The 144,179-nt window shown below is 43.9% G+C and overlaps 1 protein-coding gene across 2 annotated transcripts; it reads right to left on the reverse strand.

Moving 5' to 3' along the window:
* Positions 1-3,444: 3,444 nt before the first annotated feature.
* SLC27A2 (solute carrier family 27 member 2) lies at positions 3,445-84,870 on the reverse strand. Of its 2 annotated transcripts, XR_005775592.1 has the most exons (11): positions 84,312-84,870; positions 42,878-43,087; positions 42,134-42,292; positions 41,135-41,259; positions 40,162-40,356; positions 28,972-29,062; positions 21,505-21,703; positions 17,029-17,126; positions 6,364-6,494; positions 4,489-5,781; positions 3,445-4,029 (listed from the first exon to the last, which is right to left on the reverse strand). XR_005775592.1 is itself a non-coding variant. In XM_040414045.1 (10 exons), the coding sequence occupies exons 1-10, from the start codon at positions 84,787-84,789 to the stop codon at positions 5,605-5,607; spliced, it is 1,863 nt and encodes a 620-aa protein (XP_040269979.1). In that variant the 5' UTR covers positions 84,790-84,870; the 3' UTR covers positions 3,445-5,604. The 2 variants fall into 2 exon arrangements, 1 of the variants encoding a protein (XP_040269979.1); XM_040414045.1 differs by having other exon boundaries at positions 3,445-5,781.
* Positions 84,871-144,179: the final 59,309 nt, after the last annotated feature.

Here is a 144,179-nt window from a genome sequence, read left to right on the forward strand (position 1 = left end):
CTGATATTTCTGGCATTACAATATGTGACAGACAACACCATATTTCATTATACACAGATGATATCCTCCTGACTTTGTCTTCCCCGCAATCCTCATTAACTAAAGCCTTAGATCTGATTGCTAATTTTGGCCACCTTCCCTATTATAAAGTAAACGAGAGCAAATCGCAACTCCTTCCCGTCAACATATAGCCCTCATCAATTCCAACATTAAGGACATACAGTCTATCTGCTCTATAGGCACTCCCTTAACCCCCAAGATAGTACTCCTGAACCTACCAACTAGAGATTACCCTCTATCCAAATTCTCGTTGGTACCTCACCTAGTAGCAGCGGCAAAAATCCTTGTCCCACGTCACTGGCTCTCGACAGATGCATTCATTTATTACACTCCTAGGAAATAGAATGGAGCACATCCACTAAAGTGGTAAAACAGTTTTCTGCAATCCAAAAGTCACAAATATTGATGCAGGTAGAATCTTGTGTAAAAATTGTGACTTTTTTTTGCCACTTACAGCACTTTTAATAAAGTGGGCAGGGCTTAGTTGAAGAGGCTGGACCTCCTCAGACCAACACATTTACCATAACTTACACTAGAAAATTGGTGTACATTATAACTGAAATCTATACCAGCTCATAGCTGCCGTAGAGCACAGCACAGCGTAAGAGGCAATACATTTATTAAAAGGCCTGCACTCCTTAACAAATTTGTCTCTTAGGCCTTTTATTAAGCCTTGCATACAAGACATTCCACAATATAAATAAAGGAAACAATGCCAATAATTGTTTGAATGTTTAAATATTTATTATTATTTATTTATTAGCAATATTATTATAAGTATTACAAAACCAAATCATACACTTCTATAAAAGAATTACTTTTAAAAAAAAGATTACCAGAGTAAAACATCTCAAAAACTGTCAATCTGTGTGCTGGGCTCTGACTCTTTGGTTACAAAATAAAAATAAAAAAAAATCTTTAAAATGTTGTTTTACCAACAGTAAAATTTACTAATATGTCTTTCTACTAATATTGAAATCAGTGAAAATAAGAACAGACCTGGACAGTTAACTGCGTTTGGGGTTTTTGAGCATTTCCTCCCATTTAGGCCACTTTATTTCAGTTATTTTTCTTGATATGTTTAGAATGTGCCATTGCGTACTGCTGGTAGCATTCTGTTGCACCTGGTAGCCTGTGTCGCATGGCCTGTTATAGGTGGGGCTTACAGCCTTATCATCTCTCCCACTACCTGAGTGATTTCACTATGGAGGTATGTGGGAGCTTGGCTGTAAGTTGTATCTTAGCATCTCTCAGACCGTGTTCACACACCGTTGGTAGTCTAGTGGTAGGACCCATGCCACACTGAGATACCTTGACGGTGGTGTAAAAGGGCTCTGATGTGTTTCTGACTGGAATACATTGTCTAAAGCAGGGGTGCACAACCTGCGGCCCAGGGGCCACATGCGGCCCTTGATACTATTCTGTGCGGCCCCCAACCATCTGGTAACAGACATGTATGCCTATGTCTTGTGGCTGCTCACATTCATTTTTCATGTATTTCTCCCATTAGATGGGAGTCCTGGAAGTGTAACTAGACAATAATGGTATATAAATGTGTGTTCAATATGCCATAAGTACAATATTTCAGTTGTTAATGCACCTTTAAATTTTAATTTCGGGCCTCGTCATTGGTTCAGTCTGGCAATGTGGCCCCCAACCTGGAAACGTTGTGCACCCCTGGTCTAAAGTCTCAGTTCTTAACATCAGCCTGAGGGATTAGCCAGTGTTGTCAGTTGCATATCGTTGTGGTGCACCTTTCGCAGTGATTTAAACATTTTCTTCACCAAAAGTTTGATCCCCCTTTTTACCCTAGGTTATCTTTAAATGCTATTATTTCTAACATTTTTAGATTGCAGAAATTGCTGCAGTTAAATTAATTATATATGTATCCTTTTTCTTTTCTTTTTTAAATACAAGTCACATTCAAGAAATTTCACAGTAAGTCATATTTGATCACATTATTGCTTTTACCCCAAGGTGAAAGTATCTGAAGCTGTGCAATGTGGCTGATCAGGAAACAGATATGTGGTGGTGTAAGTAGTGATTTGGCTATGGACATGAGATAACTGGCAGCAGATAAGTAGTGCTTGTAACTCAAACCTATTTGGACAGTAAGATATGCCAGTGACCAGGAGCGTAGCTATAGGGAGTGCAGAGGTAGCGCCCAGAAGCCTGAGGGTACCCAAAAACCCTTGTGCCACGTAAGAAAACACTGGTATTATAGAAAGTGCATGCTCGTCAAGTTACACCTCTGGCTGGAGGGAAGGGGTTAGGTCAAGAATTTGGCATGGGTGGGGGGGGGGGGGCACGTTTCAATTCTTTGCCTCAGGCAGCATGAAGGCTGTGTGTTTCCCTGCCCCTGGCCACAAAGCTCTGAGTGAAGGGGGCCCAAGCTGAACTCTTGCTCCATGGCCCATAAGCCTTTAGCTACGCACCTGCCAGTGACTATAGTTATTACATTGTCCGCACATATAAAACAAGTGGGAAAAGTAATGTCGGACTCTCTCATGTAGACCTAAAAATTCCCATCTTAAAATGACCATTTAATATTCAATAGTTAGGAATGTTAAATAGTGATCTACCATAGTTACGAATTTATAATGTGTTTGTAGCCTGTGGAGCATTAACCTTTATAGAGTTGTCTGGAAGTGTAATTCCTTTTTTTTTAAATTTTTTTTATAAAAGGCTCTGTGTAAAATAATAAAATAAGAGCTACTCACCTTACCAATCCCCTGCCCTTCTGACACTTCACGATCCCCCACCTGTCTCTTTACACATAGTAAATGACTGCTCAGCCCATCACTGTCAGCATCAGCTAGTGATTGGCTGAACGGTCATTTCCTGTGTGTTGGGAGGGACCAGGAAGTAGATAACAGTGGGAGAGAAGTGGCAATGAATTGGTTAATGGAGCATCACTTAATTTTTATATTACACCATGCAGATCCTATGTTTTTAATTTTAATTTTTTTATTTTATTATTATTAACAAGCCAGGAAACCCCTTGGTTCCAGCCACCAATGACCAGACAAGATAAGACCTAGACATTTGAATACTGAACACAGAAGATTCTAGTGGTCACATGAAGAGAGACAAACACATGGGGGAGATTTATTAAAACTGGTGCAAAGGAAAACTTAGTTGCCCATAATAACCCATCAGAGTCCACCTTTAATTTTTCAGTGCTCCTTTGGAAAATGAAAGTTCTAATATGATTAGTTGCTATGGGCAACTAAGCCAGTTTACCTTTGCACCAGTTTTGATAAGTCTCCATTTTTGGGCCAAAAAACACCAGATATGATCAACATTTTTGTAGAGTTTTTGCACATAAAGTGTCTTTTAGCGCCTGGAGTTTTTAACCCCTTCCTGACTAAGCGATTTTCTTTATTTTCTTTTTTTTTGTACTCCCTGCCTTCTTAGAGCCATAGCTCTATTTTTTCGTTTACATACATGTATGAGGGTTTGTTTTTTTGTGGGATAAGTTGTAATTTCAAATATTAATATTGCATACAATGTAGTGGGAAACTGGAAAAAAAAATCCAAATGGGGGGGGGAATTGGAAAACTTGGACCTTTGCATAAAGTAATTTTTTATTTATTTGCATCGCCATAACCTTTTTACATTTACATCCACAGACCTGTGTAAGGGCTCATTTTTTGTAGGATCTGTATTTTTCATTATTTGGGGATGTGTATGACTTTTTGATCACTTTATATTCCATTTTTGTGGAGGTGAAGCAGCATAAAAAGGCGAATCAGCCATTTGATTTCTTTCCGGTATAACGTTCACCGTAGATTTTAATAGTATGGGCATTTTATGATGCGGCAATACCAATGATCTTTATATTTTTTTGTTTGTATTGATTTGAATTTTTATCTCTTTATTTTATTCTATACACTTTTCTCTGGCGGGCTAGAAAATGTGATCATCTGATTGCTTCTCTCATAGACTGCAATTATTTAGCATTGCAGCCTATGGGAGATTTATTGTGCTCCTATCAAGCCCTGCCACAAGGCTTGATAGGAACTTCGCTATGACAGGCCTCTTAACGCGGATGATCTGATTGGTCCCTGGAAGCGCAGAACTCCTGGGAAAAGAGCTCTCAGATGCCGTGGTTGCAATTGACCATGATATCTGAGGCATTAAAAGACTATGATCGGTGTTCTCACCAGTCATGGATTCTGCCACCACGTGTCTGCCATGCAAAAACACCATTAAACATGCCAACCATCATTGCATAGGCATTTTTGGAGCTACAAAAGAAAAAAGCAATGGAGATCTGTGGGGAAAAAACAGCAGTCATTGACACAAAAAACGTACACCACTACACAAACGATGCCTGTTTGTCCTGCATTTAATATTTCCTATAGACTTCCATGCAACATCTGGAACTGGCATTTTTAAGTAAAAAAAAATGCTAGCACCAAAAACCACAAAACCCCTAAAGAATGCCAGAAAAGAAACAGTATGTGACACCATCCTGAGGAGCATACATTATCAAGCAAGTACCAACTAGTGGTAATCCCTGGTGTGGTTACTGAACTCCATGGGGCCCATTTATTAAGATCGACATTTTAGATAAACCCCTAAACTGGCGGAGATCTGCTTAAGTTACGAAGAGGCGCAGGCCTCTATATAACTTCGGTGCATCCAGTGCCAGTTCTAAATGTAAGACAGCTTCCTAGCTCTCTTACATTTAGACCTTTTTCTACACCCACAATTTTAGAACTGGCGTGAGCAGAGCGAAGTCCCAGATAGCGGCGCAACTAACCATTGTCCATTGTGCCACCATCTGCGCCTGAAATACTCCTAATTTAGGCATATTTCAGCTTAGTAAATGACCCCCATATACCTGCCTTAGCACCTAAAACGACCTTCTGAGTTGTAATGCGTGATTGAGCTGGCAGTGGGTTTTACAAAGAGACTTTCCATCATCTTGAGCACCACCGTATCTGAGCAGTAGGCAGCAAGTGTACCAGTTTCATGGTTTATTGCCAGTGCTATCACTTTGTAAGGGATTTTGATTACTCGTCTAATATATCAGACATATCTAATTATTTATCACAGCTTCAAGATGGGGTCAAGGGCTACTATCCTGCAATTATGGCAAATGTCTGTTTACAGTATTTTCATAACGTCTTTCCTGCATAAGTCTATTTGGTAACTGTAGTCCATCATGTCCTGCTGTGTCTGTCTCTCTAGTTTTCCTTTTAAAGGGCAAGCAGTTTCATATCTTGTAATGTCTTACAAAGATTGCTCTAAATGAGCAGTGCTGGGTATTGCAGCTGTATTACAACACAAGCCGCTCATGTTGTTTATTTTTGTAACCCGTTCAGAGGGTCACCACGTACAAATTGGCCCCAATGGGGCACTAAATATCATCCTGATGGAATTGATGTTGTTACTAAGTAACCCTCCTAAGAAAGTACAAACATATACTTATTACATATTACCAATCTCTTTTTATAGAAAATAATCTAGTCACAGTGTTAACATCCAGGGTATGATGAATTCAGAGAAACCAAAGCTGTCCCGTTATTCGTAGTCTCACATTTTGAGTCTTTTATTTTTTATATCTTCATATATAGTCTGGGTCATGGGGACGTATTTCTTTTCTCTCTCGTCCAGAAAGTAAAGGGGGTCGGTAATGGTAGCCGGATCGAAGCCTTCTTTGACAAGCTCCACTTTGCGCTGTTTGAAGGTTCCTGTGATCTCTAGCTCTTTCTAATAAAGAACAAAAATATATGATGAGAACATAGCCACTACAGGATAAAGAAGACATACTGTATTACTGTATATCTTATATCTTATGAAGGAGTCTCCAAGATGTAGTGCTTTTTAATACACCATGGTTGGCCCAACATTGGATGATGGCCTTTGTGGTACAGTCTCTTGATTCCCCCATATAGTGCCCAGTTATAAGCTCCATATACTATGGTATGGGTTTACAAATCAAACTTCTCTACAGTTGCCTAAATAACAATCCTATATAGTGCTGCCGTCATCATACACACAAAAATAATACACTGTGCAGCGCAGTGCCATATAATGGAAATACCACCATGCAGTGATGTATAGTAACCCTATAGAATAACCGAGTAACGGTCCTATACAATGGCTTAATGTTCCTACTTAGTCACAGCACATATGTATGACTGCCTCACTGCCCTTAAAGTAGTCTTCCGGGACTTTTCTTTTCTTAGGAACAGCATGTTATATGATGCTTTATAGTGTTTTTACCTAGGAACTCATTAATACAAACAAGTATGATATCATCACAAATTAGTCATTTATTAGACCTCGTACCTGAACACGAATGAAGCGCGGTCGTGCATAATTCGGGAGAAAGTCTCGGACATGAGCGTACAACTTTCTACCATCAAACGTTTCATACTCTCTCAATTTAAGAGTGGCCATTCCTATTCTGCCTTCATGATCTGTTAAAGAAAGCAAATCATTCAGATGACAGCTAAATATAAGCTACTGACCAGTGTACAGTTTTTTAATATGATACTTGTAGTGATAACATTTTGTTTCCTTGAAGATGTTTCGCTAGTCATTCAACTGGCTTTCTTAATTAGAATCGCTTGTATGAAAATTCTCCAGCATTATAGGGGTTGTCTCACTTCAGCAAATAGCATTTATTAGGTAGAGAAAGTTAATACAAGGCACTTACTAATGTATTGTGATTGTCCATATTTCTTCCTTTGCTGGCTGGACTTATTTTTCCATCATAATATACAATTCTCATTTCCATGATTACAACCATCTTGCAATCTGGCATCGGTGGTTGTGCTTGCACACTTTCTAAATATATTTTGTGAATTTTTTTTGAATGTGCCCATACTCTATAATGGTAGACCAAGGTAGACTATATCAGCATGGCTTCGTGAGAGATCGGTCATGCCAAACTAATCAGTTTCTATGAGGAGGTAAGTTCTAGACTTGACAGCGGCGAATCAATGGATGTCGTATATCTGGACTTCTCCAAAGCATTTGACACTGTACCACATAAAAGGTTAGTATATAAAATGAGAATGCTTGGACTGGGAGAAAACATCTGTATGTGGGTAAGTAACTGGCTGAGTGATAGAAAACAGAGGGTGGTTATTAACGGTACACATTCAGATTGGGTCACTGTCACTAGTGGGGTACCTCAGGGGTCAGTATTGGGCCCTATCCTCTTCAATATATTTATTAATGATCTTGTAGAAGGCTTGCATAGTAAAGTATCAATTTTCGCAGATGACACTAAACTGTGTAAAGTAATTAACACTGAAGAGGACAGTATACTACTACAGAGTGATCTGGATAGATTGGAGGCTTGGGCAGATAAGTGGCAGATGAGGTTTAACACTGACAAATGTAAAGTTATGCACATGGGAAGGAATAATGCAAGTCACCCGTACATACTAAATGGTAAAACACTCGGTAACACTGACATGGAAAAGGATTTAGGAATTTTAATAAACAGCAAACTAAGCTGCAAAAAACAGTGTCAGGCAGCTGCTGCCAAGGCCAATAAGATAATGGGTTGCATCAGAAGGGGCATAGATGCCCGTGATAAGAATATAGTCCTACCACTTTACAAATCGCTAGTCAGACCACACATGGAGTACTGTGTACAGTTCTGGGATCCTGTAAACAAGGCAGACATAGCAGAGCTGGAGAGGGTCCAGAGGAGGGCAACTAAAGTAATAACTGGAATGGGGAAACTACAGTACCCTGAAAGATTATCAAAATTAGGGTTATTCACTTTAGAAAAAAGACGACTGAGGGGAGATCTAATTACTATGTATAAATATATCAGGGGTCAGTACAGAGATCTATCCCATCATCTATTTATCCCCAGGACTGTGACTGACGAGGGGACATCCTCTGCGTCTGGAGGAAAGAAGGTTTGTACACAAACATAGAAGAGGATTCTTTACGGTAAGAGCAGTGAGACTATGGAACTCTCTGCCTGAGGAGGTGGTGATGGTGAGTACAATAAAGGAGTTCAAGAGAGGTCTGGATGTATTTCTGGAGTGTAATAATATTACAGGATATAGCTACTAGAGAGGGGTCGTTGATCCAGGGAGATATTCCGATTGCCTGATTGGAGTCGGGAAGGTATTTTTTATTCCCCTAAAGTGAGGAAAATTGGCTTCTACCTCACAGGTTTTTTTTTTTTTACCTTCCTCTGGATCAACTTGCAGGATAACAGGCCGAACTGGATGGACAAATGTCTTTTTTCAGCCTTATGTACTATGTTACTTCATTAATGTGATCACAAAGTATTTTCTCCCTCCATTTACACCATGAAAAATTTCTATGTTTTAAACTATCCAAGGCCTTTTAGACTTTTAGTAAAATATCTTCTCCTTTACTATTAGTTGAATCATATTTTAGCATGAAGTAAAGTATTTCGAGGGAATGTCTGACCTCTAGTGGATAAGTACATCACGTACAAGTGGAGGAAAAGCATGTAGAGTACGTAACCCACATCCTGCATGGCCAAGGTATGTTGTGAAGAGACCCAAACATTATATCCATCTGTGCTTGTTAGGCCTCATGCACACGACCGTATTTTTTTGCGGTCCGCAAAACGGGGTTCCGTTTTCCCGTGATCCGTGACGGTTTTTTCGTCCGTGGGTCTTCCTTGATTTTTGGAGGATCCACGGACATGAAAAAAAAGTCGTTTTGGTGTCCGCCTGGCCGTGCGGAGCCAAACGGATCCGTCCTGAATTACAATGCAAGTCAATGGGGACGGATCCGTTTGACGTTGACACAATATGGTGCCATTTCAAACGGATCCGTCCCCATTGACTTTCAATGTAAAGTCAGGAGTTAATATACCATAGGATCGGAGTTTTCTCCAATCTGATGGTATATTTTAACTTGAAGCGTCCCCATCACCATGGGAACGCCTCTATGTTAGAATATACTGTCGGATATGAGTTAGATCGTGAAACCTCATTTCCGACAGTATATTCTAACACAGAGGCGTTCCCATGGTGATGGGGACGCTTCTAGTTAGAATATACTACAAACTGTGTATATGACTGCCCCCTGCTGCCTAGCAGCATCCGATCTCTTACAGGGGGCCGTGATCAGCACAATTAACCCCTCAAGTGCCGCACCTGAAGGGGTTAATTGTACTATCATATCCCCCTGTAAGAGATCAGGGCTGCCAGGCAGCAGGGGGCAGACCCCCCCCCCCCCCATCCCCAGTTTGAATATCATTGGTGGCCAGTGCGGCCCCCCCCCCCTTCCTCCCTCTATTGTAATAAATCGTTGGTGGCACAGTGTGCGCCCCCCCCCCCCCCTTCCTCCCTCTATTGTAAAAAATCGTTGGTGGCACAGTGTGCGCCCCCCATCGGCCCCCCCCTCCCTCTATAGCATTAACAACATTGGTGGCCAGTGTGCGGCCTCCCATCTCCCCCCCCCCCCGATCATTGGTGGCAGCGGGTTACTAGCAATAGTACAATAGTTAAAGATTCATACTTACCTGTGAGCTCGATGTTCGTGTCCGGCCGGGAGCTCCTCCTACTGGTAAGTGACAGTTCATTTAGCAATGCGCCGCACAGACCCTGTCACTTACCAGTAGGTGGAGCTCCCGGCCGGACACGAACATCGCAGCAGCAGCCAGCAGCAGGTAAGTATGAATCTTCTACTATTGTACTATTGCTAAGTAACCATGGCAACCAGGACTGTAGTAGCGTCCCGGTTGCCATGGTTACCGATCGGAGCCCCAGCGATTAAACTGGGACTCCGATCGGAACTCCGCTGCCACCAATGATGGGGGGGGGGGGAGATGGGAGGCCGCACACTGGCCACCAATGTTGCTAATGCTATAGAGGGAGGGGGGGCCGATGGGGGGCGCACACTGTGCCACCAACGAATTATTACAATAGAGGGAGGGAGGGGGGGGGGCGCACACTGTGCCACCAACGAATTATTACAATAGAGGGAGGGGGGGGGAGGCCGCACTGGCCATCAATGATATTCAAACTGGGGAGGGGGGGGGGAGGTCTGCCCCCTGCTGCCTGGCAGCCCTGATCTTTTACAGGGGGATATGATAGTACAATTAACCCTTTCAGGTGCCGCACCTGAAGGGGTTAATTGTGCTGATCACGGCCCCCTGTAAGAGATCGGGTGCTGCCAGGCAGCAGGGGGCAGTCTTTTACACAGTTTGTAGTGTATTCTAACTAGAAGCGTCCCCATCACCATGGGAACGCTTCTGTGTTAGAATATACTGTCGGTTCTGAGTTTTCACGAAGTGAAAACTCAGCTTTGAAAAAGCTTTTATGCAGACGGATCTTCGGATCCGTCTGTATAAAAACTAACCTACGGCCACGGATCACGGACACGGATGCCAATCTTGTGTGCATCCGTGTTCTTTCACGGACCCATTGACTTGAATGGGTCCGTGAACCGTTGGCCGTGAAAAAAATAGGACAGGTCATATTTTTTTCACGGCCAGGAAACACGGCTCACGGATGCGGCTGCCAAACGGTGCATTTTCCGATTTTTCCACGGACCCATTGAAAGTCAATGGGTCCGCGAAAAAAAACGGAAAACGGCACAACGGCCACGGGTGCACACAACGGTCGTGTGCATGAGGCCTTAGGCTGAGTTCACACTTCATTTATTTGGTCAGTTATTTCCATCAGTTATTGTGAACCAAAACCAGATCTGGGTCAAAAACACAGAACAGGGACAGATCTTTCCCTTATACATGATCTCTGAGTAGGCTTTGCTACTGGTTTTGGCTCACAATAACTGATGGAAATAACTGATCAAATAACTGAAGTGTGAACTCAGCCTTAGGCCTCATGCACACGACCGTTTTCCGTTTTTTTTCGCGGACCCATTGACTTTCAATGGGTCCGTGGAAAAATCGGAAAATGCACCGTTTTGCAGCCGCATCCGTGATCCGTGTTTCCTGGCCGTGAAAAAAATATGACCTGTCCTATTTTTTTCACGGCCAACGGTTCACGGACCCATTCAAGTCAATGGGTCCGTGAAAGAACACGGATGCACACAAGATTGGCATCCGTGTCCGTGATCCGTGGCCGTAGGTTAGTTTTTATACAGACGGATCTTTCCGTCTGCATAAAAGCTTTTTCAAAGCTGAGTTTTCACTTCGTGAAAACTCAGAACCGACAGTATATTCTAACACAGAAGCGTTCCCATGGTGATGGGGACGCTTCTAGTTAGAATACACTACAAACTGTGTACAAGACTGCCCCCTGCTGCCTGGCAGCACCCGATCTCTTACAGGGGGCCGTGATCAGCACAATTAACCCCTTCAGGTGCGGCACCTGAAGGGGTTAATTGTGCTGATCACGGCCCCCTGTAAGAGATCAGGGCTGCCAGGCAGCAGGGGGCAGACCCTCCCCCCCTCCCCAGTTTGAATATCATTGGTGGCCAGTGCGCCCCCCCCCTCTATTGTAATAATAGGTTGGTGGCCAGTGCGGCCCCCCCCTCCCTCTATTGTAATAATTCGTTGGTGGCACAGTGTGCGCCCCCCCCCCTCCCTCCCTCTATTGTAATAATTCGTTGGTGGCACAGTGTGCGCCCCCCATCGGCCCCCCCCTCCCTCTATAGCATTAACAACATTGGTGGCCAGTGTGCGGCCTCCCATCTCCACCCCCCCCCCCATCATTGGTGGCAGCGGAGTTCCGATCGGAGTCCCAGTTTAATCGCTGGGGCTCCGATCGGTAACCATGGCAACCAGGACGCTACTACAGTCCTGGTTGCCATGGTTACTTAGCAATAGTACAATAGTAGAAGATTCATACTTACCGGCTGCTGCGATGTTCGTGTCCGGCCGGGAGCTCCACCTACTGGTAAGTGACAGGTCTGTGCGGCGCATTGCTAAATGAACTGTCAGTAGGAGGAGCTCCCGACCGGTCACAGACATCGCAGCTCCCAGGTAAGTATGAATCTTTTACTATTGTACTATTGCTAGTAACCCGCTGCCACCAATGATCGGGGGGGGGGGGGGGATGGGAGGCCGCACACTGGCCACCAATGTTGTTAATGCTATAGAGGGAGGGGGGGCCGATGGGGGGCGCACACTGTGCCACCAACGATTTATTACAATAGAGGGAGAAAGGGGGGGGGGCGCACACTGTGCCACCAACGATTTATTACAATAGAGGGAGGAAGGGGGGGGGGCCGCACTGGCCACCAATGATATTCAAACTGGGGAGGGGGGGGGGGGGGGTCTGCCCCCTGCTGCCTGGCAGCCCTGATCTCTTACAGGGGGATATGATAGTACAATTAACCCCTTCAGGTGCCGCACCTGAGGGGTTAATTGTGCTGATCACGGCCCCCTGCCCTGGGGGCAGTCATGTACACAGTTTGTAGTATATTCTAACTAGAAGCGTCCCCATCACCATGGGAACGCCTCTGTGTTAGAATATACTGTCGGAAATGAGGTTTCACGATCTAACTCATATCCGACAGTATATTCTAACATAGAGGCGTTCCCATGGTGATGGGGACGCTTCAAGTTAAAATATACCATCGGATTGGAGAAAACTCCGATCCGATGGTATAAAAGGGACTCCAGACTTTACATTGAAAGTCAATGGGGACGGATCCGTTTGAAATGGCACCATATTGTGTCAACGTCAAACGGATCCGTCCCCATTGACTTGCATTGTAAGTCAGGACGGATCCGTTTGGCTCCGCACGGCCAGGCGGACAACAAAACGACTTTTTTTTCATGTCCGTGGATCCTCCAAAAATCAAGGAAGACCCACGGACGAAAAAACGGTCACGGATCACGGACCTACGGACCCCGTTTTTGCGGACTGTGAAAAAAAACGTCCATGTGCATGAGGCCTTAAACAGGTCATTCATAAACCAAAAGCATTAGCTATGGAATAAATTTCTCCTTTCCTTTGCTATTTAGGGAAGGTTTTACGTTATATTTTGAACAGAAAAAAAGAAGACCCTTTTTTCTAATCTTGAACAAACCCTTTATTTTTAGAAGAACACTGCAGTTTTTTTTATTCAGAACCAGAAGAAAACGGCATCAAAAAGTGCAGTGACATATTTTTATCACCCACCCTAAGGGCTCATGCACACGACCGTATGTAATTTGCTGTATTTTGCAGTCCTTAAAAAATGGATCCGCAAAAAATACGGATGACGTCCGTGTGCATTCCGTATTTTGCGTAACGGAACAGCTGGCCCCTGATAGAACAGTACTATCCTTATCCGTAATGCGGACAATAATAGGACATGTTCTGGAGTGCACATGGAGTAAGTTCCTTTTTTTTGTGGACCCATTGAAATGAATGGTTCCATATATGGTCCACAAAAAAACTGAACGGACACGGAAAAAATATACATTTGTGTGCATGAGGCCTTAGGCTGACTTATTACTTTCACAATTGTGCTGCTATTAGTCAGTGAGGGTGGGTGGGGTTTCTGCCACGTGCCACAGCCAAGGTGTATAAACCCAGCACCCCGCAAATTTCAACGGACCCCATTGTCAAAATGCCTATTCTTGTCTGCAAAATAAACAAGAGTAGGATGTTTTTTTTGTCGGATGGACATGCGGACAAAGGGATGCGCACAGTGTGCTGTCGAAATTTTTTGCACTCCCTTGGATGTGGAAAAAAATATATAGTTGTGTAGATAAGGCCCAAAACTGCATCAGGAAACCTGAATATTAGGTCGTACCCTTAAGGCCCCTTTACACTGCTCATTCGAACAGACGATTGTCTGCATGTAAATGTAGAGGTCTCCTTCACTGACGAGCAGACGAGTGCCAGGATCACAATCACCTGCTTGTCAGCGAAGGAGACTGTAGAATTTACATGCAGTGATCTCCTCCACAGTATGGGGAGGAGTGATCGCTAGTGCCATTGCTTGTCCCCATACAGAATCATTTTTTGCTGGTCTCAGAGGCTGTTTAGATATCACAAACTGCTGCCGGAAACGATGATTTAGATGACCGCACAAACGATCTTATTACCTGAGCGTTTCACTGGTTCATCGGGTACTCAGCGGCACCTTTACCCTGGCAGATCAGGAGCGTTCCTACAAATGCTTGTTAGCGATTATCTGCCTGATGCTCCAGCAGTGTATGTGGTCCTTTAGAACGGGGGGTCACCTACTTTCAGCTGTTTAGTGTGTGTAGATAGTTGGATGTTTTTTACATAGTTAGTAATATTCAGCAGATGCAATGCTATGCATACATAGTACCGATAGATTCCTTTTATTAACGTTGTAGCTTTAATGAATATTTGTACCTTGCCTCATTATACATTATGCTACAAGATGTGACGAGTATGCTCTTGTCACAGGATCCTTTTCTTTAGATTTGGAATAAACACTTTATGTCCCATTCATAATATACTGATCAATACAAGTCACTGGAATCAAGCATCATACACAGGTGGAATCAGATTTCTAAGAAACAGTCTACATGCAGCACCATTTACTTGCAGTATATGAGCTGCTCTCTATAAGAGAAGACCGAGAAATTCACATCATATTCTAGCTGCTATACTGGTAAACAGTATAGACAAGGGTGTGATCGATTTATTAGGCCTCATGCACACGACCGTTGTTGTGTTCCGTTCTGCAAAATGGGGTTCCGTTGTTCCGTGATCCGTTTTTGTTTCAGTGGGTCTTCCTTTATTTTTGGAGGATCACCAGACATGAAGGAAAGTAAAAAAAAGTCTAAGTCAAGTTTGCCATGCAAATGATAGGAAAAAAAAGGAGGCGGACGCGGATGACAATCTTGTGTGCCTCCGCGTTTTTTCACGGTCCCATTGACTTGAATGAGTCCGCGAACCGTTTTCCGTGAAAAAAATAGGACAGGTTATATTTTTTTGACGGACTGGAACCACGGATCACGGACGCGGATGACAAACGGTGCATTAGCCGAGTTTTCAACGGACCCATTGAAAGTCAATAGATCCGCACAAAATCACGAAAAACGGAACAACGGACACGGAATAAAACAACGGTCGTGTGCATGAGGCCTTAGAGAGAGCATTTTAATTCTGTTAGGACAGGCAAAGGATGCCTGAGATTCATTGACCATATAAGAAATGCTCATGCAAGTAATTTGGATTGTATATCCTTCACAGGCCTGGAGACAGTAGACGTCTCTCTGCAGGGCAGGGGGGACATTGCCTCCTCCTGCAGAGAGAGACTAGGTGGATTTTACGGACCCAAGCATTGGGAGAGCTTGGTCTGAATGATAGAAACGACTTGAGTGCATTCCTTTAGACGTCTGAATATATGTGCCATGTACTTGTTGCCTCTTATGTTTGCATTCTGTGTATGCCTTTATTTGTTATGTTTGTAATTACCCTTTATGCAGGCATGCTTTGTTGTCTGTTTCTATGGCAACGTGCAGTGCCACTACTTGAAAGGGCGGCGCAGACACACACGCTGACGCACAACCCGACGAAGCGCATGTAGCGCGAAACGGCCTTCGCTGTTTGGTGCGTGTTAGATTGTCTGTCTGCCCCGTGCCCTGATTGAAACTCTGTGAATAAAAGCATTGAGTTGAAAGCTACACACTGGTGAGTGCCGCTGACTATTTTCTTCTTCGATACTGCTCATATGTACCTCTACTTACTATCAGCTGTGCACCATCGATAGTGTTCTGTGATTGGAAGACCAGTTGAATTGCCGGACACTTCGCTTGCTTGCGTATTGTATGTGTAGCTGTGCCGCCTCTTTTTCTACGTTGCTGAGTCTACTTATTATGTGTTTGTACTGTTCACTGGCATGGGAAATATATCCCCTGGTAATTTTATGATTATGTTAAGCTCTGAGCAAAGAAAAGAGATTACCGTAGAGTAACGCTGGCACTAGTACTGCTGTGTAATTACAGTCATAATGAAAACTCTCAGGACAGGTGAAATATAATGCTATACATTGGTATTGCGCAATCACGTAGATTTTTAATGCTCCACGCAGCTTCAAGTTTTCAACAGAGGAGAAGATTTAGATAGATTAGATACAGTCATGACAAATACAAAGTACACCCGATTTGAATTCTGGACGTAATAAAGTAACATCTGGTCCTTACAAGGTCTTAAAGGGTCAGCAAAAGGTCAAAAAGGTTTTCGAAAAGTTTAGATTGGTGAGGGTCTGAGTGCTGCGTTGTTGCACATCTGAGGTTGTATTTGCCCATTTTTAAGTCCTTCTAAGGACCAGGGTGTAAAGTAGAATTGGCTTAGTTGCCCATAACAACTAATCGGATTCCTCCTTTCATTTTGGACAGCTCCTTTGGAAAATGAAAGGAGGAATCTGATCCTGAGCCAGTTCTACTTTACACCAGTTTGATAAATCTCCCCCAGATGTTTTTTATTATGATGTCCTGATACTACCAGAAAATTCAAAGAGGGTGTACTTCATTTTTCTTATGGCTGTATGTTTGGTAGATAGATTAGTTCAGGGGTGAGCAACCTTCAGCACTACAGCTGCTGTGAAACTACAACCCCCAGCTTGCACACTTGCTTGGCTGTTCTTGTAATTCCCATATAATTGAATGAAGCATTCTGGGAGTTGTAGTTTCAGAACAGCTGGAGTACCAGAAGTTGCTAATCCCTGGGTCAATCCTCAGGATAGATCATCAAGATCTGATTGGCGTGGGGTCCGATACCAGGCACCTCCGCGATCAGCTGTAAGAAGAGGAGGCATCGCTAAGTGTGAGCACTGCTTCCTGTTCATTACACTATATATTGTCTCCCTTGCAGCAACGACGCAGTGTAATTACAAGCAATCGTTCCATTCAAGTGAAAGAAGAGAGTACTTGTAATTACACTAGCTTCCCAGACAATGGGCAGTGTAATGAACAGGAAGCTGCGCTCACATGGAGCACCATCTCCTCTTCAAACAGCTGATCGACAAGGGTGCCAAGTGTCGGACCCCGCCGATCTGATATTGTTGACCTCAGCCCCTTTAAATACCTAACAAGGCTGTGTCTACAAAAATGCTTCTTACTTGGGACAGGTACTCCAAAAACATTCACTTCTTCAATGAAAGTGATAAGACCTAAAATATCAGCGACCTCTGTAGTAGCGACGTTTTCTCCTTTCCACCTGAAAAAAAAACATTTGAAGTTTTTGAGCGATCTTATTACAGCATGCAGTTAGACTAAAGTTAGACTTTAAGGCTATTTTAGACAAAGTGTGGACCTGGGGAAATTTAAAAGTGGGGCCCAAATGCTGAAATGCAGTACCAACAATAAAGTCACATTCTGTAAATTTAGAAAGCGCTGGGCAGAGAGCCACAGCTCTGATCTCTTGCACCTCCAGCTGTGTTACTAGGCTCAGGTGCACAAGCCGAAAATTTTATGTTAAAAGAGTTGTTTTTACTAAGATAGCATATTCCCTGCACAAGAATCTGGGCCCCCAGTTTGAATGTAGCAGCAGTTATGAATGTGTGCTGCTGTTCCATTCAGGAATGTGGTGCTGCTGGAGGTAGCCAAGTGCTTGTACTCTTATCCCATAGCAGTCCCATAGAGTTAAAGCATAGAAAACCTCTATTCTCGATATAATAAGACATTTATTTTAGGTTAGATGAGGGAGAAAAACATCTAGAAGTCTCTTCTGGGATATGAACCTGGGACATCTACATGCAAGGCTAAATACTACCTCCAGGATACAGCCTTATTTTCAGTACAGTGGTTTTCTGTACTTAGAAAGCTAATACATATTACTGGTGTCTTTAAATCATACATTGTGTCTGTGAATAAACCAGTAATATGTATTAGTTTTCTAAGCATAGAAAACTATATTCAACATGGTAAGGCTATAGTAAGTAGTATATATTATATGTACATGCAGTGCGCCAATGATTCAGCCCTGCCCCTGGTGCTCCAATGCGCTTATTTGGATATTAATAAAAATATATCTGCAGCTGTTTAACATACAGACAAAAGAAAAGTATCAATTTAATAAGCATGATCAACTCTCTCAGGCCAGGATGCCTGTGTTTAATAGGGTTGATCTTGCTGACAGAGGCCCTTTAACAGTGTATAGACCAAAAACATACAAAACAGAAAAATGGCCATAAGAAATAACATTAAGGGTCCATTCACACGTCCGTTGAATGGGTCCGGATCCGTTCCGCAATTATGCGGAACAGGTGCGGACCCATTCATTTTCAATGGGGCTGAAAAACATTGGCATCACATTGTGCTGTCCGCATCCGCATTTCCGGTGCGTGGCCCCGAACTTCCGGTCCGCAGCTCTGGAAAAAAATAGAACATGTCCTATTCTTGTCCGCAGCTGCGGATAAGAATATACATTTCTATTGGGGTGCCGGCCCGGTGTTTTACGGATCCACAATTTGCGGATCCGCAAAACACTGCGGACGTGTGAATGGACCCTTAGTGTCACAGCTGTATGATTAATAAATTACAGGACAGAAGATTTATTTATTCAAATACAGAGATAACACCACTGAATAACAGTTTTAGCTATTAACCACCTGCATATCAATTGATTATGCTTCATAGCAAAATCTGGAATGGAGCCCAACTTTACTAAGACTATCTTAACTGAATGGGAATTCCGAACTTGAAAAGCTTATAATTATTTTGCTCTCCAATATGTGACATGCCTTCTTTTATTTCACAGGCATAATGTACACAGTGATGATACAATATGCAGATAATGGACACACCAATGTCAAAGTACAGGAATAATCTTCTCAGTAAGGCCTCATGCACACAACAGTATTTTTTCACGGTCCGCAAAACGGGGTTCCGTTGGTCCGTGATCCGTGACCGTTTTTTCGTCCGTGGGCCTTCCTTGATTTTTAGAGGATCCACGGACATAAAAAAAAAAAGTCGTTTTGGTGTCCGCCTGGCCATGCGGAGCCAAACGGATCCGTCCTGACTTACAATGCAAGTCAATGGGGACGGATCCATTTGACGTTGACACAATATGGTGCAATTGCAAATGGATCCGTCCCCCATTGACTTTCAATGTAAAGTCAGGAGTTAATATACCATAGGATCAGAGTTTTCTCCAATCCGATGGTATATTTTAACTTGAAGCGTCCCCATCACCATGGGAACGCCTCTATGTTAGAATATATCATCGGATTTGAGTTAGATCGTGAAACTCATATCCGACAGTATATTCTAACACAGAGGCGTTCCCATAGAGAGGGGGACGATTCAAGTTAGAATATACTACGAACTGTGTACATGACTGCCCCCTGCTGCCTGGCAGCACCCGATCTCTTACAGGGGGCTGTGATCAGCACAATTAACCCCTCAGGTGCCGCACCTGAAGGGGTTAATTGTGCGTATCATAGCCCCCTGTAAGAGATAAGGGGCTGCCAGGCAGCAGGGGGCAGACCCCCCTCCCTCCCCAGTTTGAATATCATTGGTGGCCAGTGTGCGGCCCCCCTCCCTCCCTCTATTGTATTATCATTGGTGGCCAGTGTGCGCCCCCCCTCCCTCCCTCTATTGTATTATTATTGGTGGCCAGTTTGCGCCCCCCCCGGCCCCCCCTCCCTCTATTGTATTATCATTGGTGGCCAGTGTGCGCCCCCCCCCGGCCCTCCCTCCCTCTATTGTATTATCATTGGTGGCCAGTGTGTGGCCCCCCCTCTATTGTATTAATATCATTGGTGGCCAGTGTGTGTCCTGCCCTCGACCCCCCCCCTCCCCCGATCATTGGTGGCAGCGGAGAGTTCCGATCGGAGTCCCAGTTTAATCGCTGGGGCTCCGATCGGTAACCATGGCAACCAGGACGCTACTACAGTCCTGGTTGCCATGGTTACTTAGCAATATTAGAAGCATCAAACTTACCTGCTGCGCTGTCTGTGACCGGCCGGGTGCTCCTCCTACTGGTAACTGACAGGTCTGTGCGGCGCATTGCTTAATGTTCTGTCACTTACCAGTAGGAGGAGCTCCCGGCCGGTCACAGACAGGGCAGCAGGTAAGTATGATGCTTCTAATAGGGGGGGAGAGGGGAGGCCGCACACTGGCCACCAATGATATTAAAACAATAGAGGGAGGGAGGGGGGGCCGCACACTGGCTACCAATGATAATACAATAAAGGGAGGGAGGGGGGGCAGCACTGGCCACCAATGATATTAATACAATAGAGGGAGGGGGGGCCGGGGGGGGCCGAACTGGCCACCAATGAAATTAAAACTGGGGAGGGAGGGGGGTCTACCCCCTGCTGCCTGGCAGCCCCTGATCTCTTACAGGGGGCTATTATACGCACAATTAACCCCTTCAGGTGCAGCACCTGAGGGGTTAATTGTGCGGATCACAGCCCCCTGTAAGAGATCGGGTGCTGCCAGGCAGCAGGGGGCAGTCATGTACACAGTTCGTAGTATATTCTAACTAGGAGCGTCCCCATCACTATGGGAACGCCTCTGTGTTAGAATATACTGTCGGATTTGAGTTTCCACTAAGTGAAAACTCAGCTCTGAAAAAGCTTTTATGCAGACGGATCTTCGGATCCGTCTGTATGAAAGTAGCCTACGGACACAGATCACGGACATGGATGCCAATCTTGTGTGCATCCGTGTTTTTTCACGGACCCATTGAATTGAATGGGTCCGTGAACCGTTGTCCGTCAAAAAAATAGGACAGGTCATATTTTTTTGACGGACAGGATACACGGATCACGGCCGCGGATGACAAACGGTGCATTTTCCGAGTTTTCAACGGACCCACTGAAAGTCAATGGGTGCGCAGAAAATCACGGAAAATGGAACAACGGCCATGGGTGCACACAACGGTCGTGTGCATGAGGCCTAAAGCTGCATTTTTTGAACCATGCAAAAAGTGATGTAACAGTAGTGGGTTAATACACACAGTCATGTCCAGTGCAGAAAGCACAAAGTAATATCCAGCACAGGAATAATGCAAGAGATGATGCCACATTACAGGTGTAATGTGCACTGTGACATCACAATGTAAGAAATAATGCAAAAAGTATTAACAAAGTATATGGATAATGCGTGGGAAGAGAACACAGTGCACTGATAATGTCCTTTCCTTGGCCTAATGATCTTCATTTACTTCTCTATGTTTCTTTGCCATCATCCATGGTCATCAAATAGTAGCCACTGCACTGCTCTATTGCTAGAGCGAGCGCTCTGTACAGTATTAGAATGTATTGGCTCCGATGAGCCGAAGTTATTACTTTGCGTAACTTCATAAATAGATTTCTACTGTAAAAAAACATTTCCTGAACGTGGGTTCGGTTTCAATGTACCACTTGGAACCAAAACTGAGTTCGGTAAAAGGTTTTTAACAGTATAAATGAATTTCTGAAGTTATTACCTTATCATCAAAGTAATAGCTTTGGCTCACAGGAGCCAATACATTCTAATACTGTACAGAGTGCTCGCTCCATACAGTATTCTAACGATGTTTTATGCGAATCGACTTCGCTCATCCCTAATGTCTACAATGCGCGGTCACATTACTTTCTTTTACTCACCTGAAAGTGTCTCCTACTCTGTCATGGAAATAAACAAAGTTTTGCTCATCAACCATTAAAATATCCCCAGTGTTAAAATACATGTCTCCTTTCCGGAACACATCCCTCAAGATTTTCTTTTCTGTGTGAGATTTGTCTCCAGCATAGCCTCCAAATGGAGAAAGTGGTGTGATCTTGCTGATAAGAAGTCCAGGCTGACCTAACAGTATACAAAAAGTGTAAGTAAAATTATTCATAGATGTATGTCAGATATACATTAGGGTTCTTCATCTGACCCCCATTCAAAAAGAAATACTTTGGTTTTCTCAAGATCTGCTCTTCATTCCAGAAGCAGAACCATTTGTGTCCATGTGCTGTTTGGTTTTGCGGTTTGGCCCCATTCACTTGAAGGCAGAATGATTCTGCATTGCAAGGTTTCTAATTTTTTTAATCTTGGACAAGTCCTGCCATGTACATTGATCACCAAAGTATTAACCATCTGTAAATCTATCATTTTGTAACTGCATTTTTACTCCTGTTCCTCTATTTTACGCTGGTGGGTCCCTGGCGACACAGATTTGTCCATAAGTTTCAGGAAAATTGTGGTATTACTGCAACTCTTGCATGACCTCAATGTTTCCCTATGGTGGAGAAAAGGTATGAAATGAAACAAGCGACAATGCATGGTATTTTTTTTCTGAGGCATTTTTATGTGTGAAGTTATCAGCTTGATATCAGACTTAAAATCTGGCGATAATGAGGTGGATGATATAATGTAATGCAAATTATTTTTGGCATGAGTAACAAATGACCTCTACGGGCATAGTGTCCTCACAAGTGGAGCAGACTTTCAGACCAGTAGCAAGGGACTGGAGTGGAAGGGTCTTAATTGTGAGGTTGGCTCCAAAGGATAGACAGGGACAGACTGGGAACTTAAAGTGGCCTTGAAAATCTAAAAGTGGCCCCATATTGTAGGTGAATTCAAAGTGACAGGTGGAGCAACACAAATAATTAGTGTGGGGTTTCGCTCTGGTAGGATAATCGGACGCAGTACAGAGGCAAAATACAAGTTCTTAACTCAAACTTCAGTGTTTATTCACACTTGCGACAGTTGCACAAAACAAAACGTCACTTTGCAGTCTTTGGTGTTAATTCACACACAAATGGAAAGTTCAATTTGCACAGAACATGTCACTTTGCATTCTTTGGTGTTAATTCACACACAATGGAAAGTTCATATTGCACAAGTCTGCTTGTTGGCACAAAACCTCACAGAGACTCAGCTGCTGAGCCCAGACCGTCACTTAAACTCCGGTCCGGTATTTGACCTCACCTGGCTGGAAACCAGCCCCAGCCGCACATATTGGGAGGAAAATACCTGCCTTCCCAGACAAAACCCATCACTGAGTCACATACCCCCCCTTTGTTCAAGCCTGAGGGGGTGAACACATGTCAGACAGTGTACCTGGGACAGGGCATCCGCGTTTCCCTGTAACCAGCCTGCCCTGTGTTCCACCGAAAACGTAAAGTTTTGTAAGGACAGAAACCATTGGGTGACCCTGGAATTTCTGTCTTTGGCCTGGCTCATCCACTTGAGAGAGGAGTGGTCAGTCACTAGGCGGAACTTTCTCCCCAACAAATAATAGCAGAGAGACTCGAGTGCCCACTTGATGGCCAGGCACTCTCTCTCCACTATACTATACCTGGTCTCAGCTGGGGTGAGCTTACGGCTGAGGAAGACAATGGGATATTCCTCCTCGTTGACTTCCTGAGACAGTACAGCACCAAGGCCTACTTTGGAGGCATCAGTCTGTACTATAAACTCCCTTTTGAAGTCGGGCGTCACCGAAACTGGGGACCTTGAAAGCGGAGAAAGCCTCTTCCGCCCGATCATCCCAGCGAACCATCACTGTCTCATGTCCCTTCAAGAGCCCTGTCAATGGCGCAGCACCGTAGCAAAGTGGGGAACAAACCTCATGTAATATCCCACCATTCCCAGGAATTACTTTACTTGCCTAGAGGTGACAGGTCGGGGCCAATTTCTTATTGCCTCTATTTTGTTTACTTGGGGTTTGATCACTCCACGCCCAATGACATACCCCAGGTTCTTAGTCTCCTCTAGCCCTATTGCACATTTTTTCGGGTTAGCAGTTAGTCCGGTCTTTTGAAGGGAGTCCACTGCACTTTGGGTAGGTGACTTTCCCAGTCGGTACTGTGGATAACAATATCGTCCAGGTAAGCCGAAGCATACTGACGATGTGGACGAAGCACAATGTCCATAAGTCACTGAAAAGTGGCGGGGGTGCCATGCAGACCAAAGGGTAACACCTTATACTGATACAGCCCCTCAGGTGTGATGAATGCAGTTTTCTCTTTGGCAGCCTCCGTTAAGGGCACCTGCCAGTACCCTTTTGTGAGGTCCAAAACAGAAAAGTAACGTGCTTGTCGTAACCTCTTGACTAGCTCATCCACCCGGGGCATGGGATATGCGTCAAACTTAGAAATATCGTTAAGTTTACGAAAGTCGTTACAAAACCGCAACATCCCGTCCGGCTTGGGTATCAATAATAGGACTGGCCCACTCACTTTTTGACTCCTCAATGATGTCTAGCTGCGACATTAGCGGCACCTCCCCCGAGATGGCTTGTCGCCGAGCTTCGGGTACCCAGTATGGTTTTAACTGGACTTTTGCCTGAGTCTCAGTGACAATGTCATGCTGGATTATGGAAGTGCATCCAGGGAGATCCGAGAACACATCCGTGTGGCAGCCGCTTCTCTTGCATCAGACAGAGGGGCCGGAATCTCTTCTCCTAGAAAACCCGGCTGCGGGCTGTCTTCAATACAGGTTTCCCTATCTTTCCATGGTTTGAGTAAATTCACATGGTAAACCTGCTCCGGCATTCGCCGCCCTGACCGATGTACCTTGTAATTTACATCTTCAATTTTCTCGACTACCTCGTAGGGCCCCTGCCACCTAGCCAGGAACTTACTGTCCACGGTCGACACCAGAATCAAAACCAATCACCCAGGTTAAAGATCCGGACCCGAGCCTGTCGATTATAGACCCGACTCTGGGCTCGCTGAACTGCCTCCATATGCTCCCTAACAAAAGGCAACACTGTCTCTATCCGATCTTGCATTTTGGTAACGTACTCAATGACACTTTTCTGTGGAGTGGGTTGTTGTTCCTACACCTCTTTGGCCACATCCAAGAGACAGCGAGGGTGTCTGCCATATAGCAGTTCGAAGGGCGAGAACCCAGTAGAGGCCTGGGGTACCTCTCGCACTGCGAACATGAGATAGGGCAGAAGGAAGTCCCCAGCCCTTCCCATCTTTAGACACTACCCTTTTCAACATATTTTTTAATGTTTGGTAAACCTTTCTACCAGACCCTCCGTTTGCGGATGGTAAACAGATGTCTGTAGTTGTTTTATGTGCAGCAACTTACAGAGTTCCCCATCACCTTGGACATAAATAGGGTCCCCTGGTCAGTCAGAACCTCTTTAGGTAGTCCTACTAAGGAAAATATCTCCATTAACTTCTTAGCTATGAGTTTGGCCGAGGTATGTCACAGTGGCACCACCTCCGGGTACCGAGTGGCGTAGTCTAGGATGACTAAAATGTGTTGATGCCCTCTGGCGGACTTCGGTACTGGGCCTACAAGATCCATAGCTATTCGGTCAAACGGTACCTCGATAATCGGGAGAGGTACTAGGGGACTACGGAAATGTGGCTGGAGGCTAGTTATCTGGCAGTTTGGGCAAGACTTACAAAATTCTTCCACCTCTCTGAATATGCTGGGCCAGTAAAACCGCTGTATAATACAATCCTGAGATTTCTGCAGCCCCAGGTGACCCTCGAGAACATGTTCAATAGGCTCACCCCGTATGTGGTTTACCCGATACAACATATCCTGATAAACCACAAAACGGGGAAACACTGACTCTGCCCCTGGTTGTTGTGGTTAACCATCTACTATTAATACATTTTTCTAGGCTTGGGATAGGGTTGGGTCCCAACGTTGGGCGGTACCAAAATTATCCCCGGAGACATTGAGGTCTGCCAATTCAGGATCCGGTGGCAAGTCCTCCACGTCTCCCACCATCACACTTATCAGGGTTGTCTCCTCCTCTTCCACCAAAGTGGCGGTCACCCCTACCACTGGCCCTTCGGTCTCGGGTTCCCAGGGTTCTGGTCTCCCCCCTGAGCAGGGCCACTCTGCTAGGGTTATCTCTGTCTCATGGGTATCGGTAATTCTCGTACCAGGCCACAGTGCCAGGAAACCCGGGAAGTCTCTCCCTATTCATAGTTCATAGTGTAGATTGGTGGTGACGGCCACCTCGTGGGTCCACCTGCCGGCAACCGTGGATAGAGACACCATAGCGGTGGGGTAGTCTTTTAAATCTCCATGAATACACATTACTCTCACTTTCCGGCCAGTATACTCAGCAGGCCGTACCAGTGTAGCCCTTACCAGGGACACCAGACTCCCTGAGTCCAGAAACGCCACCGCCAGAGTGTTTCCTACTTCCACTTGGCACAAGTGGTTGTTGTCTATAGTCTCTGGGGTACCGGAAGCACACAGCTTCCTTGCATATAATGAGTGGTGGTAGCCATAGTGTCCATGGGCTCACCCCAACGGGGACAGTCAGTCCTTACATGGCAAAGCTCCTGGCACCGCCAGCAGACTATCAGAGCCGGTACATCCCGGGTGGGTTTTGTTGGCACAAGTCGCCCGTTCTGGGGTGGAGATTTCAGGGGTTTAACTGCCCCCTCCCAAAAGAACCCCCCTTGTAGATTAATGGTAGCCTCATAGCGTTCCACCATTTTTGCAACAGGTGTAATAGATCATAATACTGAAGTCTCGCCATAAACTCCCACTGATGCACCCGCTGGGCCCGGACCAACACATTGACCCCCGGTCTTGCCAGAATCTCACCCTTTACTGTCGGGTAATCGGCCGCTTAATTGTCCGGTAAGTCGAAATACACCTGCTGGGGTCTGGATACCAGGAACGGAGCGACGACTTCAGCCCATTGATCTCGGGGTAGCTTCTCCCTCACGGCCACCTTTTCGAACACCACCATATAGGTTTCGACGCCATCCGAGGGGGTCATCTTGGGGATCGCCACACGGACCGGTTTCCAAGCATCGTGGACACTCTGGGATGCTCCTGCCGCCTGTTAACCCATCACATGTTGTAACAGCAGCTGGTTTGTTTCTTGCTGCTGCTTATTAGCCTCCTGCTGCTGCAGTTTAGCCTCCACGAGCGCTTTCATGACAGCTTCCATTTTGTCGAGGGACACGGGTGGTAATCTCGCTGGTTTGATGTAAGAGATACAACCGTGCCCGGAAAAAATAAAATAAATATATTTCGGCCTTCACGCCAGCCTCACTGCGCCTGCCCGCATCCTTCACCAATTGTGTGGTTTCGCTCTGGTAGATAGGGTAAGCGGACGCAGTACAGAGGCAAAATACAAGTTCTTAACTTAAACTTCAGTGTTTTTTCACACTTGCGGCAGTTGCACAAAACAAAACTTCACTGTGCATTCTTTGGTGTTAATTCATACACAATGGAAAGTTCATATTTCACAAGTCACATTGTTGGCAGTTCTGCCTCCAGTAGTCCACAGCAGGCTTTAGGGGGCCTGTTCCCCCTGCACATGGGTCTCAGCCCTTCAGTCCGGCACAAAACCTTAGATCCCAAACCAGAGACTCAGCTGCTGAGCCCAGCTGCCTATTTAAGGACAGCCAGGTGCTTCCAAAACCCGGTCCGGCACTTAAACTCCGGTCCGGTATTTGACCTCACCTGGCTGGAAACCAGCCCAGCCGCACATGTTGGGAGGAAAATACCTGCCTTCCCAGAGAAAACCCCTCACTGTGTCACAGTAGGGACAACATAAGTAGGAAGGGCCGGCAATACTGTAGTGCAGCAAAAAAAATTAAAAAAAATACGCCTGCAGAACCAAATAACACAGTACAGCACAAATACCACCACCCTCACTGCAGTATTCAAGTGTATCACTGTCCTGAGGATGACCATGCAGTTGAATTCAGGAGGGCACTTGCAGCTGCCGGCCAGGTGCATAAGAATCTGATACTCCTACTAATTTATGTTGAGAGCACCAGATCATTATTTACCTGGATAATAACAGATCACAATTCATCCATCATGAATTGGATCGTATGAAAACTGCACGGCTTCCTATAAAAAAAAAGACATGATATCCATGTGAATAGAGTAGGAATCTGCAACCTCTGGCTCAGCTACTGTTCTGAAACTACAACTCTCAGAATATTCTATTCACTTTTAGGCCTCTTTCACACGGGCGTTGCGGGAAAATGTGCGGCTGCGTTACGGGAACACCCGCGATTTTTTCTCACGAGTGCAAAACATTGTAATGCGTTTTGCACTCGCGTGAGAAAAATCGCGCGTGTTTGGTACCCAAACTTCTTCACAGAAGTTCGGGCTTGGGATCGGTGTTCTGTAGATTGTATTATTTTCCCTTATAACATAGTTATAAGGGAAAATAATAGCATTCTGAATACAGAATGCATAGTAAAACATCGCTGGAGGGGTTAAAAAAAAATTAAAATTTTTTTAACTCACCTTAGTCCACTTGTTCGCGGCCCGGCATCTCCTTCTGGCTTCATCTGATCTCTGTGCAGCAACAGGACCTTTGGTGACGTCATTCCGGTCATCAAATGATCCATCACCATGGTAAAAGATCATGTGACGTACCATGTGATGACCGGAGTGACGTCATCAAAGGTCCTGTAACTGTATTTAATGCTCACCACAGGTCCTATTCAACAAAGGAGACAGAAGAGATGCCGACTACGCGATCAAGTGGACTAAGGTGAGTTAAATTATTATAATTTTTTTTAACCCCTCCAGCGCTAGTTTACTATGCATTCTGTATTCAGAATGCTATTATTTTCCCTTATAACCATGTTATAAGGGAAAATAATAATGATTGGGTCCCCATCGTCTCCTAGCAACCGTGCGTGAAAATCGCACCGCATCCGCACTTGCTTGCGGATGCTTGCGATTTTCACGCAACCCCATTCACTTCTATGGGGCCTGCGTTGCGTGAAAAACGCAGAATATAGAGCATGCTGCGATTTTCACGCAACGCATAAGTGATGCGTAAAAATCACCGCTCATCTGAACAGCCCCATAGAAATGAATGGGTCGGTTATCAGTGCGGGTGCAATGCATTCACCTCACGCATCGCATCCGCGCGGAATACTCGCCCGTGTGAAAGGGGCCTTAGGGGAGTTATTAGAACAGCCAAGCAAGTGTGCATACTGGGTGTTGTAGTTTCACAACAGCTAGACTGCCAAAGGTTGCTGATCCATGGAACAGAGTTTTAGAAATATTCTTGGAGTTGAATATGCTGCACTGAAGAGCAATGCTGCAAATTACTGCCAATAATGACATTGTCCAGCTCAGGGTCCACATATGAGGATTCAAGCACTGCATACCTTTCTTTGCTTTAATACAGCGTTCCTTGGCATCTTTCACAGGCTCATCCTTTTCAATGTCATATTTGATGAATGCATAAGGCATAAATATCTGTTAAAAGAAAACCAGGTGAGTTTGCATTGATGTATTGTAGTGTATGGAAGAAACTAAACAGCATTCGCTAGGTATAAAAAGGTATAAAAGAACATAATAACATTACAATTGCCTTACCTGATCAATGAAGAAAAAAGTACAGTGTGGAAGCATAGTGCTCAGAGGTTTCCACTAGCCCTATAGACACTGAATGGAGCAGCAGGGCGCATGCTCAGCAGCTGTTCCAGTCAAAAAACTGTGCTCTTGCAGCTGGTCAGACAATGGTCAAACCACTGATTTATCATTTATCATCAATCCAGTGGATATTTGTCAAAATATCTTGGATGGAATACCCCTTTAAGGCCCGCTTTACATATATCAGTTGTGTCCAGCCAGCTATTTTAGGTTGGGATCCTGACACAACTGATATACTGTATGTGTACTGCATGTCAGTGTACAGATCTGGCATCTATACACTGATGGAGCCGGACAGAATAACCGAGCATGGAGCATTTTTGTGTCCGGCTATTTGAGATCTGGCATTACAACTGATGAGCCGGGTGTATGAGAATGAGCCCATAGAAAACTATTGGATCAGTTCTGGCTCAGCTCCCCTCTGGTGCCTTCTGCTTTATGCTGGAGGGCTACTGAGCCAGATCACCGGACATATGTGAAGTTCAACATGAAATATTATGACTATTGGAAGAGATGTGGGATAAGAAAGACTTAAAAGATATTCTAGGAGAGGGGAGAGTTTTTCATATTTGAAGATTTCTCTCACAAGTTTGAGGTTTTAAAGTTATTAGTAAATGTAAGACAAAAGGGGGCTTTATATTGAGGATTTATAGATTTATATTGAAGAAATTATAATACTAAACAGCGGGGGGCACACCAGTGATTAAATAAAGGAGTGCAGGCCTGGTATAGAAAAAAGCATAAGCTACACTAAGAAAAGAAATACCAAACTCAGCCGCACCTCCAAAAATCAATAATAGTTTATTTAAGACACATAGATTAAAACCATAGACATATGAAGCAATATCCCACTGAAGGGAGAAATTGATATGCATAAAACAAGCATCATCCAAGGAGACCATGAGTTGTACAGTGCTAAAGCAAAGGAGAATAATCCATAAAACCTGAATGGTATACTTATCAGATAGCACAGTGGTAACACAAGGAGAAAATGAGCAGCCCTTCAGTGAGACAAGCAGGAAAAATCCTCACGCGTATCGCTAGTAACCGACTAGCTTCATCAGAGGTCTCATATGGACCTCTTCCATATGAGACCTCTGATGAAGCTAGTCGGTTACTAGCGATACGCATGAGGATTTTTCCTGCTTGTCTCACTGAAGGGCTGCTCATTTTCTCCTTGTGTTACCACTGTGCTATCTGATAAGTATACCATTCAGGTTTTATGGATTATTCTCCTTTGCTTTAGCACTGTACAACTCATGGTCTCCTTGGATGATGCTTGTTTTATGCATATCAATTTCTCCCTTCAGTGGGATATTGCTTCATATGTCTATGGTTTTAATCTATGTGTCTTAAATAAACTATTATTGATTTTTGGAGGTGCGGCTGAGTTTGGTATTTCTTTTCTTAGTGTAGCTTATATTGAAGAAATAGTTACAAGGGGTTAAAGGACACGAAAACCATGAAAAAAGAAGGAATAGGAGAGATCACAGGAACACAACGGGGCCATTTGGTAAAATAAAAGGGGTGTTAATATACAATATAATAATTATAGTGTGATATAATACTGTATCATTATATTGGAATACACACCAACAGGGTTAAATAAAAGAAATTATAAAAACATATAAATGTAAATTGCGAGAATACAGGTGTGTTACTTATGGAATAGGTATGTTCAAAAATTAGGGAATTTTGGGACAAGGTAATAAGTGTAGTTAAATGGGTATATAATGATATTTTCAGTATGGATAATTATTGTGATGAACTGAAAACCTAATCTTCCAGTAATTATATTGTACTGGAAGAACTGTGTATTTCACTTAATGCCATTATGAAAATAATATAAAAAAATTAAGGGCAAGAGAAAGAGTTTCTTTGGAGAGTTTCATGGCCGCAAAGGCCTTGATTCTTAAATATTGTGGCACAAAAAATAGCCCTAGCTATTCTGAGTGGAGGGCTCGGATAGATACCATCGACGCTTATAGAAGATTAGCAAGAAAATCAGAGTAATGTTGGAAAGGGTAGGTTTTTATTCTTTTTCGCTCCAAAAGTTTCGGTTATCTATGGCACTAGGAAACGATTCCAGGTGGCAACAAGGGTACAGTCGGACCCCGCAGCAGTGAATCAAGGGAAGTGGGGGTAAAAGGGGTCAATTATATAAATTGGTGTATGATTATTTGTTATTCTTAAATTATATATAACCGAATTTTGTATTTTTGGCTCACGAAACAATAAAGAATCTTTTTTCAAAAAAAAAAAAGGGCAAGAGAAAGAGATTTTGGATATATGGAGATGCCAAAAGGATTATATAAACAAAGGCAGAGGATAATTTGGCACATTGGACCATCTAATTTTGTGTCTGATCCACTGACAGAGTATGGGTATAGTGGGTTAGGTATATATGTCCATATATAGTTTGTCATATATTATGCATTTATTGGAATATAAAAAATAAAAAAAATAGTTGAACATGAACAGGAATACGGGTGAAACTCGAAAAATTTGAATATCATGCAAAAGTTCATTTATTTTAGTAATGCAACTTAAAATTAGAATATTGTGAAAAGGTTTAATATTCTAGGCTCAAAGTGTCACACTCTAGTCAGCTAATTAATCCATATCCCCTGAGCAAAGGGTACCTGAGATTGTGACTATGGGGTTTTGATAAGTTGTAAGCCATAACCATCCAAATTACCCTATTTTTCACCCTATAAGACGCACATGCCCATAAGACGCACCAAGGTTTTTGAGGAGGAAAATAAGAAAAAAAAATCTTTAACCAATGACACTATTATGGGGGATCTGTGGATGGCACTGTTATGTGGGGGATCTGTGGATGGCACTGTTATGGGGGAGATCTGTGGATTGCACTGTTATGGGGGGATCTGTGGATGGCACTGTTATGGGGGGATCTGTGGATGGCACTGTTATGGGGGATCTGTGGATGGCACTGTTATGGGGGTGATCTGTGGATGGCACTGTTATGGGGGATCTGTGGATGGCACTGTTATGGGGGATCTGTGGATGGCACTGTTATGGGGGATCTGTGGATGGCACTGTTATGGGGGATCTGTGGATGGCACTGTTATGGAGGGGATCTGTGGATGGCACTGTTACAGGGGGGATCTGTGGATGGCACTGTTACAGGGGGGATCTGTGGATGGCACTGTTACAGGGGGGATCTGTGGATGGCACTGTTACAGGGGGGATGTGTCATCCACAGATCCCCCTATAACATTGTCCCCCAACTTAGTGGCCTATTTCAGTGGCCCCGCCGCTCACAGCAGTATTTATATCTAAACAGTAATCCTTAACCTCTTAATAACTTTAACTCAGCCTGCTCCATTCATAAAGTGGGAGGAGCAGGCGCGTGATGTCAGTGAGTGATATTACGCTGCCGACCTCTCTGCCTGCTACGGGAGCTTGTTAGTAAGTAGTGATACATGGGAGACCTCAACTTTAGTTAAAGTTAATAAGAGGTTAAGGATTACCGTTTAGATATTAATACTGCTGTTGTCGGACTCCAGCCCCTCCTCCCTCCCCGCTGATATATCGCTGTGCTGTGCAGCATCGCAGCCGGCGATGTTTCAGTGTTAGCGATGTGAAAATGGCAGCATTCCCCACCAAAAAGTGTGTCTTATGGGGCAAAAAATACGGTATAACAAAGGCTTGAAATATCTCGCTTTGCATGTAATGAGTCTATCTCATATATTAGTTTCACCTCTTAAGTTGCATTAGTGAAATAAATGAACTTTGCACGATATTCAAACTTTTCGAGTTTCACCTGTACATTTCTTTGTAAAGCTACAGTTTATGAGCCATGCAAAAAGGTGATATAACAGTAGTGAGTTGATACACACAGTCATGTCCAGTACAGAAAGCACAAAGTGATATCTAGCACAGCAATAATGCAAAATGCTATAAAAAAATAAATACTAGGAAAATAGTTGAACATGAACATTGTACCGAAGAAACTAAATAGGATGTGAACCTTCATTAAGCTGGATATAATAATATAAAATGTGTTTAAGAAGCTAATCATGTGTATGCAGTGTATAGTACACTTATGAACAGAGAGACCGACAAGTAGATACAGAGTGCCTCTGGATTGATTTAGTTGGAAAGCAAGTCCTCGGCACACCCTGTATAACTAGAACTCAAGTGTTTGCATTTTACTAAATTCAACAAATCTCTGGTCATTGTAGATAGATGTGTAGAGGTAGAGGAAGTTCATCACTTTTCCACTTTTTTTGCAAAGGCTTTTGATACTGTCCCTCATAGACATTTTATAGGTAAAGTAAGGTCTATAGGCTTGGAAAACTGGCTTAAGGACCGTGTCCAGAGAGTTGTGGTCAATGATTCCTATTCTGAATGGTCCCGGGTTATAAGTGGTGTACCCCAAGGTTCAGTGCTGGGTACCATATTATTTAATTTATTTATTAATGATATCAAGGATGGGATTAATAGCACCATTTCTATTTTTGCAGATGACACCAAGCTATGTAGTACTGTGCAGTCTATGAAAGATGTCCCAAAACTACAAGCTGACCTGGAAACTCTGAATGATTGGGCATCAACTTGGCAAATGAGGTTCAATGTGGATAAATGTAAAGTTACGCATCTGGCTAATAATAATCTACATGCAATACCTGTAGATTATAGATTAAATAAATGACGTTTCTAAGGCCAAAGATCCACCAGTGGCCAATCACATTCACAGTCATCACAATGATAAAGCCCGTATATCAGTTATGGGTATAGACTAAGTCTTCCCCCACGGCGTGGGGGGACTGGGACCGTGCTATTCTCCAATGTGAGACTTGTTGGATTTATTATCTTAAAACCATGGCCCCATCTGGTTTGAATGAGCAACTTAACTTTAGCTGCTATATTTGAAAGACTCTCTTTATTTCTCTCCTGGTCCTCATATTTAACATCCAGCCAGTCTTTGGATAGTAAAGGCGGTGGCTTATTTGCTAGCCAATCTAGCTCTGTATTAATAGTTTTGTTATAGTTACCAGTGGCTCTGTTATACTATGAGCCTGTATTGCAGCCTGATGCCCGGCTCAATAGCTTGAGTCGTCTGGTTGCCATGCATACAGCCTGCCTCCTGACTGTATACAGTTGCAAGAAAAAGTATGTGAACCCTTTGGAATGATATGGATTTCTGCACAAATTGGTCATAAAATGTGATCTGATCTTCATCTAAGTCACAACAATAAACAATCACAGTCTGCTTAAACTAATAACACACAAAGAATTAAATGTTACCATGTTTTTATTGAACACACCATGTAAACATTCACAGTGCAGGTGGAAAAAGTATGTGAACCCCCTAGACTAATGACATCTCCAAGAGCTAATTGGAGTGAGGTGTGAGCCAACTGGAGTCCAATCAATGAGATGAGATTGGAGGTGTTGGTTACAGCTGCCCTGCCCTATAAAAAACACACACCAGTTCTGGGTTTGCTTTTCACAAGAAGCATTGCCTGATGTGAATGATGCCTCGCACAAAAGAGCTCTCAGAAGACCTACGATTAAGAATTGTTGACCTGCATAAAGCTGGAAAGGGTTATAAAAGTATCTCCAAAAGCCTTGCTGTTTATCAGTCCACGGTAAGATAAATTGTCTATAAATGGAGAAAGTTCAGCACTGCTGCTACTCTCCCTAGGAGTGGCCGTCCTGTAAATATGACTGCAAGAGCACAGCACAGACTGCTCAATGAGGTGAAGAAGAATCCTAGAGTGTCAGCTAAAGACTTACAAAAGTCTCTGGCATATGCTAACATCCCTGTTGGCGAATCTACGATACGTAAAACACTAAAGAATGGATTTCATGGGAGGATACCACAGAGGAAGCCACTGCTGTCCAAAAAACATTGCTGCATGTTTACAGTTTGCACAAGAGCACCTGGATGTTCCACAGCAGTACTGGCAAAGTATTCTGTAGACAGATGAAACCAAAGTTGAGTTGTTTGGAAGAAACACACAACACTATGTGTGGAGAAAAAGAGGCACAGCACACCAACATCAAAACCTCATCCCAACTGTGAAGTATGGTGGTGGGGGCATCATGGTTTGGGGCTGCTTTGCTGCATCAGGGCCTGGACGGATTGCTATCATCGAAGGAAAAATGAATTCCCAAGTTTATCAAGACATTTTGCAGGAGAGCTTAAGGCCATCTGTCCACCAGCTGAAGCTCAACAGAAGATGGGTGTTGCAACAGGACAACGACCCAAAGCATAGAAGTAAATCAACAACAGAATGGCTTAAATAGAAGAAAATACAGCTTCTGGAGTGGCCCAGTCAGAGTCCTGACCTCAACCCGATTGAGATGCTGTGGCATGACCTCAAGAAAGCGATTCACACCAGACATCCCAAGAATATTGCTGAACTGAAACAGTTCTGTAAAGAGGAATGGTCAAGAATTACTCCTGACCGTTGTGCACGTCTGATCTGCAACTACAGGAAAGGTTTGGTTGAAGTTATTGCTGCCAAAGGAGATTCAACAAGTTATTAAATCTAAGGGTTCACATACTTTTTCCACCTGCACTGTGTTTACATGGTGTGTTCAATAAAAACATGGTAACATAATTCTTTGTGTGTTATTAGTTTAAGCAGACTGTGATTGTCTATTGTTGTGACTTAGATGAAGATCAGATCACATTTTATGACCAATTTGTGCAGAAATCCATATCATTCCAAAGGGTTGACATACTTTTTCTTGCAACTGTATGTAACCGCCCCTGCTGCGGTGCGCCTGTGTTGTGGTGCGTCATTCTGCGGGGCTGCGTTTCATGGCCGGCCGGGTCCCATCACGTGACCCCTGCCATGTGATCTGCAGCGTTTCCATGCGCCGCCTCTCTTGTTTGTGGGGCACGTCACCGCAGTGCGCTGCTCCACTTTCTCACGTTCCACCGGGAATACTGGCGCACTGTTCTTTGCATTTAAAAGGCGCTGACAGGTAGGGATTCCTTGCTGACAGCCACTTAGTTGGATACTATTTATCCTGGGTCGCATTTGGACTCAAGCAGGCTTCACCCACTGGTGCGTCTGTGCATAGGCTAATTGTGTTTTTTTTGGGTGGCCTTGGTCCCACTGGCTGGGCCCCCCTCTTAGAGTTTTTCCTTTCCTTTTTCTATATAAGCTCCAACCACTGCCAAATTTTGCTTATTCCTTTTTCTAATGCAAGCTTTTTCCCCTGCTTGCCACGATTCATGTACATCTCCCCTGATGAGTTCATGCTAAATGAAACGTGACACGTCGGGAGTTTTCCTCCAGTAGGGTGTACTAGGGATACCGCCCGGGATTAGGGAAAGGTATCCAGGCGGGGATGCCCCTTGCAGGGCAAGTACCTCGTATAGATAGGTAGGGTGTTTTAGTCCCCGCTCCTTTCTAGGGTGATTTAGGGACTCTCTGCTCTCGACTCCTATCTACGCCGAGGTCAACGCGTTGGCATTATTTTTTGAATGGTATTACAGTCCATCGCACAGGAGCCCGCTGCATTGAAAGTGACTCAACCATCTACTTTTACAGCCTCAGATGGGTGAGAACGTTCCTTTATATGCCATTTGTTACTGTTACCATTCAGTGTTTGTCTGTCCAGGCCCACCCGGGCTGTCTTTTCGTTTGTTTGTCCTTCAGGGTTCCACCATTGTTAGCTCTCCTCTATTTTAGGTAAAAAAAAGTGGAGTAGACGGCTTTACTGCTCAGGTAAATGGTAGAGGTGCAGGACTGCTTAGTCTGACTCACCCAGTCAGAAGCATAAAATTACAAACAATAAGGGATAAGCAGGCACACTCTTGATTTGGGTACAAGATGTAATTTATTTATATTCTGTTATTCATGTAGAGTATAAGTATGAAATAGGTAAAAATAGGGGGTGTTGGAGTGATCACCAATAGGTGAAAAGTGATAGATGCCCTGGAAAAAGGTCCTAGGAAAAAATGAGAGTGTATATAGGATTGTGGCAGGAATACCCGGGTAGGGGTCTTATTTAAAAATCCTTCAAAAAATATTTCAAAAATATAGTGTGCACAATGTCTTTTATAGGGCAGATGATAATATAAGTAAGAAAAGAATGAAAAAGGATAAAAAACTTAGAAAAAATAGTCCTTCATAAAGATATGAAAAAATATGAAAAAATTAAAATGTAAAAATTGTCCTTCATAAAAACATGGAAACTGGATCACAACAGCCAACCACCAGGAACCACTATCAGAGGACCAGAAGGATACAAGCGTCAAGAAGGGTAAGTGATCTCTGTAGCCAGAGACAGTGCGGGACGCCGCACTCAGGCACAGAGCACCCCTGTCTTTTACAGAATAACACATGGATTATTACCACTAACAACTATTACTTATATGTAATATTATTAAACATACCTGTAAAGACGCACCATCCTCTGCTGAGCAGTAAACTGCCAAATTGCTACTTACTTTATACCCCATCAACTGAGTCATACAAAGGGGCAACATAGGATAATATCCTCGCTATAACATCTTTTATTTTATTCGATTTTTATCTACCATACAGTGGTTACCTTATAAAAGACTACAAGACAAACTGTTCCATTTTCCATATTTTTATGAAGGACAATTTTTACATTTTAATTTTTTCATATTTTTTCATATCTTTATGAAGGACTATTTTTTCTAAGTTTTTTATCCTTTTTCATTCTTTTCTTACTTATATTATCATCTGCCCTATAAAAGACATTGTGCACACTATATTTTTGAAATATTTTTTGAAGGATTTTTAAATAAGACCCCTACCCAGGTATTCCTGCCACAATCCTATATACACTCTCATTTTTTCCTAGGACCTTTTTCCAGGGCATCTATCACTTTTCACCTATTGGTGATCACTCCAACACCCCCTATTTTTACCTATTTCTCCTCTATTTTACATTCATAATTATTAAATGTTAAGTTTTCCCCCTTTGTCCCTTAGGGGAACAGTACATATTGCTATTTCATTTTGGGAGTAATTGGTCAAGCCCAGTACGCTTGGCCCTATAGTTTTTTGTAGATTAAAAAACAGCATACAATGTCAATCAGCTGCTTTTGAGGCTCCCAGGGTATTGTCATGCATTAAACGAGGCATGGACTTGCTGGGCAGGGATGTAATATTACCACTTTACAAAGCTTTGGTGTGACCTCAACTGGAATATGCAGTTCAATCCTCGACACCAGTCCATAGAAAGGATGCTCTGGTGCTGGAAAAAGTACAAAGGGAGCGACTAAACTGATAAGGGGCATGGAGGGTCTTAGTTATAAGGAAAGATTAAGATAATTCAATGTATTTAGTGTTGAGAAGAGACATGATTAACCTATACAAATATATAAATGGGCCATACAAAAAATATGGCTAAATGCTATTCCATGTAAAGTCCCCTCAAAAGACAAGGTGGTACTGCCTCCATCTGGAGAAGAAAAAGTTCAGTCTCTAGATGGTCAAAGCTACTTTACTGTAAGAACTGTGAATTTGTGGAATAGACTTCCTCAGGACGTGGTCACAGCAGGAAAAGTGGGTAGTTTCAAAAAGGGCTTAGATGAATTCTTAAAATAATATTAAAGCTTTTAAAAATGTGTAGAAATCTGGGTCTCACTCCCCCTTTTTCTAAAATGTGTGTCCCCTTCCATCCCTTTGTTGAACTTGATGGACATATGTCTTTTTTCAACCGTATTAACTATGTAACTATACAACTATGTAACTATAAAACTATGTAACTATATAACTATGTAACTGTCAATACCAAGGCTCCTTTGTTGTCATCTAAGGGTACTTTTGCGTTTTTCTTTTCCAGCATAGAGTTCAGTCACAGGGGCTCTATACCGGAAAAGAACTGATCAGTTTTATCCCCATGCATTCTGAATGGAGAGTAATCCGTTCAGTTTGCATCAGGATGTCTTCAGTTCAGTCGTTTTGACTGATCAGGCAAAAGAGAAAACCGCAGCATGCTACGGTTTTCTCTCTGGCGAAAAAAACTGAAGACTTGCCTGAATGCCGGATCCGGCATTTTTTCCCATAGGAATGTATTAGCGCCGGATCCGGCATTCAGAATACCGGAATGCCGGATCCGTCCTTCCGGCCTGTGCATGCGCAGACCGGTAAAAATGTAAAAAAATGTACAAGACGGATCCGTCTGTCCGCATGACAAGCGGAGAGACGGATCCGTCCTTGCAATGCATTTGTGAGACGGATCCGCAACCGGATCCGTCTCACAAATGCTTTCAGTCAGCGGCAGATCGGCGGATCCGGCGGGCAGTTCCGACTGCCGGATCACACTGCCACAAGTGTGAAAGTAGCCTAAGATGGTTGAACTGTTTCTCAAACTACCTGATGTATTTGGTAGTCTTCCGCCTTGTCCAGCGCTGCCATGGGGTTGGTCAGCAGTACTGGCTAATCTGAGGTCAGCAGGGAGTGGACTGTCACATGCACAGCATGCATCAGGTAGTCTGAGAAGCACTGGAATTCACGTAACTGCAGCAGAAAAGATCACAAAGAGCTTGCCATGTAAGTGTTCTTTTCACTCCCCAGCTAATGTGATTTTTTTTTCTTGAACTGGTGGATTGCTTTAACATTAAAACAGCAAAGAATGCCTTAATTTAAAGTCATGAACGAAAGCCCAGCATTGATACATGCTTAGTATCAATAAGCAGATGTGCAGCCATCTTTCTCCTGCACATTTTCTTCCACTCCACCACAAATTACAAACATGATTAAAGAACTGAAATGTTGGTCTGTGTATGTGGTATTTCCTGATTCTCAATTGTCTGATGAGTATTAGTGAATCTACTGTATTGAAGGTGTTGTAGTATCAGTATGTTTCATACATACAGTATAACACATTTACATAAGCAGTGGTTGATCCCAGTGTACTTGACGCAAAGGCGACAGTGGTTTTTAGAAACTTACTTTGTGTAAGGAAGTTGCTCTTCCTACTGCGCCAACTGTGTTAGTGTAATTCAAGAAGAAAACATTTCCTTCAGTAGCAGCATAAAACTCATACATTTGAATGTCGCCGAATCTTCTCAGAAACTCACTCCAGACATCAGTCCGCAGGCCATTCCCAATAGCCATCCTGACATTATGTGACGCATCGTCATCTGACTGAGAGAAACCGAATATCAGACATCAAGAACATTAGCAATTGCAAAGGTTACACCTACAGTATCATCATAACGTATGGTTCAATTATCAAAACTTATATATCTGCTACTTTACAGTTTACATCATAGTTTGCTATATTGACCATGATTTAGGACCCTTGCCTATTTGCTAGAGTATGCATTAAAAGGATAAGCTATTGATTTCAGTAAAAAAAAAAAAATTCTTATTGCCCCTGTGGTGGAGCTGCGGGGAAATTGAACACACGCTGCTAGGCTCCCTCTGGATAGCTTATTGTTGGGAGACCTTACGTATATAAATGGAATTGTCACAGATGGAAAATCCCTTTGAAGGAGATGGTAGATATGCTTATTAAATATAAAAGCTGATTAAATTTAAAAAAGCAAAAATTGTTTTAAAAAAAATTGACCTAACCTGGCTAACAATTATCCTTACCGTATATCAATATTACCAAAACCATCATTGCTGATGCAATTCTATTTTAACAGGTCATTAAAAATATACTTTGAAAGCGATGTCTACCCTGCAGGTAGAAGTGGTCATTATATGAAAGTTTTAAAAGAGTTATGTAAGTACAAAACCTCTGAATCAGGGGCAAAACTACATGAAGTTGCCATGAAGCCCTGACACTATAAAATGGGGCACCTAGTATCACAAATGGCACCTAGTAGAAGAAGGGCCTGTTACAATTTTTGGCAGAGGCCTCTTCCCTAAATAAGATTAAAAAAATATGATACACTTAACCAGAAATTAAAGGTACCTTAGGGACGTTACAGAGGTATCTCAGCACTTCCCCAATGTACTGCACAACAGTCACATTGTATTTTCTACAGTCATCCCAAAACTGGCTGGCTGAAAACTTCTTGCGCAAGACTATAGTGGCACCTAAGAGCAGTGAGAAGAAACACAAGTTACATGATAAATCACAAATTAGTACCCTATATCTCAGCATTATTTATGGTAAATATCTACATAATGAATTTACCCCTTTCCTTATCTGCAGAGATATTCGCTTCTCTAAAAGACTGCTGTCAACGAGACGTGAAGCAAGAGTGGTCATCATACTCTAGACCAGGCATGCTCAACCTGCGGCCCTCCAGCTTTTGCAAAACTACAACTCCCACCATTCCCGGACAGCCTACAGCTATCAGCCTACAGAAGGGCATGGTGGGAGTTGTAGTTTTACAACAGCTGGAGGGCCGCAGGTTGAGCATCCCTGCTCTACACAATACACTGCACTGATACATGTCTTGTAATAACCTGGTTGCTCTCCTTTGAGGATTAAATGGTTAATGTGATGTGAATTCATGTTCCATGTGTTGTCGCTGAATTTCAGATGATATGAAGCCAAGTTGAGACTATGGCGCTCAGGTTGAGCAAGCTGACTTGCCCTGTACTGGACTGTGCATCTAGGCTTCCTTTGTTGCCACATGCCAGGCATTCAGCGCTTACCAACATATCTGATGATTAAGTGGATCGGATTTGGTATGGCACTCATCATCCCACTAATTTTTCAATGAAAAGTTTGGTTTTCTGGTTTTAAATTACATTAAATTGTAATAAATAAGGTATTGATTCATTGACTCGCATCCATGGAAAATACAAGAGGCCTCAGTCATCAAAACTGTCTCACTGGAATGTGAAATTGTTGATCAAACCAATCAGCTTTTACTCTTAGAATGACAGTGATAAAAACGAATGAATGAATGAAGAGTTATATTTTCCTGAGTAGAGAAACTATCAAAATAAGTGATGTTACCTTTAAGAATAGAACCGTGGACTCCAATCAACATAGCAGAGCTGTGGTACAGTGGGAGGGTAATGTACACAATGTCTCTAGGTCGGACATGGCAAAATTCAAACATGCCGCTAGCCGCACTGATTCGTTGATGATTTATAATAGCTGCTTTTGGAAGTCCTGTTGAGATAGAACATAAAAATATAAAAAAACTTGTACATGTCCTCATCCTATCCCGCCTAGACTACTGCCACATCCTCCTCTGTGGCCTCCCCTAGAATACTCCAATATATTCTCAACCCTTCTCTTTTCTCTGCTTATCTGCCCCTCCCAGGATTGTCTCATGAATTCCTCCCAAGCCTCTTCCATACTTTGGAACTTGTTGTTGCCCCAACATGTCTGACTCTCTCCCACCATCCAGACTTTCAAATGCATCCTGACACCCCCCCCCCCCAGGCTTACAACATAGAGTAAACCAGTCTCCACTACACAATTGTATAAGAAACTTCTTCCTTCACCTATTGTCTCTTTCTCTTGTAGTTCGTAAGTCCTCACATGTACTTATCTATCAGTTTGCCACTTGGTAAGTTCATGTTTTTTGTACTTATTCACATTACAGAGGGCCTTTCATATGTACAACACCCTGGAATTACTGGCACATTAAAAAAATGGTGGAAAAGTGGAAAATTTCTACAAATGTATATTCACAGGATATGGTGGTTTGTCAGGAATTCAGGTCTATGATACCAGGAGAAGCAGCATTACCTGTGGTTCCAGATGTGTAAATATACATGGCCAATGTTTTTCCCCCAACAAATGACCTCAAGGATTTTGGAACAGAGTCACAAGAAGCTGCTTTGACTTTGTCAAGGAATGTTTCTGTATCTTCACTGACGGGTGTTTCAGTTATGTAGAAAACTCTGACATTTTCTTTCCTGAGCTCGGGCATGACTTCATCTATGGCATCCTTGAGCTCTTTAAGGCAAAAGAAGAGAAAACTTTATAAGAACATTGCTTATGGTAAAATGAAAAAAAAAAAAAAAAAAAAACAATAGACAAATGTGGTTTGTTTGAATAAATGCAGCTCCTATGTAACTGAATTTTAAACTTAGAAAAAAAGAACAAAACACAATTTTCATAATAAAATCAATCTACTACTTGGAGACCATCAATAAAGCACTGGTGATGGATCAGTTTTTTCTAATTATGGGGCCCACATTACAGTCATCTGAAAGCCGCATAAAAAGCCCTTTACACAGGCCGAGAATTGTACCGATCGCTAACAAGTGTTCATAATAACGCTCATTAACGATGATCGGGTGGTGTTAATGTACCGTCGATTACCTGAGTGAAATGCTCGTTCATCGGGTAATCAAAGATGATCATTTACCGGCAGCAGATCGTGCCGTGTAAACACGATCTCCTGTCGGCAAACAACGAGTCTTTATGGGGAAGAGCAATGGCATCAGCGATCGCTCTTTCCCATACTCTGGAGGAGATCGGCACATGTAATTGCAGTGGTCTTCTCCGCTAGCGATCAGCAGATTGTCAGAAAGGAATGCTTCCCTCCAGACAATCTGCTGTAGTATCTCCCCATGTAAAGGGACCTTTAATGATGACATCTATGATGCAGCTATTGAGGGAGCAGAGTTAGTAGTCGCACCTTAAACATGAATTTTAAGTCGTATGAATAAATTCTTAGTTTATCTAATTTTGGAGTAGATATAAAAAAAAACTAAAACATTAGCCATGCACTGGAGCCAGTGGCGTAGCTATAGGGGTCGCAGCGGTCGCAATTGCGACCGGGCCCTTAAGCCAGGGGGGCCCATAGGGCCCCCAGGAGAGATGGAGTAAAACGGGCCCCGCAAGTGGTTTTTTATTAAGTGCGACGGGCCCTCCCTATATTTTGTGTGGCTGCGCTTACTTGTCAGCGCGAGACCCGTGACCTCCGTGGCGGGTCTCGCGGGATCACAGCAGCCAGGAATGACGAGCCCGCCGGCCGCCTCAGCCCTCAAGTGAGGAGAGCACTGCCGCACGGCACCACTGATCATCATTCATCTTCCCCCCATTCCTTATATGAAGCCAGTGTGTGCCATACATTTGAAAAGAAATAAAAAATACTCTAGTGACTAGAGTATTATTTTTTTAATGTATGGCTTCATACAGAGGGGGGGAGGGTATGGGTAGGGGCAGAGGCTGGCGGGGGGGGGGACTGGTGGTGGAGACTCGCGAGGGGGGCCCCAATTCAAAGTTTGCCCTGGGGCCCATAGAACTCTAGTTACGCCTCTGGCTGGAGCAATACTGATATGCCATGAATATCAACAAATCCTACTTTTGTTAGAGGGAACAGAGAGGTTGGGGGACTACTGTTTTAGGTTACATATGCAGATGTGTCCTTCCTTGCAATAATCTAATTTCCTACTTGCAGGTGAGGGAAAGAGAAATGTACTATAACAACTGTCATTAAATTTCTCAGTACTGAATATCTTATTCAGTATAAAAAATAGATAGGTATCTTTGGAAAAGGAAATTCCTACGTTGTGTCTCCTGAGCTATAATTTGCTCCAGTTTCTGACATACATTATATTAAAAGGGAATCGGCCACCGTAATTCTTGACTATTATCTGCAGTAATACATGAGTACTACTGCACATAAGGAGACCAGACTACTGCCCCCTGTTCCCCACTGTCCGAAGTCAAGACTGCACTGAAATACACAAGCCGAACTGCTATGCACGGCAGTCCCAATGCACAGCTTTAAAGGCTGACAATGGGGAAACTGGTTGTAGTAGGAAAATAAAAATGGTGATCTGGACTCCTTATCTTCAGTACTACTCATGTATTACTGTACATAATAGTCCAAGATTGTGGTGACAGATTACCTTTAAATTCAGCAGGCTGCAGAGAGCCTTCCCCTTCCACTAAGTCCTGCCTTTTTTGAGTGCAAAAAGTTGCAAATCATGATGTAAATATGGCATGCATGAAAATTTTACTATTTAATGTGACTTTTGTGGTGTAAAAGCCTTGATAAATCTCACCAACGTGTTTAATAGTAACCACCATACAGTATTATACAGTGGCCTATAATACTCAGGCCCATATCTGCCAAAGCTGATCTATATTGATATCTCTTCTTGGACAAAATATATTGATGATGTTTTTGTTACTGTGGACAAGTACAAGAGAAAATGTTTTATCTGTTTGTCTCTCAGTTATAGGACATCTGTCAACTGGCTGATCTATTACACGTGCGCTTGGCAGCTGAAGGCATCTGTGTTGGTCATATTATTGAGAAAAATGATTTGTTTAATATATGCAAATGAGCCTCTAGAAGCAACCAAGGTGTTTCCACTACACCTAGAGGCTCTGCTCTCTCTGCAACTGCTGCACCCTCTGCAGTTTGATTGACAGGGTCAGGCAGTGTAAACGTCATCACATGGGACCAACACAGATGCCATTAGCTGCCAAGTGCATATGCAACAGGTTAGCCAGATTCATTGGTACAGATCTGCTGACAAGTGCCTTTTAAAGAGCAAAGAGCATCTGTCAGCATGATGGACCTTATTAAACCAGGCATATTGCCTGGTAGAGTTGATTATGCTGAGTAAAATAATACATTTCTTTTGTTTCTAGGGTCAATAGATGTAGGGATATATTACTTTTGGCCTGGAGCACAGCTAATGCAATGCTTCTGTGCTCTCTGTACCCCCCCCCCCCCCCCCCCTTTGAGAGGACTAGACCTCTCTCCTAGCTTGGTTTTCTTGCACCTACACTGTCATGGCCCAGTGATTCAGCGTTACTACAGCTAAGCTCACCCGATCCACGGTGCAAGCACCAAGTCACTAAGTCGACTCAGTGCTTAATTTGTAAGATATAAAGAAAAAAAGGGGTAGATTTATCAAACTGGTGTAAAGTAGAACTGGCTTACTTGCCCATAGCAACCAATCAGATTCTACCTTTCATTTTCCAAAGGAGCTGTCAAAAATGAAAGGTGGAATCTGATTGGTTGCTATGGGCAAGTAAGCCAGTTCTACTTTACACCAGTGTGATAAATCCACCCTTAAATGCTTTACCTGCAATGGTGTATCAATGATATTGCTCTTTCTGTGATAAGGGTACAGCAAACTAGTAAGGAACGCTGTCAAATGACCCAAATAGGAAGATGGTACAGTCTACCACACTCAGGAAGAGGGCAAACAGCTTCTGCTGGCTCTTAACACATGGGCATAAACATTTCAGGTGGTTACTGTGGCCTCTGAGGGCAAATATGGCGAGGCTGTGCTGGAATCTATGGAGTAGGTGGCAGTGATATGAACAGATCAAGACTGGACTCTGAACTGGAAGGGAATTAGTACAGGTAATGACTCTCAGTCCTATAAATATGATAAATATGACTCCTTCCAAGTGCTATACAAAGCAAGAATAAATAACCCTCAGGATTTTTCCTTTTAGTGCTGATGTGCCCCCTGGGCTTAGATATTGTTCTACCTATGTTCTACCTTTATTAGAAAGAGGAAAATAAACTGTCAGATGAAATGCAGAATGTAAAAGTAAATTCCCCATTAAAAGTGTCCTGTCTGACCCAGGAAGAAGTACAGCGGCGTTTTAAAAAGATTAAAATAGACAAAATCGCCAGGACCGGATGGCATACACCCCCGTATCCTAAGGGAATTAAGTAATGTCATAGCCAGACCCTTATTTCTGATATTTGCGGACTCTATACTGACAGGGAATTTCCCACAGGATTGGCGCATAGCAAATGTGGTGCCAATATTCAAAAAGGGTCCAAAAACAGAGCCAGGAAACTATAGGCCGGTAAGTTTAACATCTGTTGTGGGTAAACTGTTTGAAGGTTTTCTGAGAGAGGCTATGTTAGAGCATCTCAAGGGAAATAAGCAAATAACGCCATTTCAGCATGGCTTCGTGAGGGATCGGTCATGTCAAACTAATTTAATCAGTTTCTTTGGGAGGTAAGTTCTAGACTTGACAGCAGCGAATCAATGGATGTCGTATATCTGGACTTCTCCAAAGCATTTGACACTGTACCACATAAAAGGTTAGTATATAAAATGAGAATGCTCGGACTGGGAGAAAACGTCTGTATGTGGGTAAGTAATTGGCTGAGGGATAGAAAACAGAGGGGGGTTATTAGTGGTACACACTCAGATTGGGTCACTGTCACTAGCGGAGTACCTCAGGGGTCAGTATTGGGCCCTATTCACCAATATAGTTATTAATGATCTTGTAGAAGGCTTGCACAGTAAAATATAATTTTTGCAGATGACACTAAACTGTGTAAAGTAATTAACACGGAAGAGGGCAGTATACTACTACAGAGGGATCTAGATAGATTGGAGGCTTGGGCAGATAAGTGGCAGATGAGGTTTAACACTGACAAATGTAAGGTTATGCACATGGGAAGGAATAATGCAAGTCACCCGTACATACTAAATAGTAAAACACTGGGTAACACTGACATGGAAAAGGACCTAGGAATTTTAGTGAACAGCAAACTAAGCAGTAAAAACCAGTGTCAGGCAGCTGCTGCCAAGGCCAATAAGATAATGGGTTGCATCAAAAGGGGCATAGATGCCCGTGATGAGAACATAGTCACTTTACAAATCACTAGTCAGACCACACATTGAGTACTGTATACAGTTCTGGGATCCTGTGAACAAGGCAGACATAGCAGGCTGGTTCAGAGGAGGGCAACTAAAGTAATAACTGGAATGGAGGGACTACAGTACCCTGAAAGATTATCAAAATTAGGGTTATTCACTTTAGAAAAAAGACGACTGAGGGGAGATCTAATTAATATGTATAAATATATCAGGGGTCAGTACAGAGATCTATCCCATCACCTATTTATCCCCAGGACTGTTACTGTGACGAGGGGACATCCTCTGCGTCTGGAGGAAAGAAGGTTTGTACACAAACATAGAAGAGGATTCTTTATGATAAGAGCAGTGAGACTTTGGAACTCTCTGCCTGAGGAGGTGCTGATGGTGAGTTCACTAACAGAGTTCAAGAGGGGCCTGGATATATTTCTGGAGTGTAATAATATTACAGGCTATAGCTATTAGAGATGGGTCGTTGATCCAGGGATTTATTCTGATTGCCTGATTGGAGTCGGGAAGGAATTTTGTTCCCCTTAAGTGGGCAAAATTGGCTTCTACCTCACAGTTTTGTTTTTTTTGCCTTCCTCTGGATCAACTTGCAGGATAACAAGCCGAACTGGATGGACAGATGTCTTTTTTCGGCCTTATAAACTATGTTACTAGATTATCATGTACTATATGATCTCTGATTTTCATTAGTCATGGGATAACCCCTTTAACCACCTCAGCCCCTATAGCTTAAACACCCTTAAAGACCAGGCCACTTTTTACACTTCTGACCTACCCTACTTTCACCGTTTATTGCTCGGTCATGCAACTTACCACCCAAATGAATTTTACCTCCTTTTCTTCTCACTAATAGAGCTTTCATTTCGTGGTATTTCATTGCTGCTGACATTTTTACTTTTTTTTGTTATTAATCGAAATTTAACGATTTTTTTGCAAAACTTTCAGTTGTAAAATTTTGCAAAAAAAACGACATCCATATATAAATTTTTCTCTAAATTTATTGTCTTTGATAAAAAAAAAATGTTTGGGTAAAAAAAAAAATGGTTTGGGTAAAAGTTATAGCGTTTACAAACTATGGTACAAAAATGTGAATTTCCGCTTTTTGAAGCAGCTCTGACTTTCTGAGCACCTGTCATGTTTCCTGAGGTTCTACAATGCCCAGACAGTACAAACACCCCACAAATGACCCCATTTCGGAAAGTAGACACCCTAAGGTATTCGCTGATGGGCATAGTGAGTTCATAGAACTTTTTATTTTTTGTCACAAGTTAGTGGAAAATGATGATTTTTTATTTTTATTTTTTTTCTTACAAAGTCTCATATTCCACTAACTTGTGACAAAAAATAAAAACTTCTATGAACTCACTATGCCCATCAGCGAATACCTTGGGGTGTCTTCTTTCCAAAATGGGGTCACTTGTGGGGTAGTTATACTGCCCTGGCATTCTAGGGGCCCAAATGTGTGGTAAGTAGTTTGAAATCAAAATGTGTAAAAAATGACCAGTGAAATCCGAAAGGTGCTCTTTTGAATGTGGGCCCCTTTGCCCACCTAGGCTGCAAAAAAGTGCCACACATGTGGTATCGTCGTACTCAGGAGAAGTTGGGGAATGTGTTTTGGCGTGTCATTTTACATATACCCATGCTGGGTGAGATAAATATCTTGGTCAAATGCCAACTTTGTATAAAAAAATGGGAAAAGTTGTCTTTTGCCAAGATATTTCTCTCACCCAGCATGGGTATATATAAAATGACACCCCAAAACACATTCCCCAACTTCTCCTGAGTACGGAGATACCACGTGTGACACTTTTTTGCAGCCTAGGTGGGCAAAGGGGCCCATATTATATTTGCGGATCCGATCCATGTATCAGTGGATCCGTAAAAATCATACTGACATCTGAATGCAGCCTTACAGGGGGGTGATCAATGTCAGGGGGGTGATCAATGACAGGGGGGTGATCAGGGAGTCTATATGGGGTGATCACCTCCGTCATTGATCACTCCTCTGTAAGGCTCCATTCAGACGTCCGTATGTGTTTTGCGGATCCGATCCATCTATCAGTGGATCCGTAAAATTCATACGGACGTCTGAATGCAGCCTTACAGGGGGGTGATCAATGACAGGGGGGTGATCAATGACAGGGGGGTGATCAGGGAGTCTATATGGGGTGATCACCTCCGTCATTGATCACTCCCCTGTAAGGCTCCATTCAGACGTCCGTATGTGTTTTGCGGATCCGATCCATTTATCAGTGGATCCGTAAAATTCATACGGACGTCTGAATGCAGCCTTACAGGGGGGTGATCAATGACAGGGGGGTGATCAGGGAGTCTATATAGGGTGATCACCTCCGTCATTGATCACTCCCCTGTAAGGCTCCATTCAGACGTCCGTATGTGTTTTGCGGATCCGATCCATCTATCAGTGGATCCGTAAAATTCATACGGACCTCTGAATGGAGCCTTACAGGGGGTTATCAATGACAGGGGGGTGATCAATGACAGGGGGGTGATCAGGGAGTCTATATGGGTTGATCTGTGGTGATCAGGGGTGATCAGGGGTGAATAAGGGGTTAATAAGTGACGGGGGGGTGTAGTGTAGTGGTGGTTGGTGCTACTTTACTGAGCTACCTGTGTCCTCTGGTGGTCGATCCAAACAAAAGGGACCACCAGAGGACCAGGTAGCAGGTATATTAGACGCTGTTATCATAACAGCGTCTAATATACCTGTTAGGGGTTAAAAAAATCACATCTCCAGCCTGCCAGCGAACGATCGCCACTGGCAGGCTGGAGATCCACTCTCTTACCTTCCGTTCCTGTGAGCGCGCGCGCCTGTGTGCGCGCGTTCACAGGAAATCTCGCGTCTCGCGAGATGACGCACGGATGCGTCCAGGAGGAATGAATCAACCACCTTCCGGACGCATCCGTGCGTTAGGCGGTCGGGAGGTGGTTAACCCCTTAAGGACTCGGCCCTATTTCACCTTCTGGACTTGGCCATTTTTTGCAAATCTGACCAGTGTCACTTTAAGTGCTGATAACTTTAAAACGCTTTGACTTATCCAGGCCATTCTGAGATAGTTTTCTCGTCACATATTGTACTTCATGACACTGGTAAAATGAAGTAAAAAAAAATCATTTTTATTTATAAAAAAATACCAAATTTAACAAATAGTTTTAAAAAATTCTAAATTTCCAAGTTTCAATTTCTCTACTTCTATAATACATAGTAATACCTCCAAAAATAGTTATTACTTTACATTCCCCATATGTCTACTTCATGTTTGGATCATTTTGGGAATGATATTTTATTTTTTGGGGATGTTACAAGGCTTAGAAGTTTAGAAGCAAATCTTGAAATTTTTCGGAAATTTTCAAAAACCCAATTTTTAGGGACCAGTTCAGGTCTGAAGTCACTTTGCGAGGCTTACATAATAGAAACCACCCAAAAATGACCCCATTCTATAAACTACACCCTCAAGGTATTCAAAACTGATTTTACAAACTTTGTTAACCCTTTAGGTGTTCCACAAGAATTAATGGAAAATAGAGATACAATTTCAAAATTTCACTTTTTTGGCAGATTTTCCATTTTTATATTTCTTTTACTTTTACAAAGCAAGGGTTAACAGCCAAACAAAACTCAATATTTATGGCCCTGATTCTGTAGTTTACAAAAACACCCCATATGTGGTCGTAAACTACTGTACGGGCAAACGGCAGGGCGCAGAAGGAAAGGAATGCCATACGGTTTTTGGAAGGCAGATTTTGCTGGACTGTTTTTTTTGACACCATGTCCCATTTGAAGCCCCCCTGATGCAACCCTAGAGTAGAAACTCCATAAAAGTGACCCCATCTAAGAAACTACACCCCTCAAGGTATTCAAAACAGATTTTACAAATGACGTTAACCCTTTAGGTGTTCCACAAGAGTTATTGGCAAATGGAGATGAAATTTCAGAATTAAAATTTTTGGGCAAATTGACCATTTTAATCAATTTTTCCCAGTAACAAAGCAAGGGTTAACAGCCAAACCAAACTCAATATTTATGGCCCAGATTCAGTAGTTTACAGAAACACCCCATATGTGGTCGTAAACAGCTGTACGGGCACACGGCAGGGCGCGGAAGGAAATGAATGCCATACGGTTTTTGGAAGGCAGATTTTGCTGGACTGTTTTTTTTGACACCATGTCCCATTTGAAGCCCCCCTGATGCACCCCTAGAGTAGAAACTCCAAAAAAGTGGCCCCATTTTAGAAACTACGGGATAGGGTGGCAGTATTGTTGGTACTAGTTTAGGGTACATATGATTTTTGTTTGCTCTATATTACACTTTTTGTGAGGCAAGCTAACAAAAAATAGCTTTTTTGGCACCGTTTTTTTTTGTTATTTACAACATTCATTTGACAGGTTAGATCATGTGATATTTTTATAGACCAGGTTGTCACGGATGCGGCGATACCTAATATGTATACTTTTTATTTATTTATGTAAGTTTTACACAATGATTTCATTTTTGAAGCAAAAAAAAAATCATGTTTTAGTGTTTCCATAGTCTGAGAGACATAATTTTTTCAGTTTTTGGGCGATTACCTTGGGTAGGGTATGATTTTTGCGGGATGAGATGATGGTTTTATTGGCACTATTTTGGGGTGCGTCTGACTTTTTGATCGCTTGCTATTACACTTTTTGTGATGTAAGGTGAAAAAAAATGGTTTGTTTAGCACAGTTTTTATTTTGAATTTTTTACGGTGTTCATCTGAGGGGTGAGGTCATGTGATATTTTTATAGAGCCGGTCGATACGGACGCGGTGATACCTAATATGTATAAATTTTTTCTTTTTTTATGTAAGTTTTACACAATGATTTCATTTTTGAAGCAAAAAAAGTCATGTTTTAGTGTCTCCATATTCTGAGCCATAGTTTTTAAATTTTTTGGGCGATTATCTTAGGTAGGGTCTCATTTTTTGCGGGATGAGGTGATGGTTAGATTGGTACTATATTGGTGGGCAAACGCCTTTTTGATCGCTTGCTGTTGTACTTTTTGTGATGTAAGGTGACAAAAAAATGGTTTATTTTATTTTTTATTTTTTACGGTGTTCATCTGAGGGGTTAGGTCATGTGATATGTTTATAGAGCCGGTCGATATGGACGCGGCGATACCTAATATGTATACTTTCCCCCCCCCCCCCTATTTTTTACCAATTTTTTTTAACTTTATTTGGGGAAAATTACGTTTTTATTTATTTTTACTTAAAACTTTGAATTTTTTGGGGGGAAAACTTTATTTTTTCAACTTTTTTTTCACTTTATTTTTTGTCCCACTTTGGGACTTTAACTTTTGGGGGTCTAATCCTTTACAATGCATTCCAATACTTCTGTATTGGAATGCATTGGCTGTATGAGTAATAATGTGTGTATTACTCATACAGCTTCCGGCCTGTGAGATCCAGGGGGCTGGATCTCACAGGCTCTTCACCGGAAGGCAGCGCAGATGCCTCAGGAAGGCATTGCGGTGCCTTCCATGCCATCAGGTCCCCCCCACAGCCCCATGGGGACCAGATGGCACCACCGCCGCCGCACCACCAGGTAAAAGCGATCGCTGACACGGAGGGGTCACGGGACCCCCCCGCGCATTTAGCCGAGGTGCCTGCTCAATGATTTGAGCAGGCACCTTGTTCAGATCACCGCCCGCTGGGCAGCGGTGATCGGAACAACACATGATGTATCAGTACGTCATGGGTCCTTAAGGACTCGGGAACCATGCCGTACCGATACGTCATGGGTCCCTAAGGGGTTAAAGGGTTTTTGTCATCAAAAATCGTTATGTATCTGGCTGACATTAGCGATAAAGTCAGCAGAACATAACTGTATGATTTTTAAGTCCCTGCCTGCCGCCGTTCCCTCAAAATAAAGACTTATAATATGCTAATGTGCAGTGAGCAGGAACGGGTACGCTGACGCCACTTATGCAGTGGGTCAGGATATGGGTGGATAATAGTTTGTAGTTCGTTCGTGACGCCAATTGCAGCGTGCGCAGGGTAGTATCACAGGGTCCTGCCAAGGTGTTATAATGCACATCCCAGGTTAGGAATGCCAGAGAGGTGTAATGGCCTATAATGTCTCTATAGGGTGGTGATAATTGTGTCAACGGTGTCTCCTACCTGGGTACGGCTGGACTCCTGGCTCACTTGCAATAAATTTGAGTGTAGTTATAGTAGGAGTAATAGAGGAATTTTTCAGCAGAAATTATGTCCAGACCTTTAGATTAAGTTCAAATGTTTCTTTACTGAAGATAACTTGTATCCAAGCAGTATACAGCTTTGGTCTTTGGTCCCAGCAGGTTTTAGCAATCATTGGCATGAATAAATGCTTCTGCATGATATATGGGGAGCTTGCAGGATAGGACATCTGCTTGGTAGCTCTATAACTGTGGCAGGAATTAATCTTCTGCACTTTTCTGTACCTCTGCTGTATGGGGACAGACTAGCTGAGGATGAATGGCTTCTTCTAGGTCTCTGGACTTTACTCACAGGTGATTTCTCAGGGGATGCTTTCTTCCTGGAATTCTGGAGGTTGCCTGTAGTTTCTGCTTTCTTTTCATCCAGTTGAACTGCAGGGCTCAGACTGGGAATTTTATCAAGTCTCAGACCGAGACTTGGTCCTTGCTGTCTTCCCTATGCAGTGGCCAACTAAAAGCGGTTCTAACAGTTTTTTCTCCCTTGCTGCAGGAAGCTGGAAACTTCCACTTCTTTTCAGCAGGGGGGCAGAATAGAACAGGATGGTTACACTCTGAACGGCCATAACATTAAAACTATCTCCACCAATGATGCTGCCACCTGCTGGTGGACCTGTAAAATTACAGGAAACATTGTATTTAACATAGGTTTTACATGCACATTTGTGAAGACATAATCAAAATCACATCAGATTAAAATATAACAGCTCCTAGAAGATAGTAGCGGGGTAGAGGAGTATAGTAACACAACTCTGGGATGTTACAAATGAGCCTCTAGGTGCTACTGGGGCTTTGCTGCAGCACCTAGAGTCTCCATCTTGTCACTCTTTGGCACGCCCATGTCCAGTTGATTGACATCCTAGTTCTCCTTTGCGCCCGTAAAATGCATTCATTGCACAGGCTTTGGGCACAGTAGTACAGTATCATGCAACACAGAACAGTAGTGTACATGAGACCTTAAAAAAGCCACTCATCATTACCAAAGACTTGAATTCAAAACTTACTCTATATGCTGACGATCCACTGTGCAATGTGCATAAACTCTCATAGCAGTTTATATTCTGCAAATGTGTTATATGTATCCTGATAATCTGTAACCTACAAGCACACAAACACTGCATTTGCTATTTACCACACAAGTGGGCCTGTGCATTTTCAAATGCCAAGGCTAAATTTCCCTCCCAGTCCGGCCCTGAGGAGAGGTCGCCCTGTCAAACAAAGGAGAGGAGGGACTCCAAGCACTATGGCCAGCCCCTTGGTGCTTGAAATTGGTAATCTGCATACATATGAAAAGTAATATATATCGCTGCAGATATTGACCATAGCGATTAAAGAAAGGTATCATTTTACTCAGCATGATCAACCCTACCAGGCAATATGCCTGGTTTAATAAGGTTGATCATGCTGACAGATGTCCTATAAATAATAATAATAATAATAATAATAATAATAATAATAATAATAATAAGATAGGCCTTGGGTTTACTTTGGATATACACATGGACCAGATTCCCTTTTTAGATCTTTTGATGATGAAAATGGATGTCAGACTTAATACTGTTGTATACCAACAGTCCAAACCTTTACACTGGAAAAGCTATCATCCTACAGGTCAATATCTGAGAGTGTGGCAGAACGGTTCCTCAATGGGAAACTTCTTGGTTAAGGCTAAGGGCTTACAACAATGGTTTCTTGCTAGGGGATGTGCCCCATATATCTTTAATCAGGTTTTAAACATCTTATGACACAGGATTGACAACATCTACCTTTACTAAGAATTAGACATGAGCAGGAGAGATGGATTAGGCTTATTGTAATTTAGGATCATCATATGGAAATTACTGAAATTTTAAGGAAATTTCATGTTATCCTTAGGATGGACTGTGATATCATGGATCTTGTTTCAGTATTCCTTAGTGTCACCTTGCCCGATTGGTCCACAGTCATTACACCAGGCCCATCCCATCAGATACTTGGCTGGACCCTAAAATTTGCGGCAGGTTTAGGTGTGGTGGCTGCCAGGCATGCAGATTTCTGCGATTTTCCATATCTGTAACCTGTTTGGCCATGGGACAGTTGTTCTAGAGAAGTAGTTTATGCATGCACCTGTCTTTGTCCCTTGGGTTATGAAGGCAAATGTATAGCGTGTTTTGCCAAATCTTGATGGGATAGGGTGTAGTCAGATAAATTTATGACCTGCATATCATGATTCCATATGTGGTTTTTCGTGGGGCTGGTACTGGAACTTCTGTTGCCGCCCTAAAAAAGTGGAGGAAGAGGAAATGGCTGAAGGGCCCTGGTTGGGCTTTAGTCCAGTTGATGAACCCCATCATGCTGGATTCGGTCCCTGTTAATGTTCCTCAAAATGAATTGCCCTGTCTCCCCCTACCAGTTATAGGTTTGGAAGGGAGTAGTCTCTCAAAATCAGAGCGTTCTGCCTCAGATGAAGAAACATCCATCTGTGTCTCACTTTCTCACTTTTTAGTCTATTTTGGTATGGGAATGTATGTCGTACCCTCCCTAGTCAATTTTTTTTTTACACTATATGGTAAGTGGACCATTCAGTTTGGGATTTGGTGCCTGCATTAGGTGTAGGGTTGTATGAGAGCATAACAGATACACTCAATGGAGTTACTGTTTTCAAGGTAGGGTCTCCACCAAGGGACCTTAAGGGAGTCGCCTATAGGTTGAGAATAGTTATCTGCACATTCCATCATACCCCTTAAAGAAGAACAGTGTAATACTGAGCAACTGGCTAAAAGAATGATGCATAGAGCAATGCTTTACCTGCATCTCATTCACCCCTTCACCTTCTATGAAGATGTCCTTCTCCAACAGAGCTTCTGACTAGGGGTGTTTTTTTTTTTGGTGCAGTAATCTCCATAAACCAATATGGTGAGTAATCAGATATGCCCCTAATGTGACCTCACTGGTGTGTGTGTGTGTTCCTATTGGCACTACATGGTATTTAGAGAGGATTCACTTGTTTTTCTTTCCTTTTTTCCTTACTGTTTTTGGTGACCCTTGTCACTGTATTTTATCTGAACTTTGCCTACAATTAAACACTAAATATAATATATCTTTGTATATTTGCCTCATGTAACTTTGAGTTTCAGTAAATGTTTTTTCTATGATGCAATGCAGACAAAGGGTGATCAATAGGAAAAAATAGAATATAGCAGCAGATACAAAAGAAAACAACCCTATGTCAGTTCTTCAGTTGTGCACATCCCAGATTTAAAACTTTAATATGGTTAACAGAAGTAGAAACAGACTTTACCAACCATCTCACAGAGACTCTTCGGACCAGACCTGTTAGCTACAGTTCTGCATGAATAGTACTACTGCCGCTGAGTTGAGGTCAGTAACTTTGTATTGACCCCTGGTGCACTGCTGTGCTCCACCAAACCAGCCGTGTAATGCACTGACAGGACTCCTGAGTCAAAGTCCTCGCAATGGATTACATGGATGATTTGGTGGCTCACAGCGGGGGAATGTAGGCGAGTATAAAGATACAAATCACTGATCTGAACTCGAGTTCAGCATGAGTACTTTTCATGCAGCACTGTGGTTAGGGCTGGCCCGCGATGACAGTGGAGGTGACAAATGGAGTACTAGACTACTAGTAGAGGTTGTTGACTGCCATTCTGCCCCAGCAGCTTCAGCAAGTAGTCCACTCACAAAAAAAAATGGTTTCTATAAGGCCCCATTCACATGACCGTATTTCTGGTCTGCATCCAATTCACAATTCTTGCGGTTATGATGCAGACCCAATTCATCTCAATGGGTCCGCAAAAATACAGACAGCACACTGCATCCATATGTCCGTCCCGTAGCCCCGCAAAAAAGATACTGTAGAACATGTCCTATTCATGTCTGTTTTGCAGACAAGAATAGGCATTGTTACAATGGATCAGCAGGAAAAAAATGGATAGTCACACGGACGTCATATTTTTTGCGGATCCGCGTTTATATACGGTTGTGTGAATGCACCCTAAATAGTATAATGAGCAATTTGATTTCTCTGCAGCCCTGGAAACTTACATTTTGATTTGCTACAGATGGGGAGATACCAATGCAGTTCTCTAATGAACAAAGTTGCAGCAAACTTCAGTTATACACACATACAGTGCCTTGCAAAAGTATTCACCCCCTTGACTTTTTTTGTATTTTGTTACATTACAGCCTTAAGTTCAATGTTTTGTTAATCAGAATTTTATGTGATGGATCAGAACACAATAGTCTAAGTTGGTGAAGTGAAATAAGAAAAATATATAAATAAAACTGTTGTTTAGAAATAGAAAACGGAAAATTGGCATGTACATATGTATTCACCCCCTTTGTTAGGAAGCCCATAAAAAGCTCTGGTGCAACCAATTACCTTCAGAAGTCACATAATTAGTGAAATGATGTCACCTGTGTACAATCTAAGTGTCACATGACCTGTCATTACATATACACACCTTTTTTGAAAGGCCCCAGATGCTGCAACACCTAACAAGAGGCATCACTAACCAAACACTGCCATGAAGACCAAGGAACTCTCCAAACAAGTAAGGGACAATGTTGTTGAGAAGTACAAGTCAGGGTTAGGTTATTAAAAAAAATCCAAATATTTGATGATCCCCAGGAGCACAATCAAATCTATCATAACACAATGGAAAGAACATGGCACAACAGCAAACCTGCCAAGAGACGGACGTCCACCAAAACTCATGGACCAGCCAAGGAGGGCATTAATCAGAGAGGCAGCACAGAGACCTAAGGTAACCCTGAATGAGCTGCAGAGTTCCACAGCAGAGACTGGAGTATCTGTACATAGGACGACAATAAGCCGTACGCTCCATAGAGTTGGGCTTTATGGCAGAGTGGCCAGAAGAAAGACATTACTTTCAGCAAAAAAGAAAAAGGAACGTTGTGAGTTTACAAAAAGGCATGTGGGTGCTCTGGTCTGATGAGACTAAAATTAAACTTTTTGGCCATCAAAGAAAACGCTATGTCTGGCGCAAACCCAACACATCACATCACCCAAAGAACACCATCCCCACAGTGAAACATGGTGGTGGCAGCGTCATGCTGTGGGGATGTTTTTCAGCAGCCGGGACTGGGAAACTGCTCAGAGTTGAGGGAAAGATGGATGGTGCTAAATACAGGGATATTCTTGAGCAAAACCAGTACCACACTGTGCGTGATTTAAGGCTAGGATGGAGGTTCACCTTCCAGTAGGACAATGACCCCAAACACACTGCTGAAGCAACACTTGAGTGGTTTAAAGGGAAACATATAAATGTGTTGGAATGGTGTAGTCAAAGCCCAGATCTCAATCCAATCGAAAATCTGTGTTCAGACTTAAAGATTGCTGTTCACAAGTGCCAACCATCTAACTTGAAGGAGATGGAGCAGTTTTGCAAGGAGGAATGGACAAAAATCCCAGTGGTAAGATGTGGCAAGCTCATAGAGACTTATCCAAAGTGACTTGGAGCTGTGATTACAGCAAAAGGTGGTTCTACTCTACAAGTATTGACTTTAGGGGAGAGACTACCGTATTTTTCGCCCCATAAGACGCACTTTTTCCCACCCAAAAATGGGGGGAAATGCCCCTGCGTCTTATGGGGCGAATGCTTACAGTTTAACATCGCTGGATGCGATGTACGAACGAGCGGGGGCCGGGGGAGGGACTGGGAGGGGGAGCCGGAAATAGCGGCAGGGCGGTGCAGTCAGTGTACTATAGCCCCGCTATGTCTTATTCAATAAAAAATTATTACACATGTCCCCTCACTCCTAATAGTACCTTACATCCTATTCCTAATAGCTTCTGTACAATGCCGGCAGCCGGCAGGCAGGCCGGGTGGGCGGCAGCGTAACTCCCTGATGTCACTTTATGAATGAAGCAGGCGGCGCAGGCAAGTGACGTCAGTGAGTGACGCGCTGGCTGCCCGGCCTGCCTGCCGGCATTGTACAGAAGCTATTAGGAATAGGATGTAAGGTACTATTAGGAGTGAGGGGGCATGTGTAATAATTTTTAATTGAATAAGACATTTTATATTTGTATACTGGGGGGGGCGGCGGCGGGGGGGGGGGGCTGATCTGTGGATAACATCCGTGGATGGCACAGTTAAGGGGTGGGGGGGGTCTGTGGATGGCACGGTTATGGGCTGGGGGGTCTGTGGATGGCACTGTTATGGGCTGGGGGGGTCTGTGGATGGCACTGTTATGGGCTGGGGGGGGTCTGTGGATGGCACATATATAACAGTGCCATCCACAGATTCCCCCCTGTAACAGTGCCATCCACAGATTCCCCCCTGTAACAGTGCCATCCACAGATTCCCCCCTGAAACAGTGCCATCCACAGATTCCCCCCTGAAACAGTGCCATCCACAGATCCTCCCCTGTAACAGTGCCATCCACAGATCCCCCCTGTAACAGTGCCATCCACAGATCCCCCTGTAACAGTGCCAGCCACAGATCCCCCTGTAACAGTGCCAGCCACAGATCCCCCTGTAACAGTGCAAGCCACAGATCCCCCTGTAACAGTGCAAGCCACAGATCCCCCCTGTAACAGTGTCCGTCATCCACAGATCCCCCCTGTAACAGTGTCCGTCATCCACAGATCCCCCCATAACAGTGTCCATCATCCACAGATCCCCCCATAACAGTGTCCGTCATCCACAGATCCCCAGTAATAGTACCATCCACAGACCACCATTAGTTCCAAACCCACCAAAAGCACACCTTTTGGTTAAAAATATTTTTTTTCTTATTTTCCTACCCAAAAACCTAGGTGCATCTTATGGGCCGGTGCGTCTTATAGGGCGAAAAATACGGTAGTTATGCACATTGACTTTTTCTGTTATTTTGTCCTATTTGTTGTTTGCTTCACAATAAAAAAAAATAAAAAAAATCTTCAAAGTTGTGGGCATGTTCTGTAAATTACATCATGCAAATCCTCAAACAATCCATGTTAATTCCAGGTTGTGAGGGACCAAAATACGAAAGAAATCAAGGGGGTTGAATACTTTTGGTGTAATTGGAATTATTTAGGGTTCTTTCACAAGAGCTTGTTGTTCAAAGTTCAAACGTTTCTTTACTGAAGATAACTTGTATCCAAGCAGTATACAGCTTTGGTCTTTGGTCCCAGCAGGTTTTAGCAATCATTGGCAGGAATAAATGCTTCTGCTTGATATATGGGGAGCTTGCAGGATAGGACATCTACTTGGTAGCTCTATAACTGTGGCAGGAATTAATCTTCTGCACTTTTCTGTACCTCTGCTGTATGGGGACAGACTAGCTGAGGAGGAATGGCTTCTTCTAGGTCTCTGGACTTTACTCACAGGTGATTTCTCAGGAGATGCTTTCTTCCTGGAATTCTGGAGGTTGCCTGTAGTTTCTGCTTTCCTTTCATCCAGTTGAACTGCAGGGCTCAGACTGGGAATTTGATCAAGTCTCAGACCGAGACTTGGTCCTTGCTGTCTTCCCTATGCAGGGGCCAACTAGAAGCGGTTCTAACTGTTTTTTTCTCCCTTGCTGCAGGAAGCTGGAAACTTCCACTTCTTTTCAGCAGGGGGGCAGAATAGAACAGGATGGTTACACTCTGAACGGCCATAACATTAAAACTATCTCTACCAATGATGCTGCCACCTGCTGGTGGACCTGTAAAATTACAGGAAACATTGTATTTAACATAGGTTTTACATGCACATTTGTGAAGACATAATCAAAATCACATCAGATGAAAATATAACAGCTCCTAGAAGATAGCAGCGGGGTAGAGAAGTATAGTAACACAACTCTGGGGTGTTACAAATGAGCCTCTAGGACAGGTACTACTGAGACTTTGCTGCACGTCCATGTCCAGTTGATTGACATCTAAAAAAGGCATCGCGCTGCCTTCCGGTGACGAGCCTGTGAGATCCAGCCCCCTGGATCTCATGGGCCGGAAGCTGTATGAGTAATACTCACTGTATTACTCATACAGCCAATGCATTCCAATACAGAAGTATTGGAATGCATTGTAAAGGATTAGACCCCCAAAAGTAAAAAAAAAAAAAAAAAAAAAAGTTTCAAAAATAAAGTTTTCCCCCCAAAAAATTAAAAGTAAAAATAAACAAAAACGTAATTTCCCCCAAATAAAGTAAAAAAAATTTGGGAAAAAATTTGGAAAAAAAAGCATATATATTAGGTATCGCCGCGTCCGTATCGACCGGATCTATAAACATATCACATGACCTAACCCCTCAGATGAACACCGTAAAAAATAAAAAATAAAAATTGTGCTAAATAAAAAAGAAATTGTCACTTTACATCACAAAAAGTACAACAGCAAAATAGTACCAATCTAACCGTCACCTCATCCCGCAAAAAATGAGCCCCTACCTGAGACAATCGCCCAAAAAATAAGAAAAACGATGGCTCAGAATATGGAGACACTAAAACATCTTTTTTTTTGTTTTAAAAAAGCTGTTATTGTGTAAAGTATACATATTTGGTATCACCGCGTTCGTATCGAACGGCTCTATAAAAATATCACATGACCTAACCCCTCAGATGAACACTGTAAAAAATAAAAAATAAAAACTGTGCTAAATAAACCATTTTTTGTCACCTTACATCACAAAAAGTGTAATAGCAAGCGATCAAATTGTCACACGTACCCCAAATCAGTGCCAATAAAACAGTCATCTCATCCCGCAAAAATCATACCCTACCCAAGGTAATCGCCCAAAAACTGAAAAAATTATGGCTCTCAGACTATAGAAACACTAAAACATGATTTTTTTTGCTTCAAAAAAGAAATCATTGTATAAAACTTACATAAATAAAAAAAAGTATACATATTAGGTATCGCCGCATCCGTGACAACCTGGTCTATAAAAATATCACATGATCTAACCTGTCAGATGAATGTTGTAAATAACAAAAAATAAAAACGGTGCCAAAACAGCTATTTCTTGTTATCTTGCCTCACAAAAAGTGTAATATAGAGCAACCAAAAATAATATGTACCCTAAACTAGTACCAACAATACTGCCACCCTATCCCCTAGTTTCTAAAATGGGGCCACTTTTTTGGAGTTTCTACTCTAGGGGTGCATCAGGGGGGCTTCATATGGGACATGGTGTCAAAAAAAACAGTCCAGCAAAATCTGCCTTCCAAAAACCATATAGCATTCCTTTCCTTCTGCGCCCTGCCGTGTGCCCGTACAGTAGTTTACGACCACATATGGGGTGTTTCTATAAACTACAGAATCTGGGCCATAAATATTGAGTTTGGTTTGGCTGTTAACCCTTGCTTTGTAACTGGAAAAAAATTAGTAAAATGGAAAATCTGCCAAAAAAGTGAAATTTTGAAATTGTATCTCTATTTCCCATTAATTCTTGTGGAACACCTAAAGGGTTAACAAAGTTTGTAAAATCAGTTTTGAATACCTTGAGGGGGGTAGTTTATAGAATGGGGTCATTTTTGGGTGGTTTCTATTATGTAAACCTCGCAAAGTGACTTCAAACCTGAACTGGTCCCTAAAAATTGGGTTTTTGAAAATTTCTGAAAAATTTCAAGATTTGCTTCTAAACTTCTAAGCCTTGTAACATCCCCAAAAAATAAAATATCATTCCCAAAATGATACAAACAAGAAGTAGACATATGGGGAATGTAAAGTAATAACTATTTTTGGAGGTATTACTATCTATTATAGAAGTAGAGAAATTAAAACTTGGAAATTTGCAATTTTTTACTTCATTTTTGGTAAATTTGGTATTTGTTTATAAATAAAAATGATTTTTTTTACTTCATTTTACCAGTGTCATGAAGTACAATATGTGACGAAAAAACAATCTCAGAATGGCCTGGATAAGTCAAAGCGTTTTAAAGTTATCAGCACTTAAAGTGACACTGGTCACATTTGCAAAAAATGGCCAAGTCCGTAAGGTGAAATAGGGCCGAGTCCTTAAGGGGTTAAGACCAATAGAAGAGTATATGTCACTTTATATGCTCTAATGGCCTGTCAGTGTCCCTTTAAACTCCTTTACTGTATTTGCAGCTACCACTTCTGCAGGAAGGCTATTCCATGCATCCACTACTAAAGAAACATAGAAATATGTTTGTATATGTTGATATTGCATATGCATCTAGGAAAAACCCAAGAGCAGAATATAAACCCAAGAGCAGAATAAACACAAGAGCAGAATATAAAATCAGTGATACAGTCCTAACCTCAGTATCTGAGGAAAGGGATTTAGGGGTCATTATTTCAGAAGACTTAAAGGTAGGCAGACCATGTCATAGAGCAGCAGGAAATGCTAGCAGAATGCTTGGGTGTATAGGGAGAGGCATTATCAGTAGACAGAGGGAGGTGCTCATGCCGCTCTACAGAGCACTAGTGAGACCTCATTTGGAGTATTGTGCGCAGTACTGGAGACCATATCTCCAGAAGGATATTGATACTTTGGAGAGAGTTCAGAGAAGAGCTACTAAACTAGTACATGGATTGCAGGATAAAACTTACCAGGAAAGATTAAAGGACCTTAACATGTATAGCTTGGAAGAAAGACGAGACAGAGGGGATATGATAGAAACTTTTAAATACATAAAGGGAATCAACAAGGTAAAAGAGGAGAGAATATTTAAAAGAAGAAAAACTGCTACAAGAGGACATAGTTTTAAATTAGAGGGGCAAATGTTTAAAAGTAATATCAGGAAGTATTACTTTACTGAGAGAGTAGTGGATGCATGGAATAGCCTTCCTGCAGAAGTGGTAGCTGTAAATACAGTGAAGGAGTTTAAGCATGCATGGGATAGGCAGAAGGCCATCCTTCATATAAGATGGGGCCAGGGGCTATTCATAGTATTCAGTATATTGGGCAGACTAGATGGGCCAAATGGTTCTTATCTGCTGACACATTCTATGTTTCTATGAAAAGCATTTTATGGTTGTGATTTGCTCAGACAGAGAAGCTTGTGCAAAGAGTCTTTTATCTACTCTTTCACTGAACTTTGAGCTAAACTTGTTTTTAGCAAATGAACAAAAGTCTACTCCTAGATGAAAATATCCACTTGCACAAGAATAAAACTAGGTGAAAGGGGCACAGGGAATGAAGTATGGCATCATGTGATAGCAAGAAGAGTCAAATAGATTTAGATTTTTCAGAAATGTTAAGAATTGTTGAATAAAATCATATCCACATTTCCTAGATTGTATCTAGACAGATGTGCTCTGGTAGATATATGTTATAAAAAGAAGCCCAACATTTCTAGTGAAAGCAGCTGTTGCATTACCCCAGAGTAGGCTACCTGAAAAGTTGTTTCTTGTTATTTAAATATGATTTAAAGTTCTGATATATTGTATAATCCATATAGTTTAGCCCTGACTTTGTAGAAAGCTAGGAGATGGACCTAGGTCCACCCCTAGTTTAGTGTGGTGAATCTCATATAATTTTAGCTAAGTTAGAGAGAGGACCTACTGTACATGTGCTCACTTCTCAGAGAAACTAGGCCTGAGTCCCTGAGAATCATTATCTCTGAAATATTTGCATCGAGAAAGCCATCTTTACTTAAAGTACTCCAGGTAGAGTAAAAGAACTAGACGGTCCAAAATCTGCATGGTTGAGCATTGGATTCAGTCAGGAAGGTAATCGCTTTTTAAGACTAGAGACTTTACTGCAGTGAGAGGGACATTGGTAATACATCCTTCCACAGTGTGACAAGGTCCTGGCCAGCTGTAATGTATATATAATATTATTACCAGCCTTAGATTCTGCAGAGAGAGACTTTGGAAAGATAAAGGGAAAATTTACTACACAACATCTACATCTCCTGCCTTGCAATCCTGCAACACTCATAACACCAAGGGCACCCCAACTACAATCGGACAGGTGCCCAAACATCTAGGTGTGCCCAGGGGAAGAAAAGGTGTGCCCTCATGTTACTGCTTGGCGTAAGGATGGGCTTACTCTCCTAAACTTAAAGGGGTTGTGCAGTGCTAAAATATTGATGACCGATCAGCTGTTTGAAGGGGTAGCGGATCTCGTGCAAGTGCTGCTTCCACTTCAAAGTTATCTGTGTGTTGTCCTGCTTGTATAGGCAGTACAGTGCAATTACAACTGCTTGTCCTATGTAAGTGAATGTGACGAGAAGTTGCAATTACACTGTGCTGGCACTACAAAGGCGAGAGAGCACAGGTAATTTTGAAGTGGAAGCAGCACTTGCATGAGAACCGCTACACATTCAAACAGCTGATTGGCAGGGGTGTCAGGAGTTGGATCCCCGCCGATCTGACGTTGATGACCTCTCCCGAGGAAAGGTCATCAATAGTTTAGCACTGCACAAACCCTTTAACATTGAACTACATGCCACATTTTGCAGTGCACAAACTCCTATCTGCAATTTGGATTGGCTGCATAGTGTTGGTACCTAGCTTTTACAGTACCATTTTCATTTAACCCTTTAAAGTAGTAGTTTGATTTCAGAAAATAATGCATCACATAGGTACACAGATACCGTTACGATGCAGTTATCTGAGATCTCTTCTAATGAACTGTGCACATCAACACATGACCAGAACAATTTTAACCTCTTAAGGATCCAGCCAATTTTCATTTTTTTTCCTCTTTTGTTTTTTACTTCCCTGCCTTCCTAGAGCCATAATTTTTTTTTATATTTGTTCACATATCTGTATGAGGGCTTGTTTTTCCTGGGAGAAGTGGTACTTTCAAATGGCATCATGTAATATTTCATACATTGTATTGGGAATCTGGAAAAAAGATCAATAATGGGTTGGAATGTGAAAGAAAAATGCAATTCTGCCATTGTTTTAAGAGCTTCATATTCACAGCACTCACTAGACAGTAAAAAATACACTACCTTTTATTCTGAGGGTCAATATGATTACAGTAATAGCTTACGTTTTAATGCTTTTAAAAGCAACACCATATTCTGACGCCATGACATCAATTTTTCTGTCTATGTAACTGTGTGAAGGCAACTTTTTGGTGAGGAAATATGTACTTTTTAATTGATACCATTTTGGGTTATGGATGACTTTTTGATGACTTTTCATTAAGTCATTTTGATTTCTTTTTCTGTTATGGAGGCCACCGTTCAGGATAAATACGTTTATATATAGTTTTCGGACGCCACAAGCCCAATTATTTTTTTATATGTAAAATGGAGAACAGGGGTGTTTTGAATTTAACATTTAAAAAAAAATAAAAAATTCTACTTCTTTTAATTTTTAGTGGGGGGCTTTAGAAAACGATCATTCAATAACTTATATACCATAAACTGCAACAATTTGACATAGCAGTTTATGAGAAAATTGATCTGTTCCTATTACGCCCTACCACAGACAGGACTTAATAGGAACTTAGCTATGGCAGGCTTGGGAGCCTTCACAAAAATCCTCAGTTTTGGTAGCGCATTCCCCTGTGAAAACAGGGATGTGCTGCCAACAAACAACTGTATGAAACTGTATGGGGACAAATGATTATAGTAACCATCATACAGCAGTGATCATTGCTGCACATAAATTACACGGTCACTGCCAACCCTAAGGGCCTATGTAAAAGGCCCTTGGGATAAGATTGTATGTTCCTCCATTGAACACAGCACTACATATAAATGTATGTGGTGCAGACAAAGGTCACTGTATAATTTGTCATAGAAAGCCCTTGACAAGATACATAAACTGGCTATGTATGGGTGTATGTTAAGGACGCAAATACTTGTTTGACAACATAGCACTGAACGTTAAGCTATAATAAATGGTTAAAACAACATGTATTAGAAAAGAAGTTCTGACCAATAATGAAGGACGAGTCTAACCAGTCTTGTTTCAAGAGTGGTGGGTTAGTAAACTATTGTCTACATAGCAAAGATCAATAGAAGATATGGAAAAATGTGGACAGTTCAACAACCATTCCCTCTAATGAGCATTTTATATTGATTTGTCTGACAGTGAAGTTTATACAAGAAGAGATTTTCAAAAACTAGTATTAAGACAACCTGTGTTAAGGTGTGTAGCGATGTTGCATGCTGCTGGTGCCCATACCTTTTATACTGCCTCACAGCCACCTGTAAAAGTTTGAGATATTGTGACCAAGCCAATACTAATCAACAGGGATGATGTGCCTTCTTGACCAGGCTAGAGATGTTGGTTGACCAGGACAGATTCTCAAAGATGTAGATCCCAGGAACCTAAATCTGGAAACCTGTTCAACAGCCGTGCCATTTATGTGGATGGGGTCATGGGTGTCTCTCTTCTCCTGCCTGAAGTCCACAATGAGCTCTTTTGTTTCACTGGTATTCAGGAGCAGGTTATTGTCAGCGCACCACACAGCTAGGTGCTTTACCTCTTCCCTATAGTCAGACTCATTGTTGTCAGTGATAAGACCAATCACCGTGGTGTCATCTGCAAACTTAATGATGGAATTGGATCCATGCCTAGGCCTGCAGTCATAGGTGAGAAGGGAGTAGAAGAATGGGCTCAGCACACAGCCCTGTGGAGTGCCAGTGGTGAGTATGATGGTGGTGGAGCAGTTATTTCCTGTCCTAACATGCTGGGGTCTGTTGGTCAAAAAAGTCCATGATCCAGTTATAGATAGGGCTGCTGATTCCAAGATCCACAAGTTTAGTGATCAACTTGGAGGGAATGACTGTACTGAATGCTGAGCTGAAATCAACAAACAGCATTCTTGCATAAGTATTCTTGTTATCCAGGTGTGAGAGTACACAGTGAAGCGCTGTCGATACAGCATCCGATAGGCAAATTGGTGAGGATCCAGTGTGGGGGGCAAGCACAACTTTAGGTGTGCCAGGACCAGTCGCTCAAAGCACTTTATAAAGCATGAGTTCTAAAGGGCGATAGTGTTCAGGCACATTGGTGATGAGTGTTTCGGCACTGGCACAATAGAGGTGGTACTACTGCCTGGACAAGCGACCGGTTGAAGATGTCAGTAAAGACCCCTGCAAGCTGCTCAGCACATGCTCGAAGCCTACGTCTAGGAATGCCGTCAAGGCCAGCAGCCTTGTGAGCGTTGATACTGCTCAGTGCGTTATGGACATCTATGATGGTGAGAGTGAGGGTATGGCAGTCATCAGAGGGTAGGGTTTTTGCAAACTTTTCCTTATATAAATACAGTGAAGGAGTTTAAGCATGCATGGGATAGGCATAAGGCCATCCTTCATATAAGATAGGGCCAAGGGCTATTCATAGTATTCAGTATATTGGGCAGACTAGATGGGCCAAATGGTTCTTATCTGCCGACACATTCTATGTTTCTATGTTGTCCTTGTCAAAAACGAGTGGAGCTCATTGAGGGAGGACACAGTCATGGCCGTCTGTGTGGAATTGCTGAGATTATAGTCAGAGATGGCCTGAATGCCTAGCCACATGAGTCGCGGGTCAAAGTTGACAAAGTTTTCCTCCACCTTCAGCTTGTAGCTGTGCTTGGCCTTCTTGATGCCCCTCTTCAGGTCTGCCCTGGTTGTACTGTAGGCCTGAGTGTCACCTGATCTGAAGGCAATGTTACGTGCCTTTAGTAGATGCCGCACTTCCTTGTTCATCCAAGGTTTCTGATGTGGGTACATTGTGATCTGCGTTTCTGTGGTAACATTGTCAATTGTGGTGTTGATGTATTCCAGTACTGAGTACGTGTAAGAGTCGATGTTAGTGTGAGAACCACAGGTGGCCTGAGAGGCAAACATGCTCCAGTCCGTGTCTTCAAACCTGTCCTGGAGTACAGAATCTACCCCCGCTGGCCACACTTTGATTGTCTTCACTGATGGTTTCACACGATTGATAAGCGGCAAGTACTTGGGGGTGGGAAACAAATAAAGGTGATCAGACTATCACAAGTGGGGGACGGGCGTTACCTTGTAGGCTCCAACAATGTTTGTATAGAACAACCAGGAAGCCCCAAAAATTAACATATCTGCCAAATTGGCACCCTGATGGGTTAGACTTATCACAAAAAAGCCTATGGTATAATAACTTAAATAAATACCTGTAAAGCAATACCAAACTGCTTGCAAATCAAATACAAAACTTTATTACAGAATTAAATACATGATTAAAAGACATCAGTACAGGGAAAGGCAACATCATCTGGAGGAAGACACAGTAGATACAAAGTTCAAAAATTGTCCATATTGATATACAAAACCAAATCAAATAAAGTGCAAGTGCATTGGTGTATCAAATACATATAAGGGACAAAGAACAGTTACCCATGCTGTGTCTCCACCAGGATGGCGCCAGCCCCGACGCGCGTTTCGGCGAACCTTCATCTGAGGGTGGCATCATCACTGAGGGGCACAGTTCAAATACCCAAAGAAACCAATCACTTATATATTAAGCACCTGTGAGGAGATGTGGCCACACTGTTTCGGCGCTCAATATCATTAGAAGTCACGTGATGGTGTGTGTCACGTGTTATCATCACGTCACCACACCACCAATCACATAACGATGACACGGGACTGGAGTCGTGACATAATTATTGTATTTGCATGATTGATTATACTAGATGCGAATTCCGGCCAACAGAAAGAGTGGAGAGGTAATAATGAAGAAAAAAGTTGTGCGCCCTCTTACGCAAATCTGTTCCTGGGGTTGTGGGAGAGAGACCATTTCCTGTAAGACCAATACACATCAATGGACCGCGCCACTTTGTGGGCGCGGTACATCGATGATGTCTTTATGATCTGGCAGGGCAATTCTGTTGAACTATAAGATTTTTTTTACTATGTTGTATCAGAACTCCAAAAATATCAAGTTGACATATAAATGTGATAAAAACAGTATTGAATTCCTGGATGTTCAGTTGATGAGAGGACCTGATGGCTCTAGTGTAACTAACGTTTTTTGGAAACCGACGTCTGTTAATGCCCTTTTTACATGCATCTTCATCTCATCCCCCACAGATGATCAATTTGATCCCGATAGGTTAATTCTTACGAATTCGTAGGATATGCTCAACGGACCAGAAGTTTGAACAACAATCTGATGACTTGAAGTAAAGATTTACGAATCGTGGATATAGTCAACGTTCCATCAAGAACGCGTACAGAAGAGCAAAATCCTGTTCTCGTCATGATCTTCTCTTTTCCGAGAAACAAAGGGTAATGGATAACAAAGTGAGATTCATTACAGGGTATCATGCTAGGTGGTCTGAGATGAAAGACATTCTGAAAAAGTTTTGGCCTGTTCTCTTGACAGATCCAATTCTTGCCAAATATCTTGCCTCGGGTCCATCTATAACAGCCAGAAGGTCAAGAAATCTGAGAGATCATCTGGTTCGCAGTCATTTTATGAAACAGATTCCTCCTATCTTTCCAGGGATAGGTAAACCAAAATGGGGCTTTGTTCCATGTGGGAAATGCATTTCATGCCCAAACATGGAAAGAGCTACTTCCTTTCATGATTCAGCAGAAAAGAAAATATTTAAGATAACACACTGTCTGACCTGTTCAAGTACAGCGGTTATCTATTATGCTACATGTCCCTGCCCCAGAATGTATGTGGGTCTTACGACTAGGGAACTAAAGGTCAGGGTACGCGAACATGTCAGGGACATAATGTCAGCAACTGATGAAAGGGATATAACAAACTTAAAACCTGTTGCTAAACACTTTAAATTTCATCATGCCTGTGGCCATAAGGTTTTGAAAGTTTGAGCCATCGATTGTGTGCTAAGGAATGTTCGTGGTGGTATCTCAAAAAGGTTGGCACAATTGGAATGTAAATGGATCTGGAAACTTAACACATTGCGCCCAAATGGATTAAATTAATCTACAGGCTTCTCCTCGTTCTTATAGGTTGTTCCTGTGCGTGTTCTTTTGACTTCCCCGGGTCTCCATTTTCCACATGGTTTAAATCATTTTAATGTATTTTAATTACTCCAGTATTTTTGGGTCATTTTTTGTGGGATTTATGTTATCTTACCACTTTGAATTTGCACCATGGAGGTGGAGTATGGTTTTGAGGTATAGAAGTGGGGTGGGGAGGGAGTCAAAAGATTAAGGGATTATGATTTTGAGGTATGGGTTATTATTGTATATTTTTTCACATATTGTAATTGTGTTTTTTCAATTATGTAGAATATTTATTGAATCACTTTTGCACAATCATTTCACATTTACTTTATTTTGATTGATGTTCGTCATCATACATTTCACATTTTCAAATATTATTTTATTAGCACATTCACATTCGCTATTATTCATTATCATGATTCTTTCATTGTAATTCATTTAAACTTGGCATTTATTTATTATAACCATGGATCTCATTTAATTATAAACATATATTTCTATTTATTTTGTACCTTTTGATGCATGTACTAATCATGATGGTTCTTTTCCCCATTTTAGTTCTGTGAAGGACTCCTCCCCCTCTTCTTCCATTTTCTTCTTGATTCTTACCTCTTCACTCTTTCTGTTGGCCAGAATTCGCATCTAGTATAATCAATCATGCAAATACAATAATTATGACTGATACCATTTGTTTGGATCTAACTGCCAGGCCTGAGCAGGCGCATTTATGCCTTTGATGCCGCCGCCCCCAGATCTCGCGATGTGTACGTCGCGACTCCAGTCCTGCGTCATCGCTATGTGATTGACGGTGTGGTCACGTGATGATATCACGTGACATGCGCCATCACGTGACTTCTAATGATATCGAGCGCCGAAACAGCGCGGCCACAGGTGCTTAAAGGGAACCTGTCACCTGGATTTTGTGATTAGAGCGGAGGATATGGGCTGCTAGATCGCCGCTAGCACATCCACAATATCCAGTCCCCATAGCTCTGTGTGCTTTTATTGTGTCAATAAAACGATTTGATAGATATGCAAATTAACCTGAGATGAGTCCTGTCCCTGAGATGAGTCCAGCGTGAATGAGCCCAGCACCGCCCCGCATCCTCCGAATCTCCTCCTTGCTCCCCGACAACACAAAGCTAGAGCGCCTTAATCTCGCGATGCGCGAGCTAGCGCATGCGCAGTGTCAGCATAGTGTTCCTTCCCTGTGCTGGCATCAGCCTCGGAATGAACTGCGCATGCACTGGCTCGTACATCGCGAGATTACGGCGCTCTAGCTTTGTGAGGTCAGGGAGCAAGGAGGAGATTCGGAGGATGCAGGGCGGTGCTGGGCTCCTTTTTTTTTTTTGTGATTGGTTTCTTTGGGTATTTAAACTGTGTCCCTCAGTGATGACGCCACCCCCAGACGAAGGTTCGCCGAAACGCGCGTCGGGGCTGGCGCCATCACTGAGGGACACAGCATGGGTGACTGTTCTTTCTCCCTTATATGTATTTGATACACCAATGCACTTGCACTTTATTTGATTTGATTTTTTATATCAATATGGACAATTTTTTTACTTTGTATCTGCTGTGTCTTCCTCCAGATGATGTCGCCTTTCCCTGTACTGATGTCTTTTAGTCATGTATTTAATTCTGTAATAATGTTTTTATAGACATGGGCCAGGGTTTTATCCACTCTGGTATGGCAGGAGACATGTTGATGAAATTTAGGTAGCACTGACTTTAGGTTGGAGTGGTTAAAGTCACCCGCTACAATAAATGCAGCCACAGGGTGTGCAGATTGTTGTTTGCTGATGAACACATGAAGCTCGCTCATAGCAAGCTTGGCATTAGCATCCGGTGGGATATTTGCAGCTGTTATTATAGTGGAGGTGAATTCCCTCGGCAGATATAACGGTCTGCACTTAACCATGAGATATTCTAGGTCAGCTGAGCAATGTTTTCCAACAATGACAGAGTTCGTACACCAAGCCTTGTTAAGATAAATGCACAGTCCTCCGCCTCTTGTCTTACCGGAATCATCTGCTATTCTGTCGGCCCAGACAGTATGGCATCCAACCAGCTCGACAGCACTGGCAGATATTCCGCTATGTAGCAATGTTTCCGTGAGTATCATGACATTACACTCCATAAGTATCCTGTTGTCAGTGATCCATAGTCGTAACTCATCCATTTTGTTCACCAGGGACCGCACATTAGCAAGGAAAATGCTGGGTAAAGAAAGCCGATACGGTGTTAGCCTTAGCTTAGCTGTTAGCCCGCCGCGCTTCCCTCGCCTTTGTTTGTGGTCCCTGCGCCGTTTTCGAGCACTTCCGGTCGGCCGAGTAGCCTGCGAAGCGTCGGGTGTTCTTCTTAATTCAGGGTGTTCTTCTTAATTCTTAAGTCGAAGGTTGCTGATAAAACAGTCGGAGCTGTGTAATCCTATATCCTAAATCTCTTGTTGGGTGTAGGATGTAAAAGTGAAGCCCGAAATGAGCAAAAATAACACTGCTAACTTGCAAAATCTGAGGAGACACTGGGCCTCGTGTGGTGCACGCGCCGCCATCTTAGATCTTGAACTTGAGGCACAAGAAGAAGGAGCACATGGACTTTGCTTCCTTCCCCTCTGAAACTCCAGTCTAGTGGGATGACATCTTCACTGAGCACTGGGTTTCCAAGGTAACCCAATATGCAGGATGAGTAGCAAGACTGCGCACATTGCTGGATCTAGATCAGGTGAGTAACACCTAATATATCCCACCCAGTGACAAGTGTCATTGTAAATACATACTGTTATTCACGCCCCCTGTGAGTGAATTTAATCTTATGTTGAATATTATTGGCTTTCAGTTAATTGTTACATATGTTGCGAGACCTAATCCATTGTTTGCTGGGGTGGGCAAAGGGCATATTTACTAGCATGCTGACCTGAGATACCTAGGGATGATGATCTGAGATGTTTTTGTTCTTCATGCACACTACACTGATTTCATTTTATGCACACCGTATGCTATATCTACCATATTTACAGACCTAAATATTGTAACTTTTAGTAAAGCATATGTTTATAGTGCAGTACAGCATTATTTGGGGAAGATCAATGCAATAATGTCCATTTTGTGCCACAATTGCTTAAAAAGACCCTGAAACATATACAAAGTGCATACCAAATAGTAAGTGATTTGACACATACCATCAAATCAATTCAACACTGTTATGGTCAGGACATAAAATAAATAATAAAAACAAGAAAAAAAGTCATCCTCTAACCCTCTGACTAAAAACCACACATAAGACCTCCAAAAAAAATGTAGATTTGAACTTTTTTTGGGCCTCAACAAATTCATAAGAAAACTAACCATAAAGAGACATTTCAAAATCGCAGTAAAGGAAACACTTACGGCACATACAGATGACAAAGAGTCAGACACTCCTATTAGTCTGCCATCTGGTTTGAAACCAGCATCTAACTTTTACTCTGTTCATCACAAGGGAAACTTTATCGATACATTCTATACTATGGTATCAGATGAGTTCCGACAAATAAGCGTAGGCTTTACTCAGAAACACAACCTCAGACCTAATGAAAAATCAGCTTTAAAAAACCTCCAAACCAATAGTGATATAGTGATACGTTAGGCCTCATGCACATGGCCGTTGTTTGGGTCCGCATCCGAGCCGCCGTTTTGGTGGCTCGGATGCGGAGCCATTCACTTCAATAGGGCCGTAAAAGATGCGGACAGCACTCCATGTGCTGTCCGCATCCATTCCTCCGTTCCGTGGCCCTGCAAAAAAAAAATAGAACATGTCCTATTCTTGTCCGTTTTGCGGACAAGAATAGGCATTTCTACAATGGGCCGCCCGTTCCGTTCCAAATTTCGTTTTGCGGACCGCAAAAAATGGCACGGTCGTGTGCATGAGGCCTAATGCTGATAAAGGGGGCGGCATTGTTATACAAAGTAAACCAGACTATATCAAAGAGGCACTAAGGATCCTCTCAGACACCGAATATTATATATGGCTTGAAAGTGACCCCTCACAACGGGACAGAGAGGAGTTCCAAACACTAATCAAGTCAGCAGACAAGATATTGGATAAAAAAGAAAAAGAATACCTATTGGCCACCTTTTACAATCTCCCCAAAATACACAAGAGCCTAAATAATCCTCCAGGTAGACCCATCATCTCCGGGGTATTATCTCTCAATAGAAATCTCTCCCACTATATCGATATTTTTCTACAAAAATATGTAACGAACCTTGAGTCATATATCAAGGATTCGACCTCGCTCATAATGGAACAGAGAAACATTAAATGGGATGACACATACTATTGGCTGACTTTAGATGTCTCGGCCCTGTATTCCAATATTTCACATAAACTTGGAATAAAATGCATATCAGATTTTTTGACCAAAGACCCATCCATGCCAGTACAACAAAAATAATTAATTCTCAAAGGCATTGAATTCATATTAACACATAATACATTCCAATTCCAAGACCATATATACAGGCAAATACGGGGTACTGCAACGCTCTTCGCACCAAGTTTTGCCAACCTAAATATGGGTTTGTTTGAGAAAGCACACATTTATCATACAAATTACTGGACGGATAACATTATTTTCTTCAAAAGATACATAGATGACCTGATTATCATCTGGAAAGGGGACATTACTACTATTGAAGAATTCATCGTGCATATAAATAACAACGAATGGGGAATTTCCTTCACAGGATCTTACCACAAAACAAGAACCGAATACCTAGATCTGGAGATCTATACCCAAGAAAACGAAATCCTCACGCAGACCTTTTTTTAAAAGGTAGATAGCAATAGCTATCTTGACTTCAAAAGTAGCCACTACAAAAAGTGGAAACATAATATTCCATACAGCCAATACAAGAGAAATCAGACAGAACTGTACCCTTGAGGAGGACTTTGAAAAACAAAGTAAGATCCTATCCTCCAGGTTCATCAAAAAAGGATATCCCAATGAAATCATTACCGAAGCAAAGAGACGAGCATCTACATTCACTCAATCAGAATGTCTGCTGCCAAAAACAAAAACTTCCACTGAAAAGGACAAGTACTCATTTAATTTCATCACTACCCACAGCCAGAATCATAATCTAATCAAATCAATTTTAAACAAACATTGGCATCTTTTGAAAAAAGACCCGGTTTTAAGCCAAATCATTCCTAAAACACCCTGTCTTACTTATAGGAGAGCACGCACCCTCAAAAATATTTTAGCACCAAGTACTAAATGCGGCCAACCCAGATGTTTGTGTCGCAAGATCATCTGCCAAAAAACCCACTTCAAAAGTAAAAGAGATGATGAATTGTTTCAAATAACAGGCATCCTAGATTGCAGCTCTACTAAAGTAATTTATATCATAGAATGCCCGTGCGGTCTGCAATACGTAGGACGTACGATACAAACCCTTCGCAACAGACTGAACAAGCATAGGTCAAATACCAAAAAGAAATTCCAGAAGCACAGTATATCCAGACATGCGGCTAATCGCTTGTTCACACGACCGTGTGCAGCCGTGCAATGCACGTGCACCAACTGTGGGCCAGCCGCATGTGGATAGCGGACCCATTCACTTGAATGGGTCCGCGATCCTTCCGTTCCACAAAAAGATAGAACTTGCCCTATCTTTTTGCAGTGCGGAGGCACGGAACGGAACCCCAGGAAGCACTCCGTAGTGCTTCCCTGGTGTTCCGTTCTGTGCTTCCGTTCCGCATCTCCGGATTTGCGGTTCCATTGAAGTGAATTGGTCCGCATCCGTTATGAGGAATGCACACAGAACGGTGCCCGTGTATTGCGGATCCGCAAATGCGGTCCACAATACGGCAACGGGCAGCACATATTCATGTGATTGAGCCCTAAAGCCTCTTTCACATGGGCGTCGCGTGTGAGGGCCGGATAGGATGCGGGTGCGTCGTGGGAAAATGCACGATTTTTCCACGCGAGTGCAAAGCGTTTTAATGCGTTTTGCATGCGTACCCAGACCCGGACTTCTTCACAGAAGTTCGGGTTTGGGATCGGTGTTCTGTAGATTTTATTATTTTCCATTATTACATGGTTATAAGGGAAAATAATAGCATTCTTAATACAGAATGCTTAGTAAAATAGGGATGGAGGGGTTAAAAATAATAAACAAATTTAACTCACCCCATCCACTTGGTTGCGTAGTGGATCTCCGCTTCTTCCTTCAGGACCTGGCTTTGATGACTCAGTGACGTCATCAAAAGGTCCTTTAGCCAGGTCCTGAAGAAAGAGGAGATCCACTACGCGACCAAGTGGATGGGGTGAGTTAAATTTGTTTATTATTTTTAACCCCTCCATCCCGAATTTACTTTGCATTCTGTATTAACAATGCTATTATTTTCCCTTATAACCATGTTATAAGGGAAAATAATAATGATCGGGTCCCCATCCCGATCGACTCCTTAGCAACCATGCGTGAAAATCGTACCACATCCGCACTTGCTTGCGATTTTCACCCAGCCCCATTCACTTCTATGGGGCATGTGTTGCGTGAAAAATGCACAATATAGAGCTTGCTGCGATTTTCACGCAACGCACAAGTGATGCATGAAAATCACCGCTCATGTGCACAGCCCCTTAGAAATAAATGGGTCCGGATTCAGTGCGGGTGCAATGCGTTCACCTCACGCATTGCACCTGCGCGGAAAACTCGCCCGTGTGAAAGAGGCCTAAGTATCACGGGGGAGTTTTTTCTGGTTTTGAAATTACCGCCATCGAACAGATACCTATTCAATTTTGAGGGTACTCTAAACCTTAATTTATGCAAGTACCTCTTGGGTCAGTAGTTTACAAATCTATACCCACACCTATCCATTCCCCTCCTATTTGGTGTCAATGTATATGCTTTTACTGCAAAAGAAATAAAAATATTGTTTTTATGGGAAGCTGGATTCCATCCTATTTCTTCTTTTTCCCCTTCTATTATATCATGCGATCGATTCTATTAATGCGATCGATTCTACAGTAGCTTCTGTTTCCTGAGAAGACGGGTCACATGGTCGCATCACGTGCGATCACATGACCTTTCCTCTTACTCTATGAGGCGTCCTGTTGCCTTGAAAGTTAGCCACGTGATCGCGATACTTGCGGTCATGTGGTCTATTCCTCAGTCTGGCCAGGCCACCTCCCATTCACTCCACACTTGCTTGTCACGTGACCCATGATGTTGCCCCATTAGGTCCATAAAAATGCAGTTCTATATGAAATTTTCCATGAAATACATAGATTTGTGGATTTCCGCATTGACCTTTGACTCGTATTGGAGCCATATTACTGAAGAAAACAGAGTACTACATATTACCCCCAAAGACAGCTATGTGCTCTAAACACACACGTGGCGTATCAATGGTGTTATATAGTTTTCTGTCCCCTTTCTGCTTGCACACATGGCCTAAGACTTTAATATCACTTTAAAATCTGAAAACTGCACCAAATGTCCCTGGACCTAAAGTGGTTGCATTTCCTTGTTCAAGTCAAGGTACACAGAATGCAGAGAGTCATAGTTTGCTTTTTTAGCCAAAGTTAGGGGTGGTTCTTAAAGGGTCATTGAGTTTTCAAAAAACTTTTGATACGTCATAGAGACATATCAGAAGTTTTGGTTGGTGGGGACTTGAGTTCTGAGAGCCCCACCAATTGCTAGAGTAGAGAGAAGAGCTTGCATATTGCGCTGAGACAGGCCCATAGACTTGAGCCCATGTCCTGCAGCAAGAAGAGAGCACGAGCGCTACTATTGCTTCTAGCAATCAGACACCCAATCATTATTATTATTTATTCGAAAGCGCCATTAATTCCATGGGGCTATACCTCTACATTGGTATGCAAGTGTTTGGGCACCCCTGGTCAAAACTGGACAGTGTTACAGGTGTAGCTTAATGTAAACTACAAAATTGCTGCAGCGTGCGATGCTTACCATTTTTTTAATGTTGGGAGGTATGACAATTCATTGTATACTTTCACTATCTAAACGCTGTTGCTTGTGAGGTCAGTTTTCTTTCCGGGGCACCAGTTTTAACACTGGGTGTCTCCCCAAGCCAGACAGAGAAACAATGGGGCAGACAGACTAATCCTATAGATGGCATAAACATGGGTTCTCACAGGGGCTCAGGCGGGGTGACAAATCTGGGGCAGGGATAGGCACTTTTGTCTACCTCTGTACCAACTATTCATTGGTGTAGCCCGTGACAAAATGTCATGCCTATCAGACCACACCCCCTATCCAGGGAAGCCACACCTCCTTTTTGAACTAGGTATAGGTAATTTCTGTAAACCTAGATGTTCCAAAATGTATCTGCACTCACATTAGTAAATGTGGGCTAATAAATGCGTCTTCTAACTGTCCAACTATGGATGCCACACAGGTTGACAATGTACACAACAGCTAAGGCCTCTTTTCCATGTCCATGATGCTATCCATGACAAGATGGTCACTGTTTCATCCGTGAAGGTCCGTTTTTTGCTCTCCGTGTATCATCCATATTCCACGGATACTGCTAGGCTAAAATGGTGAGTTTCAGAGCATCTCCTACCAACAGTCTGTGAAAACCCACTGAAAGAACACATTTTCACAAACCCATACACTTGAATGGGGATGTTTATTCGGTAACATGGACCAAAGTAACGCATGTCTCCATTATTTTTCTACTGACCCACAGCCAGTGGAAAAGCAACAATGTGTGAATAAACACATTAAAATCAATGGATATGTGTGCTGTCCGTGGAGAACCCTGACAGCGCATGTCTACTAACGAAAGACCTAGCCAGATACAACTGTTATATATGAATGAGCCCTAGATGAAAATATTCAACACAGCAGAACAGAAATGTATTTCACTGGAAAGTCTATTGGCCAAATTATAGTCCGGAGGCTACCTGCGCTCTTCCTGTGCCTCTCCTGCTCTTGATCCTATTGCCTGACCTCTGCTCCACTGCATCTAAAGGGCGGGATGGGAAAGAAATGACTTATTTGTATGGCTGTGTAATGGAGAACCCACATGGGTATGGACATAAGTATGTTTTATGTTTTTGTGTATATATAGTGCATTTGTATCTGTGTATACTTAGAATATACTGTAATTAATGATCACTAAGTTTCAAGGGGTCTTCCCACAATCAACATTTATCACCTATCCACAGTATAGGTAATAAATGTCTGAACACTGGGGTCCCACTGCTGAGACCCCCACCAATCAGTAGAAACATAGTCCTCATCACTACAGCAAACAAATGTGTTCAGTGATGAAAGCAGGTTTTGCCTTGGTAAACATGATGGACGCATCAGTGTGCAGAGCACCTACTGCCATCATGCATAGTGCGGAGACACACAGGACCGACACCAGGAGCCAGGGAGTGGGGCATCATTAGTTACCATGACTATTCCTATCTGGTATTCGTGGAAAAAAGGAACGGCCTTCAGTATGTTCATGACAAGATAATGTCCACCTACATGGACCTCCTAGGTACAGCAGCTAACAACCACTATGGCTGAACTACAGGTCCAAGATGAAAGAGCTTGGCATGGCGTACCACAGGAGAATATCTAGCATCTGTATGACCGTTACCATGCCAGAGTGGCAGTCTGTATCACAGCAAGGAGGGGTGCTACCCAGTAATAATGTGACCCTGCCTCAACATATACCCTGCTGCAGAACCCAAAATAAAGGGTGCTCCACCTTGGTTGTGTAATCATTGACCAAGCACCACTAGCAGTTTATACTTTGTCAATCTCAGCATCACAATAATTTTTCTAGAAGTTCTACTGTATTTTTCATTTTCACATTTTCATAGTGTATAAAGAGTGAAGAGAGATTTACTAGAACTGGTGTAAAGGAAAACTGGTTTAGTTGCCCATAGCAACCAATCAGATTCCACCATTCATTTAGCAAAGGAGCTCTAAAAAATGAAAGGTGGGATTTGATTGGTTGCTGTGCACAACCAAGCCAGGTTTCCTTTACACCAGTTTTGATAAACGATTAAATTTCCCTTTAGCCAAATGTGTAATAGGTTCTAGTCATTTTTGTTAGTCCCACTGCTGGGACTCCCAGTGATTGGTTTAATCTGCAGGGGAACCCATCAGTAAGCATTCAATTCCCCTGCATCTCAGGCACGGGGGAAATATTGCATTAAATGTTGACCATGGTAGATGTTTGTGATGTTTTTTATTGGCTAAATGGAAGGGGCGCTTAAAACATCTAGGTTTCATGGTCAGGCATGTTACTATTGAAATCAATATACTGCATATGTAATACACAAAGATGCTGGGTCCTCCAGACCCTGAGATGCTCTTTGCATCCACTCCTTTCTTGTTAGATGAGGGACTCCCTCTTACGGCGGTGGGAGTCTGAGAGAGAAGCAGGCTTCCAGATCTCAACACAGATGTGGTCATCTCTGAGCCCCTAAAATCTCATCCACTTTGCTAGTACTGCTACAGCAAATCTGCAGGGCACCTGTTACATGTGAACATACCCTAAATGGCTTTTTACAAATGCTACAGTAAGGCCTCATTCACATGTCCGTGTTTGTGGCATGTACGTGATGGCATGGTCCATCTTTCATCCATGACACTGTCCATGATCCGTGGTTCTGTGATTTTTGGTCCGTGTGTGATCCATGCTTCACAGACACTGCCAGGCTGAAAATTAGTTTCCAAAGCATCTTCTAGTAACTGTCCGTGAAATCCATCGACCAAAAGCAAGCCATATACTATTTACGTGAGGGACTCATAATCATGGACAAAAATAGGGCATGCTTCCATGGTGTCACCACAGACCCAAGGTCCGTGGTGAACCACTAATCTGTGAATACACTCATTGAAGTCAACATGTGAGCGGTCCATGCTTCCATGGTGTCACCACAGACCCAAGGTCCGTTCCCGAACAAAAACAGAACATGTCCTATCCTTGTCCGCAACTGCGGACAAGAAAAGGCATTTTCTATTATAGTGGCAGCGATGTGCGGTCCGCAAATTGCGGGACGCACATTGACGGTGTCTGTGTTTTGCGGATCTGCAATTTGCGGACCGCAAAACACCTACGGACGTGTGAATGGACCCTAAGGCCTCATGCACACAAACGCATTTTCATTCCATGTCCGTTCCGTTTTTTTGCAGACCGTATATGGAACCATTCATTTCAATGGATCCGCAAAGAAAAACCCAAAAAAAACGGAAGGTACTCTGTGTGCATTCCATTTCCGTTACGCAAAAAAACAGAACGTGTCCTATTATTGTCCACATTACTGACAAGAATAGGACTGTTCTATCAGGGGCCTGCTGTTCCGTTCTGCAAAATACGTGCAAAATTGTGCATGAGGCTTTATAGGTAGAGCCTTTTTTAGGCTAAATCTCATTGCAATATCGCATAACATAGATAGTGTATAATATACAATATCTGTGGAAGAAATATACTTTATATGTCATGTGTGAGTGTCACTTAGAAATCTGACTTTGTAGAATTTTTTGTAATCTTGATATCATCACAGGAAAATTGTGCGAGACACAGTATTGCTTGGCATGTGATAATCATGTATCATCTTTAGAAGTTGGTATCTAGCCTAAAGGCTATGGACACCTTTGGTACATTTTTAAGGGCACATGCACACGAACGTATTTTCTTTCCGTGTCCGTTCCATTTTATTGCGGACCGTATACGGAACCATTCATTTCAATGGGTCCGCAAAAAAAACGGAAGTTACTCCGTGTGCATTCCGTATGTCCGTATTTCTGTTCCACAAGAAAATAGAACATGTCCTATTATTGTCCGCATTACGGACAAGGATAGTACTGTTCTATGAAGGGCCACCTGCTCAGTTCCGCAAAATACGGAATGCACATGGACGTCAACCGTATTTTTTGCGGATCCGTTTTTTGCGGACCACAAAATACATACGGTCGTGTGCATGAGTCCTTAACAGGTGATATCATAAAAACTGAGCTTTCAGGATATCACAAGAGCTGCTGGAGAACGAGCCAGACAGACATTCTGTTTGACAGCGAGCGGCATCCTGCAGCCTCCTGTGTATTGGAATACGGTATATACAGGCTGCAGAACAAAACTGTTCAGATTTATTTTTTTACTAAAGACCAGTTACAGCGACATGAAGATTACAGCATTGCATCTAATGATCAAAACATAACAGTCATCCAAAAATTTGTATTAGTAGGTCATTAGCTGCAAGTGCCTTTTGCCATCACAGACCATAACACAAGCCACTTCTGACTGACTTAGGACCAGTCTGTGATTTTTTTATATTTTTTTTGCTCTTTTTTTTAGTACAGTCTGTAGTAACTGGGTTTTAGATATTAGAGTAAAGTTATGGTACATTTACACATAAAGGTTTTTTTATTCTCTTTTTAAATCCAAAACCAGCAGTTCCTTCAAAAAAAGAAAAGAAGTACTATCCGTCATTTCTACCTTTTCTGCTTTTATTATGCAGTCCTGATTCTGGCTTTAAATCACATCAAGCCTGCAGGTGTGAAGGGGCACTTACCTGGCTCCACTAGGAGGATCTTGGCTCCGCTGCTCCTGAAGCAGTGCAGGAATGAATGGGACCTGATGTTATTATTGAGGCAGGACAGTGCACAGCCCAACTTTGCCACCCCGATCCAGATCCAAATGTAAGCGGGGGCATTGCTCATGTATATGGCCACACAGTCCCCAGACTTGACCCCAGCATGCTTGCGCAGAGCCCGGGCTGCCTGGTTGCTGAGCCGGTCTATCTCGGAGTAAGTGTACACCTCCTCCTGGTAGATGACGAAGGGCTTGTCCGGAGACTTTTCTACCTGCTCCAAGAAGATGTCCACCACTGTGTGCGCCGGGGTCTTCGTCACCTGCTTTTTGCTTCTGATGCCAAAGCGCACCACAGTGATGAGGTGGGCAATGTCCTGAAAGATATATGGGAAGATGAAGCTTATGAGCAGGGGTAGAAGCAGCAGCCCGGGGAGGGCTGTGAAGAACACCGTGATCATCGTTGCTGGATCCGTGTCTAAAGTGTAAAGGGCACAGGAGGACTTAGGATCTGCACCTGCTCACAAGAGCATGAACCATTCTGGTGTGATCACCAGTGGCTGCTTTGTATACAGCTCTGCTGGGAGGAGAGGGGGTGTAGACTTCTGCAATGCTCTCCCACCCCCACATACAGGTACACAGGTGACAGCTCTGGAGGGGGAGTGGTTGGAACCGGTGCTCTGCCCTCCTAATCCACACACAGGTGTGGAAGTCAATAGCCCGCCAATTGCTGGGAACTAGATCTTAAACCCCTAATATCTTGTAACAGGCAGTCCTCAGCTCGTGTCAGCTTCTTGCGTAACCCAATGTCCTGAGGAAGACACATTTCCTGCAATGCCAATACCTTGTGCTCAAAAACCCCTTCTTGCAGCATCTTGCTGCTACTGACCTTGTGAGGGCAGATACTATTGGCATGTAGCTTTACAGTTGGCCCCCAGAATGAAATTTACTGTTTGGCCCCTAGGCATTCCAGTCCGACATTGGTGCCAAGTACATTGTCTCCATAAAAGAGAGGTTTGGCACACTACACAAATGTCATTTGGGGTGACCTTTGGGGCTGAACATCAATTCTGCCCGACGCTACCTACTGTCCAGGTGCTATGGATACTATTTGTGTCTTCTTTTATATTTTGTGTGTTTGCGCTTTTTTTTGAAGACTGCGAGAGAATTATATTAATTTCCCTTGAACATCTCAGTTTCTTTGAGAAATGGTGCACAGAGATCCAGCTGCTCTTCCCAGGAACTGGTCAGCACTCCTTCTACAACTGGAATCTTTTTCATATCTTAACCTGCACTACCATCTAGTGGCCAAAGAGTGCAACTATTTCCCATCATGACCGTATACTGATCATTGTGCTACATTCTGACTCGTGCTCATTAAAGGGAACCTGTCACCAGGATTTTGTGTATAGAGCTGAGAACATGGGTTGCTAGTTGGCCATTAGCACATCTGCAATACCCAGTCCCCATAGCTCTGTGTGCTTTTATTGTGTCAAAAAAACTATTTGATACATATGCAAATTAACCCGAGATGAGTCCTGTCCTGTAATTTGCATATATATCAAATCGGGTTTTTTACACAATAAAAACACACAGAGCTATGGGGACTGGATATTGCAGATGTGCTAGCGGCCATCTAGCAACCCATGTCCTCAGCTCTATACACAAAATCCCGGTGACAGGTTCCCTTTAAGGCCTGATGCACACTTTGGTGACTCAAGAGGTCTCCATCATCTTTATGTTGCACCTACAATGCCTTGCAAAAGTAGTCACCCCCCTTGACTTTTTTTTTCGTGTTTTGGTGTCTCACAACCTGGAATTAACATGGATTGTTTAAAGGATTTACATGATTTAATTTACAGAGCATGCCCACAACTTTGAAGATGTTTTTTTATTTTTATTGTGAAGCAAACAACAAATAGGACAAAATAACAGAAAAAGTCAATGTGCATGACTATTCATCCCCCCCTAAAGTCAATACTTTGTAGAGCCACCTTTTGCGGCAATCACAGCTCCAAGTCGCTTTGGATAAGTCTCTGTGAGCTTGCCACATCTTACCACTGGGATTTTTGCCCATTCCATTTTCGCTTGTGAACAGCAATCTTTAACTCTGACCACAGATTTTCTATTGGATTGAGATCTGGGCTGTGACTAGGCCATTCCAACACATTTACATGTTTCCTCTTAAACCACTCAAGTGTTTCTTTAGCAGTGTGTTTGGGGTCATTGTCCTGCTGGAAGGTGAACCTCCGTCCTAGCCTCAGATCACGCACAGAGTGGTACAGGTTTTGCTCAAGAATATCCCTGTATTTAGCACCATCCATCTTTGCCTCAACTCTGACCAGTTTCCCAGTCCCGGCTGCTGAAAAACATCCCCACAGCATGACGCTGCCACCACCATGTTTCACTGTGGGGATGGTGTTCTTTGGGTGATGCGATGTGTTGGGTTTGCACCAGTTTAATTTTAGTCTCATCAGACCAGAGCACCTTTCTCCATACATTTTGGGAGTCTCCCACATGTCTTTTCACAAACTCACAACTTCCTTTTTGTTTTTAGCTGAAAGTAATGGCTTTCTTCTGGCCACTCTGCCATAAAGCCCAACTCTATGGAGCGTACGGCTTATTGTCGTCCTATGTACAGATACTCCAGTCTCTGCTCTGGAACTCTGCAGCTCCTCCAGGGTTACATTAGGTCTCTGTGCTGCCTCTTTGATTAATGCCCTCCCTGCCTGGTCTATGAGTTTTGGTGGGCGGCCGTGCAGTGTACTCAAGTTGTGTGTAATAGGTGTTTCTGGGGGTAGTAGTGCAATATACACTAACCTGGTACAGCTGACTCTCTGCAAGGGCAGGTATAGGTAGGAATAGTTCGTGACGCCAGTGCCAAGTAAACGGTGGCACGCCGTTTGCGGATGCAGGAATAAATTGAGGAAACGTAGTATTAAAACAGCACTCCAACTTTAGTAGTTTTCCAGCAGAGACAATAGTGGAATCGCAGTTCCTCAGCATACAGTCGATTTTGCAATTCGGTCGATGCAGGCAATTCAGTTACAGCAAGGTAATTACAGAGTGTTGAACACAGGACTTGCAGCACAGGAGCTAGCACTCTAATTCTGTCTGATCCTGGAATATAGCATATCTTCACCAAGGCCCATTAACCTAGTTCTGGCTTTATATCCTTGGCTATAGCTTTAATCAGTACCTCCTCTGTCTTTCTGAGTACCTCTTGCTTTCCTGATCTTTGCCTCTGTCTCTCTCAGCTTCTGGAAACTTCCTCAGGCTCTAGAAACTTCTGAGCTGTGGTCTAGACTGACTTCTGCACTCCACACTAGATCAGGTTACACTGACTTTCCCTTCCTTGTCTGGCCCTTATATAAACTAGGGCTCCCTAGCTCCCTCTAATGCCTAAGAGCTGGAATGACACCCCTAGCCGGCCTGTACTTGCAAGTTTCATAGCAACAGGGAAATACATGCATTACATTACATGACATTTTATAAAACTGACATAACAACTTCCCCATAATTAGGAGGGACGACAGCACACCAAGTGACCTTTGGTAGTGACGGGTATTACAGTTCCCGTACACTACATACCCCACTGCTTTAAGCTGAGTACGACCTCGTACTCCATCATGGGTCGCCCAACTGGAATCTCTACCTGAAATAGAAAATAGAGACATGCAGGCATACATACATGTAATTCATCTGCATTTACATTTGCATCAGGTCCAATTGGCAAAGGTGCAGGGTAGTGACAAGGGGCGTCGTTCTCTTCTCCTCAGGATAGTGAATGGAACGGGGGCGCTGACCTGGCACAGCGTAACATTATAACCAGGATAGTCCATGACAATGAATAAGTCCATGATAAAACAGTAGAAAACGGTATAAAAGTTCTTGGAGGCTCAAATAACAAACATGAGTCCGTACCCAGGTTATTTCTTATTAATCACAGAGGCTCTCATGCGGTGGAGTCCATCTCTGGGCACATTTCCTTAGTATGAAGTTGCACAATAAAATGACAGCATAATAACGGAACTACCCAGGGGTTTCCTGTGGGTGTAGCACAGGCAAGGGCTCACGTGGGGGAGTCCATTCTTGCGCACAAATGTCCAACAAGGTATTGCCCGTGGCAACTGTTTGGAAGGAGACACCACCAGAATAATCAAAGTCTCCTAAACGGACTGGCGGACGTCCCCTGGTCATCCGGGTAGACCTTCTCAACACAGGGGTCTCCTCTTCCCTTAGCAACGAGGTAGAAGGGAGAGGAGCAACAGGAGGGTCTCCATCCGTGAGACCTCGGTCAGGAACAACTGGAACAACAGGAACAACTGGAACAACAGGAACAACAATATCCACTACAGGGGGAACTGGATCCAGGGCATCTTGAACCGGCTCTTCTGGAGGTGAAGCTACAGTAGGTGCCAGAGCAGGCACCAGCAAGTTCAACCAAGGTGTCAGAAGCCAATGCATGGGATCAGCGTCATTCCTCAGATTACTAACAGCCTGCATAGGATCCTCGGGCTGTATGGCTGACTCTGACACAGGATATTCTGATCCAGAACTCTCGACACTAGGTTCTGGTGTCAGGCAGAGTTTCAACCGGTTTCGGTGTACAATTTGGGATCCCTTGTCTTCCCGGGTGATCTCATAAGTGTGAGTTCCAACATTTGGGATTGCAGTGACAACATAAGGACTTCGCTCCCACTTACTGTCCAATTTGCTGGTACGACGGTTATTCTTTAACCATACCACGGCCCCTATGGTCAAGGGTTCTGCCTGGGCTGCCTGATCATAGTCTTTCTGCTGCCGGTCTCTAGCAAAGTCCATACGTTCCTGAACAATGGCCTTGGCTGCATCCAATCGCCTTTGATGTTCAGCAACCCAGTCGGTGTTAGGTAATGGGTTAATGCAGTCAGGCACATGTACATCCAATGAATGATCAGCAGGCAATGTCCCTTGGCGCCCAAACATCAGGTAAAAAGGGGTATACCCGGTGGAACAATGTATGGTATGATTGTACGTGAACATGAGCTGTGGCAACAGACTGGGCCAATCTCCTCTGTTTTCAGGAGGCACGGCCCTCAGCATCTCTATCAAGGTCTGATTCATTTTTTCACATAATCCGTTACCTTGAGGATGGTAGGCCGTTGTCCGGATCTTCTTACAGTTGTGTAAGCGGCACAGTTCATGGAACAGATGAGACTCAAAAGCAGGTCCTTGGTCGGTGAGGATCTTTTCTGGACATCCATAGGGCAGGAGGAAGTGCTTCCAGAACATTTCGGCTGTAGTCTTGGCTGTCTGGTCTCTCACAGGCACTGCTACAACAAACTTTGTGAAATGGTCAATAATAGTCATGGCATAAGCATACCCTGAGCGACTAGGCTCCAGTTTTACATGGTCGATGGCGACAAGTTCAAGAGGACGGGTACTTACAATGGGTCTCAGTGGTGCCCTCTGATCATGGTGCTCACTTCGTTTCAAGGCACAGGCTACACACTCTCGACACCACTTCTCCATGTCTTCTCTCATGCCCACCCAGTAAAACCGCTGGCGGATAGTAGCCTCAGTCTTTTGGACCCCAAAGTGACCGGATTGATTGTGGTACATCTCCAACACCATACCTGCATCTCGTCGGGGTATGAGAATCTGGTGTACTCTTTCGTTGGACACTGGGTCTAGGCTCCTCCGTAGCAACAGGCCCTTTTGTATGAAGAGTTGGTGGCGCTGTCTCCATAGTTTGATGAGCTCAGGATCTGCACTCTTACGCCGAATCCTCTCAGGGGCTCTGCCACTAGTAATGAAGTCCAACAGCTCACCCAGCACTCTACTTTCAGACTGCAGTCTCACCCACCTTTCTTCTTTAGGTTCAGGCCTATTGGAGGATGAAGGAACTGCAGCTCTGTTATTGGTAGCTCGAGCCTGATCCTGTTGAGCAAATTTGTTATAGAAAGCCGGCATCTCTACATCTTCCCAAGCATCTCGCACATCATCAGGAGCTGTCTCTGTGGGAAGCCTGGATAAAGCATCAGCGTTATCATTAGTACGTCCAGCACGATACTTTACAGAGAAATTATAGTTGGCAAGGCGAGAGGCCCATCTCTGCTCCAAGGCCCCCAATCTAGCTGTATTTAGATGCGCCAGAGGGTTATTGTCAGTGAATGCAATGAACGGGGTGGCGGCTAGATAATCCTTGAATTTTTCTGTCACCGCCCACACTAATGCCAGGAACTCTAGTTTAAAGGAACTATAATTCTGGTCATTTTTCTCAGCTCCTTTCAGGGAGCGGCTTGCATATGCTATCACTCTCTCTTTTCCCTCTTGGATTTGGGCTAACACAGCTCCCAGGCCTTGCTTGCTAGCATCGGTATAAAGATGGAAGGGCTTGCTATAATCTGGATAACCTAACACTGGAGGCTCGGTCAGTTTCTTTTTTAGCAATTGGAACGCTATCTCTCTTTCCTCATTCCACTCAATGGGCACAGGAGTTCTAGGACTCTTTTTGGGTTGCCCCCTCAAGAGCTCCTGGATAGGATCAGCTATTTGAGCAAAATGGGGGATAAAACGTCTATAGTAGCCGGCAAAACCCAGGAAACTCCTCACCTCTTTGACAGTAGTAGGAACCGGCCAATTACGGACAGCTGCTAACTTATCAGGGTCAGGTTGCACTCCCTCTCCGCTTACTATATGCCCCAGGTATCTTACTGCAGGTTTGAGCAGGTGACACTTGGATGGCTTTACCTTCAAGCCATATTTGATAAGGATTTCAAATACTTCTGCCAAATGTTTCAGATGGTCCTCATATGTTTTTGAGTACACAATGACGTCATCTAGATATAGCAGCACTGTTTCGAAGTTTTTGTGACCCAAACACCGCTCCATTAGTCTCTGGAAAGTTCCTGGGGCATTACATAGCCCGAACGGCATACAATTGAATTCGAACAGGCCCATGGGAGTAGTGAAAGCAGTCTTTTCCCTATCTGCAGGGGCCATGGGTACTTGCCAGTAGCCACTGGTCAAGTCCAATGTGGAGAAATAGGCAGAGGAGCCCAGAGCAGTTAGTGACTCCTCAATGCGGGGCAGTGGGTATGCATCTTTGTGGGTTATTTGATTAATTTTCCTATAATCCACACAGAAACGGATACTACCGTCCTTCTTCTTTACAAGAACCAGGGGTGCAGCCCACGGACTACGGCTGTCCCGGATCACATTAGAGTCTTTCATTTCTTGGATCATTTCCTTTACAGTCTGATATGAAGTAGGTGGTAAGGGTCTGTATCTCTCCTTGATAGGAGGATGAGAGCCAGTAGGTATGGTGTGTTGTATGACACTAACCTCTCCATAGTCAGTAGCATGCTTACTGAAGGCCTGGTGGTGCTCCTTGACAAGCTGTAGAATCCCTTCTTGTTGATGTTGGGGGGTAGTCTCGTCCCCTACATGGAGCTCTTCCCACCAGGGCACTTGTGGCTGGGTCACCGGCGAACATCTGCTGTCTGCAGCTGGCGGCTTTTCTGTCACTGGAAGACGAATGATGTCTTGGAAGGACACCTGGGACAGCTGGGCAACAGGGCAATGCTTAGTAAGCGCAACAGGATGATTACTCAGATTAATCAGACGGACAGGTACTTTACCTTGGGAGACGTTCACCAGGCACTTGGCAGCTCTCACATAAGGATAATCCTCCATCTGGAGTGGTTCCACCAGGGCTGGATAATCTCGGCCTTCGACTCCCAGGACAGCACGACACCACAAAAGAGTTTGAGAATTAGGAGGCAAAGTCACAGGCTTAATATCACGGATCCTGGCAGTACAAATTTCTCCTTTCCCATTAGCAAACCTCTGCTGGGCACTTAACACTGTAATAGTCTTTTGAATCACCCTCCTGGATGCAGAGGAAGCAGTGGGCAAAGTCTGATGTAATACAGCAAGTATTTCTGAATAACAGTTTTTGAAAACATTGGTGCCTAGAATGACAGGATGTCCTCCTCTGTCACCGGCCTGTACTACGATCACTCCCTGTTGAGGCAGGGTTACTTCTCCCACCTGCAGGGTGGGTTCCCAGTATCCATGAACCTTTACTGGTTTGCCATTGCTGGCGATAATTTCCACCCAGGATTCAGGCGGTTGGGTCAACTGGTTGGTGTCCCAGAACTTTTCAAATGCAGGCAGCTGAATAGTAGTGACCTGAGACCCAGTATCTAATAGGGCTTCAAAGGGGATCCCGTTGATCTCTATATTGATTTTAGGATGGGATCCTACATAACGTGGCATCCAATTTGGATCCTCTGGACCTAGTGTTCTACCTCCCGAGGGTTGGTCCTCAGCCTCAGGGGTTGCCCGTTTAACTGCCAGCACATGGATTCTGTGTGTCCCAGCTTTTTGCAGTATGTACACACGGGCTTCTTGCGACCTCTATTACGCCTCCCAGGATCCCTGGGGTGAGTCTCTTGGTAAGGAGGTGGGAACGGCCTAGGAGGTGACAGGAATTCTTCTTCTAGCATTATGGGTTTTTCCCATTCCTCTATTTTTCTGCACACTTTCTCTAGACTTTTAGTGAGGTGATTTACTTGTTCGGTCAGCATGGCAATAGTATCAGTAGCTGACACTTGAACAGCTTGGCCGGCCTCAGCTCGGTTAGTGACAAGCGGTTTTGGCTTGCAGGCTGATGACTCAGATAGGGCGCTCAACTCAGGAGATACTGCGGACCCCAGAATTTTTATAGCCAGTTCTTTAAAGTCCAGAAAGGCACTGTTAGGGTGCTGGGCGGACAGCATCTTTAACTGGGTCCTTATTTGTTCACTAGACACCCCGTTGATAAATTGTTCCCTCAGGGTCTGGTCCCGGTTATCAGCCTCTTTGGGATCTATCTGGATTACAGCCCCTAAAGCCTCCTGAAGTGATAGGGCATAGTCACGGAGGGACTCACCGGGCTTCTGTCTCTTGCCAAAGAAGTGCATCTTTATCTCTGAGGCAGTCCTAGTTTCAAAAGTGGCTCTGAGGCGGGTGAAGATCTGTTCTAGAGTACTCCGCTCAGTAGCAGGCCAGGATAACACTTCTCTACGGGCAGCTCCCTCCAGTTGCGCCAGCATGATTTCCATTTGCTGGTCGGCATTTATAGGGTACAATCGGAATAGTGCCAGCAACTTTTCTTTAAAGTCCCTTAGGGTATGGGTCTCTCCCCTGTAGCGGGGGAACCATGGGGCCCCGAAATAGTAAGGCATGGTAAAGGGCATCATGCTGGGGGCTGTAGGATGATTAGGAGCCGCAAGCTCTCCCGGGGCCGGCTGCTCAGGCACTCCTGGCTCTGACATGGTAGTCTATTGAGAGGTGGCCGCTGGCGACTAAAGGGGCCGGAACAATCCCCTTCCCTCCGGTTACAAGTGCTTACCGGTATCGCTGGTCTTGCGCAGGCCCAGTCTCGCGAGGTTCCGGACGTCCTGAGACCGCGGTGACGCAGGAGAAGCAGGGCCGCAGCGGTGCGATGATGAAGAGGGGCGGGACTCTCTGTGTCTTTGCAGGGATCCGCCCACGAAAGTCCTCAGCGGCGCGGGAAACTTTAGTCCAGGCAGCCGGTGGCCATCTTTAGCAAAACGCTGTCCATTCACTGACAGCAAGCAGGATTGCAAAAAGTCCACAAAACCACATTCCAATGCGGCGGTTTTCTTCCTCTGTGCAGCGCAATACTGCACAGCGCTTTTTAGAGGTTTTTGGGACACTTTGGGTATGATTTTCAGTCCACAAAGTCCACTTGAATAAAACAGGTAAATTGTCACTTTGGTCACAGGGCAACTGTATAAGGCACAAAGTTCACGCTTCTTGCACTAGAAAGCGTGCGTATCCTGTTCGTGGAACGCCAAAAGAGAAGGTGCAGTGTACTCAAGTTGTGTGTAATAGGTGTTTCTGGGGGTAGTAGTGCAATATACACTAACCTGGTACAGCTGACTCTCTGCAAGGGCAGGTATAGGTAGGAATAGTTCGTGACGCCAGTGCCAAGTAAACGGTGGCACGCCGTTTGCGGATGCAGGAATAAATTGAGGAAACGTAGTATTAAAACAGCACTCCAACTTTAGTAGTTTTCCAGCAGAGACAATAGTGGAATCGCAGTTCCTCAGCATACAGTCGATTTTGCAATTCGGTCGATGCAGGCAATTCAGTTACAGCAAGGTAATTACAGAGTGTTGAACACAGGACTTGCAGCACAGGAGCTAGCACTCTAATTCTGTCTGATCCTGGAATATAGCATATCTTCACCAAGGCCCATTAACCTAGTTCTGGCTTTATATCCTTGGCTATAGCTTTAATCAGTACCTCCTCTGTCTTTCTGAGTACCTCTTGCTTTCCTGATCTTTGCCTCTGTCTCTCTCAGCTTCTGGAAACTTCCTCAGGCTCTAGAAACTTCTGAGCTGTGGTCTAGACTGACTTCTGCACTCCACACTAGATCAGGTTACACTGACTTTCCCTTCCTTGTCTGGCCCTTATATAAACTAGGGCTCCCTAGCTCCCTCTAATGCCTAAGAGCTGGAATGACACCCCTAGCCGGCCTGTACTTGCAAGTTTCATAGCAACAGGGAAATACATGCATTACATTACATGACATTTTATAAAACTGACATAACAACTTCCCCATAATTAGGAGGGACGACAGCACACCAAGTGACCTTTGGTAGTGACGGGTATTACAGTTCCCGTACACTACAGCCGTCTCTTGGCAGGTTTGCTGTTGTGCCATGTTCTTTCCATTTGGTTATGATAGATTTGATGTTGCTCCTGGGGATCAACAAAGATTTGCATATTTTTTTAAAACCTAACCCTGACTTGTACTTCTCAACAACATTGTCCCTTAGTTTTTTGGAGAGTTCCTTGGTCTTCATGGCAGTGTTTGGTTAGTGATGCCTCTTGTTAGGTGTTGCAGCCTCTGGGGCCTTTCAAAAAAGGTGTGTATACACTGCGTGCAGAATTATTAGGCAAATGAGTATTTTGACCACATCATCCTCTTTATGCATGTTGTCTTACTCCAAGCTGTATAGGCTCGAAAGCCTACTACCAATTAAGCATATTAGGTGATGTGCATCTCTGTAATGAGAAGGGGTGTGGTCTTATGACATCAACACCCTATATTAGGTGTGCATAATTATTAGGCAACTTCCTTTCCTTTGGCAAAATGGGTCAAAAGAAGGACTTGACAGGCTCAGAAAAGTCAAAAATAGTGAGATATCTTGCAGAGGGATGCAGCACTCTTAAAATTGCAAAGCTTCTGAAGCGTGATCATCGAACAATCAAGCGTTTCATTCAAAATAGTCAGGGTCGCAAGAAGCGTGTGGAAAAACCAAGGCGCAAAATAACTGCCCATGAACTGAGAAAAGTCAAGCGTGCAGCTGCCAAGATGCCACTTGCCACCAGTTTGGCCATATTTAAGAGCTGCAACATCACTGGAGTGCCCAAAAGCACAAGGTGTGCAATACTCAGAGACATGGCCAAGGTAAGAAAGGCTGAAAGACGACCACCACTGAACAAGACACACAAGCTGAAACGTCAAGACTGGGCCAAGAAATATCTCAAGACTGATTTTTCTAAGGTTTTATGGACTGATGAAATGAGAGTGAGTCTTGATGGGTCAGATGGATGGGCCCGTGGCTGGATTGGTAAAGTGCAGAGAGCTCCAGTCCGACTCAGACGCCAGCAAGGTGGAGGTGGAGTACTGGTTTGGGCTGGTATCATCAAAGATGAGCTTGTGGGGCCTTTTCGGGTTGAGGATGGAGTCAAGCTCAACTCCCAGTCCTACTGCCAGTTTCTGGAAGACACCTTCTTCAAGCAGTGGTACAGGAAGAAGTCTGCATCCTTCAAGAAAAACATGATTTTCATGCAGGACAATGCTCCATCACACGTGTCCAAGTACTCCACAGCGTGGCTGGCAAGAAAGGGTACAAAAGAAGAAAATCTAATGACATGGCCTCCTTGTTCACCTGATCTGAACCCCATTGAGAACCTGTGGTCCATCATCAAATGTGAGATTTACAAGGAGGGAAAACAGTACACCTCTCTGAACAGTGTCTGGGAGGCTGTGGTTGCTGCTGCACGCAATGTTGATGGTGAACAGATCAAAACACTGACAGAATCCATGGATGGCAGGCTTTTGAGTGTCCTTGCAAAGAAAGGTGGCTATATTGGTCACTGATTTGTTTTTGTTTTGTTTTTGAATGTCAGAAATGTATATTTGTGAATGTTGAGATGTTATATTGGTTTCACTGGTAAAAATAAATAATTGAAATGGGTATATATTTGTTTTTTGTTAAGTTGCCTAATAATTATGCACAGTAATAGTCACCTGCACACACAGATATCCCCCTAAAATAGCTAAAACTAAAAACAAACTAAAAACTACTTCTAAAAATATTCAGCTTTGATATTAATGAGTTTTTTGGGTTCATTGAGAACATGGTTGTTGTTCAATAATAAAATTAATCCTCAAAAATACAACTTGCCTAATAATTCTGCACTCCCTGTATGTAATGACAGGTCATGTGACACTTAGATTGTACACAGGTGGACATAATTTCACTAATTATGTGACTTCTTAAAGTAATTGGTTGCACCAGAGCATTTTATATGCTTCCTAACAAAGGGGGTGAATACATACGCACATGGCAATTTTCTGTTTTCTAATTCTAAACAATAGTTTTAATTATATATTTTTCTCATTTCACTTCACTAACTTAGACTATTGTCTTCTGATCCATCACATAAAATTCAGATTAACAAAACATTGAACTTAAGGCTGTAATGTAACAAAATAGGAAAAAAGTCAAGGGAGGTGAATACTTTTGCAAGGCACTGTATATAAGAGACTAGATTATCTCCATAATTACAACTGTTGGCCATTTCTGAAATCACAGTGGTCACACAAGGAGTAGAAGAACTGAAGACCAGCCCCAGGCTATGGAGGCTACTTAATTAGGCAGGACAGGGGGTTGGTTCACATTCTGGAGATATGAGTCCTAGAGGTAGGACCAGTCCAGCAGCTCTCAGATATTTATGGCATATCTGGTTTACATGGGGAGGTGTGTTGATCACAAACAAGGTATTTTATGCTCACATAAATGATCTAATCACCTTACAAATAAGCATTTGCTTGTTTGTTGGATGATTGGTGGCATATTTACATGGGAAAAGGATCATGCTCCTGAGTTTTGTCTGGCTGAATTCGTCCGTTTTGTCCCCATTAATTGTCAATGGGGACAAAACGTAACTGAACAGAATGGAATGCTCCAAAATGTGTTCCGTTCTCATACCCGAGTGCTTTCTGTCCTGGGATGGATGCGGGGGAAGACGGATCTGTCATGACCCACAATGCAAGTCAATCAGAACTGATCCGTTTTCTCTGACACAGTGGCATGCCAAGGGGGGGGGGGAGGGTGTGCGGTCCGCCCCAGGTGCCGGCTCTCAGGGGGGTGCCAGAAGCAGTGAGCGCTTTCATCAATACAGATGGAAGCGCTCATTACTGGGGCGCTGACGCCCACAGACTGCGGCGGGGCATAGTGGACATAGGTGAGTATTTAGCTTTTATTTTTTATTTTTATTTTATGTTCTAACTTTGGGGGACATGGGAAGGACACACATGAGGACATGTGAAGAGAGTACATACCGGGGAAATTGCAGTATGGGGGTAAATTACTATGTGGGGGAAAATATTATGGTGGGATACTGTGTGGGAGCAAATTATTATGGGAAGGATATGTGGGGCAAATTACTATATGGGGCAATGTGGGGGAAACTACTGTGTGTGGGCAGTGTGGGGCAAATTACTATGTGGGGGAAATTGCAGTGTGGGGGAAATGACTATGGGGGAAATGTGGGGGAAACTACTGTATGGGGGCAGTGTGGGGCAAATTACTATGTGGGGGAAATTACTGTGTGGGGGCAGTGTGGGGAAACTACTGTGTGGGGAAAATTACTATATGGGGCAGTGTGGGGGAAATTACTATATGGGGGCATTGCTATTAGGGAGGCACTGTAGGGGCAATTCTATTATTTTTGGGGACACTATACAGGGATTATTACCTGGAGCACAATATAGGGTGTTATTATTACTGGGGGCACTCTAGGGGACATTATAGCTGCTGTGGACACTATAGGGACATTTGTGGTAATTTATCAAACTGGTGTAAAGTAGAACTGGCTTAGTTGCCCATAGCATCAGATTCCACCTTTTTTTTTTTTTATCTCTTTTGGAAATCCAGTTCTACTTTGCACTAGTTTGATAAATGACCCCAATTATGTCTATTAGGGTCACTATTTTTTTCAGCAGTATAGTACCTGGGGCATTGGGGGGCACAACGGGCACAGTATTGGGGGTGGAAGCAGGATGACTTTGTCGGGACACCAGGATGGGGAGGTTGATGGAAAAACTGAGAAATCTAACATGTCTGTGTTACAAACTCTGTAGAGATGAGATGCAGTTGAAAGAATTTGTCATGGCGGTCTAAGGGTCCATTCACACGTCCGTAGTGTATTGTGGATCCGCAATACACCCGGCCGGCACCCCCATAGAGCTGCCTATTCTTGTCCTCAATTGCGGACAAGAATATGACATGTTCTATTTTTTTCGGGAGCCGCGGACCGGAAGATTGGGGCCGCGCTCCGGAAAGGCGGATGCGGACAGCACACTGTCTGCTGTCCGCATCTCTTCTGGCCCATAGAGAATGAATGGGTCCGGATGTGTGAATGGACCCTAACGGATTGGGGGGGGGGGGGGGGGGGGGGGAGATGCCAGGCAAAGGACCCACCCCGACTGCCAAACACCCTAGGCACGCCACTGCTCTGACACAATAGAAAACGGATCCGTCCACCATTGACTTTCAATTACTGGATCCGTTCATAAAGGATGCAGATCGTTGTATTATCAGTAACAGAAGCGTTTTTGCTGAACCCTGCCGGATCCAGCAAAAGCGCTAGTGTGAAAGTAGCCTAAGAACCTCATTAAAAACTACAGAGAGTCCAAATCATCAGGTTAAAAGGGCATCAGGTATAAGGACTGTTGAACTGAAAACATATAGGAGTATATTGACCATTTTGTGTTGCTGTAGTCATTCCTGGAACTAGATATAATTTCTAAACACTGTTCACATCTATAATTACTAGTGTTGATCGAGCACCAAAGTGCTCGGGTGTTCGGGTGCTCGGGTCGAACACCTTGGCATGCTCGGGTGCTCTACCAAGCACCTGAGCACAATGGAAGTCAATGGGAGAACCCGAGCATTAAACCAGGCACCCCCTGCTCCTGAAGAGGGTGTCTGGTTCATAGGAAAAGGTCAGAAATTGATGGAAACACCAACGAAATGGTTCAGGAACAGCATGGGGAGGATGTCTGGATGCATCTTGGACTCCCAGGTCGCTGCTGGGAACGATGTTGTCCGAGTACTTTTACAGACTAACAATAATACGCACAAAAAAGATAAAATCGATTTTAGAGGAAAAATTGTTAGGAAACATTCTTTCCTGTATATTTACTTATATATAAAGTGCAAGTGCTGCCAAAAATTACAAGGAAGAGGCACTCGGATACAACCTGTATATCACATAAAGGAGGGCCTCATTCACATTGTGGTACAAGTGTTCAGGTAGTGGTACTCATACACTCATAAAGCCTAGGCATTAAGTGAAAGGGCTTCAAAAAATTACAAGGAACCGACACTCCAATACACCCTTCATTACACATAAAGGAGGGCATCATACACCCCTGAAAAATGATGATTGATGGCCTGCTGGTGACCCTCAAAAACATTAGGCGCAAGGGCCTGATGGTGACCATCTAAAACATTACGGGCGAGGGCCTGCTGCTGAGCTGACCATCTAAAACATTAGAAGTGAGGGTCTGCTGCAGAGCTAACTTTCTAAAACATTAGGGGCGAGTGCCTGCTGCTGAGCTGACCATTGAAAAAATTATGGGCGAGTGCCTGCTGCTTAGTTAACCATTGCTGGTGAGCTGAGCCTGTAAAACATTATGGTTGAGGGCCTGCTGGTGAGCTGACCCTCAAAACATTATATGCGAGGGCCTGCTGGTTAGCTGACCCTATAAAAAATTGTAGGTGAGGGCCTGCTGGTGAGCTGACACTCTAAAACATTATATGCGAGGGCCTGCAGGTGAGCTGACCCTCTAAAAGATTGTAGGTGAGGGCCTGCTGGTGAGTTGACCCTCTAAAACATTATATGCAAGGGCGTGCAGGTGAGCTGACCCTCTAAAAGATTGTAGGTGGGGGCCTGCTGGTGAGCTGACACTCTAAAACATTACATGCGAGAGCCTGCAGGTGAGCTGGCCCTCTACAACATTAGGAGCGAGGGCAGACTAATAAGCATTTTGATATGATGGAAGAGGAGGAGAAGGAAAAGGAAGATTGAACCATATACCCTTTTTGTGGTGAAAGGGGTGCATGGGAATGCAGTGTATTCAGTACATTATAACAAAACACATTTAAAGTGCCTTTATGTTCAGCCGCTTTCCTCTGGTGGAGTAGAGAAGTCAGGGGCAATCCAGGCCTTGTTCATTTTTATAAGAGTCAACCTGTCAGCATTTTCAGTTGACAGACGGATGCGCTTATCAGTTATTATTCCCCCAGCAGCACTAAATACCCGCTCTGACAAAACGCTGGCGGCAGGGCAGGCCAGCACCTCCAAGGCATAGAGCGCCAGTTCGTGACACGTGTCCAGCTTGAACACCTAGTAGTTGTAAGGCACAGAGGGATCATTGAGGACGCTGACATGGTCTGCTACGTACTCCTTCACTATCTTCCAAAAATGTTCTCTCCTTGTGACACTAGGCCACGCATCAGGGTGAGGGTGCTGGGGGGTGTCATGAAACTGTCCCAGGCTTTGGAGAGTGTTGTTGTAAACAATGTCCAGCTCACCTGCTGTCTCTATCCCTTGTATCAACTTCCTGGATGAACGGAAACCTTGGTAAGACCGTGAAATAGTAGAAATGAAGCGATGGATCCAGCATCGAAGTTAGAAAATATCGTGGGTTCCTTTATTCAGTATAGTACAAATCCATACAGTGACAGCATCACCTCAGTGTTCCAAATGAACGTCTACGCGTTTCAAACAAACAGGTTCTTAGTCATGAACGATCAGATATCCAACTGGCCATGTTTATATAGGCTATTTGCTGCCTCTCCTCCCACCTCCAGGTGAGAGCTAGAAGGAGCTGATTGCAGCACACGCAAGACCTGGTTAATAGGAACAACTGAAATTAACATTGGTGCAAGTTTAACATTTTTAAAACCAAGAGAGTGCACATGAAATATATGCTATTCAGACTCCTAAATCAGGAAAAACAAAATGTGCCAGTCTCCGAAAAATTAAGTGAGGGACAAGACATTAATAAACACAAAACATATGCGAATTCCTGAAAAAAACGCATTGTCTGAATAGTGATTCACAATGTTAAAAACAGAAAAATGCAAATCAAGCATTGGCGAAAGTATCCTCATAACTGCTGATCTGGATGAAACAACACAATGAAAATAAAATATATATATGAAGAAGCACACCAGGAATGGACCCAATCCTAATAGAGATACATGAGTTCCTTTCTTAAGTTCAAACCATTCGGATGTCTTGTTTTTAATCGTAGAATCCAAAAGGCTTCCCTTTGTATTAATCGCCTTAACTGGTGGAAGTGGAGGAGAAGACGGAGGAGGAGAAGTGGGGGTTGAGCCAATAACGTAGGTGGTGGCAGAAACCCTGATAGAAGTAGGGCCTGCAATCCTTGGCGTCAGTAGCACCTGTGCCATCGCAGGGTATGACTCGCTCCCGGCCTCCACAACGTTCACCAAGTGTGCCGTCAGGGAAATGTAGCGTCCCTGGCTGAAAGCACTTGTCCATGTGTTAGTGGTTAAGTGGACCTTCCCAGTAACTGCGCTGGTCAGGGCACGGGTGATGTTATGGGACAGATGCTGGTGTAAGGTGGGCACGGCACACCGTGAAAAATTGTGGCAGCTGGGGACTGCGTAACAAGGGATGGCTGCCGACATCAGGCTGCGGAAGGCCTCAGTGTCCACAAGCCTAAATGGCAACATTTCCAGGGCCAGTAATGTGTAAAGTTACGCATTTAGTGCTATGGCCTGTGGGTGGGTGGCTGGGTATTTGCGCTTGCGCTCAAATGCCAGGGGTAAGGACATTTGTAGGCTGCGCTGGGACACGGAAGTGGATGTGGTCGCTGATGGTGCTTGCAAAGGTCCAGGTGCAGGGCGGGAGGCATCCGGGCCTGCGCGTTCGACAGGGGATTGGCCAGTACATAACACAGGGGAAGAGGAGGGAGTGGTGTGACCCGCAGACACAGATTGTGGACCCAGGCGTTCGGCCCACCTATTAGGGTGCTTTAATGCCATGTGGCGGATCATGCTGGTGGTGGTGAGGTTGCTATTGTTCACACCCCTGCTCATTTTTGTATGGCACAGGTTGCAAATTACAATTCTTTTTTCCTCAAAAAAGCGCCAGACTGCGGAACACCTACCCCTTGGCAAGGGAGATTTATGCAAGAGGGTGCTCCGGGGAATAGTTGCGGACCTGTTTTGTGTGGCCCGCCTTCTCCCTTTTGCCACCCCACTGCCTCTTCCAGCCTTTTGCGGTGCTGCAAATCCCTCCCCCTCTGTACTGCTGTCCTTGCTCGGCTTGCCACCTTCCCAGGTTGGGTCAGTGACTTCATCGTCCACCACCTCCTCTTCCACTTCCTCACTCTACTCATCCTCCTGACTTGTTGACCTAACAACCTCAGTTATTGACCACTGTGTCTCATCCTCATCATCAACCTCTTAAGACACTAATTCCCGTTGACTTATTGGAAACTGTGTCTCATCATCATCATCCACCTCGTGAAACACTAATTGCCGTTCCCCACAGTCATCTTCTTGTGACTGTGGATGCTCAAAAGTTTGGGAATCAGGGCACAAGATCTCATGTCCCTCTTCAAGCGGGCTTGTCGAGAAGCCCAAATGAAGGTATTGCGCTGAAAAGAGCTCCTCGGAATATCCGAGTGTGGGATCACTTGTTTGGCAAGACTCTCAATGGTGGGAGGAAGGAGGATCAGGGTGAGAATTGTGTTGACCAGACTCTTGGCTACTGAGACTGGACTTGGTGGAAGACAGGGTGGTGCTTAACCGACTGAAAGCATTATCTGCCGCAATCCAACTGACCACCTGGTCGCACTGGTCTGACTTCGAGAGCGTTGTCCTGCGCCGCCCTGAAAACTGGGACATGAAGCTAGGTATCGTGGATGATTGTTTTTCTTGTGCTCTGGCAGCAGGCACAGTTTCAACACGCCCAGGGCCACGGCCTCTACATGCACCATCAACATTACGGCCACTTCCCTGTCCCTTACTGCTCGCCGGCTTCATATTAAATGTTATATATGCTTAAAAGTATGTCACACATACAGTAGCATAGGATTTGTAAGTGTATGTGTCAACAACTTGCCTGTCCGAGTTCCAGCGCTGCAGTCTGGGGCTCGGACACTGCAGCGCAGTGCCAGACGTGCTGTCATGTCAAGCCCCTTGGTGACTCGGCGTTTAAGCCACGCCCCTCTCATTGCGTTTAAGCCATGCCTCTCTCGGCACCATATAGGCCATGCCCCCTCTTAACAGCCCTCTTTGGTCACGCCCCCTTAGGTCACACCTGAGCTACGCTCCCCGGTGATGTCAGTGCTCAGGTGATTAGCTCCCTATTTAAGGCTGCAACTGGCAATCACCTTTGCCAGTTATAGGTTTTCCTTGCTGTGCTCTGCTGCCTGTGTGTTAATTGAACTGTTGCTTTTGGACTTGACTTCGGCTATACCTAGACCTCTCTCTCGGCTTAGCGATTACCTTCTTCCTGTCCGGTATTAACCCTTGGCTTGTTATTGCTTCCTCCTTCCGCTTTGTGAATTTGTTGCTATTGATCTTCTGGTTTATCTGTCCTGTGTGTGAACAGGTACCTGCGGTTCCGCGGGCACTTGGATTGTATCTCTGCACTTACCAGTATAGGGATCATTGACCAGTTTTGGACTTGTCCTCTAGGACTTGTTCTGCAAGTAGGCAGGGTCAGTGGGCTGGGTTCAATTTTGGGCTCACTGTATTAATGCGTGTCCCTGCCTACGGTCGTGACAGTATGTGCAAACAAATTAAAATAGGTATTTGGGATGTGGAAATGTCACACAGGAGATATACTGCAGATAATGCCGTTGATGTCTGCAGCGCCTAATCTAAAATTACAAGGAAGGTGGCAGGTATTTTGGATGTGGAAATGTTACACAGGAGAAATACCGCAGATAATGTCGCTGATGTCAGCAGCGGCTAATAAAAAATTACAGGGAATGTCACAGGTATTTGGGATGTGGAAACGTTATACAGGAGAGGTACCCCAGGTAATGTCACTGTCCGCAGCGGACACAGTCTACAGAAAAAGTGCACTGGATGTCAGTTATATTTTTTGAATGTGCACACGTTACACAGGAGATGTAGCAAAGCTTATATCACTGTCTGCAGCGACCTAATTATCGAACACTATTTAGCGCAGGATGCGCTAATAATAGATATTGCTGCCACACACAATAGTCCTTGAAAGGACTTTTGGGTCTGTAAAGTTTTAGCAATTTAGCGCAGGTTGTGCAAAAAATATATATTGCTGCTGCCACACACAACAATATATCTTAAAAGGACTTTTGGCTCTCTGACAAGTTTTTCAACTTAAAAAAATTATAATTTCACTCCCTACACTATCTTTCCCTTCTTCAGCACAGTTCTCCCTGACTAACACTGAGCTGAACACGTGTCATCGGGTGCTATATAGCACCCGATGACGCGTATTGGCCAGCCAATCACTGTAATGCCAGTAACCAACATGGCTATGGCATTACAGTGAATGGCAGTACTTACCTGCACGTTTATTGGCTGCGTAGCAGGCAAAAAACGTGCGGGGAGGACACTCGGTGTTTGGACAAGCATGTTGGATCAACAAAAATTATTACTTTAACAGACATTTAAGTTGAATGTTGATCACACCTGTCACGCTGTTTGTTGTATTAGGCCTCGTTCACATTTCCATGTTATTTTGAAGTCCGTGAATAAAGCATCTGTATTACTTCTCTGAAGATGTTGATGAAGGATCCATGTTTGGTCTGTGTGTCCATTTTTACCCTCCGTGTGTTATCCGTAATCCACGGATGCTGCTCATCTGAAAATTAATTTCAAGAGTATCTCCTATTAGTCTTCAGGGAAAAATGGACGTAACACGGATACCACGTTTGTCTGTTCTGTGGCCCAGCAAAAAAAATGTCCTATTCTTATCTACATTCACACATCCGTAGAATGGGTCCGCATCCGTTCTGCAAATTTCCGAAAGTGTGCAGACCCACTCATTCTCTATGGGGCAGGAATGGATGCGGACCGTACACAGTGTGCTGTCCGCATCCGCATTTATGGAGCGCGCCCCCGATCTTCCGGTCCGCGGCTCCGTAAAAAAATAGAACATGTCCTATTCTTGTCCAATTGCGGACAAGAATAGGTAGTTCTATGGGGGTGCCAGCCAGGTGTATTGCAGATCCGCAATACACTACTGACGTGTGAATGGACCCTTATGGATAGGACTGCTCTATTAGGGACCGGCCGTTCTGTTACACAAATTATGGAATGCACACAGCCGCTATCCATGTTTTGTGGATCCGCAATTTACAGACCGCAGCCGATGGTCGAGTGCATGAGCCCTTAGGCCCCTTTCACACGGGCGAGAATTCCGTGCGGGTGCAATGCTTGAGGTGACCGCATTGCACCCGCACTGAATCCGGACCCATTCAATTCAATGGGGCTGTGCACATGAGCGGTGATTTTCACGCATCATTTGTGCTTTGCGTGAAAATCACAGCAGGTTCTATATTCTGCGTTTTTTCACACAACGCAGGCCCCGTAGAAATAATCGGTTATGCGTGAAAATCGTAAGCCTCCGCAAGCAAGTGCGCATGGTTGCTAGGAGATGATAGGGATGAAAGCAACCCCGGACCCCATTAAATTGTATTCCCTGCATTATTTTCCCTTATAACATGGTTATAAGGGAAAATAATAGCATTCTTAATACAGAATGCTTAGTAAAATGTAGATTGAGGTGTTAAAAAATAAAAAAAATTAACTTATCTGTTCCAATTGATTGCGCAGCCGGCATCCTCTTCTTGCTTCTTCTTTCAGGACCTGCAAAAGGACCTTTGGTGACGTAATCGTGCTCACCACGTGGTGACGTCAGTGCAGGTCCTGCTGAATGAAGATAGAAGATTACGTCATCAAAGGTCCTTTGGCAGGTCCTGAAAAAAGAAGAAAGAAGAAGAAGCCGGCTGCGTGAGCAACAGGATGAGGTGAGTTCATTTTTTTTATTTTTTAACACCTAAAGCCACATTTTACTAAGCATTCTGTATTAAGAATGCTATTATTTTCCCTTATAACCATGTTATAAGGGAAAATAATAACATATACAGAACAACCAACCCAAACCCAAACTTCAGTGAAGAAGTCCGGGTTCGGGTCTGGGACAACCACAGTCAGTTTTTTATCACGCGCGTGCAAAACGCACTGCACCCGCGCGATAAAAACTGAACATCTGAACGCAATCGCAGTCAAAACTGACTGCAATTGCATACCTACTCGCACGATTTTCCCTGATCGCAGACGCAACGCATCCGGACCTAATCCGGACACGCTCGTCTGCAAGGGGCCTTATACTGACTGTCCCTCAGTAAAGGGCTGGTCATTGCACCACCTGCTTCACTATTATTGTGAGCATCCACCTGCATCTTTATGGGGCAGATTTACTAATAGTGTCACACTTTGCACTTGTCTAAGAATACGAATCCCAGTATAATATTAGACAAATTTACTATTCTAGTGCACGGACCTTTGTAAATTTGAAGTATGGTAAATTCTGCACCAGATTCTATCCCTACACCCAATATTTGTCTGTGAGACAAAAGTTCTGTCCACATGTGTTCATGCCCCCCAAAAAATATGTCCATGCAACCAAAAAAACAGTCAAATCTAGGTTTAGGCGTAGTCTCACTCAAAAAAATGCTGCCAAATTTTGGTGCATTTTTAGCACATGGTGGTGCATTTAGGCCACATGACTTTCCCATGAAGCCACAGCCGCTTGTCATACGAGGTAGAAAAAGCTTAGAAAGGGACGGATCCGTTTTTCAGCCCATAGACTTCTATTATTACGGAATGAATAAAGGAATGCCTCTAAAGGCATTCCATTATGCATTTCATCATACAATTGCGTTATGGTCAGGGGTAACGGAATCCATAACGCAATTCACCTTTTATCAACAAAGTGTGAACGAATTTCAAAATATGAAATTCGCTTTTCTCTAGTCCCAAAATGTTTGATCTTTAAAAACTGCATAGGCAGTTACCAAATTGATTTAATGTGTCTCACCTGTAAACACACACTCAATCACTGTAAATATACATACATTTTTATGTGTTTTTCCAATACATTTCTGATGCATTTTTAATGTGTAAACCCATCCTCAGATATTGTGACCAATAAAAGAATCATTCAGCAATCCATTGGAGTGCCGGTTTTCTCCTTATCCGCTTATCTGGGATGACACCCGCTGACCGAGTACCCACAGTGTAACGCAGTGCCGTCCGATATTTTCGCATAAGAAATAATGAATACTTCTACAGTTCCCTCTAGTGGTAGATCACATACCTGCAGATATATTGTAACTGTTTATTATACAGTATAAAACATTGACTAACAGTATTTTTTTATAGACAAGGACCGAAACCAAAATGATAAAGTATAAATTATCTGGCATACTTAATACCTCCAAAGTTTGAAAGAACATAAAGAGGGACAAACTCCTGCTGCATGCGTAGTGCACTGTGGCTATTTTTTCTTTACATTAAAGGGTCAAAAGCTTTTTACAAAACTTTTGTATGTCATAGAGACATATCAAAAGTTTAGATCAGTGGGGGTATGAGCGCTGAGATCCCAATCGATCCCTAGAATCGCGGGAGAAAAGCACGCGCATAGCGTGCTCTCTCCTCTCACGGCATGAGACGGGTTCTATAAAAGTCTATAGGCTCGTCTCAATTTCGTCCTCAGTAGTGAGGATAGAGAGTGCAATATGCACACACTTCTCTCCCCTCGTTCTAGGGATCGGTGGGGATCTCAGTGCTCAGATCCCCACCGAAAAATAAACATTTGATATGGTTCAATGACATATCAAAAGTTTTGCTAAAAATTAGTGACCCATTAAAGTTAAACCATGGCTCAATCCTTGGCCAATAGCTATCCATACATGCCCAATCCCATCCAGTCTTTGTGCCCCACAAACAATAATGATGAACTTGCTCACAGTAATGCCCTTTACTGACCACTCACTGTAAATATTACCTCTAAACCGCTGCTCACAGTAGTTATGCCCCCTTAGTGGCTCCTACACAGTAAAGATACCCCATTAGTGCCATAGTGCCTCTAGTCATGCTCCCTTAGTGCCCTCACACAGCATGATACCCCTTAGTGCCTTCGCACACAGTATGATGGCCCCTAAGTGCCCCACACAGTAGGATGTCCCAATAAGTGCCCACAGTGTGATGTCCCTTTATTGGCTCCAAAATGAATACTTACCTAGCCTATGTTCCAACAATAAGCAGATATCTCAGATATGTCTGTGGCTTGGGGTAACAGGCATGATGACTCACTGCATAATGCCTGCCTGCGCCAAACCACTGATGCCAGGGGTTACAGAGTGAATGGTGGAGCAGGGGGCTTCACCATTGTATTCAACTGTATCTGTGTCCTGAGGACAGTTAAAAATGGAACATGTGGGAGCCCTCCTGGGACTGCACAACTGAAAAACAACTGAAAAAATGTGAAATGCCTAGTGCTATACAGTAGCCATATGACAGGAAGGCGCTAAAGGGGCATCATACTGTGTGGTTAGCACTAATGTGCATCATACAGCATGGGGTTACAATAAGGGAGCATAATGCTGCATTGGGAGGCAGTAATGGGGGTATGAAGGGGGTATAATACTGAATAGAGGGCACTAAGAGGGCCCAATGGTGTGCGGTCACTATGGGAACATCATAATGCATTGGGGCACTAGGGGGCATAATGTTGCTCGGGGAGGGCTATGGGGGCATCATTACTGTCTAAAGGGGCATCCTTACCATGTTGGGGGCAAAGGGTGACTGGGCGGGGTTAGAGGTGTGGCTTAATGCAAAAATTTACAACTGCACGCTACACGTGCTGCTGGTGTTGTTCTTCTTTAAAAAAAATTCAAAGTTGGGAGGTATGGTTTGTCCATCCTTATGGACTGCTATGGGACATCTCATGGTGTGTGATGTATCCTATCCCATTCAGTCCACTCCAGGCTTTCTCTTGAAAAACCGCCACAACATCTGGTGTTTTACCCTCCCCCCCCCCCCCCCCCCCCCCAAAATCCACTGTGTGTGTAACCATCTGCACAATAAATTAGACCACAATTTCATAATTAAAAATGTTGCTTCCATTTACTGGAGTATAAGATTGCACAGCTTTGTGCATGGGCTTTGCTGTTCTGTGGCCATACACTGCTGTGCAAAGTACTTGCATGGAACTGTGTGCCATACACACTGGTTTTCCAGCTGCTAGCTTCAAGGAGGAGATACCAAGCACCAGCTCAGACCCACACACTGATATGATAGTGAGTTTTGTGGCGCCGATGGTTGTGGTTGTTTGGGAGGAAGGGGCAGGCAGAAGTGTTAAAAGGAGTAGCATTTGGCACCAGTGTGATTGTGTGCTCAGGCTGCATGAGTGGCCAAGGGTGTCTGCTCATCCTACGTGAGCAGAGTAGGGCTGAGAACAGCCACAGTTAAGTGCCATGGTGAGGTGTGGGTTGACACAGTGACAGTGGGAAGAGAGAGGTATCCCTACATTTTTGTGGCATTCTAATCAGTTTTTAAAAATACATTTCATATGGCTGGACAACCCCTTCCTAATGCAGACCTCAGATGAGACCCCAAAATTAATACAGACTCCCAGGTCAGACCCCAGCATGAATACAGACCCACAGGCTAGACTTTAAAAGTCATCAGCCCCCATATTCATATAGACCCCATATCAGCCCCCAAATTCATACAGACCCAAATCAGACCCCAAATTTATACAGACCCTAGATTACACACCAGATCAGTTCCCAAATTCATACAGACCCCTCAAAGCCTCTACTGTCAATAAATATGCAATAAAAGTAATTTCCAAAGACATTGTGCAACTGTGCCATTTTTTCCAACAAACTTCAGGTAAAGGGGTTATCTCATGTTTGATATATATATATATATATATATATAAAAAAAAAAAAACAGACATTATACAGTACATGACAATCTCTTTCTAACAAAGCTAGAACCAGTCCTGTGCCTCACATGGGTCCAGAGATCTCCTCATTCATTGCTCCAATTACTCTGCTAGATTTATTTCAGTCTGGCAGCTCAGGGGGAATGCCCTTTCTTAGAGGGTATGTCCAGTCTACTGTAGCTCTTTCCCTCAGCTTCTAACAGAAGATTTAACTGAACCTAGCTGAAGATTTAAAGCACATGTGACCACCTCAGTGAGGTGGACAAGAAATAAGTAAAAGAACAAACAGCAGGTGGTGCTACACAGATTCATTTTATTGAATAGTTCAGGGGCTATACTACATTTTTAATTACATGCAATTATGAAAGTATTCAGATCCAGGTTTGGTGCACACAAGGCACTGCTTTTTCCACTACTACTCTAGTGTGTGTATAAAAAAATAAAAAATAAAAAAAAGACAGACAAAACAGAGAGAAAACAAAAGCACTGCAAAAGACTATACATTTCATTGTAAAGGGGTTTTCAGAGACTTTCTAAGTCCAGAGTGTAGTTCATCAGTATCTGATTGGTGGGAGTCCGACTCCCAGCACCCCTGCCAATCAGGTTTGAGAAGGCACCAGCACCATGGCCTTCTCACAGCTTTTCCTAGGCCAGTGACAACACATCCATCAGTCACGTGGCCTAGGAGCAGCTCAGCCCCATAGAAGAGAATGAGGCTGGGCTTGGTAAGCACGGAGAAGGCCACGACGCTCACAGAAGAGTTGGTGCCTTCTCAAAAGGTCCTGGGTGTGAGACCTCCACCAATTGGATACCGATGACGTATCCGGAGGATAGGTCATCAGTTAGAAAATCTTGGAAAACTCTTTCAAATAAAATGTGTATACATTAATATAAACCTGACTACAACTTCTTACTCAAAAAACAACTTCATATTGCTTCCTTGATAAAAATAAATTAAATTTTTTTTGTGTGAAGGACAAAAATGGCCTGATCCTTAAAGGGTTATCCTGGACAATTTTCAGATTTTAATCATATATAACTTGCATGTTCTAAAGCATATGAGTTTTTCAGAAGTCAGCAGCGCTACCTAATGTTCAAAAAGCTAACTACACATTCATTCAGAGAAACTGTATTAGTGCAGCTGCACCAGTATCCTCTTGCATTGAATGTTTTCTAGGAAATGTAAAACAGTGACGTCTCTTGGATACCAGCAGATGGTTCTACAGGAGGCTGAAAACATATCTGCGTTGATTTACGTAGCCATGTCTTAGATCTCTGCTCTCTCAGATTTCCACTACTCTAAACCTTAAAATAGATTGTGGCCTTGAACAAGTCACCCTGTCTCTCTGCATCTTTAGTATGAACATAGTACACACTCTCTAACACTGCTACCTACACAATGTTTTTGTTTTTTGGGGGGCATTTTGGGTTTGGTGATGTATTTTTTATGCTTTAGCTATGGTGTTTTCAGCTGGCAATTTTCTCATAGGTCTCTGTAGGATAAAAGCCTGTATAGAATGTTGCAAAAAATAAATAAAAAATTCACCAGAATGCTGAAAAAATGAATAGAATAATGCAGGCTGCAACTTGCTGTATATTCCAAAAACATAAAGGTTTATTTCAAAAGATTACATAGATATCAAATACCCATCGTGTCTCTGCCTCACGATAAAGTCTCCCATCTAGTAAGGGTGTCTTTACAAGCAGCAGATTTTGTTGCAGAAAATTTCTGCAACTGAAAATCAGTTTCATTCAATGGGGTTGTTTTGGTGGGAAACACATGCTTTTCTGCGAGCCCCATTCAGATGAATGGAACACATTTTTCAGTTGCTATGTGGGATAACACCCTTAGGCCTAGTTTACACTTCAGTGACTTGGTGAGTGATTGTGAGCCAAAACCAGAAGTGGTGCGTACATAGTGATAAGGTATCAAGTAACGTTTTGCTGCTGTTTTTTATCCCTGCCTGGTTTTGTCTCACGATTACTGATTTGAAATAACTGACTGATCAAACACTGAGGAACTAGTTTATTATAAAGATACTCCAGTTTTCTGGCATGAACATGCAGTTTGCGACTTTTTCAACACCACTTGTGCACACATTTTTGTGCAAGTGGTGTTTCTCTGCTTCCTTTTTATTTATTTTCCACACTTACTGTATATAGTCTATGTTACTTTCCCATGTTTCCTACACATATACTGTATACTGAGAATAAATACCAGATGTGACGCACAGGACTCGCTAAGACCAGAGGTGCACTCAGAAAAAGAGGACTCACCCTATCCTCTTGAAAGTGGGTGTATGAAACAAAGACAATCTTGGCACTCTCTAGGTATTCGGACCACAAAGAGTTTATTAATACATAAATTTATTAAAATATCCACTTCCCATACTTTAATAATAACGTCTTATACACACTTCAACAACAATCATACCTATCATCTGAATAATAGCATAATAAATAATGCCTAAAAATATGGAGGTAATGGCACGGCCCCGTCGCATTACCACACAAAGGGCCCCAATTGGTCACCTCCCTGGAGGCAGCCATCAAGTTCTCATTCATCATTCAGGTTTGCAATCGTGCACATCAGCAGGTGAGGAGGCATTTGTGTGTGTGTATGTCAGCCAAGGGTGCACATCCATGAGTGGAGGCGTGGTCCAAAAAGGCACTTGTGAAGACTGGAATACTCCTGCAGGTTATTTTGGCAAGTGCACAACAGACAAACAACCTCACCTCTTTCTGACGGGATGGCCTTCTGGACTTGGAGAGTGCACTGGGGCACCCCCTCTCCCCTTGCTTGAAGAGAGGCGCTAGAGCGGTCACTGCCAATGAGGAACAATTTCTGTTTGTTGCTTCTTGTCCCCTGGGTTGCAGGTTCACATCAACTTAGCGTCTGCACCACCCACCCTTCAACGGGATACCATACCTTTTATGGATTTTTGGGCCAGGGACATGGAGTACAAGCCCGTCTGTATGATCCCAAAGGCCACTGCACAGTGTTCACTGTGATATTGATTGTGATCTATGCACTATGTAACCCAAAAAGGCTATATATAGGTAGGAAACAGTTAACTGACAGTTTAAAAAAAAAAAAATCTGTTTATTAATTTTCCATAAACCACAAAATAACATCAACATGTGAACTGGTTTTCGTAGTCCATATCAGAAAGAGTATACACAGATACATGATCCCCATCTTTGTGTCTCAAGAAAGTCAACACACCTTCAAAACCCCTAACCTTCCCCTTTTATCAGCCTTTAAATACCACTCCATGTCCCTAAACGGTGTCATAATAGGATTAATGGCTTCCCTATTGTGAGAAGATATTATAAACTTCTTCCACTTTTGGAAAAAGGGAACCGTTTTTGTGACTTTATGCTGCATTGCATGTGTTCTGTCATGATGCATATACACTCACCTAAAGAATTATTAGGAACACCATACTAATACGGTGTTGGACCCCCTTTTGCCTTCAGAACTGCCTTAATTCTACGTGGCATTGATTCAACAAGGTGCTGATAGCATTCTTTAGAAATGTTGGCCCATATTGATAGGATAGCATCTTGCAGTTGATGGATATTTGAGGGATGCACATCCAGGGCACGAAGCTCCCGTTCCACCACATCCCAAAGATGCTCTATTGGGTTGAGATCTGGTGACTGTGGGGGCCATTTTAGTACAATGAACTCATTGTCATGAAACCAATTTGAAATGATTCGAGCTTTGTGACATGGTGCATTATCCTGCTGGAAGTAGCCATCAGAGGATGGATACATGTTCTCATTAAGTTTACGCCAAATTCGGACTCTACCATTTTAATGTCTCAACAGAAATCGAGACTCATCAGACCAGGCAACATTTTCCAGTCTTCAACAGTCCAATTTTGGTGAGCTCGTGCAAATTGTAGCCTCTTTTTCCTATTTGTAGTGGAGATGAGTGGTACCCGGTGGGGTCTTCTGCTGTTGTAGCCCATCCGCCTCAAGGTTGTGCGTGTTGTGGCTTCACAAATGCTTTTCTGCACACCTCGGTTGTAACGAGTGGTTATTTCAGTCAACGTTGCTCTTCTATCAGCTTGAATCAGTCGGCCCATTCTCCTCTGACCTCTAGCATCCACAAAGCATTTTTGCCCACAGGACTGCCGCATACTGGATGTTTTTCCCTTTTCACACCATTCTTTTTAAACCCTAGAAATGGTTGTGCGTGAAAATCCCAGTAACTGAGCAGATTGTGAAATACTCAGACCGGCCCGACTGGCACCAACAACCATGCCATGCTCAAAATTGCTTAAATCACCTTTCTTTCCCATTCTGACATTCAGTTTGGAGTTCAGGAGATTGTCTTGACCAGGACCACACCGCTAAATGCATTGAAGCAACTGCCATGTGATTGGTTGACTAGATAATTGCATTAATGAGAAATAGAACAGGTGTTCCTAATAATTCTTTAGGTGAGTGTATAGTGCCAACTGGCTAGTCACCTCATGTACCATGAGAACCTCAGGCCTCAACCAAAACTGGAGCAGCGTACATTTTGCCATCAGAAGCACAGTTATAGCAATCAAAGGGAATGGACCAGTCTCAGGAGCCACGTAAAGCAATATGACCTGAGGTGTTAATGGCAATTTAATTTCCCAGATTTCTTGTATACATGCTATTATGTTTGTCCAGAAAGTAATAATTAAAGGGCACTGCTACATGCAATGGTATAAATCCGCTGCCGAGAGAGAAAATTTAGGGCATGCCACCAATCAATGTGGAGCTGCTGGATGCGGAGGAATATTAAAAGCATATATAGCCCTATGTATAAAACTAAAATGAGATTCCCTCCACTGTTCGTTAATAACCGCCGTGCTGACCCTATCCATCCCCTCCATTATCTTTTTCGGCAGATCTTCCAAGATCCTACTCCAAGATTGAAAGACTGAAAGAGATGTAGAATCCAACATATGAGACAGGAGGCCCCTATACAACCAGGTTATGGACCGTCGTACCTGACCCCCTTGATATAATCATCAAACTCATTCTCCTGTAGCTCACGAGATTGGTCCATGAGGCGAATCCCACAAAACGTTTTAATCTGTACATAAGGCAGATAGCTGGTGACCTCAAATGATAACCAACGGTGCTCCTCCAGCTGCCATAGATCCTTTAGGATTGTTATGCCTCCTTCCCTCCACTTCACAAACATTTTATTTGTGTCTCCCTGAGGAAACCCAGAGTTCCGCCACAATGGCAGATACTTAGAGATCTGACGTAACATAGTAACATAGTACATAAGGCCGAAAAAATACATTTGTCCATCCAGTTCGGCCTGTCATCCTGCAAGTTGATCCAGAGGAAGGCAAAAAAAAAAAAAACCTGTGAGGTAGAAGCCAATTTTCCTCACTTTAGGGGAATAAAAATTCCTTCCCGACTCCAATCAGGCAATTAGAATAACTCCCTGGATCAACGACCCCTCTCTAGTAGCTATAGCCTGTAATATTATTACACTCCAGAAATACATCCAGGCCCCTCTTGAATTCCTTTATTGTACTCACCATCACCACCTCCTCAGGCAGAGAGTTCCATAGTCTCACTGCTCTTACCGTAAAGAATCCTCTTCTATGTTTGTGTACAGACCTTCTTTCCTCCAGACGCAGAGGATGTCCCCTCGTTACAGTCACAGTCCTGGGGATAAATAGATGATGGGATAGATCTCTGGACTGACCCCAGATATATTTATACATATTAATTAGATCTCCCCTCTTCTAAAGTGAATAACCCTAATTTTGATAATCTTTCAGGGTACTGTAGTCCCCCCATTCCAGTTATTACTTTAGTTGCCCTCCTCTGGACCCTCTCCAGCTCTGCTATGTCTGCCTTGTTCACAGGAGCCCAGAACTGTACACAGTACTCCATGTGTGGTCTGACTAATGATTTGTAAAGTGGTAGGACTATGTTCTCATCACGGGCATCTATGCCCTTTTTGATGCAACCCATTATCTTATTGGCCTTGGCAGCAGCTGCCTGACACTGGTTTTTGCAGCTTAGTTTGCTGTTTATTAAAATTCCTAGATCCTTTACCATATCAGTGTTACCGAGTGTTTTACCATTTAGTATGTACGGGTGACTTGCATTATTCCTTCCCATGTGCATAACTTTACATTTGTCAGTGTTAAACCTCATCTGCCACTTATCTGTCCAAGCCTCCAATCTATCTAGATCCCTCTGTAGTAGTATACTGTCCTCTTCAGTGTAAATTACTTTTCACAGTTTAGTGTCATCTGCGAAAATTGATACTTTACTATGCAAGCCTTCTACAAGATCATTAATAAATATATTGAAGAGAATATGGCCCAGTACTGACCCCTGAGGTACCCCACTAGTGACAGTGACCCAATCTGAGTGTGTACCACTAATAACCACCCTCTGTTTTCTATCCCTCAGCCAATTACTTACCCACATACAGACGTTTTCTCCCAGTCCGAGCATTCTCATTTTATATACTAACCTTGTATGTGGTACAGTGTCAAATGCTTTGGAGAAGTCCAGATACACGACATCCATTGATTCACCGCTGTCAAGTCTAGAACTTACCTCCTCATAGAAACTGATTAAATTAGTTTGACATGACCGATCCCTCATGAAGCCATGCTGATATGGCGTTACTTGCTTATTTCTGTTGAGATGCTCTAACATAGCATCTCTCAGAAAACCTTCAAACAGTTTACCCACAACAGATGTTAAACTTACCGGCCTATAGTTTCCAGGCTCTGTTTTTGGACCCTTTTTGAATATTGGCACCACATTTGCTATGCGCAAATCCTGTGGGACATTCCCTGTCAGTATAGAGTCTGCAAATATCAGAAATAAGGGTCTGGCTATGACATTACTTAATTCCCTTAGGATACGGGGGTGTATGCCATCCGGTCCTGGCGATTTGTCTATTTTGATCTTTTTAAGTCGCTGTTGTACTTCTTCCTGGGTCAGACAGGACACTTTTAATGGGGAATTAATTTTTGCATTCAGCATTTCATCTGACAGTTTATTTTCCTCAGTGAATACATTGGAGAAAAAAATATTTAACAGCTTTGCTTTCTCCTCGTCGCTCTCTGCGACTCCCCCCTCATTACTCTTTAACCACCTCCGGACCACCGAACGCAGCGACGCGTCCTGGAGGTGGTTGATTCATTCCGCCTGGACGCTCCGGCGGTCACAGCCGGCCCGCGCATGCGCATCACGGGCCGGCAAAAGTTCGAGGAGAATTGCATCAGCAACCTGCCAGCCAATGATCGTCGCTGGCAGGTTGCTGATTTTTAAAAAAATCGAATCACAAGCCATATAACAGATCATATTAGTAAATATGATCTGTTATATGGCTTCTCTGCTCCTCTGCTGGTCCTTTTCGTCGGTTGGATCCAGCAGAGGAGCAGACTGAACTGTGAGTACACACCAAACACTGTCCTTAGCCCCAGATCACCTTCCATCACCCCCATCATCCAAATTAACCCCTTGATCGCCCCCTGTCAGTCACTTAGTGAAAGACAAAAAGTGATCAGTGTAAACTGTCACTTTTTTTTTTCACTAGTATTGGCTGTTAGGTTTTAGGATTAGTTTAGGCCCCTTGGTTAGGTAGTTTAGGGATCAGTTAGCGCCCAGCCCACCGCACCGCAGTCCCTTATTCGCTGATTAGCGTATCGCTAATCAGCATTTGTACTTTTATAGTATCTGTAAGTGATCAAAACTGATCACGGTCAGATCTATAATTGTATTAGTGTCACCTTAGCTCGCCCTCCACCCAAAACGCAGTGTTTGCCCGATCAGGCCTGATCGGTCGCCCACACGTGCGTTCACCCACGCCGGCCCCACCGCAGTGACAAAAAATTTATTTTTTTTGATCACTGCACATTCACTTTACACGCACTGCGGCGATAAAAAAATCAGTTTTGATATTTTTTATCAACCGCAGCGGCCTCCGGTACTTCGCTAGCCTCCCCTTTGTAAGACAGGCTTGCTTTTTTTTCTTGGGTAGTCTCAGGGAATACCCCTAAATTTAGTAGTCCAAAATGTCAAACAGGGGGTATTCTTCTGAAGAGGCCTACAGGATTCTGACCCAGTCGGATGAGAAATGGGAACCCTCATCTGACGAATCTAGAGGGTCAGAATATGAACCTGTAGAAAGCAGTGGCTCTCTGACCCAAAGTTCGGACGAGGAGGTGGAGGTCCCTGATAGAACCAGGCGTACCCGGCCCCGTGTCGCTAGACCACAGGTTGTGCAGGATCCGTTTCAAGAGCAGCAGAGTGGGGCTGTCACTGCCGGATCACGTGGTGAGGCATACACCAGCAGCGCAGCCCTTCCTGGACCTAGTACCAGCACTGCCGTACAACATGGTGAAGTAGCAAGCACCAGAAGGGCAGTTGAAGCTGGTACGGTGGCACGTGCAGTAGTTACCCCGTCGCAGCCACCGCACAGACAGGCCCGTAGAGCCCCTAGAGTCCCTGAGGTGCTGGCAAACCCTGATTGGCAGTCACCAACTTCAGCCGCACCAGTAGTTCCCCCTTTCACCGCCCAGTCTGGAGTTCGGGTTCAGACGGCTCAGATCGGTTCGGCCAGAGGCGTATCTAGTGAAAATGGCGCCTATGGCAAGCACTGAAACTGCGCCCCTGTCAAAATATTTTAAACCCATCTTTCAGATAACCTTAACAAAAAAAAAAACACGATAGCTCTTTTGTAGAACCCCCATAAAAACTTACAGTTACTTGACTTGGCCCTTGGGGATCTCGGACGCCACTTCAACACTATGGCCGGGGGCTCGGCGGAGCTGATGTTGTGCTTTAACCTAATGAGAAAGATTTCATAATAAGGATTTGGAGAAAGGGCAGAGGGATAGCAGAGCAGGGAGAGGCTGGTGCTGCTACTAGGGGGTCATACCATGGGGGAGTAATAAAGCCCACCATAATGCCCCCCCAGTAGTAATAATTCTCCTTATAATATGCAAAACATTTGTAATGCCCCCAGTTGAGCTAATGTTCCCATAATGTGCCAATATAAAATACCCCTTCTCAGTGCCCCCGTAGATGACCCCCATAGTGCCCCCCCCTTCCCCATAGTACCCACCATAATGTGTCCCAGTATAAAATGCCCCTATACAGAGCCCCCATATAAAATATCTTATTTTTTAGCCTCAGTAGATGCCCCTATAGTGCCCCCCAATAATCTGCAGTAAGATGTGCCCCCATAGATGCCCCCAATCATGTGCCAGTAATAAGAGCCCCCCCACCATCATGTGCCAGTAGCCAGAGCCCCCCCATATCATGTCAGTAGCCAGAGCCCCCCCATATCATGTGTCAGTAGCCAGAGCCCCCCATATCATGTGCCAGTAGCCAGAGTGCCCCCAATCATGTGCCAGAAATAAGAGCCCCCCCACCATCATGTGCCAGTAGCCAGAGCCCCCCATATCATATGCCAGTAGCCAGAGCCCCCCCATATCATGTGCCAGTAGCCCCCCATATCATGTGCCAGTAGCCCCCCTTATCATGTGCCAGCCCAGTAGTCCCCCCTTATCATGTGCCAGCCCAGTAGTCCCCCCTTATCATGTGCCAGCCCAGTAGCCCCCCTTATCATGTGCCAGTAGCCCCCTTATCATGTGCCAGTAGCCCCCCATATCATGTGCCAGTAGCCCCCCATATCATGTGCCAGTAGCCCCCCATATCATGTGCCAGTAGCCCCCCTTATCATGTGCCAGCCCAGTAGTCCCCCCTTATCATGTGCCAGCCCAGTAGTCCCCCCTTATCATGTGCCAGCCCAGTAGCCCCCCTTATCATGTGCCAGCCCAGCCCAGTAGTCCCCCCTTATGTGCCAGCCCAGTAGCCCCCCTTATGTGCCAGCCCAGTAGCCCCCCTTATCATGTGCCAGCCCAGTATTGTACCTATATAAAAAAATAAAAAAAAATAATACACTTATACTTACCTCCAGCAATGCGATGCGATGCAGGCCACCTCTTCCGTCTGTGTCTCCCTCGCTATACGGCTCAGGCGACGACGCGATGACGTCATCGCGCCATCACCGGCCTCTGATAGGCTGCCAGCACTAAGCCGGCAGCCTATCAGAGGAACAGGAGGGGACACACCTCTCCCTCCTCTGCCGCAGCACAGACAGGCATCTGTATTGCCGTCCTGAGGACGGCAATACAGATGACTATGGAGATGAGCGCTTCCGCAATGGAGGCGCTCATCTCCTGCTCTGCCCTGCCGCCGGCCGCGGCCGCCCCCACTTGTCACCAGGGCCGCAGCGCTGGGGTGCGGGGCCCGGGCACCCACTGCACCCCGTGTAGGATCGGCCCTGGTCGCCCCCCCCGCTTGGCGCCTATGGCACTAGCCATGGCTGCCATAGCTTGGATACGCCACTGGGTTCGGCCCTGGGATTTTTTGAGCTGTTCTTGACTGCGGAGCTCTTGGACTTAGTCGTGGCAGAGACCAACCAATATGCCACACAATTTATAACCGCAAACCCGGGAAGCTATTATGCCCAGCCTTTCCGGTGGAAACCAGTCCAAGTTTCCGAACTTAAAATTTTTCTGGGCCTTCTCCTCAACATGGGTCTAACTAAAAAGCATGAATTGCGGTCATATTGGTCCACGAACCCAATTCATCACATGCCCATGTTCTCTGCTGCTATGTCCAGGACACGATTTGAGACCATCCTGCGTTTCCTGCATTTTATCGACAACACCACCTCCCGTCCCAGAGGCCACCCAGCTTTTGACCGGCTCCACAAAATTCGGCCCCTCATAGACCATTTCAACCAGAAATTTGCAGATTTGTATACCCCTGAGCAAAACATCTGCGTAGACGAGTCCCTAATACATTTTACCGGGCGCCTTGGCTTCAAACAATACATCCCAAGCAAGCGTGCCCGGTATGGGGTCAAATTGTATAAGCTCTGTGAAAGGGCCACAGGCTATACCCACAAATTTCGGATCTATGAGGGAAAAGATCAGACCCTGGAGCCGGTCGGTTGCCCTGACTACCTGGGGAGCAGTGGGAAGACAGTCTGGGACTTGGTGTCACCCTTATTCGGCAAGGGGTACCATCTTTATGTGGACAATTTTTACACAAGTGTGGCCCTCTTTAGGCATTTGTTTCTAGAACGGATTTGCGCCTGTGGCACCGCGCGAACTAGTCGCGTGGGCTTCCCCCAACGGCTCGTTACCACCCGTCTTGCAAGGGGGGAGAGGGCTGCCTTGTGTAACGAAGAACTGCTCACGGTGAAATGGAGAGACAAGCGTGACGTTTACATGCTCTCCTCCATTCACTCAGACACGACAATCCAAATTGAAAGGGCAACCCGTGTCATTGAAAAGCCCCTCTCAGTCCACGACTATAATGCGCTCATGGGAGGGGTGGACTTCAATGACTAGATGTTGGCTCCCTATTTAGTTTCCCGACGCACCAGACGCTGGTATAAGAAGGTGTCTGTATATTTAATTCAATTGGCTCTGTATAATAGTTTTGTTCTCTACAGTAAGGCTGGGAGAACACGATCCTTCCTCAAATTCCAGGAAGAGATCATCGAGAACCTCCTTTATCCAGGAGGTTCCGTGGCCCCATCCACCAGTGTAGTTAGCCGTCTACACAAGCGACATTTCCCCAGTGTCGTTCCTGGTACCTCAACCCAACCGCCACCCCGAAAAAAATGTCGTGTCTGTAGCAGGAGTGGAATAAGGCGTGACACCCGCTATTTCTGTCCTGACTGTCCTGACCACCCTGCCCTATGCTTAGGAGAGTGTTTCCGGAAGTACCACACACAGGTACACCTAGCATAGGGATTGCATCTCACAGGACAGGCACACAGGGCTATTAGGGCCCTTTTACTCACAGCTGCTGCAAACCTCTCCTTTCACCTGGGATAAAGTGCATAACGTACTTCGCCACATCTTTGGGCGATTTGCGCTTTGCACATTGTCCCATGGGGAAGGAGAGGTTTGTTCTATAAAAGGTAAAAAAAACGAAACAAAAAAAAAATTACCGGTAAGTAAAAAAGTTAACGTTCAGTTAAAAAAAGTTTATATGTTCTGTTCAAAAGTTAATAAATTTATTGCGTTGCGGCCTGGTTTTTTCTTTTTTTTTTTTTTTACCTTCCAGGTGGACCAACCGATCGACTAGCTGCAGCACTGATGTGCATTCTGACAGAAGCATTGCGCTGCTGTCAGATTACACGCAAGTCGGTGTATGCGGCGCTGCAAGTCGGTGTATGCGGCGCTGCAAGACGAGATTTCTCCTCTGCAGTAAAAGATACGTTTGCCGAGGCATATGAGCTGAGGAGGTGGCGGTGTTCATATACTTTGGCAAACACTTTGTATATATATAAAAAAAAAATCCCGGCAATGATTTATTCATCCACATCGATTGATGTGAATGGAGAAATCTGGTTTGCCAGGGCATACGAGCTAAGTGGGTATGGATGTTGGGCGGAGCTCCTATGTCCTGGCAGACGCCTTTCCCCTCCTTTTTCTTTTTTTGGCAGAGATTTTTTCATCCACATTGATCGATGCGAATGAAGAAATCTGTGCCGTTCATTTTTTTCTTTCAGCCCAGAGGCTGAACGAAAAAAAAAAATCTCATTACCCGTATGCTCAATATAAGGAGAATAGCAGAAACTCCTAATGCTGGGCATACATGTAATGATTGCGGAGACCCTCAAATGCCAGGGCAGTACAAACACCCCACAAATAACACAATTTTGGAAAGAAGACACCCCAAGGTATTCGCTGAGGGGCATATTGAGTCCATGAAAGATTGAAATTTTTGTCCCAAGTTAGCGGAAAGGGAGACTTTGTGAGAAAAAAATCTAAAAAATCTATTTCCGCTAACTTGTGCCAAAATTTTTTTTTTCTATGAACTCACCATGCCCCTCATTGAATACCTTGGGGTGTCTTCTTTCCAAAATGGGGTCACATGTGGGGTATTTATACTGCCCTGGCATTTTAGGGGCCCCAAAGCGTGAGAAGAAGTCTGGTATCCAAATGTCTAAAAATGCCCTCCTAAAAGGAATTTGGGCCCCTTTGCCCACCTAGGCTGCAAAAAAGTGTCACACATGTGGTATCTCCGTATTCAGGAGAAGTTGGGGAATGTGTTTTGGGGTGTCATTTTACATATACCCATGCTGGGTGAGAGAAATATCTTGGCAAAAGACAACTTTTCCCATTTTTTTATACAAAGTTGGCATTTGACCAAGATATTTATCTCACCCAGCATGGGTATATGTAAAATGACACCCCAAAACACATTCCCCAACTTCTCCTGAATACGGAGATACCACATGTGTGACACTTTTTTGCAGCCTAGGTGGGCAAAGGGGCCCACATTCCAAAGAACACCTTTCGGATTTCACTGGCCATTTTTTACAGAATTTGATTTCAAACTCCTTACCACACATTTGGGCCCCTAGAATGCCAGGGCAGTATAACTACCCCACAAGTGACCCCATTTTGGAAAGAAGACACCCCAAGGTATTCACTGATGGGCATAGTGAGTTCATAGAACTTTTTATTTTTTGTCACAAGTTAGTGGATTATGAGACTTTGTAAGAAAAAAATAAATAAATAAATAAATCATCATTTTCTGCTAACTTGTGACAAAAAATAAAAAGTTCTATGAACTCACTATGCCCATCAGCGAATACCTTAGGGTGTCTTCTTTCCGAAATGGGGTCATTTGTGGGGTGTTTGTACTGTCTGGCCATTGTAGAACCTCAGGAAACATGACCCAAACATTTTTTTTTAATTAAAGACATGTATAACAATAAATTTAGAGCAAAATTTATATATGGATGTCGTTTTTTTGCAAAAAAATCGTTAAATTTTGATTAATAACAAAAAAAGTAAAAATGTCATCAGCAATGAAATACCACCAAATGAAAGCTCTATTAGTGAGAAGAAAAGGAGGTAAAATTCATTTGGGTGGTAAGTTGCATGACCGAGCAATAAACGGTGAAATTAGTGTAGGTCAGAAGTGTAAAAAGTGGCCTGGTCTTTCAGGGTGTTTAAGCCATAGGGGCTGAGGTGGTTAAAGGGCCGACACCTTCAGATTTATACTTTTTAACATTTATATAAATGAAGAACATTTTAGGGTTAGTTATACTCTCTTTGGCAATTAATCTCTCGGTCTCTAGTTTGGCTGCTTTTATTTGTTTTTTACATGTTCTATTTTTTCCTTATAGTTTTTCAGTGCTTCCGTGCTACCCTCCTGTTTTAGTGTTTTAGATGCTTTCTTTTTGTCATTTATTGCTTTCTTTACAGTTCTTTTTATCCACATTGGTTTCTTTTTGTTCCTTAACCTTTTATTCCCATACAGTATGTACCTCTCACAATTAGATTTTAGGATGCTTTTAAAGATATCCCATTTTGTGGCTGTATTTTTATTTTTGAGGACTTTGTCCCAGTTAGTTAGGCCTATGGCCTCTCTTAGTTGGCTAAATTTAGCTTTTTGAAGTTTGGTATTTTTGTTCCTCCCTGTAGAAACGCTATTTTGAATGATAATTGGAAGGTTATTACTTTATGGTCACTATTTCCCAGGTGTCCCCCAACCTGCACGTCTGTTGTTCTGTCAGGCCTATTGGTTAATACTAAGTCCAGTATGGCCGTCCCTCTAGTCGGGTCCTGAACCAGTTGGGAGAGGTAATTGTCTTTGGTTATTGCCAAGAACCTGTTTCCTTTATGAGATATACAAGTTTCAGTTTCCCAGTCTATATCTGGGTAGTTGAAGTCCCCCATAATAACCACCTCATTATGATTTGCCGCCTCGTCTATCTCATTTAGTAGTAGATTCTCTGTGGACTCTGGTATATTAGGTGGTTTATAGTAAACTCCTATTAGTAATTTATTGTTGTTTTTAGCTCCATGTATCTCTACCCACAGTGACTCCACATGTTCATGTCCCTCACTTATATCTTCACGGAGTGTGGGCTTTAGACAGGACTTTACATAAAGGCAGACCCCTCCCCCTCTCCGGTTTTGACAATCCTTTCTAAACAGACTGTAACCCTGTACATTAACTGCCCAGTCATAGCTATCATCCAGCCATGTCTCAGTTATTCCCACTATGTCATAGTCCTCCTCACACATAACTAATTCCAGCTCCCCAGTTTTATTAGTCAGGCTTCTGGCATTAGTATACATACATTTGAGAGGTTTATGTATATTTTTTACCCTACACCTTTCCTTCTGAACTGTTCTAGTCCCTCCTTCCATTCCTCCCCCAGTCCCACTACCTTGCCCCCGGTCTCTATCTGCACTATCTTCCCCTCCTATAATGTAATTTCCCTCCCCCAGTCCCTAGTTTAAACACTCCTCCAACCTTCTAGCCATCTTCTTCCCCAACACAGCTGCCCCTCTCCCATTGAGGTGCAGCCCGTCCCTACGATAGAGCCTGTAGCCGATAGAGAAGTCGGCCCAGTTCTTCAGGAACCCAAACCCCTCCTTCCTACACCAGTTCTTGAGCCACTTGTTAATCTCCCTTATCTCCCGCTGCCTTTCTTGTGTGGCCCGTGGTACAGGTAGTACTTCGGAAAATACTACCTTTGAGGTCCTTGCCCTAAGCTTTTGACCTAAATCCCTGAAATCATTTTTAAGGACTCTCCACCTACCCCTAACTTTGTCATTGGTTCCGATATGGACCATGACCGCTGGATCTTCTCTAGCCACTCCCAGTAATCTGTCAACCCGATCCGCAATGTGTCGAACTCTAGCGCCAGGAAGACAGCACACTGTTCGGCAATCTCGGTCTTTGTGACAGATTTCCCTATCTGTTCCCCTAATAATTGAGTCTCCCACTATCAGCACCTGTAGATGAAAAAAAAAAAGAGTTTCACAGCAGCATGTCCGGTGTGACTTTTTATTGGGGACCAAAAGTGCACACACAAAAATACACTACGTTTCGGCTACGCAGTAGCCTTTCTCAAGTATGCTGGTACAAAATTCAACAAACATATAAATACTATAATAGGCCCCCCATGTGATAATATACAGCCAATGAAAAATACATATTACCTAATATCACCTGTGTAGTAATTAAAATCATCCAAACTGCCAATGGAATGTTGCTTCAAAGGGTCAAAGGTACCTGTTAGTCATTAGGCAATTCCTAGCTTCATCTCCATGCTAGTCATGCTTGTCAGCATCTCTACGACCCCACCGCGCTTGTCATCACGTCGGAGAGTGGGCGGTACGCTGTCCACAATGTCAGCCAAATGGCCGGTCTCCTCCCTGGACTAGCTCTGCATGTGAACCAATGCATAACGCCGATCATGGTCACATGTCCGGCGCGTCACAAGTCATGTGACAATCACATGACATACGGAAGGTCCTAGAGACACAGGCAGGAACTAGGAGTCAATCGAATGCATAGTAAATGCCAATCTGTTCTAAAACCGCACCTAAAACAGTGTCATCACATATTAAATACATCCCTACATCCGATGCATATCCAGAGCAGATTACTTGACCAAACTGGCCCATACAATCGCCAACTGGATACATATAGGCATAAGATTGCCTAGCATTGTTCCACAACAATTATTACTGGCAAATATAATGTCAGTGATGTGTATCAGTGACATCAGATCAGCCAGTGCTAAAAAATGGCAGATGATCGATTCGATTAGCGTGCTGATAAATATTCCTATTATGTGATTGCAAAATAGTGAAATAATATTATATAAAAAATACAAAGTTACCCAGTAAAAACATGATATACTGAATTGAACCTCAATATTCAAAAGGGAATCTTCTATCTATCTACATTGTTTGCATTAAACTCAATATTTAACCCATGAGGTTGTAAAGCCTGTAAAGTGAAAATCCATTTCAGTTCTTTTTTCTTTAATATACGTTCCCTGTCACCTCCTCTTTTTGGAATTGGTACCGAGTCGATGACCCGGAATCTCAATTGGCTGACAGAGTGTCCACAGTCCACAAAATGTTTGGCCACTGGTTTGTCTACCATTTTTTTCCTTTTTGTTCTTTTGTGTTTGTTGATGCGCTCTCTAATCTCCATGGTCGTCTCCCCCACATAGATTAAGCTGCAGGGACAGACGATCATGTAGATGACAAACTTGGAACGGCTTGTATAGTATTCCCTGATGTTATATTTTTTTCCACTGTATGGGTGAACAAAGGTGTTAGGCTACTTTCACACTAGCGTTGTTTAAATCAGGTGTTCAATTCCGACACCGGAACTGCCCGCCGGATCCGGAAAAACGTGTGAAAACGGATTACATTTGAATCCTAATCAGGATTTTGATCACAATGAAAAAATGCATTGGAAAAAACGGATCCGCCATTTATGGACTTTAACTTTTTTTTCACATTTTTTGCGTTTAACATGCAAAAGCCGGATCCGGTTTGACTGAACACACGGCGCCGGATCCGGCGTTAATGCAAGTCAATGGGAAAAAGGCCGGATCCGGCGTTCAGTCAAAGTGTTCAGGATTTTTGGCCGGAGGTAAAAATACAACGTGATACGGTTTTCTGAAAAGCCTGATCAGTCAAAAAGACTGAACTGAAGACATCCTGATGCATCCTGAACGGATTGCTCTCCATTCAGAATACATTAGGATAAAACTGATCAGTTCTTTTCCACATTTGAGCCCCTAGGACGGAACTCAGCGCTGGAAAAGAATAACGCTAGTGTGAAAGTAGCCTTACCTTTCAGCATATTTCCACAATTGCAACAACCCAAGCAAGGGAAATTGCCTGTCTTCCTGGGTTTCAAGTATGTCTGGCCTCCTGAAACCCAGGAAGACAGGCAATTTCCCTTGCTTGGGTTGTTGCAATTGTGGAAATATGCTGAAAGGTAACACCTTTGTTCACCCATACAGTGGAAAAAAAATATAACATCAGGGAATACTATTTATGCCGTTCCAAGTTTGTCATCTACATGATCGTCTGTCCCTGCACCTTAATCTATGTGGGGGAGACGACCATGGAGATTAGAGAGCGCATCAACAAACACAAAAGTACAATAAGGAAAAAAAAATTACAGAATGCGGAGAAATATTGTCTGTCATCTTACATTTCTCTGCTTAAGGATTCTTAGTAATAATCATCATTTCGTTAGCTCCTGTCAAGTTGTCACAAATCAGCCCAGCATCCAGGATGGAATTAAGTCATGTGTAATAGTTTCTCTTTAAATAGAGATCACAAGACATGATATGAAATTACAGCCACTGGATATATCCGTTGCCGGTTTATGAAGGGAAGAAGAAGCAAATGGTCCTGGTCACAGCTATTCCCAAATGGCTCTTGATTTAATTTGCTTCAAGGAAAAATCCCTCATAAACATACTTTTCATTTTTTTCAATTTAATATCCATATATTAACTGTAACAGAAGGCTTTGCTCATTCTGTGCTTTTAGAGATATATAGTATCATTTGACACATACTGAAATTCTATTAGTAGTAATAGGAGTCTCCGTTTTCATGCATAAAACCATAAATGCATTTGTGTAGTGATCGCATGTCACATTGCCGTAATACTGCATTAGCTCAATGACAAGGGCCATAATGTTTTATGAAAACATGCTCATTTAAAGGGAACCTGTCACCAAGATCATGCTGCCCATCAGCATGTCCTACAGTGGCCTACACCGCTAATAGTGAGACTAAGCTTGTTCTAATTTCAGTAGTAAATTATGATTATCTCAGCACATAAAGATTCATGGGAACTATTTTAAAATGGACTTAAAGGGCAGGAGCGTAAACTAGAAATCACTGGGCCCCACAGCTCATTTTTGTGTGGGGCCCTTCCCCCCATGACCATCCTGGCATCGCTTGTGCATAGGTAAAGGTGGGTTCACATCAGGTTTTTGCCATCTGTCTGACGTACAGTATATGTTGGGAAAAAGGGGATACAAAAGTGCAGCACCCCACGCTTTTGTCCAGTAAAAAAATATATATATACGTTACAGTATGTTTTTTTTATTTTTACAATGGAACTGTAAGGTTACAAATGCCTATATATGGCATCTGTCTAAGGCATCCGTTAATGTAATCGTTTTTTATATATACGTTGAACAGATGGGAAAAACGTGATGTGAACCCAGCCTTAGTGTGCCAAAATAAGCACTAGTACACAGCGGAGGAGAGTCTGCCATGTACTGTATACTATGGTGCAGAAGACTCCTGCTACTGATCCTGGGCCCCTTCTGAGCTCGGGCCCCGAATAGGGTTGCCACCCGGCAGGTATCTCACCAGCCAAGCTGGTAATTTAGTGCCCCTGTCGGTAATTTTTTTCTACCTGCAATAATAATTGCCAGTGTTTTCCTATAATGACTGTTACTAATGAGTGCTTCCATTGTGGAGTGCTCATTAGTACAGCCTTTATCTCCCACCCCTCCCCCACTTGTGTTAAGAAAAAAATTAAACAAAGAACTCACCTCATCCATTTAATTGCGCCGCGGTGAACACTCGCTGCTCACTGGAAGCTCAGGTCAGGCCCTGCGCTCCAGCGTGATGACATTTCACAGCATTGACGTCACCACGCTCTAGCGCAGGTCCTGTCCTGAGCTTCCAGGGAGAAGGTGGAGAAGGTGATGTGGTGAGTGGGCTTATGCCTTTTGATCAAAATATACACTAATGCCTCTTGTACAGCATGCAGTATAGGGGGTTGTACACTTTAATATTGCACTGAGAAGCGAGTTTAATTAGATCTAAGCATAGCATTGTGGATGTGCGATCCAGTTCTGTTTTTTCCCTGTCACGGTGGACAGGATCTCAGATACGCAGACAACCAAATACACAAGTGTCTAGGCTAGATGCTGGGGAAAGGTCACCTCCTAGCACATCCCTGACTTCTCTCCCTATGCTGCTAAGCCCACATTCAGACCTTGATGGTAGGAATGATGTGTCCACGTGCCTGGACTGCAAACACCCTAGAATCCCTGAGATGGTGAAAGGGGAGAAGAGCAGAAGACACACAAATAGCCTAGACCGCAAACAACACAAACAGAAACCAAACTTATCTGAGCTGGAACAGACAATCCTTCCTTCCTTGAATCCAAGGCCAGACTGAATTCTATAACCCGCACGGCCCTCTGGGATTGAAGGCAATTTAAGCCAATGACCCCACCCAGAGCACCTGAAGGAAGGCGGATCAAGCATGATTCCAAACAAAAGGTTAGACACGTGCTGCCAATCTGACAGACCTCCGCACACCGTCCGAGCAGGGCATGACACTCCTCTTCATATGTACTACATTTCTAATCTGATCTACACGGCTTAAAAGGGAATGTATCATCAGAAAATTACCTATTTTTTATGTTAAACTTATTTTTAAAGAAGTTTTGGTGGTTATTTTTAATTTTACATGTGACTACCGTATTTTTCGCCCTATAAGACGCACCGGCCCATAAGACGCACCTAGGTTTTTGGGGAGGAAAATAAGAAAAAAAATATTTTGAACCAAAAGGTGTGCTTTTGGTGGGTTTGGAACTAATGGTGGTCTGTGGATGGCACTATTACTGGGGATCTGTGGATGGCACTGTTATGGGGGGATCTGTGAAGGACACTGTTATGGGGGGATCTGGGGATGGCACTGTTAATGGGGGATCTGGGGATGGCACTGTTATGGGGTGGAGGATCTGGGGATGGCATCCACAGATCCCCCATCCTATAACAGTGCCATCCACAGACCCCCCCACCCCATAACAGTGCCATCCACAGACCCCCCCACCCCATAACAGTGCCATCCACAGACCCCCCCACCCCATAACAGTGCCATCCACAGACCCCTCCTCCCCATAACAGTGCCATCCACAGACCCCCCCACCCCATAACAGTGCCATCCACAGACCCCCCTCCACCCCATAACAGTGCCATCCACAGACCCCCCTCCACCCCATAACAGTGCCATCCACAGACCCCCCCACCCCATAACAGTGCCATCCACAGACCCCCCACCCCATAACAGTGCTATCCACAGACCCCCCTCCTCCCCATAACAGTGCCATCCACAGACCCCCCTCCTCCCCATAACAGTGCCATCCACAGACCCCCCCACCCCATAACAGTGCCATCCACAGACCCCCCTCCACCCCATAACAGTGCCATCCACAGACCCCCCCCACCCCATAACAGTGCCATCCACAGACCCCCCCCACCCCATAACAGTGCCATCCACAGACCCCCCACCCCATAACATTGTCATCCACAGACCCCCACCCCATAACAGTGTCATCCACAGACCCCCCATTGCCGCTCCAGTACAGTTATAAAATGTGTAATTAAATGAATAATGATTCACGCTGCCCCCTCTGTAGTATAACTTTCAATATATTGTACTCACAGGGCTACTGTTATCGTAATGCAGGCCGGCCGGGCAGACGAGCGGCAGCGTCACTGACTGACGTCACGTGCCTGCGCCGCCTACTTTATGAATGAAGTAGGCGGTGCAGGCACGTGACGTCAGTCAGTGACGCTGCCGCTCGTCTGCCCGGCCGGCCTGCATTACGATAACAGTAGCCCCGTGAGTACAATATATTGAAAGTTATACTACAGAGGGGGCAGAGTGAATCATTATTCATTTAATTACACATTTTATAAGTCTCTACTGGTGCTGCGGGGCCGGAGCACAGTGAACGTACCGGCCCCCCAGCTCCTCCTCCCAGTCCCTCCCCGCTGATACATCGCAGGCTGCGATGTCAAAAGGTGGCGGAACGCCGTTCCGGTGCGTTCCGCCAGAAAAAAAGCCCTGAGTATATCTATTTTGTCCTGACCTTAGCACAGGTCACAGAGCATGTCTAGAAAATTCTCTCATAGAAGTCAATGGGTCTCTTCCAGTCTATAGTCCATGGTGGCAGCTGTAAAGCATATCTCTTAATGCTGTTAATGCAGCTTCCTACTACAGAGCAGCAGTACACTGCAAAGGGCTAAATATATTTTTTTATGGCGAGTGCAATTCTTTATATGTATGCACAAGGGAATAGATTTATCAAACGGGTGTAAAGTTGAACTGGCTTAGTTGCCCATAGCAACCAATCAGATTCCACCTTTCATTTTTCACAGTTCCTTTGGAAAATGAAAGGTGGAATCTGACTGGTTGTAATGGACAACTAAACCAGTTCTACTTCACACCAGTTTGATAAATCTCCCCCTAGGTGTTTATAGGCTGTATTCACATCTACCACTAGATGAGCTAGTGTTGCCCTCTCTATATAGAGATAGAAGGGGTTAGTCCAGTTTAGACCACACCAGTGCAGTCCAAACCTGTGCCAGATCAGGGAGTCTAAGGCCCCTTTCACACGGGCGAGTTTTCTGCGCGGGTGCAATGCGTGAGGTGGACGCATTGCACCCGCACTGAATCAGGACCCATTGATTTCTATGGGGCTGTTCACATGAGTGGTGATTTTCACGCAGCACTATTTTGTGCGTTTTTCACGCAACGCAGGCCCCATAGAAGTGAATGGGGCTGCGTGAAAATCGCAAGCATCCGCAAGCAAGTGCGGATGCGGTGCGATTTTCACGCACGGTTGCTAGGAGACGATCGGGATGGAGACCCGATCTTTATTATTTTCCCTTATAACATGGTTATAAGGGAAAATAATAGCATTCTGAATACAGAATGCATAGTACAATAGGGCTGGAGGGGTTAAAAAAAATAATAATAATTTAACTCAGTGTTTCCTAACCAGTGTGCCTCCAGCTGTTACAAAACTACAACTCCCAGAATGCCTGGACAGCCTTTGGCTGTGCGGGCATGCTGGGAGTTGTAGTTTTGCAACAGCTGGAGGCACACTGGTTGGGAAACACTGATTTAACTCACCTTAATCCACTTTTTTCGCACAGCCCGGCATCTCTTCTGTCTTGTTCTGTGAGTTCAGAATGCTATAACCATGTTATAAGGGAAAATAATACAACCTACACAACCTTGATCCCAAACCTGAACCCGCGCGATAAAAACTGAACAACGGAGCGCAATCGCAGTCAAAACTGACTGCAATTGCGTACCTACTCGCGCGGGTTTGCCGCAACGCATCCGGACCTTGTCCGGACACGCTCGTGAGAAAGAGGCCTAAGTCTAACCAGTGAACAGAACAGAAGCAAAAATGTAGGAGCTGACAGAAAAAGCCAGCACTGGACTAGATGCCATCCAGAGCCATGACAAAATAGAACTTTATTGGAAAAGCAGGACAGAAGCAAAAAAGAGAAAGGTGCAGGGTGCAAGTTCTGTAAGATAAGGCATCTAAAGAAGACCTATTGGCTCTTTAGCATATTTTTTTCTGGTGTCTGGACATACCTTGGAGCAGATTGGCCATCTGTTTAAGAGAATATCCACATGTCACAGAGGATACTGTAGATGCATACACTGTAAGTACGGCAACCTGTTCAACAAAGGTTTCACGTTAGAGTCTGCCCTGAGGTTGCTTCCTGGATGCTTAAATTAGCATTACCACACAAATTTATATTCTCTGACCTGTTAGAAAGGTGCATGATGTAATCTGTAGTGAATGTAATCTTACCATCAGTGACTGTATTTGTGAGCTATCCCCTCCCTTCTAATTTTTAGCTGTGTCATATGACCACCTTTCTAATCTCCAACTGACACAGGACCCTCCAGTGTTCTTCCTGTCCCTACGGAGAACGGACACAAAAAGGAGCAAGATTTTCTACAAGAGACCCTCAAGGTCTTCTAAGGCTGGGACTGGGATTGGGGGGTTCTGCCTCTCCTTCTGGTTCATAAGTAGCCGTGCTAGAACCTTTCAAGGTAGAAGAGCCCTATCAGTCCCCAGAACCCACCTGGCTGTTGGTTCTGCCTCTCAGCCTATTGGAGGGTCCTCTGTCAGCCTGGTTTCAATGGGGTGGGTCATCCTCTTTCTTTCTACTTTATGTGGATGTGCCAGCACCTCCCATGGTGGAGGTCCCCTGGTTTGCTCTTGACCCTTAATTATTATTGTTATCCGAGACAAAAACTATGTTATTTTTTAAGGATTTTTGGCCTGGCGTGATCAATTTTGTTTCATGAGTGCTGTGGTTTGCTTATATATTGCTTTTTGCACATGGGAAGCACCCAGTATGGCTTAGATTTGTTTGTGGTATCTGCTTTATATTGCAACAGTTGCTTACAGCCTCGTGGCCTTTCTTTACAGTTCCTCGGTAGCCTGGCTAGAACCTTCTGAGTAGAGATCTCCAAGCAGTCCCTAGAACCCACATGGTTGCCTCAGGTCTCTAAGCCTTGCCGAAAGAGGGGTTTTATGTCAGCCTAGGTTCAATCGGCGGGAAGATTCTAATTTTCCCTTTCTGCCCTTTGAGGCAGTGCCAGCACCTCCCGGCATTAAAGGGAACCTATCATCAACTTTATGCTCTCCTCACTAAGGCCTCATGCACACGACCGTTGTTGTGTTCCGTTGTTTCGTGATCCGTTTCCGTTTTTGTTTCCGTGTGTCTTCCTTTATTTTTGGAGGATCACCAGACATGAAGGAAAGTAAAAAAAAGTCAAGTCAAGTTTGCCATGCAAATGATAGGAAAAAAACGAATGCGGATGACAATCTTGTGTGCCTCCGTATTTTTTTACGGTCCCATTGACTTGAATGGGTCCACAAACAGTTTTCCGTGAAAAAAATAGGACAGGTTATATTTTTTTTTGAAGGACTGGAACCACGGATCACGGACGCGGATGACAAACGGTGCATTAGCCGAGTTTTCAACGGACCCATTGAAAGTCAATGGGTCCGCAGAAAATCACAAAAAACGGAACAACAGGCGCGGAATAAAACAACGGTCGTGTGCATGAGGCCTTAGGGCAGCATAAAATACTGACAGAAATGCTGATTTCAGCGGTGTGTCACTCATGAGCTAGAAGTAAGAGGTTGCTGAGAACCAGCATCATAATCATTGCAGCAAAGGCCTTGAAAAGAGTCAAATCTACTTGAGAAGAGTCATTATTCATAATCTCCTGCTCTCACCCATCTGCTGATGATTGGCAGTTCTCTCCTAGAGAGAAATGGAGAAAGCTAGGTAGAAGCCTGTCAGTCATCAGCAGGTCGGCAGGGAGAGCAGGAATTCATGAATAACCAGGACTCTTCTCAGGTGGCCGCGACTCATTTCCAGGCCCAGTCTGCAATGATTGTGATGTTGGTCCTCGGCAACCACTTTTAACTTTTAAATGACAGACCCTTGAAATCAACTCACCTGTCTCTACTTTATTCTGCCGTAAGAACGGGCAGCATAAAGTTGATGACAGGTTTCCTTTAAAGTCCCCTGGCTTGCCCCTGACTGTTAATGCCTGTAGCTCTGCCTCATGCCTGTGCCCGATGACCCTATGCCTCGTAGCTCAGCCCAGCTGGGTAATTGATTATCATAAAGGGGTTCTTTGGGGCATTGCTAGTTACTTGCTAGTACATCATCTACACAGGGGCGGATTAAGTGCATGATAGGCCCGGGGCTGTCTACCCAACCTGGGCCCCTCCCTCCATTTTAGTTTAGCTTTTTTTTTGTATGAAGAGGCTGAGGTGCTTCATGAGCGCCACAGTCTCTTCCTAGGCCATATGACATCGTCAGACAAAAAAAAATACCCCAAATTGGGTCCTAAACTGAAAAATTTGGTCGCCAAATTTAAAATGCATATAATTATAATAAAAAAGACATGGAGGAGAATACAGCACCACATACCTCTTACATCCAGTGACATCTCCTGTCATGTAGACCTTCTCTTTCCGCTTCTCCTCCATTTGACCCAGACCACCATGGCAAATTCTTTCAGCCACATCTCGTCTCTACAGTTTGCAACACAGACACGTTAGATTTCTCAATTTTTCCATCAACCTCCTCATCCTGGTGTCCCCACAGTCATCCTGCTGCCACTCCCAATACTGTGCCCGTTTTTCTCCCCAATGTCCAAGGTTCTATACTGCTGAAAAAATAGTGACCCTAATAGACATAATTGGGGTCATTTATCAAACTGGTGTAAAGTAGAACTGGATTTCCAAAAGAGCTGTCATATATGAAAGGTGGAATCTGATTGGCTGCTATGGGCAACTAAGCTAGTTCTAGTTTACACCAGTTTGATAAATTACCCCAAATGTCCCTATAGTGTCCACAGCAGCTATAATGTCCCCTAGAGTGCCCCGAGTAATAATACCACCCTCTATTGTGCTCCAGGCAATAATCCCTATATAGTGTCCCCAAAAATAATAGAATTGCCCCTACAGTGCCTCCCCAATAGCAACACCCCCATATAGTAATCCCCCCATAGTAATTTGCCCCCACACAGTAATTTCCCCCAAACTGCCCCCATATAGTAGTTTGCCCCCACACAGTAATTTCCCCTACATAGTAATTTGCCCCACACTGCCCCCACATAGTAATTTCCACCACACTGCCCCCACATAGTAATTTCCACCACACTGCCCCCACATAATAATTTCCACCACACTGCCCCCACATAGTAATTTGCCCCCACATAGCAATTTCCCCACACTGTCCCCACACAATAGTTTTCCCCACACTGCCCCCACACAATAGTTTCCCCCACACTGCCCCCACACAATAGTTTCCCCCACATAGTAATTTGCCCCCACACTGCCCCCACATAGCAATTTCCCCACACTGTCCCCACATATAAATTACCCCACACTGTCCCCACATAGAAATTACCCCACACTGTCCCCACATAGCAATTACCCCCACACTGTCCCCACATAGAATAGAAATTACCCCACACTGTCCCCACATAGAATATACCCCACACTGTCCCCACATAGCAATTACCCAACACTGTCCCCACATAGAAATTACCCCACACTGTCCCCACATAGAAATTACCCCACACTGTCCCCACATAGCAATTACCCCCACACTGTCCCCACATAGAATAGAATTTCCCCCACACTGTCCCCACATAGCAATTACCCAACACTGTCCCCACATAGAAATTACCCAACACTGTCCCCACATAGAAATTACCCAACACTGTCCCCACATAGAAATTACCCAACACTGTCCCCACATAGAAATTACCCCACACTGTCCCCACATAGCAATTACCCCACACTGTCCCCACATAGCAATTACCCCACACTGTCCCCACATAGCAATTACCCCACACTGTCCCCACATAGCAATTAACCCACACTGTCCCCACATAGCAATTACCCCACACTGTCCCCACATAGCAATTACCCCACACTGTCCCCACATAGCAATTTCCCCCACACTGTCCCCACATAGAAATTACCCCACACTGTCCCCACATAGAAATTACCCCACACTGTCCCCACATAGAAATTACCCCACACTGTCCCCACATAGAAATTACCCCATACTGTCCCCACATAGCAATTACCCCACACTGTCCCCACATAGCAATTACCCCACACTGTCCCCACATAGCAATTACCCCACACTGTCCCCACATAGCAATTACCCCACACTGTCCCCACATAGCAATTACCCCACACTGTCCCCACATAGAAATTACCCCATACTGTCCCCACATAGCAATTACCCCACACTGTCCCCACATAGCAATTACCCCACACTGTCCCCACATAGCAATTACCCCACACTGTCCCCACATAGCAATTACCCCACACTGTCCCCACATAGCAATTACCCCACACTGTCCCCACATAGCAATTTCCCCCACACTGTCCCCACATAGCAATTTCCCCCACACTGTCCCCACATAGAAATTACCCCACACTGTCCCCACATAGCAATTTGCCCCCACACTGCCCCATATAGTAATTTGCCCCCACACTGCCCCCACACAATAGTTTCCCCCACACTGTCCCCACATAGTAATTTCCACCACACTGCCCCCACATAGTAATTTGCCCCCACACTGCCCCATATAGTAATTTGCCCCCACATAGTAGTCCCTCCCATAATAGTTTGCCCCCACATAGCATTCCCTCCCATAATAATTTGGCCCCACAGCCCCCACATTCCCCCTCATGTACTCGATGTCTCTTAATATGTCCTACTGTTTGTCCCCCACCCCCCACATGTCCCCCAAAGTAGGCACATGAAATAAAAAAATTAATAAAAATAAATAAAATGAAAAGCTAAATACTCACCTATGTCCAGGGCCAGGCGCTTGCTCGCAGAGGAAGGTGGGATGAGGCAGTGCTGCGTCCCGGCACAGGCGCGCGATGACGTCATCACGCACGCCTGCGCCGGGATTTCACTACCGCATAGGCCTCAGGCCTACTAGGCCTGAAGCCTATGGCGGTGATCGGCGACGGGACAGGGAGCTATGCGCTCCCGTGCCCCGCCGCAGTATGTGGGCGTTCGGGTCGGCGTTGGGCCCCCCAGCGGTGCTGGGCCCGGGGCTGCCGACCCGAACGTCCCTATTGTAATCCGCCACTGCATCTACAGTACAATACCTCTTAATCAGGTTTAACCCAAAACACACAAAATAGAATTCTGATGCCCTCCTTCCCATACAATCAATCGCACAATAACTACTGCTGAAGGCATCTTAACTGGATGGTGTCTGGGGATCTATGCTGGGTCTGTTAGAGAAAGTACCTTATAGTGTAGCTTCACACTGCTCTTCAAACGAGCGCTGTAACTGAAGGACTGTTGTTTTTAGAATGTGTAAGGAGACTTGTGCAGTACCCAGAAGAGATGCCAACTCTTCCAGGAGTGAAGTGGTTAAAGAAAATGGCTTGTACCAGCGCTTACTCTTAAAATGTTTTTTATTCTTAAAAATAAATAAACAAAATGGAAACAACCTACAGTGCTTAAAAGCCCAAATAACGCGTTTCAGGGCGCTGCCCCTTCCTCAGATATAGGACTGGTGGAGGTAGTGACCATAACAAATATTTATACCCCTTAAGGGGTGACAGTCAAACAAGGCTCCAGGACCGCCCATAAAGGGGGCAGGGCTTAGATGACATCATCAACAGTAAACAAAGCAGTCTTGTAGCAACATGTTACACACTAGTTTGAACACTATAGGGGTCACTTATCAAACAGAAATACGCCTAAATTAGGCGTATTTCTGGCTCCCCACTCACGCCAGGTCTAAAAAATAGGGGGTGGCGTGGGGGCGGGGATGGGCCGGCAGGCATGTCTCATTTACCATTTTCTACGCCTGTTTCAGATGGAGGGAAGATGAGATCCTACAATGTTATGTATGGGGCAGGTCGACTGTACACCAGCCGCTTACCACTCAAAATACAGCATACTTGTCTGAAATGGAGGAGCAATCTGTTGCAATAAAGGATGCACACATGTGCTCTGTAGTGTCCCCTGCTTCGGTGGTGTGGCGTAATTTTCGTATACCGTAAATGCCTGTTTTTGCTGCCAGTATAACGAACAGTCCACCTTCCAATAGGCATATATGATATTATAAAACTGAGCACGGATATACATGAAATGTTCCTTGCTTGAGTAACCATTCTAGGGCTAGGCTATACGCATTTTGGGGCTACTGCAAGCACCGGTGTCTCAAACAGCTGATCAGCGGGGGTCCCAATTTGCGGATCCGCAAAACACTTACGGACGTGTAAATGGACCCTAATAGAAAATGCCTTTTCTGGTCCGCAATTGCGCACAAGAATAGGACATGTTCTATTTTTTCCAGGAACGAAATTGCGGATCCCGAAAAAACGGATCCCGAAAAAACGGATGCGGATCCCGAAAATGCGGATGCGGATCCAGGAAATGTGGATTTGCATCCGTTCCAGCCCCATTGAAAGTGAATGGGTCCGCAAATTGCGGAACGAATGCGGACCCAAATTACGGAGGTGTGAATGGACCCTTAACCATTTTACTGTCCTAGACCACCAGGGTTACAGACAATAACTCGGGGTTGCAGACATTAATTTCTTTTCTGTCCTAAACTCTCCTATATAATTTTGCAAAGTATTTGGAGCTATACAACAATATTTTCTTTCCAAATATTAGAGATTGCCCAGCTTAAAAGGAACAGCACCCAGGTTCCTAACTTCTCTGCTTACTAACTACAAAGGCTGAAGGCGCCTTTACATGTGCAGAGGAGCATCCAATTATCTGGAGGAAGTGTTCCTTCCTGACAACTGCCTGCTCGTTCAGTGGGGGTGACGTGCTGCACTTACATGCAGCGATCATCTCCACAGTATGGGACAATCAGTTGCTATTGCGATCGCTCATTCTCATACAGCTGCATTGTTGCTGGGCAGCAGTTCGCAGTTTAGACAGCACGATCTGCTGCCTAGAAACAACAATTTACTTACCTGCACTAATAAGAGATGAGCAAATTTCATATTTTGAAATTCGTTCACGCTTCGTTTACTGGTAAAATGTGAATTGCGTTATGGATTCCGTTACCACGGACCATAACGCAATTCTATGACTGAATGCCTTTAGAGGCATTCCGTTATTTATTCTGTCATAATAAAAGTCTATGGAGGGGAGTTATGCACGGGACGGATCCGTTTTGCAGCCCATAGACTTCTATTATGACGGAATGAATAACGGAATGCCTCTAAAGGCATTCCATCATAGAATTGCGTTATGGTCCGTGGTAACGGAATCCATAACGCAATTCACCTTTTACCAGTAAACGAATCGCGAACCAATTTCAAAACCGGAAATTCACTCATCTCTTGCACTAATGACAGTTTCACCCAATGAAGAAGGGTTTCGCTCATTCATCAGGTGATCGGCTGCACCTTTAGACAGGCAGATTGTCTGGAACAATCGTTCGCAGTAACGTTCGTTCCTGCTAATCTGCCCAATTATCGGAACGCGTAAACCCGCTATTAGAGGGAACACTAGGAAAACTTGCAGGAATTAAGATAGCAATGTGGAGATTTTCTTTTATCATAGGAGAAAACACTAAAATGTTTTTCCACTATAGGGGAAAATCTTACTTCTACACCTATAAATAATTTATTATTTGGCAAAGATTTGGTGATTGCTTGTCCCCAGACAAAATATAATTTAGCTGAAATTAATTTACCATCCTTACTGTCACTGTCACTGACATCTCTTGCTGATTTTGTCTTCTAGGAATCCCACAACGACTCTGGTTCCAACTTGAAACCTGAAACACTGATCCGATGTTTTAGAATAGTCACTCTTTAGCAGTGAACATTGTATCGTTAGGAGACACAAGGGAAATCCTGCCTTAGGCTGGTTTCACACGGGCGTTGCCGGAAAAGGTACGGGTGTGTTGCGGGAACATGCACGATTTTTCTGCGCGAGTGCAAAACATTGTAATGCGTTTTGCACGCGCGTGAGAAAAATAGTCATGTTTGGTACCCAAACCAGAACTTCTTCATAGAAGTTCGGGTTTGGGTTAGGTGTTCTGTAGATTGTATTATTTTCCCTTATAACATGGTTATAAGGGAAAATAATAGCATTCTGAATAGTATAATAGCGCTGGAGGGGTTAAAAAAAATAAAAAATAATTTAACTCACCTTAATCCAGCCGGCATCTCTTCTGTCTTCTTCTTTGCTGTGCACAGGAATAGGACCTTTGATGACGTCACTGTGCTCATTACATGGTCCAATCACATGGTTCATCACCATGGTGAGGGACCATGTCATTGGATCATGTGATGTGACATCACCACAGGTCCTTAGCCGGCAGCTCAACATTACAGAAGACAGAGATACGCAACTACGCGATCAAGTGGACCCCGTGAGTTAATATTTTTTTATTTTTAACCCCTCCATCACTATTTTACTTTGCATTCTGTATTCAGAATGCTATTATTTTCCCTTATAACCATGTTATAAGGGAAAATAATACAGATTGGGTCCCCAGCACGATCGTCACCTAGCGACCATGCGTGAAAATTGCACCGCATCCGCACTTGCTTGCGGATACTTGCGATTTTCACGCGGCCCCATTCACTTCTAAGGGGCCTGCGTTGCGTGAAAAAACGCAGAATATAGAGCTTGCTGCGATTTTCACGCAACGCACAAGTGATGCAAGTGCGGATGCGGTGCGATTTTCACGCACGGTTGCTAGGTGACGATCGGGATGGAGACCCGATCATTATTATTTTCCCTTATAACATGGTTATAAGGGAAATTAATAGCATTCTGAAGTAAAATAGGGCTGGAGGGGTTAAAAAAAAAGAAAAATAATTTAACTCACCTTAATCCACTTGTTCGCGCAGCCGGCATCTCTTCTGTCTTCTTCTGTGAGCAATAGGACCTTTGATGACGTCACTGCGTTCATCACATGGTCCGTCACATGATCCATCACCATAGTGATGGATCATGTGACGGACCATGTGATGAGCGTAATGACGTCATCAAAGATCCTATTCCTCACAGAACAAGACAGAAGAGATGCCGGCTGCGGGAACAAGTGGATTAAGGTGAGTTCAATTATATTTTTATTCTTTTTAACCCCTCCAGACCTATTGTACTAAGCATTCTGTATTCAGAATGCTATTATTTTCCCTTATAACCATGTTATGAGGGGAAATAATAAAATCTACACTACAACTAACCCAAACCTGAAGTTCTGTGAAGAAGTTCGGGTCTGGGTACCACATTCAGTTTTTTATCACGCGCGTGCAAAACACATTGCACCCGCGCGATAAAAACTGAACATCGGAACGCAATCGCAGTCAAAACTGACTGCAATTGCGTTCCTACTCGCGCAGGTTTTCCGCAATGCACCGGGACACATCCGGACCTAATCTGGACACGCTCGTCTGCAAGGGGCCTTAGTGTCTACAAGTCAGTCTACCTTCAGACTGGATGAGTAGTGTCTACAAGAATTTTTCTTTTTCTTTTAACCTCTTGCCGCCACACTAACGCCGATAGGTGTCAGGACGGCGTCGCTCTCAGGTCTCAATGATGCCTATTGGCGTCATCTCGTGAGACCCAAGATTTCGCGTGAACACAGCTCTGAAGTTAATCTACAGCCTGCCAGCGCTGATCATTCGCTGGCAGGCTGTAAATGTTTTAAAAATCGCATCAGAAAGGTATATTAGACGCTGTTTTGTTAACAGCGTCTGATATACCTGCTACCTGGTCCTCTGGTGGTCCCTTTTGCTTGGATCGACCACCAGAGGACACAGGCAGCTCTGTAAGTAGCACCAAGCACCACACTACACTACACCCCCCTGTCACTTATTAACCCCTTATTAACCCCTGATCACCCCATATAGACTCCCTGATCACCCCCCTGTCACCCCCTTGTCATTGATCAGCCCCCTGTAAGGCTCCATTCAGACGTCCGTATGTGTTTTGCGGATCCATGGATCCACGGATCCGCAAAACACGGACACCGGCAATGTGCTTTCCGCATTTTGCGGATCCGCACATTGCCAGAACTATATAGAAAATGCCTTTTCTTGTCCGCAATTGCGCAATAGGACATGTTCTATATTTTTTTTATACAAATTTGTCAATTTACAGAGATATTTCTCTCACCCAGCATGGGTATATGTAAAAATACACCCCAAAACACATTGCCCTGCTTCTTCTGAGTACGGCGATACCAGATGTGTGACACTTTTTTGCAGCCTAGGTGCGTAAAGGGGCCGAAGGTCCAACGTGTACCTTTA

The sequence above is a fragment of the Bufo bufo genome, chromosome 1, assembly GCF_905171765.1.
Source record: "Bufo bufo chromosome 1, aBufBuf1.1, whole genome shotgun sequence".
Taxonomy (NCBI): Eukaryota; Metazoa; Chordata; class Amphibia; order Anura; family Bufonidae; genus Bufo; species Bufo bufo.

Coding starts and splice junctions, on each gene's coding strand:
- SLC27A2 (XM_040414045.1), bottom strand. CDS start 84,789: ATGATCACGGTGTTCTTCACAGCCCTCCCCGGGCTGCTGCTTCTACCC. Junction 41,260..42,133: donor CCACGGTTCTATTCTTAAAG/GTAACATCACTT, acceptor CACTGCTCTTAG/GTGCCACTATAGTCTTGCGC. Junction 5,782..6,363: donor CGCGCTTCATTCGTGTTCAG/GTACGAGGTCTA, acceptor GTTCTTTATTAG/AAAGAGCTAGAGATCACAGG.